General features: G+C 38.6%; 7 protein-coding genes and 3 long non-coding RNA genes across 11 annotated transcripts; 5 read left to right on the forward strand and 5 right to left on the reverse strand.

The window, feature by feature from the left end:
* The first annotated feature begins 5,096 nt into the window (after window positions 1-5,096).
* Window positions 5,097-8,561, forward strand: LOC131298994 (ankyrin repeat-containing protein BDA1-like). The gene is made up of 2 exons (XM_058324521.1): window positions 5,097-5,895; window positions 7,639-8,561. Exons 1-2 carry the CDS (start codon window positions 5,215-5,217, stop codon window positions 8,485-8,487), a joined length of 1,530 nt encoding a protein of 509 aa, XP_058180504.1. The 5' UTR covers window positions 5,097-5,214; the 3' UTR covers window positions 8,488-8,561.
* Window positions 8,562-49,971: 41,410 nt separating this feature from the next.
* LOC131298996 (uncharacterized) lies at window positions 49,972-55,980 on the forward strand. The gene is made up of 3 exons (XM_058324523.1): window positions 49,972-50,197; window positions 50,319-50,385; window positions 54,764-55,980. The coding sequence occupies exons 1-3, from the start codon at window positions 50,129-50,131 to the stop codon at window positions 55,633-55,635; spliced, it is 1,008 nt and encodes a 335-aa protein (XP_058180506.1). The 5' UTR covers window positions 49,972-50,128; the 3' UTR covers window positions 55,636-55,980.
* A 253-nt stretch (window positions 55,981-56,233) lies between these two features.
* LOC131298999 (uncharacterized) lies at window positions 56,234-58,521 on the forward strand. Its single transcript, XR_009190586.1, has 2 exons — window positions 56,234-57,522; window positions 57,675-58,521. It is a non-coding gene; the product is annotated as an uncharacterized LOC131298999 (long non-coding RNA).
* A 783-nt stretch (window positions 58,522-59,304) lies between these two features.
* LOC131298997 (uncharacterized) lies at window positions 59,305-60,896 on the forward strand. The gene is made up of 2 exons (XR_009190583.1): window positions 59,305-60,763; window positions 60,836-60,896. It is a non-coding gene; the product is annotated as an uncharacterized LOC131298997 (long non-coding RNA).
* On the reverse strand, window positions 60,496-64,201 carry LOC131298993 (protein EDS1L-like). Its single transcript, XM_058324520.1, has 3 exons — window positions 63,743-64,201; window positions 62,149-62,943; window positions 60,496-61,567 (listed from the first exon to the last, which is right to left on the reverse strand). The coding sequence occupies exons 1-3, from the start codon at window positions 64,067-64,069 to the stop codon at window positions 60,881-60,883; spliced, it is 1,809 nt and encodes a 602-aa protein (XP_058180503.1). The 5' UTR covers window positions 64,070-64,201; the 3' UTR covers window positions 60,496-60,880.
* Window positions 64,202-81,397: 17,196 nt separating this feature from the next.
* Window positions 81,398-84,861, reverse strand: LOC131298992 (protein EDS1L-like). The gene is made up of 3 exons (XM_058324519.1): window positions 84,488-84,861; window positions 83,042-83,836; window positions 81,398-82,451 (listed from the first exon to the last, which is right to left on the reverse strand). The coding sequence occupies exons 1-3, from the start codon at window positions 84,827-84,829 to the stop codon at window positions 81,744-81,746; spliced, it is 1,845 nt and encodes a 614-aa protein (XP_058180502.1). The 5' UTR covers window positions 84,830-84,861; the 3' UTR covers window positions 81,398-81,743.
* A 2,366-nt stretch (window positions 84,862-87,227) lies between these two features.
* LOC131298008 (formin-like protein 4) lies at window positions 87,228-90,940 on the reverse strand. The gene is made up of 2 exons (XM_058323264.1): window positions 89,778-90,940; window positions 87,228-89,670 (listed from the first exon to the last, which is right to left on the reverse strand). The coding sequence occupies exons 1-2, from the start codon at window positions 90,605-90,607 to the stop codon at window positions 88,341-88,343; spliced, it is 2,160 nt and encodes a 719-aa protein (XP_058179247.1). The 5' UTR covers window positions 90,608-90,940; the 3' UTR covers window positions 87,228-88,340.
* Window positions 90,750-92,160, forward strand: LOC131298010 (uncharacterized). The gene is made up of 3 exons (XR_009190442.1): window positions 90,750-90,889; window positions 91,003-91,064; window positions 91,958-92,160. It is a non-coding gene; the product is annotated as an uncharacterized LOC131298010 (long non-coding RNA).
* Window positions 92,161-96,021: 3,861 nt separating this feature from the next.
* Window positions 96,022-98,049, reverse strand: LOC131298009 (protein FAR-RED IMPAIRED RESPONSE 1-like). 2 transcript variants are annotated; one of them, XM_058323266.1, is made up of 4 exons: window positions 96,751-98,049; window positions 96,590-96,649; window positions 96,405-96,508; window positions 96,022-96,301 (listed from the first exon to the last, which is right to left on the reverse strand). In XM_058323266.1, the coding sequence occupies exons 1-4, from the start codon at window positions 97,999-98,001 to the stop codon at window positions 96,187-96,189; spliced, it is 1,530 nt and encodes a 509-aa protein (XP_058179249.1). In that variant the 5' UTR covers window positions 98,002-98,049; the 3' UTR covers window positions 96,022-96,186. The 2 variants fall into 2 exon arrangements, with proteins under 2 accessions (XP_058179249.1, XP_058179250.1); XM_058323267.1 differs by having other exon boundaries at window positions 96,022-96,304; window positions 96,407-96,508; window positions 96,751-98,048.
* Window positions 98,050-103,008: 4,959 nt separating this feature from the next.
* Window positions 103,009-106,564, reverse strand: LOC131298082 (two-component response regulator ARR5-like). Its single transcript, XM_058323371.1, has 5 exons — window positions 106,186-106,564; window positions 106,015-106,091; window positions 105,809-105,877; window positions 105,219-105,289; window positions 103,009-103,502 (listed from the first exon to the last, which is right to left on the reverse strand). The coding sequence occupies exons 1-5, from the start codon at window positions 106,361-106,363 to the stop codon at window positions 103,247-103,249; spliced, it is 651 nt and encodes a 216-aa protein (XP_058179354.1). The 5' UTR covers window positions 106,364-106,564; the 3' UTR covers window positions 103,009-103,246.
* Between the last annotated feature and the right edge of the window lie 837 nt (window positions 106,565-107,401).

The following is a 107,401-nucleotide window of genomic DNA, read 5'->3' on the forward strand; positions in this document are numbered from 1 at the left end:
CTCATTTTCTTCCGCCACAAACTCTTTCTTTTTCTTTTCCTCAAAAAGTGAAGTTCATATTTTTCAATTATTTACAATTCAACTCATTGTCACCGGATTAAGGTATTTCACTTTTTTTTCCGTTTTTATTTTATTCTTTTTCGTTCCTCTCCTTGTGGTTAAGTACATGAAAAACCTGCATTCTTTTACAAATTCAAGAACACATCTGTTTTTTTTATAAAAAAAAACATAATGGAGGGAAGTGATCAATGGTGGAAAACATTTGTCGCCGCATTAAGGTATTTCACGTTTTTTTTTCCGTTTTTTTTTTCTTCTTTTTTCGTTCCTCTCCTTGTGGTTGAATACATAAAGAACCTTACATTGTTTTACAAATTCAAGAACACATCTGTTGTTTTTTTTTTGAGTACATGATTTTTTTTCCAAATTCATAATATTAGGGAAGGAAGTCACCAATTTTTTTCCCAAAATTAAAGGAGAAAATCGATATATTTTTGCCAAAAAAAAAGTATAATGGAGGGAAATGATCAATAGTGGAAAACACAAGGGGAGAGAGAGTGAAATTGTAGTGTATCCCTTATTTTAGTTATGGACTAGAAGTGACCATTGTGGACCTCAACATTGTTAAGCTTAGCAACCTCTTAAATGAATAATCAAAAGCTGATGTGTCAACTTTTGGTTATCCATTTTTGGTTATGCCACTGTGGATGGCCTTATAATAAGCAAAGTTAAAAGTCTTTTAGCAAATAACCAAATTCCACCCATTCCATAACCAAACTTAACAACTTTTACTAATAACCAAAACTCAAAAACACCACACATTGGAATCGTCTCCATAATTTGGTGTGGTCGGGTGCGTGATTGGAACTCATTTGCGATTAGACAAATGTGCATTGTGTATTGTGGGGGATTTTTTGGTTAGAGATACAAAAATAACCAATGTAGAGATAGAGATTGTTAAGTTTGATTATGAACTAAATAAATAATCAAATGCTGACGTGACGCATTTTGGTTATTGGTTTTGATTATTACCATTGCGGATGCTCTTAGCTTGATGCTTTGAAAAGAGGTCCGGTTTTTGTGAGTTTTCAGTGAGGGTGGTTGGGAGTTATATTTTTGTGGGGATTTGGGAGTCTTGGTTGGCTTTTTGCCAATCTTAGGTTGTTATTTCCTTTTTGGGTCTTAGCGGCATATAATTGTTAGTGTGAGGGGTTGCCTTTTTTTGGTTTTCTCTTTGCCGTTGTGATGATGTCTTATGCTTAGGATCCTTTTATGCTTTATTTGGATTGCTTTTTGAAAAAAAATTCTCAACTCAAAAAACACTCATTACCCTTACTTTCAATCATTACTCACCCATATCTCCAACTATTATTCTCATTTCTCTATCTATCTCTCTTCAATCATTATCTCTACTTCTAATCATTACTCTCATTTCTCTCTCTACTTATAACCCTATAAAATTTCTCAAAAACTCATCCAAATTAATCTTTGTAATTTGTTTCTAAAGATTAATAATATTGTTTTTGTTGTTCCAAAGAAAAAAGAGAGTAGGGAAAAGAAATTTGGAAAGAACGTGTTATTTCTCATTTTTCCAAAAAAAATAAAAAAAAATGCTCAAAGGCACACTGTATACCTATTTTCATTTTCTTTGACAATGTTAAACTGTTATTAGTTTTTCTCTTTTTTCTCTGTGCTTTGTAATCTTTATTTATGATTAAAAGCGGAACCCCTTGGTGTGAAGCTACGGCCAAGTGAAAAAATAGATGGAACTACTAAAGAGAGAATTTATACATCTAGACCTTACACGACTTAAACATTCAATTTTCTCAAATACTAATTTTCTTGCCACATTGATCAAAATTCTCGAGCCATGTAATTATGTGAACCATGGTCATCAATGGTAATTAATCTCGAGAAATGATAATATCAAAACTGTTTTTATTAGTGCCAAAACTCTGGTGCATAAAAAGCTTGTACCATATGCAATGTACAGTTCTTTTATGCATTGGAGTTTTGGTACAAACAAAAATAGTTTTGACATTATCACTATTCTTAATCTCATCACTATCCTTAATTTAACCAAAGGAGATCCAAACAGCAAATTCGAGACATCTATCTAGTGAACATTGAATTGAACCCACCATTTGCCAAAGAACTGTTAAGAAGCCATCTCCAAACTAAAAAGTGCCGTTAAAATCAGCTGGGAGCGACTGAAATAACGAGTAGCCGAAGACTTGGACTTTGGTGTTTGATGTAAGCCAATAATTTACAAATATAGGAATTTCAATTTATTATTTTGAAAAAATATTTTATTAAAAAAATTAGAATATTTTATTTCAATATTTTGCTAGGAATCTTCGAATTAGGAAAATACGTATCCTAGAGTAATTAGTTTCCTAATTCTCTAGTAGATTTAGTTTCCTTTTAATTTTTGCTTGGTCACAAAGAATTGTTAGTTTCTAATTTTATTGTTTCCTTGTTTTTATTTCCTAGTGTGCAGGGTTTCTTCTGTTATAAATTAAGTTGTAAGCCTTAAGGTAAATCAGTTGTTTATGATTGATTAATGAAAATTTGAGAAGTTTTCTTATAATTATGTGTTCGTAGAGAAAGTACTTCTAGTTCATATTTGTTCGTGATTGTCCTTATTGCGCGTTTCTTCTCTTTTCAACACGTTTCTCTGCATCAGTTGGTATCAGAGTTTGTGCTCGATTACGGATCATGGCACGACAAGTTCGGTATAGTCGTTATGTTGTTGCCGAAGATGTGTATGAACGAGGTAAAACTTCACGAGAAGCACAAATGGAGAAGAGATTTCAACAACTTGAGAGCAGCGGATGGAGGAGGTGTTTGGAACGCTAACCGATCAGATTGTTGCCTTGTTTGTTTGTGGAAACCCGCCTCGCTCTCGTCTGGTTCAACCTTGGTTTCCGAAAGAGGAGGAGGTGTCGGATGACGTTTCTATTACCAAATCTTTGACTGATAACCATTAGTCGAGGGGGAGGACAAAGGTGGATGAATTAAGCTACCATTGAGTGGCCATTCACTTCAAAATCTATTCCAGATCCAATTGTGGATTAGAGTAAGCTGCCGATTTTTGACAAAAACCTTTCTTTTTTGGACAAAGTTGCCGATGAAGAGAAAGTCTTGCCAGTTCTAAAGTTACCTTCCGTGTTAATAATAGATTTCTCCCAAGATAATATTAGTTCTCTTGCTGAAAGAGGAATGAAGCACTTCACATTAAAAACAAAAGCTGAAGCCAACTTATCATCATAGGTGATAATTCTCACCATAAGTGCACATGAACATGAAGAAAACCTCTTTTTTTGGCAACTTCAAAAATCAGGATCCTTTTTGGAAACCTTATGAAGACTTTTTAGGATCTTGTCCGTGGCTTTCGATTCTGGAGCATGATAGATTTTGTTCTCTGACAGGAATTAATTTATTATTTTTAGAGTATTGTTTATAATTTTGACTTGGGAAAAAAAATTTGAAGTACAAAATTGATGCTGACAAGTTTCGACGAACTCAACATATAAACTCGAGGACGAGTTTCATCAAGCCGGGGAGAACGATGCAAGCCAATAATTTATAAATATAGGAATTTCAATTTATTATTTTGAAACAATATTTTATTTTAAAAATTATAATATTTTATTTCAATATTTTGCTAGGAATCTTCGAATTAGGAAAAGAAGTATCCTAGAGTAATTAGTTTCCTAATTCTCTAATAAATTTAGTTTCCTTTTAATTTTTGCTTGGTCACAAAGAATTGTTAGTTTCTAATTTTATTGTTTCTGTTAGATTTGTTCGAGGATTCCAACCTAAAACCAATTGGAAATAGGAGGAGCCTCTAGATTTTATTTACCAAGATTGGGTAGCTTAAATGAGCGATGTGAGACAAATCTAACACTCCTCCTCACGTGCAGCTCGGATGCACGTGGAGGTGACAGACCAGGAGCTGAGTGATTGAGTCGGACGACAGAGATGACAGAGACTTTGCCACAAGAGGTGAGGCCACCCAAGACCTAGTTCTGATACCATATTAGATTTACTAATGTGTAGGGTTACTGCACCTATTGCTAATTGATTTTAGATTAGAACCCTTCAAGAAATCTAACAGTTTTCTTGTTTTTAGTATTTCCTAGTGTGTAGGGTTTGTGCTATTATAAAATAAGTTGTAAGTCTTAGGGCAAATCAATTGATTAATGAAAATTTGAGAAGTTTTTTTATAAATGTGTGTTCGTAGAGGAAGTAACTCAGTTCATATTTGTTTGTGATTATTCTTGTTACGCGTTTCTTTTTTTCAACACGCTTCTCAGCACAGTGCCTATCAACAACAAAGAGTACTGGATGATCATCGCGTTAATGCCGATCAAGAACAAAAAAGAAGATCATCGCGTTATTGCCGATCGATAACAAAAATAGATTGCTTATCACAACAAAAAAAAAAAAACACAAAAATAGATTTTGTTTTCAAAACGCGTTTCTTCTGGATCCTTTTTAAAGGTGATAAGTTTCCTCGATTTTCCTCCACTCGTGCTTGACTAGAATAACGAGCCGCGTCAAAAATTTAAAAAAAAAATTACATACATACATATATATATATATATATCGGGGCGGTTCCGGGGGAACCTAAAAAAATACCTCATGGTTTCCGATCAAATTTTGATGATCCGAGCCGCTCAATGTGATCAGAACGTGATTTTAAGGGTATCCGCGAGAAATTAGCAAAAAAAATGGCCGGAAATGGCTTGATCCGAACAGTTTCGAACAGTTTTTTATTGAACGGTTTAAATAAAAACTGCTCAAATCAAGCCTTTTCCGGTCATTTATTTGCTAATTTCTCGCGCGCGCCCTTAAAATCACATTCTGCACACATTGAACGGTTCGGATCTTAAAATTTTGATCAGAAACTATGAGATTAAGATTTATGGTGTTTTTTTAGGTGTTTTTTTGGGTGTCCCTTGAACCGTCCCGTATATATATAAAACAAAAAGTGACTAAAATAATGAGTAGCTAAGCGGAAGACAGAAGACTTGGACTGTCTTTCTTTGTATAACTCGTATCCTTTTTGAAGGTGATAAGTTTCCTCCCCACCCACCGCACTCCATCTCGGCACCCCCCTTCACCGAAAAAAAAAAAACTTTCCTCCCCCTCATTGCGCTTTAGCATCACCTGTGTTCGGAACCATAACAGTTTGAGCTCGACTGGGCGCAAATGGCACGGAGAATGAAGGCGGCTGCTGAAACAGGAGATATCAATGGCTTGTACGATTCAATTAAGGAGGACCCTAATGTTTTGGATAGTATAGATGCTATACCTTTCGTTGATACTCCTCTACATACAGCCGCCTCGGCAGGACATACTGATTTCGCTGTAGAAATCTTGAGATTGAAGCCATCATTTGGTAGGAAGCTGAACCCAGAAGGGCTAAGCTCCTTGCACCTGGCTTTGATAAATCACAAGTTTGATACGGTAAAACGACTCATAAAGTTGGACAAGGAGCTCATACGGGTCAAAGGAAAGCAAGGGGAGACTCCTTTGCATTTCATTGCCAGAAAAGAAGACATCAATGCCGATCAACAACAAAGAGTACTGGATGATCATCACGTTAATGCCGATCAACAACAAAATGTACTGGATCAACAACAAAGAGAACTGGATGATCATCGGGTTAATACTTTGGCAGATTTCCTATTTGCTTGTCCGAATTCAATTGACGACCTGACAAATCAAGATGAGACTGCTCTGCATATCGCCGTGAAAACCAAGAATAAAAGTGCTGTAGAAATCATATTGGGACTTATTCGTAGGATTAACAAGAAAAGATTGGTGGCCAACAAAGATGACAAAGGGAACACTGCTTTGCATTTAGCGGTGAAAAATTCGCAGCTCGAGGTATGGGGTCTATCCCTCTTGATTGCACTCTTTTGATTATACATGACCTTAAAATGCTACTCCCTCCGTCCCTAAATAAGTGTCCGGCGCGCAAAATTAGGCCTTCAAAAAGATGCATTTGTTTTGTTAAAAAAATCAATTTTTTTTTACAAATTAATAGATAGCAATGAGTTCTATTAGATTGTGAAAAAAAATTAAATTTTTAAATAAAAAATATGCATATTTTGTAAAGCCTAGTTTTGCGCGCCGGACACTTATTTAGGGACGGAGGGAGTATCAAGCAGTGGCGATCGACTCCAAGATTTTATAAGTATGGAGTCATTTACGACAAAATTGAAAGTTGAGATGTTTCCTTTAAGTTCAAGAGTCGAGAAAGTCGTTCAAATTGATATGACTTTTTTTTGCATAATTTCTTGAATAGGACTAACAAAGATGAATTTTGCATTATGACTGATTTCTATTCAAAATTGTATCCATGTTTTTTACCTCAATAAAACAAACCAACGCTAAAAAATCATTTAAGAGCCTCTCCTACCCTTGCCATTTCAAAACTCAAATTCAAGTAAAAACCCATGAAAACTCATTCCAACCCGTGTCTCAAATTTATAGTCAATGAATGTTGCTTAAATCAATACACGGTACTATAAGAACGAATCTAGGGACCTGCAGTGCATGGGTGTACTACAGAGGGGTAGTGCAACATTCCACCCGTCCATTCAACATTTAATGTCCTCTTTATTAACCAGATTGTAATTTGAGTCCAACTATTACATCACTTATATATACCTAAATAAAACTTTTAGAGAGAGAGACAAGCACGGCAGAAAATTGGTGTTTGGTTTTCGTAATGGGATAATTATCAAGTGTTTTGCATCCTACATTAATGGTGTCAAGCAATATTTTGATGGGGTCATTTTCTATCTACTCCAAAATTATACTCCAACAGCAGGAGATTTTTTTCCCCCCATGGGTTTAGGCGACCCCTTATATATTGAACGTAGCGGCGCCACTGCTTTCTAAGTTTGCAAGAATGGAATTTTATGTGCCTTATAATATGTATACAAGAACGGCTGGTAGTTTTGGAGAAATTTTCTCAGGAAAATACGAAATGGGAATTTACATGTGCATGGTTGTGAGTGAGTAGAAAGACACTGTTAACATGGTAATGGTATAATCAGTCCGGATCCAATGAGGTCCCTTAAAGCCTTACGGTGAGGGACTCCCCTTTTCCAATCGAATTGCGACGATCCGAGCCGCTCAAAGTGTACAGAATGTGATTTTAAGGGTACCCGCGAGAAATCAGCAAAAAAAATGATAGGGAAGGGTTTGATTCGAGCAGTTTTTTACTGAACCGTTCAATAAAAAATTGTTCGGATCAAGCCCTTCCCAATCTTTTTTTTTGCTGATTTCTCGCGGGTACCCTTAAAATCACGTTCTGATCACTTTGAGCAGCTCGGATCGTCGCAATTCGATCGGAAAAGGGGAGTCCCACACTGTAGCACGTACCGTGCGGGATCCCTCATTGGATCCGGACTAATGGTATAATAGTCTATCTGTATTTGTGTTTAACAGAGTTAAGCACTTTACTTCATTGCCCAGGCTTCCAAATCTGTACAAAGTAAATTTCATTATTATGTTAATAAGTTAACTCCATCGCTTAGGGCTTCCAAATCTATAAAAAATAAATAAAATAAAAAATCATTACCTTAATAAATTGCTGATTTGTTTGTGTGCCTTGTGCAGCTGGTGAAGTTATTAGTTAAAGAGTCCTTTGCGGACAGAAACGCAAAGAATTCAGAGACACAGACTGCACTGGACATCGCTTTGCTACTTGAGCAGAGTGATGAAGCCAGATCGATTGTGAATACTTTACGCCGTGCAGGAGCTTTAGGAAGTTCATCCTCTGCTACTAATGACTATAGTCTTGCTAAATTTTTAAATTCGCCTGCGGGATGTTTCGAAGTAGTCTATAAACTTAAGTTTTTTATGGATAGAGAAGTGCCAATGGAGCTGGGTACTATTGGACTGGTGGTAGCTGTGCTAATTGCAACGGCGACCTTCACAGCTATACTTAGCCCCCCTGGAGGGATAGGCGGTGGCGGCAACGACCTTCTTTCAAATGGCGGTAATGTCAACGCCACAGTTTCATCCACCAACAACCTATTTGGTGCTAACACCAGTTTTATTAACGCCACCTTATCCATTCCCACTGACAATCCTGCAGATACTTATGGATCTGCCTTCCTCTATTTTTATGTATTGAACACATGTGCCTTTGTTCTCTCGATGGCGGTGATAATGTTTGTCCTCCCAATATCGAATAACTTATTTGCTCTACTGCATGGCGCTCTTTTATTTATGATGATAGCCTATGGGTGTTCATTTCGCCTCATATCACCATTTCATGGTTACTCTGAGATATTTTTTAACGTATCCTATCTTTGTGCGATTCTGGTTTATTTCTGCAATTTTATGGCGAATGCAATTGGAGTTGTCGACAACAGGACGAGGAGTCGTATCCTCTTCGCGTCAGAGCTTCAAAAGAAACGCCTTATGATGCTAAAACGTTTGTTGGACAATATGGAGGAGTGATATCGGTCCTAAACCAGATGCGGGCGATGCGGCAGTACTTTGCCCAACATAACATTGGCAAGTGTGAGAGCTAGCTAGGTTGTCATTGTACGTGTGTGTGGTTAATTTTGAAATTTGTTTTTCACCTTTTAAGTCATGTGTAGTAGTTTAATGTATTTAATGTTGTTTTTCACCTTTATTTATTCTATCTATCTGTAATTAATGCAAGCTTGCTTTGTTTTGATGTACTCCTATTGGATTGGAGTACTAGAGGAATAAACTAGTATTTTTCTTCTCTCGCTCCTCTTCTCACTTCCAAATCTGTAGCCAATTAACATGCATGCGTGGTACTAGAACTTCTTCTTGTTTTTCTTTTTTATATTTGGCAAAATGAAAGGATTTTATTCATCTGATCGAATCGAATGGCTGTAAAGCATGATCAGAAAGAGAAATAACCGGCCGTGAGGGCAGATTGGAAGTCCATGAATGCTCGATTGGATGCAGTATGAGTTTTTGGTGTATTATTTATGAAAGAGGATAAGATAGTAAGGGGTAAAGTATTAGTTAAGAATTGAAGGTCCATATTGATGTGATATTTATAGAGGGTGTATTAAAAAATAAATGGTTTGGATGATGTATTAGAAAAGAGGCTGTCCAATGACTTATTTGCCCTTGTGCAATGCTAAAATTAGATTATTCATTTGATTAACTATATAATGACTTGGCCTCCAACTTTGATTAATTTTGTTCACAAATAATCAATAATAATTTAGTTAATTAATATAATTATTTAATATATAAAAAATTCGTATATTATTGTTATTTTGTTTATCATGAAATGTAAAATGTTAAGTTTATTTTATACCTTATTTTCTTTGTTGAATGGTGAGTATCCAAATTTCTTATTTTGAATGGTTAGTAAGCTTATTTTTTGTGTGGAATTGTTAGCATACCCAATTTTCTTCTTGTGAATGGTTAGTAAGCATTTTTTTTTTAATTGTTGGCCTATCTAATTTCATTTGTTGAATGTTTAGTTTTCGATTTCCTTATAAATAGGAGGCATGGCTCCATCCTTCATTCATTCCAAGTCCAAATTAATCCTTACAAAAAAAGAAGGTTAAATTTCATAATTTTTTTGATTTGTTCTATGGCTCAAAAAATTTGGAGTGAGGCGAAGGAAACTCTGTTGCTTTGAGCCCTTATGAGCATGGTACAATCAACGATGTGGAATGCTGAGCCGGGAATCTTTCATCCCAATTACTTGAATTATCTATAAGGTCTCATGGCCGTGGAATGCTGAGCCGGGAATCTTTCATCCCAATTACTTGAATTATCTATAAGGTCTCATGGCCGTGGAATTTCCCGACACTAGCTCCTATTGAAGAATACCAAATTAAAGACAAGATTACGAGGTGGAAGCAGACTTGCTCGATCGGTAATTCTAAACCTAATTCAAGTTCCAGGGTTTCATTGGGATCCAACCCAACACAAGGTAGTGGCCAAAGATGATGTATGGGAAGCACATATCCAAGTGAGCCTTAATTTTTATGTTGAATTTTTTTCCAAATCTATTTACAATATTGAAAGGTCAAAATATATTTTCTTTTTCTTTTTTTGCATTTTTACTTATTAGGATAATCCACAAGCTAAGATTGCAAGGGGTGTTCAATTTCCAAAGTTCAATGATTGGTGCATTTGCTTCGTTTGCCCCAACCCTTGCTTCGTTCCCAACCAAACAAAACATAGGAAAATTTTTGATCTCGAGTACAAACACCTAACACATTAGTAGAGATCTCACCCTTCCTTGACCTACACTGTGGTTTGTCGACTGCCGAGGGATTAACTAGCACTTTTTTCGACCCATCCAAGGCCCCAAGACAATTCTAGAAAAAATTATGAAATAAATGGAGTGAGAACTTATGGGGAAGAGTACTTATGGAAGAGTTTATTATTGGAAATGGAAGAAATAGCATTAATTGAACTCGAGTGTATCTGAAACCAACTTCATCTACTATCTTGGTAGTTAGGAGGAATAGGATCGAGCTTTTCTAGGAGCATGTTGTAAAGCCGCAAGATGGCTTAGAGCACGGCATTGAAATGCCTGCTTACTATTTCACTCGATTTCCAAAACTCATATCTTGTACGCCTCTACCTTGTATGGTGTGAAATAATCCACATGAAAATGGCAACCCTTTCCTCAAGACGTACGTAGCATGAGTCCCATAATCCAACACCTCGGGCTAAAAAGCACAACCTCAAGAACGTATGCATGTTCACCCTCAACTGATTGTAGCAATCAACTTCATTACCCCTTGTCCATTGAGGTTATCTACTTGGGTCTGGTAAAAGTTCGGATTCGGAGACAAGTGTGGACATGGACATCGTGTTGTGGAGGTGATGAAGACGTAGAGCCGAAACATAGCCAATTTAGAAATAACAAAGGCAGATAACGCCATGATTGTCTTTTCGTTTCTTCTTCTCCTTATTTGGGTTCTATTTAATCTTGCCATCCTATCAACCCTAAGAACAATTTAAATTCAAGTCTTCAACTACTACTATGTTAGAAAATTACTCAAATACTATGTTACAAATTGGATCCGCATTCAACTACGTTAACCATTTTTTTCCATTTCTAACAACCTATCGAATTAATAATATTGTAATCAAGATAAATTTTGGGGGACAATTTCACCATATCTTTTACAAATACAATCCATGAGCGTAATATCGAAACCCTAACCATATATTGGGAAACCCTAACCAAAAAAATCAAAAATTGGCATTAATCTAGCAACCCTAATAAGATATTCCGAAACCCTAACCACAAAATACACTAAACTGGAAGTAATGGGAAGTAAACGTGATAAATGTGATCAGTCCTCAAACAAAGAGACTGTCTCTCATTGGGTTGCTTTCTTGAGACCTACCATTGAAAAAACACATCCAGTAACATGGCATGCACAAATTATATGTGCTTTGGACCAGCATGTTGTATTCCTAGCTAGTAGTTCCAAAATTTATTCCCCATTTTCTGTCAACACTTAACTAAAATCATGGGGCCGGTTGTTTGGGCTAAATTAGCTCAACTTTTGACAAAATGATTGTATGCGGGCGTGCCAGAAAAGAATAAAATTTATTCTTTTTAGATTAACTCAAAATAGCTAATTTAATCAGGCAATTGTGTTATCCGTTCGATTACCTCAATTAAGAGGATTTTTCTAAAGGTATCAATCAAATAATAGATTGACACTCTTCAATCAGAAAAGATAACTGAATATAAACAAACTTGAATTTGATCGAAAGCAAGTTTATATACAATTACTCTTAAGATTTCGTCAAGAATAAAGATGATAATTAATCAGAACCGTTGATTAACTCCTTAAACCATCTAACGGTGACATTCGAGACTCGTTTTATAAGAGGAATCAATTGTGGTTTATTCATAAATCATCTGATAACCTATTTCAAAGCACTAACTGTAGAGACCCGTAATTTATTTAATTACTGAAAATGATTAATTAATGTCGAAATGAGAAAGAGTGGTTTATTGGTGGTTGATTAGATTGACGATTGAGGTGGTAAAATAGAATCTAGAGGGGGTGAATGTGTGATTTACATATAAGTTAGTATATATAGTGTGTGTGAGAGTGTAGGAGATAATTATATCTCCATATCTCACTCTCTCTCTCATCTGTCTCCCTCCCTTTCTCATTCGGCTATCTCTCTCTCTCCTCTCCTCTCACTCAAAACTCCACCTCATCTCCCAAAATCTTCAAGAATCAACCTCCCTCAAGCCTTCCATTCGCGTTCTTGAGCTTGAAAATCCGTGAGTCGAGCTTGAATCGAAGTTTCGGAGTTCGAGAGGCTAGGGCTCGTTCAAAAACGCTTGAATCTCGGCTATTGTTGTGAGGTAAGGACTTCTTTACCTCTTTTATATGTTTATATGTTGATTTGGTGTAGAATCGTGCCTTTGATTGTTAGATTTTGGTTGTTGTACATGCCTTGAAAATCTGCTGGAATCGCTACCCGAAGCCCCGTGGTATCGATACAGATTATGTGCGTATTGATACAATAAGCTTATCGTTTTGGATAGTTAATATTGTATCAATACGGTTTTTGTGCGTATCGATACCACAACATGATCTCCAGTTTTGCTCCTGTTGTCCCTCCGTTGATTGTTTTGACTCACGATCACTTCTAAATCCTCTTGGACACCTCTTCAACTATCTCAAGCATGTCTAATTGACTTCCTATGATGGTTCAACGTATTCCTTGGCTCATTGGCTTTCCGCTTGCTAGAACCGAATAAGGTTTTACTTGATTAGATAATTTGTTAAAATACTTCTTAATGATAAATTGATATCTCGATTATGTTTGTGGCATACTTAGAACATTGTTAGAATACCGTATGATGTTTCATGTGAATGTGTGATTAAGGTAAAGTCTTAGTTGACTTGTAGAGTGCAAGGGTAGGCGAATGAGTCGAGGGTTGGACTAGGAAGTCTCGTAACGCAAGGGGTGGTAATACGGAGGCTTAGGTGGATCTTGTAACACAATGGGTAGTAATACGGTGAACCGAGTTGTAGGGATCACCGTGACGCAAGGGGTGGTAACACGGTAATTCACGTGGTGTATACGGTAATGCAAGTGGTGGAAATACCGATGATGGAAATTTGGAATAGCGAATCGTGTCGCGATTGGGAGTGTTCAAGTCTTATGAATTGTGTGGCTAATTGTGATGTTGGTATATCTTAAACACACATAATGAATGTCGATTCACATATGAACAAATCGTTATCTCATGATTAAGCTACATCTCCTCTACGTCACATTTTGCACTTGTCTTCCTTTCTTTGCATCTATCCTCATATTTACATGTAAGATTGGTAAAGATTTTTCTACTGGGCTAGTGTAGCTCAATAAAATCTTTCTTTTCAGGTTCGAATGTCGGGCAATAGACTGCATGCAATGGTGTGTTTAGACATGAAGATTTTTGGAAGCTAACCTCTTTTAGTTACTTATTCATCTTTGTAAAAGACTTACTTTTGGTTAAAGATGGCTTTGTAACTAATGTGCTCTTGAATTATCTTTTGACTAAAGTTTGTAATATTCTAAACATGTTGTACTTGTATCTAAGCTAATTTGGGTCGTGGTGTCAAGATTGTATTTCATTAAACTTGGGGACTTGTTTGTAAATTAAACAGGTGGGAAACTCTTTTGGGTAATATGTATGATACGCAAGGCTCTTTATTGAAATGTAGTATTATTTATGTTGAAAATCGAGGGCGTGACAAATTGGTATCAGAGTATCTAGGTTTGAATATTTTGAGACCGTGGGGAGACTTCTAGTCTCATGGGTTCAAAATGTCACGTCATTTTCATAACATATGTGTGCTTGTGTGCATTGATATTATTTGGCTTACGTGGCATGACATTTCAATACAGTAGAGTGGTGTAAAGTCATTTTAACCCGTGTTGGGATAGTTGGAGGTTTTGACCTCATTTGACAATGTTGCTATTGATCAATCTTTCTTTTTTTATAACTTGTAATAAGATGCCTCCGAGAATGCGTGCTAGGGCAGGTGAGGCCGAAAGTAGGGGTGGTCGTGGCCGTGGCCGTGGTCGTGGCCAAGAAGCGCCGGTTGAGGATGAGGTTAGCCACCATGGGGAAAATCCGAATGGGAATCCGGGGGAAGGGACCAGACATGGTCAGGGAAAGGAGGTACCAATCATTCAAAATCCCGTTGCTAGGGATTTCGTTGCGGCTCTTGCAGCTACAAACCTTTTAAATCCTGCTCCCAGGGAAAGCGCAGATAGTCGTGCTATGATAGCAATGAGAGAGTTCAGCCGTAGAAATCCACCTACATTCAATGGGTAGAGCAATTACCCTCTTGTGGCCGATCATTGGCTAGCCCAAATTTGAAAACTTTTAAAGGCTCTTCAGATAACGAAGGATAACTTGCGAGTCAACATAGGAGCAGTTCAACTTACCGGAGAAGCAAATGAGTGGTGGGAGTCGGTCTTGGAATCTAGAAAGGATACGAGGAAAGCGGCGAGGACCGCGGCTCAAGCAAATGAGCCAGATGTTAAAAACATAACTTGGGCTGAATTTGAGGTGCTCTTCGAGGAGCAATATTTTTCGGAAACAAGCCATGACCAATTGAGAGATGAGTTTGAGAAGCTAGAGCAAGGGGATATGACCATGTCAGAATATGCCTTAAAGTTTCAATCCTTGTCCCGTTTCGCGCCGGAGTTAGTGGCTACTGAAGAAAGGAAATGCAGGTAGTTCGAAAGAGACTTGCACGACACCGTGAAGAAGTTTGTTATGGCACAATGCAAAGGGAGATTTTCTGAAGTCGTTGAGTGTGCGAGGAGCATCGAGACACCGAGGGAGACACCCAAAAATACTAAGGTCTGGGAACCAAGACAACCAGTGGGGGGCATGAGTTCTTCATCGGGGAGTTTCGGTAATCAAGGGAGGAAGAGACAACGAGATCAAATGTTGACTTCACACGGTCTGTCAAACTTTAGGCCTCCACCTTCTTCTTCGTTCGGGACTTGGGGAGTTTCCAATAGACCTTCGATCGTATGCCATGAGTGTGGTCAAACGGGGCACAATCGCGCCCAGTGTCCGCGACTTTTGGGGACATGCTTCACTTGTGGGAAAGGTGGTCACTTTGCTAGAAATTGTCCCCGCGGGGATGGGGCTCTCAGCGAGTCAGGATCGGTGCGACAACAATGGGGTGGGCAGAGTTCAAATCGACAATCTTTTCGGGGTAATCAGAGGCAGCAACAGCCTCACTTCCGTCAGACCACTTCGGTTCAGGGATCTCAGGTTGAGAGGGGAGCTAGTTCGTCTACACCTACTCAGGGTTCCGATCATCGGGGTGGACATGTTCAGGGGGTCAAACTACTTAGGGGAGAGCTTTTGCCATTACTTCTGTCATTCCGCCTCCAACCACCTTTTATCACTTCTCAGGCCCCGGAGACTTCGGTTGTGAGGGGTACATTTCTCTTATTTAACTCCTTTGCTAGAGTACTCTTTGATTCTATAGCGTCGCATTCTTTTATTGCTGCATCTTTTGCTTGTGCTTTGGAATTGGAAATCGAGAGTATCAGTCCTCCGTTGTTTGTTGACACACCTACACACCTATAAGAGGTAGGTCACCGTTAGATCGCATTTGACGGGATTGTGAGCTTATTATTCGAGATCGTCGTTTTACATTTGACTTTATCGTGCTGAATATGTCGGGGTTCGACCTTATTTTGGGAATGGATTGGCTATCGACATTCCATGCTACTATAGATTGCTTCAAGCGTCGGGTCCGTATTTGTTCGCCTGGGGGTTCTTGTTTTGAGTTCTTCGGGGAGCGTCGAGAACCGATAGAACCATATCTGTGTGAGTCTCGGGAGCGTGAGTGAATGTATGCCTTATTAGCGAGTTGGCATTAGATGAGGATGTGTCCGCATGTGAGGAGCTACCTTTTGTTGTTTGTGATTTTTTAGACGTGTTTCCAAATGAGTTACCCAATTTACCATCCGAGAGAGAGAGATTGAATTCACTATTGACTTACTTCCTAGTACCGCTCCTATCTCCATACCTCCTTATCGCTTCGTACCCGCAAAATTGAGGGAATTGAAGGTTCAGTTGCAAAAATTGGAGAGTTTGGGGTTTATCCGTCCAAGTACGTCACCGTGGGCAGCACCGGCTTTGTTCGCTCAAAAGAAGGATGGGTTGCTTCGCCTATGTATCGATTACCGTAAATTGAATTGTGTCATTATTAAGAATAAGTACCCTATGCCTAGAATCGACAACTTATTTGATCAACTTTGAGTCGCAACTTGTTTCTCTAAGATCAACTTGAGGTCCTGTTACCACCAGTTGATAGTTCGAAATGAAGACATTCCTAAAACTGCTTTTCGTACCCGGTATGGCCACTACGAGTTCATTGTTATGCCCTTTGGATTGACAAATGCGCCAGCAACTTTCATGGATTTGATGAACCGCATCTTTCGTGCCTATCTTGATCGTTTCGTAGTTGTTTTCGTGGATGATATCCTTATCTACTCGCTTTCGGAGGAAGAGCACCAATCTCATCTTTCCATCGTTCTTGAACTCTTGAAAGAGCATCGTCTGTACGCTAAGCTTAGCAAGTGTGAATTTTGGTTGTCCGAGGTCAAGTTTTTGGGTCACGTTGTATCGAATGATGGGGTGTCTGTTGATCCGGGAAAGATAGAGTCCGTAATGAATTGGCAACAACCAAAGAATGTGTTCGAGATTCGTAGTTTCTTAGGCTTGGCCGGGTATTATCGTCGTTTCGTACTCGATTTCTCTCACCTAGCGACTCCATTGACTAAATTGACTCGTAAGGGAACTCGTTTCGTTTGGAGTGACGCGTGTGAGATGGCCTTTCAGGAATTGAAGAGAAGATTGACTACTACGCCGGTTTTGGTTGTGCCCAAGCAAGAAATCGGTTATACCTTGTATTGTGAAGCTTTGAAGGAGGGATTAGAGTGCGTATTGATGCAATTGGGGCCAGTGGTAGCATATGGATCGCGGTAATTGAAAACTCATGAGCGAAACTATCCTACCCATGACCTAGAACTTGCGGCCGTCGTCTTTGCATTAAAGAGTTGGCGTCATTATCTTTACGGTGAGAGGTTCGAAGTCTTTTCTGATCATAAGAGTCTAAAGTACTTGTTCTCTCAAAAGGAGCTTAATTTACGACAGCGCCGTTGGATGGAGCACTTAGAAGACTACGATTTTGAATTGCAATATCATCCGGGTAAAGCAAATGTGGTAGCAGACGCATTGAGTAGAAAGTCGACCCACCTTGCGAGTTTAGCTATCTACGAGTGGAAAACGATGAACGACTAAGGTTCGTATGCGCTACATTTTGAAGAGGTCCGTGATGGAGTCACTTTGTGCAATTTGACTGTTCAATCGACCTTGTCAAATCAAGTAATTGAGGCTCAATGGCAAGATGAAGAAGCGGGGGAGTTTCGCACCAAGTTTCTTAGCGAAAATGCTTAAGAGGGGTGGATGATACATGCCGATCAAAGTTTGAGATACCAAGGAAAGTTGTTCGTATCCATTTCGTGTCGGGAGGAAATTTTGAGAGAATTTCACCATGAACTGTTAGCCGTGCATCTGGGGGGAACGAAAATGTATCACGATTTCCGTAGACAATTTTGGTGGCCGGGAATGAAAAGAGACGTCGTTATTTTCGTGTCTAAGTGTCTTAGGTGCCAACAAGTCAAAGACGAGCACCAACAACCCGCGGGGGAGTTGCAACCATTACCAGTGGCCGAATGGAAATGGGAGAACGTGACAATGGATTTCGTTACCGGTTTGCCACGATCGCCGAGGGGGCACGATGCCATTTGGGTGATAGTCGATCGATTGACCAAGTCAGCGCATTTCTTACCGATTCAGGTTACCGATTTGATTGATATGCTTAGTCGTTTGTACATCCGCGAGATTATCCGTCTTCGTGGGATACCTGTTTCTATTGTGTCAGATCGAGATCCAAGGTTTACCACGCGTTTTTTGTAGAGCCTGCAGACCGCTCTTGGCACCAATCTCTTATTTAGTACAACATATCATCCTCAAATAGATGGGCGATCCGAGAGAACGATCCAAATTCTAGAAGACATGCTTCGGGCTTGCGTTATGGATTTTTGGGGAAATTGGAAAGATCACCTACCGTTAGTCAAATTCACGTACAACAATAGTTACCAATCTAGTATCGAGATGGCACCATATGAAGCCTTGTATGGGAGACCGTGCTGATCACCCGTTTGTTGGACTGAGTTGGGCGAGGCTACGTTGGTCGAGCCGAAATTGATCCAAGAAACTTCTAAAAGCATGAGAGCGATACATCTACATCTTCTAAAAGCACAAAAAAGAACCATCGAGCAAATCAAAGTGATCCGTCAACAGTTGTTAACCGCACAAAGTAGACAAAAGAGTTATGCCAATTGTCGTCGCCGACCGTTATCATTCAAAGTGGGGGATCACATGTTTCTAAAAGTATCACCGCGTCGGGGACTATTTTGTTTTGGGCAAAGGGGCAAACTTGCACCACATTATATCGGGCCATTTGATATTATCGAGAAGATCGGGGAAGTGGCATATCAATTGGCTTTACCACCGAGATTATCAAACGTTCATGATGTGTTCCACATGTCGATATTACGAAAGTATGAGCCAGATCCGTCACACGTTCTAGAGTGGTCCGAGTTAGAGTTGGAAGCTGATGCATCTTATGGAGAGGAACCAATACGTATCCTAGATTCGCGTGAGCAAGTTTTAAGAGGTAAATCCATTCCGTTAGTGCGATTCTTATGGAGTTCTCTCGGGAAAGAGGAGTCAACTTGGGAAAGGGAAGACGAAGTGAGGGAGAAGTACCCGCATTTGTTTCCGAGTTAATCAATGTGAGTCTCGAGATTTCAACCTTATGATTGTTAGCTTATTGTTTGGTAATATGTGTTATTGCATGAGCATGATTACTTGGTGCATGACCTTAGTTGGCTTGTATTGTAAATTTCGGGACGAAATTTCTTTAAGGAGGATAGACTGTAGAGACCCGTAATTTATTTAAGGGCAAATTTTCGTAGTCATCCCTCTAATTTTACAGTTGTCTCAATTTCATCCATGTAGTTTGTTTTACGTTCCAAATTAGAAAAATTGTTAACATCGTCAATGAAACTAACGAAAAAAATATGATTAAAAAATTAAGTGCTCTAATTTTCAATCCGGTTGAACCGGTGCAAAGATCTTATTTTTCTGATCATTTTATCTTAAATGGTCATAATGGATTTTTGGCTCTAAGGCCTTTCAATGAGCACCTTAACAGAGTCCTGAAACTAAATAAGGAATCTTCGGGTGCTCGTTGAAAGACCTTAGAGCCAAAAATTCACTACAACCATCAAGGATAAAATGATTAAAAAAATAAAATCTTCACACCGGTTCAACCGGATTGAAAATTGGAACACTTAATTTTTTAATCATATTTTTTTCGTTAGTTTAATTAACGGTGTTAACGATTTTACCAATTTGAAACGTAAAACAAACTACAGGGACGAAATTGAGACAATTGAAACTAGAGGGACAAAATTGAGACAACCGTAAAACTAAAGGGACGACTACGAAAATTTGCCCTTTATTTAATTACTGAAAATGATTAATTAATGTCGAAATGAGAAAGAGTGGTTTATTGGTGGTTGATTAGATTGAGGATTGATGTGGTGAAATAGAATCTAGAGGGGGTGAATGTGTGATTTACATATAAGTTAGTATATATAGTATGTGTGAGAGTGTTGGAGATAATTATATCTCCATATCTCACTCTTTCTCTCATCCATCCCCCTCCCTCTCTCATCCGGCTATCTCTCTTTCTCCTCTCCTCTCACTCAAAACTCCACCTCATCTCCCAAAATCTTCAACTCAAGCCTACCATTCGCGTTCTTGTGCTCGAAAATCCGTGAGTCGAGCTTGAATCAAAGTTTCGGAGTTCGAGAGGCTAGGGCTCGTTCAAAAACACTTGAATCTCGGCCATTGTTGCGAGGTAAGGACTTTTTTACATCTTTTATATGTTTATATGTTGATTTGGTGTAGAATCATGCCTTTGATTATTGGATTTTGGTTGTTGTACATGCCTTGAAAATCTGCTGGAATCGCTACCTGTTAGATTTCTTAGAAGGTTCCAACTTAAAATCAATTGACAATAGGTGGAGTAACCTCTAGATTTTATTAACCAAGTTTGGGTGGCTTAGATGAGCGATGTGGGACAAGTTTTAACACTCCCCCTCACGTGCAACCCGAATGCACGTGGAGGTACGAATTGAGGAAACTAGAAGATTTTACTCGGGCGACCCCTCACATGCAGCCCGGATGCACCTGGAGGTATGAATAGGTATGAATGGATGAGGTGAGGTGATTGACTCGAGCGATAGAGACTTGACCACACAAGGTGAGGCCACCCAAGACCTAGCTCTAATAGCATGTTAGATTTCTTGGAGGGTTCCAACCTAAAACCAATTGGCAATAGGTAGAGTAACCTTTAGATTTTATTAACCAAGTTTGGGTGGCTTAGATGAGTGATGTGGGACAAGTTTTAACACTACCCGAAGCCCTGTGGTATCGATACAGATTATGTGCATATCGATACAATAAGTTTATCTTTTTGGATAGTTAATATTGTATCGATACGGTTTTTATGCGTATCGATACCACAGCATTATCTCCAATTTTGCTCCTGTTGTCCCTCCGTTGATTGTTTTGACTCACGATCACTTCTAAATCCTCTTGGACACATCTTAAACTATCTCAAGCATGTCTAATTGACTTCCTATGATGGTTCAACGTATTCCTTGGCTCATTGGCTTTCCGTTTGCTAGAACCGAATAAGGTTTTACTTGATTAGATAATTTGTTAAAATACTTCTTAATGATAAATTGATTTTTCGATTATGTTTGTGGCATACTTAGAACATTGTTAGAATACCGTTTGATGTTTCATGTGAATGTGTGATTAAGGTAAAGTCTTAGTTGACTTGTAGAGTGCGAGGGTAGGCGAATGAGTCGAGGGTTGGACTAGGAAGTCTCGTAACGCAAGGGGTGGTAATACGGAGGCTTAGGCGGATCCCGTAACGCAATGGGTGGTAATACGGTGAACCGAGTTGTTAGGGATCACCGTGACGCAAGGGGTGGTAACACGGTAATTCATGTGGTGTATACGGTAACGTTAGGGGTGGAATACCGATGATGCAAATTTGGAATAGCGAGTCGTGTCACGATTGGGGAGTGTTCGAGTCTTATGAATTGTGTGGCTAATTGTGATGTTGGTATATCTTAAACAAACATAATGAATGTCGATTCGCCTATGAACAAATCGTTATCTCATGATTGAGCTACATCTCCTTGACGTCACATTTTGCACTTGTCTTCCTTTCTTTGCATCTATCCTCATATTTACATGTAAGATTGGTAAAGATTTTCTTACTGGGCTAGTGTAGCTCAATAAAATCCTTCTTTTCAGGTTCGAATGTCGGGCAATAGACTGCATGCAAAGGTGTGCTTGGACATGAAAATTTTTGGAAGCTAACCTCTTTTAGTTACTTATTCATCTTCGTAAAAGTCTTACTTTTGGTTAAAGATGGCTTTGTAACTAATATGCTCTTGAATTATCTTTTGACTAAAGTTTGTAATATTCTAAACATGTTGTACTTGTATCTAAACTAATTTGGAACGTGGTGCCAAGATTGTATTTCATTAAACTTGGGGACTTGTTTGTAAATAAAATAGGTGGAAAACTCTTTTGGGTAATATGTATGATACGCAAGGCTCTTTATTGAAATGTATTATTATTTATGTTAAAAATCGAGGGCGTGACACTAACCCATGATTGCACAAAAGTAGGAAGCCATTATCCAGGTGTTTAGCCACGATCTATAGCATCAAACGCGGGAAGCAGAAGAGTTTTCTAAAAAGACTAAGTCAACAGCAGTTCGAAGGTAGTTACAACCGTTCTTGGAGGGAATTGAGACATTTCAAATCAAATTCAAATGAAGACTTAGACATTCAAGGAGAACGTGGAGAGCAAGAACCATGGACAGCCTCTTTGTCTATGAATAGAAGAAGGATATGAAGAACCCTAGACAAAAAATCATTTGACTTCCCATAAAAAAAAAATGGTTGTTCAGAGATCTGAAGTAGTTTAGGACTTAGGAATTGATATAGTTGTAGTTTAATATTTTGCAAGTTTGAAGACTTATTTGAATGTAAGCTACTTTTGATTAAATTCAAGTCATCTTATATCGTTTTGTCTTGTTCTTGCTAAAAAAATAATCACCTATAAGCCTGCTTTCGATTAGATTCAAGCGTGTTTATATTTTTGTCTTGTTCTTGTCAAAGTCTTAAAAGTAATCGTGTATAAGTTCACTTTTGATTAAATTCAAGCCTATTTATTCTCAATTATCTTTTCTGATTTCCCTATTTGAATCACGTCGATTCAGTTTAATTGATCCCTTTAGAAAAATCCTCTTAATTGAGGTAATCAAAAAGATAATCACAATTGCCTGATTAAGTTAGCTATTTTTTAGCTAATCTGAAGAGGATAATTTCTATTCTTTTCTGGCATGCCTGCATACAATCATTTTACCAAAGGTTGAGCTAATTTAGCACAAACAGTTCCTTAAAGATTGGAACATTTGGGCTCTGTTTGGTAACACTACCACTTTTCTGTTTCCTATTTTCTATTTGCTGAAATCAATTTCTACTTTTTCTCAAAAAAAAGTGAAAGCCGAAAACATGTTTGTTTCAACGTGTAATAAAAAAAATGAAAGCTGAAAACATGTTGTCAAAAGTTGTCGACCAACTCCTCCATAAACCCACTATCCATTATCCACAGTAAGAGGCAAAGCAGACCCAGATTTCTCAGCTAGCACTTTACGCTTCATGCTATTCTCCTTTTGAAGGTATTGACGATTAGGAGCAACATCTTTAGATACCAAAACTTGTTCTCCAATCAGATTGCAATTAGAACTAGTCCCCCCCAAAATTCCCAGATATTTAGAGTCACTCGACAGGGCAGGGAAATCGCCCTCAAAATTCATCGTAGACCAAAAACTAACAAATGAAAGAAAAGGGGAGCAGACAACAGAAACACAGAGAATCATGAGGAGAAACACATGAATTCGACTGAAATAAAAGAAGAAATCGGAGGACCGAAGCAAACCTCAGATCACCGCCATTTCGACTTCGTAGACCTAGCTCGCTCGATCTTGAGAGAGAGAGAGAGAGAGAGAGAGAGAGAGAGGGGGTGTTGTTCTGTTATGGAAACCAATTTCTGGTTTGGGAAGAGTCGAAGAGAGCTCTGGGCCTCTGGCACTGTAGCGGAATGAAGTTGGCAGCCGGTTTTTTGTTTCTAAAAATAGTGGAAGTTAAGTTTTGTTACTTCCTTCCCCCAAAAAATCTTGAAGGAAGTGGAGGCTTTACTTAGAGCCTTTCTTTGGTCTGGTCTTACTCTCAAAAAGGCGGGGGCTAAAGTGAAGTGGATGGACGTTTGCTCTCCAAAATCTGAAGGTGGTCTTGGCTTCAAGTCTCTAAAACTTTGGAACAAGACCTCCATGATGCGTCACCTTTGGGCATTGAGTAAAAAGGAGGACACCCTTTGGGTCCAATGGATTCATAGCTACATCATTAAAAGGAGCAATCTTTGGTACATGCCAATCCCTCATGACTGTTCTTGGACAATTAGAAAGTTGCTGAAATTAAGGCCTTTCGCGCAAAACTTCATTAGACATACCTTAGGTAATGGGCAAGCTACCTTCTTATGGCTTGACAATTGGCATCCAAGTGGGCCCCTATACAAACTCTTTGATGACAGGATTATATCAAGCCTTGGATCCTCTTTATATGATAAAGTCAGCTCTTGCATTTTGAATGGTGTTTGGCACTGCCCAAGACCTAGGAATAGGATTATACAACGCATTCAGGCCTCTACCCCTCCATCTCTTTTAACTTTAGGGGATAGTGAAGACGTGATAACCTGGACAATCTCTCCCACAGATTCTTACTCAACAAAACATACTTGGGAAGCAATTCGGAACAAATATCCCAAGGTTCAATGGTCTTCTCTTGTTTGGTTCACTAATAACAGTCCTAAGTGGGCATTTATACTTTGGATTCTCTGTCTTAAGAAGCTTTCGACAAAAGATAGACTCATGAAATGGGGCATGCAAATAGACCCTCTCTGCATTCTTTGCTCACAGAAAGAGGAAACTGTTTCTCACCTATTTTTTGACTGCATTTATTCTAGACAAATATGGGAATCTATTCTCAACAAATTTCAAATTCTTAGACCAGCTTGTGAATGGGAGAATAAGCTGAATTATGCCATTAGCCTCTGCAAAGGGAATTCATTCCGTGCTCTTGTGTTCAAGCTTTCACTTGCTGCTAGGATATATTTCATCTGGCTTGAGAGGAACTCTCGTGTATTTGGAGGGAGCCCAAAGAATCCAAATCGTAGTTTAGCTTGTATAACAGAAAATATGAGACTTAGAATTTGTACATGGAGGAACATCCCTAAAACTGTAACGAACCAAAGATTATGTGATCTTTGGCGCATTTCTGCTAGTTTGCTAGATTGATTGATTCTTGTAGTGTGTAGTAGGTTCTCTTTGTAAAGATTGTTTGTATAAGGGGTTCTCCCCTGAGATTCTTGTTTGGTTGGCTATAAAACGCATCATTTACCAAAAAAAAAGTTTTGTTAATTACTTCCTTAAATTATGAAAATAGTGAAAGTGATTATCAGAATTGGGAAGTGAAAGTAGTGCACCAAACAAACTTTCAAGGATAATTTATAAAAATTCTGAAAATGAAAACAAAAAACAGAAAATATAATGGCTATCAAACATGACCTTGGTGTTCTCCTTTTATTTTGTTACTTTTGCATTGAGAGATTGGTATGAGGAATATGAAAACAAGTTGGTCGAACTAAAAAAAAAAAAAACAAACTGAATCATGCTTTCTTGATTTCTTGCGATTCTTCTTGTTGAAAACTCTAACTCATTGCTTTATCCTTAAGGTTTATGAACCTAAAGTATGTAGTGGTTGGTGACCGGGATGGCATTGGAGGAAGGCATGCATGGGGAAGGTGACTCAGAGAGGCTTTGACAATATTATAGAAAGAGTCACTGGTTAAGCTTCCTGCTCTACATAGTTTTAAATAGCGGTAGTGGCATAGGTGTAGCGGTAACGGGAGTAGGAATGGCAAAGTGAACCCAACCGCAACCGAAATTTTTTCCCGAATCATAACCGAAAATTTCCCCGTTGGTAATGGGTATGGTTGAGGCCTTGGATAACCGAACGAGTATCGGTTCAAGTATGGTTTAGCAGATTTCTAAACCAATCCCCGAATAGAACCAAAATCATATAATTACGAAATTACCTATATATATATAGGAGTTAAAAGAGTGCATACGGTCAGAAATAAAATGTATAAATAAATAAAATGCGCAGTATAAAAAATATACATGTACTAGTTTGAAAAGGTGGTGAAAAAAGGAGAAATTGGGCAAAAAAAAATGTAGAAAGACTTTTTTCTCCCAATCTCACGTCGTTGAAACATGAAAGACTTACCTCTTCACCCTATATAAGGCTCAACGTCAGATGTTCAGCAGGCAAGTACTCTTTACACGTAAAATCTGGGCCATCCATCAACCTTACTTTACTTGCCAGCTAATTGCATTAATTGATGGCAGTATCACAGCTGAAGGATTTGTTGGCGGTTCGACTGACCCGTCTCCGGTTTTTACGGTTCGACGGTTCAACCGTCACGGTTTCCACTTCGGATACCCCAAATGGTTCGGTTATGGTTTCTTCTCGGGTATCGGGGCAGTTATGAGTAGGGGTTCGGTTTCGGGCATTGGGTACGGAATTCCCCCTATCCGCCCCGATGGCCATCCCTAAGCGGGAGTATAGAATGATAGCGAAAATCGGGTGTAGCAGCTGTGAGTTTTTTTATATCATTTTTGGCGCCAAAGCCACACCTGTAGCAGTCGAAGCGATACGGAGCGGGAACAAGCCGATACAAATATGAATATTCGATATACGGATAAGAATTTTTGGAAGCAATGGGTAGCAGTACCAAAAGTCCGAAAAACCACTATGTAGCGGCCAATATGCTACGTGGCGGCCAGTTTTTAAGTCCATGATGCTCTATCCTCAAGCATTCGTATATATCATGGATGAGAAAAACTTGATATAATATGAGTTTAATAACATCTCTTCTTCTTTTTCCCTTCTTGTTATTTTTGGATTTTATAACAATTTAGGTCTATACCTTAGACTTGAGCATTATAGTTGTCTTCTCTCGGTCGTTTTTTACTTATCTATTTGTTGTAGGAAGAGTTCTATAATATGATTGGGGCATGAGGTCAATTTAAACATCAATGTGAAGCTGCAAATTCTGTTTGATATGGGGTGTTGGAAAAATATGTGTACTTTTCGTGATAAAACCAATAATATGAGTGCAATAAAATCGAAACTCAAAACCTAGCAATTAATGCAACAAATTGTGATCAAGGTGAGTGTGACACTCTGTACTTAAAGACAGATTCGTCACCGTTACGGTGCTTACGGTTTGCATGAACGTCTATCTCCCCGCATTACTTGATCGAACTCCCCACAAAAGCAGCACTTCAATCAGTGGGTCTGGTGAACCTCCTTGTGTTTTGTACTCTCTCCAAATGAATAACTCTGACTCAATGAAATCATATATGGACATAAACATGTTATCGAATCCATAAAGAATGAATAGGGAACATCCTATTTATTTACCACCAAGTGACTATTCCTAATAGTCACCAAGGGAAAGGACACATTTGTTCATAAAGGATGTGTTCATCCACGGTGAACACGTGTCACTGAAATAAAAAAGCCATGAGAATAAAATATGTGAGCATAAAATATGGCAAGCTTGATGGCACGAAGAAATTCGATTATGGACAAGTTAAGGATCAGATTTTGTGCCTAAATTAATTCTTCAAAGATTGTCAGTTGCTACTGACTTCATCTGGCTTCGATTGCTTGACGGGTATAAAAAAGTAGAGCTGGGTTTGAATCAGGATTTTCAATCTCAGATCAATCTTTTGGTAGCATACTGCATATACTGATAGGTATCCCAATACTGCTATTTAAAACACATGTTTAAACTCGAGTTCGACAAATAGTTGCATGACAGAGTACTTGGATGTCCATTCTTAGCAATATTCATCATCTTTATCCATATCATGTAAGAATTCATTCCGCCTTTTTTTCATGTTTATATTTTCATCCTCTTAATGTGTGAATTACCTTTCTTACCCTTTTTCCCTATGATATACATATATTATGTTATATTGCTTTCCTAATTTAGTGGGATTGAATTGAATTGTTTTCCTAATTTAGTGGGATTTGATTGAATTGTTTTCCCAATTTAGTAGATTGGATTGGATTATTTTCCTAATTAAGTGGGATTTGATAAATTTAAATATGATTGATAACTTCTTCTTTTTTAATCATGGAATGTATTTGAGGAATCAATTTTATTAGGAATATGACATGATAAGTTGACCACATCTTTTCATGTTTTCTTCATTCTTCAAGTTGGCCAATTAGACAACAAAAAGTCATATTTTCCATTGATCTTATTATACGGAACATGGCTAAATTACCATAAAAAAAGAAATAACATGACATATTCAAACCGTTACATGGTTAAATAGTTAAATTACCATGACATTACATGGTTAAATTACCATGATGATTACAACGTGAACACGATAAATATCTCATAATTTGAACAAATATTTCATGGTAAACGGTTCAAATATGGTTAAATTACCATCAAAACAACTTTCAAAAAAATCCATCTCATTACAAGGAAAAATAATGCCTATTTAATTTCCAAGAAAAGGAACTCAACATTGACAATACCAATCGGAAACCCACAAGGATGTAATGTCGAGCGGAAGCGGCAAGGCGGCAATGGTACTGCTTCTGATGAAGCCGTCACTGAGCGCGGTGAATATGGACCAGATCTTTGATCCGATTGCCTCTCTGGGAAGCGGAAGGGTGCAGGGCGGGCACGGTGCGAGTTCTTCGGATAATTCGAAGTTGATGATGAAGGAAGCGTGGGAGAGACTGAAGAAGTTGTTCGTGTACTTCAAAGGAAGGCCGGTTGGTACTCTGGCTGCTCTCGATCCCAAGGCTGAGGCTCTCAATTACAATTAGGTAAAAGTATTTTCATTCGTAAACATGTCGCGTGAGATGAATATATATCTGTGAGGATTAGTAGAATATTGAAGGATTGATGATCGATCTGAACGCCGAGGAAGAGGAACGCCGGCGACAGCGATCTAAACGCCGAGGAAGAGGAACGCCGGCGACAGCGCCGAGACCGTCGGAGAGGACGAAGATGATAGTCTAGTGCTAAGGGACGGACAAGATTGGGCCCCGAAACTGATTGTGAACATGCCGTAGCGAAGCGATTGTCTGGAAGGAACGGATCTGGGTGCGGCAGGGAGATAGTTTTTGGCGGAACAAGATTATGGGGAGTAGGGAATTTATGGGGGAAGGATTGGGGGAGGAATTTTCGGGATTGAGGGAGGAAATTTTGGGATTTGACTGCTAATTGTTAAGATTTCATCCTAAAATTCAGTTCTATAATATATATATATATATATATATATATATATATATATATATATATATGGTATTGTAAATGTAAAGAGTAGGGCAATTTTGGTACAAAAAATGAGTTGAGGATGGAAACATAACACTTTAAAATGATCGGGATGGATTTCTAATTTAGAAGGATTCTGAGGATGATTCTTTAAGTCTCCCTTTTATTTTCTCTTCGTTTATCTTGCAGGTTCGCATTGTCTTTCATGACAGGCCAGATTTGGTTGCGACTTTTGGGAGGTTCTTACCTGATTCATGAAACTCATGATCGAACAAATGGAAAAAGGTGTCCGTTGTATTCCTTCTTGTGGCTTTTTGGACTGTGGATCAGCCTCCGACATTCTCAATCTGAGAGTTGTGTAGTCCGCCATCAACTTTGAAACTTAGAGAATGTGGCGCCGAGTGACTTACTGACCTAGAATAAACTCACGCCAAAACAGGGACGATGGCAAGCAAGACAAACTTGCCAAGTTTGATTGATATGGTGTTAGAGTATAAACTTGGACAGATCAACCAGGTCGCGGATGCCTTAAATAGGAAGGCAAAGATGGGGGCATTTAAGTGTGAGGACGTTGCAGCCACCAGCAGGGTCACGAGTACCCTACCGCATTGTACTCGAGATGGGCTTGAAAAAGGACCCATGGGAAGCCTTTTGCACCAAGCTAAGGAGTGCAAAACTCGGCTTGGATCAAGGATGGGCTCTTGCTCACAAAAGGGAATCCACTCTTTTTTTCTTCCAAAACCTTTCTTTTTTCAGTATGCCACTACGCCAGCAAGGAGAATTTTTTTATTGTGATATTTTTTGGGCCTTTGATTGCGTAATCAAATATAGATCCATGTCTTTCTTGTTCCAATAGCTAGGAAAAAATTCTCACGTCCGTTTCGTTATTACAACCTTATTTTTTGATGTCAAAGGCCAGAAGCTACGCGCAGAATAGTTGTCAATTGTAAACGAGCTTTGTGTGTGCATTTTCAGTATCTTTGCTCAGTGAAGGGGATAGAGATGGTAGAGTGAGCGTAGGATTTGTGTACATTTTCAGTTTTTTATGTGTACATTTTCAGCTTCGATGGTTTGTTCTCAGAACTTTTGAATGAATGATTCCTGTTGCAGTGTTGGAGATCAATTAGACTGGTTTGAGAGGTATAGTTTCTATCTCGATCGGGCAGTTTTGACTTGGTTTATGATGTACTAGGTCATTATTGCTTCAGAAACCTATATAGTAGTACGATTTTACCCATATATAAATACCGAATAAGTTTAAATGTAAGCTGTAGATTCAAAGTTAGTGCGATATGGGTCGCATCTGCTGTGAATCTTTTCTGTAGATTTTTTTTCTTGGTATGTTAGCTTGACAAGAAGAAGAAAAACGTCCCACTCGTCATTTTTTTAGCATCAATCTCTGCAGCCATAGTAAATTAGAGGTTGAGATATTTTTCAAAAGCTAATGCCTTGTTCAGATGAGTTTTGATAGGAGTAATGAATGGAGAGAGAAATTAGAGTAATGATTGAAAGTAGGGTAATCAGTGTTTTTGGAGTTTTGGAGCTGGAAATTTTTTTTCAAGTTCTCATCCGAACAAGGCATAATTTTGTAGGGACTGGACTTAGGAAACCGAAATCGTGAGTACATTCTTTAATTTCTTTCGTTTGCATATGATTCTCGTGTTCTTCCGTAAAACCCTCTTGGAAATTGTGATTTCGTGTACAATGTATGTGATCTTAGTAAATCTCTCCATGTGTATGCGAGTGCAATTTTACCATTTTAACGTTTTTGTTTTTCGGTGTGCAGAGATGAGTCGACAGGGACCCAATCCATGTCAGCGAAGTTCAAATTCATCCAATCTGTGAGAGAAGCATTCGGCGCTGACTCCAAGGAGTATACCGAGTTTGTACAGCTGATGCGTGATTTCAGGGATAAAAGGTCCGTTGTGTTTCATGGTATTTGGATGTGTTTCTATATCACAATTATGTTATCGAAGTTTTTACGTTTCGGTCGATTGCGTGGTTAATGGTAGTGGTGATTTTGGAATTCCAATGTTAGAATCCTGTTCTTGAAATTTTGTATGTTCTGGGTAATCAAGCAGTTATATGTTACCAAAAAACCTAGATATTGTAATGAGGAGCACTTAGCTGCCAAGAATGGAATACAAGGTCTCAACACTCTCAACCTTTGGCCATGATGAAGACGCGCAACATTTTGATACAGAGTTTTACTAAAAGAAAAAAAGAAAAAAAAAAAACCCTAGATATTATAATGAGGATCATTACCTGTCAAGAATTCAATTCATGGTCTCAAGACTCTCAACCTTTGGTCATGATGAAGACTGGACAGTGGACAAATTGCCCTTATTCTAGCTCACCTCTTCCCATTCAGTTCGGTCAAATTACTAGTTTCTTCCCTTTGTAACTACTCTACATTAGAAGGAGAGTCAACCCTGAGGCTTATGGGAACAGTTTTTAGCCTTCCCTGGCACTTCCATTCTATTCTCGTGGCAATCTCTATAGCCAAAATTGATTACGAAAGATTTCATGATTTTCTTGTGTTCTTGAACTTCAAAACACGCTCTAGCAAGGGTTATCGTACTTTAGCATGGAGTATGTTCATTATGTTACAGATTAATTACATAAGGGTACGTACCAATAACACAAGCGGCTAGCCACGTAACTTGAGCCCTTGTCCTCCAAAGTTCAAAGGGTTCGTATAAGTTGTATGTCACTGAAATAAACTGTGGCAAGAGAAGATGTTTAAGATTGGTTACTATGCTCCTAGAAATGTGTTCTATTATCAGGAAATGATCTTAATTTTACTCGATTTTGTTGCTTGAAAGAAGCACTTCTCTAATCTTGCAATCAATAGAACTAATTATAAAAGCTTGCCTACGCGTATCATACCACTAGTTAGGACGTGTGGCATATCACATTCCCATCCCCGTTCTCGTAGCCAAACGATCCATATTCCAGCCTCCAGGTTACATGGGGTTCAACATTCTTCTCTATTAATGGTGAGCTGAAGGGTATTTTCCTAGAAAAGGTGCTTGAGGAAAAGAGATCATAATTCAACAAGAATCATCAAACAAAAAGTCAAAAACCAAACGCAATTTGGATATTACCTTAAGCTTTAGCTACTGAACACTATAAGCAGGAGGATGGCAAATTCAGTTTCATCTAATCCTATATATTGAGGAGCTTTATGCATTAGTAAAATAGTAATTAAATACGAGTATTGTGTACTTATGCTATCACTGTTGAGGAAATTGATGGGTCTGAAAGGCTGAGTTCTCAAGTTAATAAAGTAGTTCAAATCAAATACACAAGGAAAATGCGGTATGAAAAGCAAGATATACGATAGCGTGTGAATTTAAAGGACGAAGGCGTCACCCGTGTCTACTAGGTGGTCGACAACATAAGCTTCGCGACGCACAATGGAAGCCTTGAAGCCACCTTCACGCCGAACTTGGAACTTGGAGAAGCGAATCTTGGTGCCACTACCTCCCGGGTGATTGGGATCTCGGAACGCAAGGATGCGATACTTGGTGTGACCACCTCCTTTGAGATCGAGAAAGCGAATCCTGCTGGGGGGATCGGGACCGAGTTCTTTGAGGGTGAGAAAACAGAAGCTATCTCCGCCCAAATGAAGCAAACCAGGCTCGTCATACAATAAATCTTGGTACTTCGAAGTGGAGAAACCCTCCACTGACGCCCCATCGAACTCCCCGGTGCTCATGTCGAAGGTTTGGAGGACTCCCCTGGTCGTCCAATACAGCGAGTTGCCCACGGCAATCAAATTGCCGGTTAAATCAGGCGGAGTAGATTGGGAATTCCGGGGATGCGGGAGGCCCCAGAATTCTTCCCATGTTTCGGAATTCACGTGGTAGACACAGTCGCACCAGGCCAACAAGATCTTCGGTTCAGAAGGACCGCCGTAGACGGCGATAGGTGAGCCGAGTATATTGTCCACACCGCCATGGAGAATATTATAAATCTCAGGGGGCGGAGGTAGAGGCTCCCATTTGCTGTTGATCCTCTCGGTGTCAAGAACCTCAGCCCAAGGGCCATTAATCTTATTGTTTTTATCGTACTCGTCCTCGTTGTCGTCCTCCTCCTCATCGCACCAATCAAAGCCCCCGAAAACATAAATCTTGCCTTGGACAGCTACAGCTCTACCGCGGGACCTTCCGGTGAGCATATCAGGGCCTCGAATCCAACCCGCCTCGGAACTACGACTAGTATCGAAGTAGAAGACCTCGTGGGAGAGTATATATCTTCCTACCGCATCAGTATCTCCTGGCAAGCCCCCCAGGGCGTAGACGGTCGTGCCGACGACGACGGTCATCGAGCATGCTGGCTTCCACCCCGACTGGGGCGGAGTGAGCACTTGCATTCCTGGCCGCTTGCCGGGGTTCCTCCTCTTGCCTTGTATGTTCTCGTTCAGTTTGAAGCGGTAAACCACCGGACCCTCGGCGGCACCACTGTACCCGAGGAGGCAGGGGCGTTTCTCGACCTCCGCGGCCACCGCCGCTGCCGAGTCCTCCTCCTCCTGCGAATCGCGGCTCGGCCTGGATCTTTTCCCCGATACGATTCGGCCTCCTCCATTGCCGTCGCCTGCTTTCTTCATCCTCCCACGTCCACTCTTGTTCTTCTTCTCTCTCGCGATCCTGCTCTCTCCCCTTTTGCTTGCGCTATCCATCTTTCCCACTCTCACGTTCTATTAGGTTTGGGTATGCGAGAAAGTTATTTATAATGACCAGACCGGGAACCCGTATCTAGTTAATTATGGGTCGGTTCTAATTGGATTCCATATCTCACCTAGGAATGGCAACGGGACGGGTTTTTGCATATCCCGACCCGAAAATCATTACCCGCCCTGACCCCGCCCGGATTTTTTTGGGGTACCCCCGTCCCCGTCCCGATCGGGAAACGGGTTTACCCGCCCCACCCCGCCCCGTAAAAATTTAAAAAATTAAACTATAAGTAAAAAATTAAAAAAAATGCAAAATAAAAATAAAAATTATCTAAAAAATAAAAGTTTTGAAATTATTTTTGTATCTTTTGGTATCACGGTTTTATCTAAACTTTTAATGACAATCAGTATTTTAGATATTTCATTCTATTTCTTTATGTGTAGGATTTATTATAAATATTTGAAGAAAACTTTTTAAAAAATTCACTAAACACCAATAAATATTAATTTTTATTTCTTTTTTAAATTTGATTAGACTACTTGACAGTAAAGAGACATTGTTTTTTGAATTAATGCTAAAAAAAATTAAAAGACATGTATATAAGTATATATATACATATATAAATAAATACATATACATATATATATATATGCGCACACACACACCGGGTCGGGGTCGAGTAATTTCAGGGCGGGTTTAGGGGCGGGGTACTTTCGCCCCGAACCCGAGCGGGTTCTGGAAATTTTATCCCGATCTGACCCCCGAAAATAGAGTGAACCCCCCCCCGCCCCCCCCCCCCCCCCCCCCCCCCGCCCCGTTCGGGGCGGGCCGGGTACACTTGCCATCCCTAATATCACCAAGTCTTATGGGGTAAAAGTGCAATACTCACTAAGTCCTGTGGGTGTAATTTGACTTCTTTATCCCACTTTTTTTTTGAACATCTTTATCCCACTTTAAATAACAACAAATGAACACAACACATCATTTAGGGTTTCAAATGAATGCAGTCCACCCCCACCATGCCGCCACCACCACCCTGAACCCACCACCGCAGCCACAATGACCACCACCACCACACCACCCTCACCGCCCCCACCACCATGCCGCCGCCGCCGCCGCCACAATGACGACCACAACGCTGCCGCCACCACCACAACGCTGCCGCCACCACCACAACCACAACCACCACCATCACCACTAAGCCACCACCACAAAAATCACCACCACGCCGTCGCCGTCGCCGCCGCCGCCGCCACCACAATTAACAGTGTTAATTTTTTCTAAATTAACAGTGTTAATTTTCATATAAATTCACACCACAATTAATAACATTAATTAATTTCTATATAAATTCACGATGTTAATTTTCATATAAATTCACGATGTTAATTTTCATATAAATTCACACCATAATTAATAGTGTTAATTAACAGTTAGCCCATATAAACTCCTACACCACCACTCCACCGCCGCCGCCACGATTAACAATGTTAAATTCTGTCTAAATTTATAATTAACAGTGTTAATTTTTATTTAAATTCGCACCACAATTATCAATGTTAATTTTCGTTATCTTCATTTCTTAGCCAATTATCAATTAAGAAAAGGATAATATATGAAAAAATCTATGGTACACATCCCTGTATATGAAGGATTCTTAAATTTGGACAAAATTTAATACCATTAATTATAAATTTAGACAACATTTAACACTATTAATTGTGGCTGTAGTGGTAGTGAAGTGGTAGTATAGGAGGTTATATGAGCCAACTGTTAATTGTAGTGTAAATTTATATGAAAATTAACATTGTTAATTAAGAGAGAAATTAACATTGTTAATTGTGGTGGCGGCGGCGGCGGCGTGATAGTGGTGATTGTGGTGGCGATGGTGGTGGCGGCGTGGTGGTGATGGTGGAGTGGTGGTGGTGGTAGTGGTGGTGGTAGTGGTGGCAATGGCAGCGTTGTGGTGGTGGTGGTGTAGGAGGTTATATGGGTCGATTGTTAATTTAGACAAAAATTAACACTGTTAATTGTGGTGGTGGTGGTGTAAGAGATTATATGGGTCGACTGTTAATTTAAACAAAAAATAACACTGTTAATTGTGGTGGTGGTGGTGTAGGAGATTATATGGGTCGACTGTTAATTTAGACAAAAAATAACACTGTTAATTGTTGTGGCGGTGGTGGCGGCGGCAACATGGTGGTGGCGGTGGTGGTGGCAGTGTGGTGGTGGTGGCGGCGCCAACATGGTGGCGGCGGCGGTGGTGGTGGCAGCGTGGTGGTGGCGGGGTGGCGGGGTGGCGGTGGAGATGGTGGTGGCAGCGATGTGGTAGTGATAGTGGCAGCGATGGCGGTGAGGTGGCGTGGTGGTGGTATTGGTGGTGGCAACGTTGTGGTAGTGATTGGATCGTCTCTCTCCAATCGCTTTTTTTTTTATAAAGTGTATTTTTGTCAACAAAATAATAAAGAGGACTTGCTGGGCTATAGGCTCTTTGGGCATGACCTAATATGCTATTCTTCACCTAGATAGGACCGGCCAGAAAGTTCCCCAAAGGTATTTGTAAATGTGCACATAAGTTGGCCCAAAGATCTAACTCTCGAACCCAATGAAAAAAGTGTGACATTTAAAATGGTTTTTTTGGTCGATTGGGTTGATTGGGGTGCTATTATGGCTTAGCCCACTTGCGTCTGCTGTAACAGCACTAGGTACAGCACGGGGTACGTACTCACCATATCATGGCTCAACCCTAAGCTTGAAACACATTCTCCTTCTATCACATATCCAAAGGGGGCTTTGGGTCTCTCTCGTATAGTCTTTGATTTTCGGGGGAATTCGGTTTCGGTGGGAGAAGGGGTACAAAATTCACATTTCATGGTGAACTTTTTCGAAATTCATAAGTTATGGGAATGAGACAATTAATTGCCGATACGTGGTCTTTCAAACATGCAAGGACAAAAATATCCCTTCCCCTATACGACTGGCCCCTTGTCTATATAATAAAACAGAGCTGTGTTTAAATCCAAAAGATAACCAACGCTCTAAATTTATCTTAACACCTACATAAATCTCTACCCTTCATTCTACAATGTCATTTTTGTAAATATAATATCCATCCAAAGGTCATCATCTATAATACAAGGTGGCCCACACATTTTTCCTGCATAAATCTTCACCGTTTAATTTAGAACACATTTTTCTGCATAAATCCTAACCGTTGAGTTGTTCAACATGGTCAGGTTTTTTTTGGCAATGAACGAAATTTTAGGGTTGACATTATATATTGAGTTATGGAATATAAAGATGATTAATTTTGACTGAATATAATGACTAATCATAATGCCATCCTATAGGGAAGAATTTCGGGTAATGACATAATGTCATGCCATAATGGAAAACAATCCTTGAAATTGCCGTTTTATTCTTTTTCGTTTTTGGTAACGAAATTTGGGTGAACGAATCTCTCTCTCGCGCGCTCTCTCTCTTCCTGATCATTTTCTTTACACTTCTATTTTCTATCGTCTCCCTCACTCTCATTCTCGCCCTCTCTCTGCTGAAAATACAAAGTGCGACAGTGTGGGGGTTTTCAATCTAGTTCTCTTTCATGTCTTCATGACTCTCTCGCCCTCTCTCCAGTTCTCTCTACACAGGTATATCTCTTTCGTTCTCTTTCTTTCGGCAAATTACGTTTGAGTTTTTTTTCGATTACTTTTTTGTTTACATAAGGAACAAATTGCGACGGCGTGGGGATTTGCTTTCCAGTTCTCTTTTCTGTCTCCCCGACTCTCGCCCTCCCTCTAGTTCTCTCTTCCCAGGTATGACTCTTTCGTTTTCTTTTTTTTCGGCAAATTACGCTTGGTTTCTAAACCCCTGCTTAATTATTATATAGTATAGATATGGAGTATATTCTGTTTTAAATTCCTATGCACATATTCTGAATAGATCAACTCTTCTATTCTTTGGTTAAACTTTTTCGAAATCTTGCACATATTCTGAATAGATTAACTCTTCTATTTTTCCCAAGCGAAATAATTTTTGGAAAATGCCTGCAATAACGTTAAAATACTCCCAAGAGATTTCAAGGTGTATTTTTGTAAAATAATTTGTGTAGTGGAGGGCAATTGAATCATGCAATGAGAGATAAACATTGAGTTTTGGCAGGAACAAAAAAGGTTTTGATAGGAACAAAAAGGATTTTGGCATTATCAATTCCCTATCTTAAAAAGTTTGATACCATCTTTTTATGTTTCTTAGCATGCATGTTTCCTTTGATTTTTTATTGGTATTCTACATCAAATTTAATGATTTGGATTCAATAGTAGAAAAATTAGTTAGTTTTTTATTCGGCAAATTTCTACAAGTTGTTTGACCCTCATTTTCTTATGCCTTCTTTTAATTCTCATTTTCTTTTTGTGTGTCCAGATATGAATAGTGAGAATGTAATTAATATGGTTCCAGTGGCTGAATGAGTGGAGACACATGCAGATGCTCAAGTAGTAGTTGATGAAGAAATAAATGTGGCTCACGTGTCAAAAAAAGTTCGTTTGCATGAGAATGCTCAAGAAGCAAATGAAGAGCAAACTATTGAAATTGACACACCTAATGGTATGCATTTATAGTAATAGTGACATGCATTATATAAACTTCCATTGACGTATCAAATTCAAATTGCTTTGCACATAGGTGTAGTAACTAAAAGAGTCGAGTTTAATTGTGACTTATGTCTTTCATTGAATTATTTATTTTCTTATTCAACTCAACGGGGACTTTGTGAAAACTGTAAAAACAACTTACTCAATTTCATGCTTAATCCATTATTATGTATACCTTTTTATTTGCATTCTTTCATTATTATTTTTTGATATAAAGATTAAATAGAGTTATACTCTTTAGGTGTACTTTGCGAGGAGTCAATAGCTGATAACAAGGAGGTGGTCTCTTACAATACATATCTTGCTCGACTATTCAATCCCCAAATCAATGTGGAAGTTTTTTCTGGAATGAGATGTGTGAAGTATATTCACAAGTACATCTACAAAAGAAATGATCGTACCACAATAGTGTTCGGACGAAAAGACGAGATCGATGACTAAGATAACTTTTACAAGAAAGGATTCACATAATTATGTTCAGTTTCATATAATTCTGCTCTTTGAACGAAATAGGTATGTTTTGACACAAGAAATTTTGGGATGGTGATGAAGAGAAAAATTTCAAGATACTTGAAAAGTGTTGAAGACAAACTTTTGCAACTATGATTCTTTTGCTAAATACGACCTTTGTGGAGTATCCTTTTTGTTACTTTTGTGTATGAGATTGACTCTATTATTTAGTTTTTTTTTCATGTTAGAATTTGAATGCAATTAATGTACCAAAAGTTTGAATTGGATTTGACTATGGCAAGTATTGAATTTGGCTTTTCATGTGTTTTTTATTTCATTTGTTTAAGTTTGGCCAGTATTATAATGGTTGTTGTTTTATACTATGGTGGTCATACAATCACATTATTTTTGGACAAAGATGAGTTTGTCTGTAGTAGTAATCGATGTAGTCAATAGCATAACGAGCAATTGGTTTTTGGTGGTGATAAAATTATATTGGTATGTGTCTTTAGGCACAATCAGTTTGCTCATACCTAGCTAAGGTCATTCGAAATCATATTGAATAATGAATTCTTTTATTTGGGCCTTCAGGGACGGGCAATGATTAAGAAGAGGAGGAATTACATTTTTATAGTGGATGACTTTGAATCGAATCGCGGTCTCTATTTAGGGAGAACCACGTAAATATTAGTAAGTCATGGTTTGCTGTTGTTTACTTCTTTTTTTGACAGGTTGTATGACATTAAATTTTTTTGCTAGATAATTGAAATGGTATATGAACTGAAGTGCCAAATATTTTTTGACAAGTTGCATTAGCTAACAAGTAACAGATATCGAGTTGGTTGCAGCTTGAAACTTAGAAAGTCTACAATTTTTTTTTTCAATAATGCACTAGAAGTGGAATTACATTTTTATATTCAATTGAAGGACTGATTATGTTTTGTCTTTTCTTATTGATTTTAGAAAACTTAATGAATAAAAGCTAGATGTTACTGGTTTTGTATTTTTAATTGAAGGGCTGATTAAGTATAATTATTGGTTTTGTATTCTTATATTTTGAAGCTTGATTTTTTTAAGCACATAAAGTGAATTTATTGATTACAGTTGGGTTTTGCCAGTTGTGATATGTAGATTGTACTATGGTCAAACTGGTTGTGAATTTAAATGGTTGGCGATAATTGCCTTCAGGTACGGGGGCTATAACTATTAGTTTGTTAGTTTGTATATGTGTTGATTCAAGTTAATCAGTGGATGTACTTGAGCAATTATTTTTTATTTTTTGCGTAGTTAGAATGTTCCAAATGGGGACTTAGCCTTCAAAATTGAGTATGAATTGAATACCGATTTCGAGTTGTGCCTTCAGGCACGGGCAATTTCTAGTCCTCTATATGGTGCAACTTTTCCATAAATGGTATTTCTCACATTGTGCAACTTAATTTCATACAAGGTGCAACCCATTTGGATTGAAGGAGCAACTATCACGGAGAAAAAAATAAAAGTTTGATATGACCTCACCGGCCTCCCTTGTCTTTTGTAGGCTGCAATTTAGTTTCATAAAGAGTGCACTTGATTTCCACAAGGTGCAACTTATTTGGATTGAAGGAGCAACTGTCACAGGCCAAAATCCACCTGGCACCTCCCACCACCACCAAGCACCGTTTTTAGGAGAAAATTGGAGCACTTACTTTTCTTAACCATATTTTTTAATATATAAACCGTCTAAAAAAATTAAGTATTCAAATTTTCAATCTGTATAAACCGGTACAAAGATCTTATTATTCTAACCATATTATTCTAAAGGATCATAATTAATTTTTGTCTTTAAAACTCTCATAATTCAGTATCTTCTCTTTATTTAAGATCCTGCGAAGCAGAAACGTGATTATGAGAGTCCAATAAACAAAAATTAATTATGACACTTTAAAATAATATGATCAGAATAATAAGATCTTCGCACTTGTTCAATTGAATTAAAAATTGGAGCACTGACGGTTTATATATTAAAAGATATTACTAAAAAATTAAGTGTTTCAATTTTCAATCCGTTTGAACGGGTTCGAAAATCTTATTATTCTGATATACTATTCTAAAGAGACATAGTTAAATTTTATCTCTACGACTCTCATAATCACATTTCTGCTCTATAGGATTGCAAATAAAGAGATTAAAGATTTTTTTTTTTTTTCAAAACGGTGCCGTTCTTGAGGGCTGGGTAGGGGCTGTTGTGCCCTCCATGGCAGCAGAGCCCTTGCGTCCGATTTTGTGAGGGGTCATCTTAGTCATTTAGCTTTCCGTTTTCATACCTAGAGCAATTATCCAAAAACTTGTCCATGAGTTGTTAAATAATTGCCCCACCAGCCTCTGGAATGCAATTCCCCCTTGACTTTGTTAAACATAAGGTACTTTTTGTAGTCCTCTTAAGTTCCAAGTTTAAATCGAGTGCGTATTTAATTATTTCCTCCATGACAAGGGTTTGGGGGCTTCGTCTGGATTAATTCGAGTGCCAGATCTGGTTCTAGTTTCCTCGGTTCTTGGTGGCAGATACAATGGTTTTTGCTTAGGAATAATAGATAGAAAAATGAGATTACCAAACAACAATATCAAAATGTGTATTAGAAGTAATGAAAGTATGAGGTTTCGCTGTCATGCTTGTGTGAATGCCTAGCTACTCTTAGCAGATGCTAAACCGAAAGACCATTCAAGTATATTTGGCATTGCAAACTTTGAAAACAATCTCTTCGATTGGTATCCGCTGTGCCGAAATTTGGTGATTAATAGTGGTGACCTATGAGACTTTATGTCAGCCGCATGCTTGGATTGTGTCGTTCACTGAATTGTGGCATTAAAAAACAGAGGTCCTAATTGTTTATGAACAGGCTTCATTTTTTTTTTTTTTTTAAGGGGGGGTAATAGGGGAGGCGATATTTGAGTGGTATACCATGCGCGACCCTAGTATTTGCGACGGGGGTTTTGCAGTTGATAACGCTCTTCTATTTTGTTGGGTACCAAACTACTCTAAGCCCAAAATGGCTTTCATGCTTGAAGTTTACTACTGCAGTCTCTATATCAATATTTGATGGGTTAAATAAATCAGTCAACATTCACCATGTAATGGGACTGGATTTGTGTGTTTTCACCATGAACGTAATACTACGTTGGAAAACAATCCCACTTTTATCACTTTCTTGACATTAAGTTCTGCAGCCATAGCAAAAGCGGACCTCTAATGGCCAACATCTAACTGATAAGCCATACGAAACAACAACTTTACCAAATCTATCTATACTACAGTATATATTAAACAAAAGTGGGGATTAGTGAGAAGGGCTCCGTTGCGACAAGTGGCGAGATTTCATTAGCTGACTGATTATTTAGTAATATTATTTTTTGAATGTTTGAAATTATTCTTTCTTTTAGGTTAGCAAATTCTTAATTCGTGGGACAGTTTTTTCACAAACATGGAAACATATAAAAGGTCCTATTAATTAAGGCAATGGAATTAATTTGACGAATGCAGTTATAGCCTATAGGTTGACCAATTATAGGATTAGCGAGTAATTGGTGGGGCAAGGAGGCTTGAACCCTTGACCTTGGGGTTTTGAGAAGTAACGTAACACCACCCACATCAGGTCAAGGAGACTTTGTATTAGCGAGTAGTATATAATTGGTAGGGCAAATAATCGTTGTTTTGATTTCTTCCTTTTTAGAAGCCAATAACAGTACATGTTGGATAAATTATTATCGCCATGCTTCCGATACCTTATGCCTCCAACTTGGAAACTTCCCAAAAGAGCCAAAAAGGAAAAACATTATTGAACTTTGTCCACAACAATAGTGTTTTGCTAAATCTAATTTTAGCGACTGAGTTGTTCGGCTAAATAAGTCAAGTGGCTTATTTTTTTTATCTTTATTCAATTTTTTTCACATTTGTTGGTTTGTCGTCAATTTTTTGGGGATTATTGCTTCGTCATAACGATAGCAATCTAAAAAGTGAAAAATTACAATTGAATCCAATTTTTTTAATAAAGACCAAAAAATTGGCTTATTAGCTTATTTTTGTCTTTATTCAAAAAAATTAGGTTTTGATCGTAATTTTTTACTTTTTAGATTATCTCGTCATGACGAAGCAATAATCCTCAAAAAATTGACGAAAAACTAACAATTACGGGAAAAATTTGAATAAGGACAAAAAAATAAGCTACTTAACTTATTTGGGAAATGTGTTCATGGAATAAGGTATGGGCTCTTCCAATCCCCAATAAACTGAAGCATTTTGTGTGGAAATGTGTTCATCGAGTTCTTCCAATTAGGGAGAACTTGTTTCAGAAGAAAGTTACGGAGGAATTGTTATGCGTTAACTGTGAGGGTGATTGTGAAACTTTTCCCCATATTTTTGCTGAATGCCGGTTTGCTCAGATTATGTGGCGAACATCGCCGATTGATTGTGTTCCGGTAATGCCGGATCAGGAATCAATTTTGATGTGGTTTGATAAACTGATCGAAAGATGGAAAGGTGAGGAAAACTGGAAGCAGATGATTACTTTGGCGATTTTTATTTTATGGAGAATTTGGAAGTGTTGTAACGAAAAGATGCATCAGGGGCAGATGTATGAACCTCAATCTGCCATTTTATAAGGCTGTGCATGATGCGGTGGAGTATTGTCAGGCAACTGAATCAGGGGAACAGGTGGATATTCGACATCAAGCTACTAATTCGGAGCGAAGTAGGGACTATTGGGAACGGCCAGATCATGGGTGTGTCAAGATCAATATGGATGGAGCATGGCTAGGGAATTCGTCAGGAGAAGGTCTAGCTGATGCAGGAATCGTGGTACACACTGCATCTGACAGATTTGTTGCTACTTGAGCAGTTAATTTGGGGATGATGGGCTCTATTTTGTGCGCGGAGGCCGGGGCTTGGCGAGCGGCTAAGGAATTTGTGCACGCCTTGGGCATAGGTACTATCGTGGTTGAGGGAGATTCACAACAGGTTGTTCGGATTTTGAACAGGGATATACCATGCCCGACTGACATGGAAGTGATAATCGAAGATATCTGTGGATTGGCAAGACGGTTTGTGAGTTGCTTGTTCCGATTTGTGAGAAGATCAGCTAATGTGGTGGCTGATACATTAGCAAGTCATGGTGTGCGAGGTTCTGGTTCCAAGACTTGAGAAGCTAGACCTCCTTCATGGTTATTGCGCTCTTTAGGGCGAGATGATCATCTTTTTTGATGTTTTGTTTAATTTGATATCAATATATGGCTGTTATAATTTTGACAAAAAAAAAACTTATTTAGCCGAACAGATGGATCAGAAAAGGAAATTTGAGATTTGCTTCTAAAGAATTAATGGTGCAGCCCCGTATCAAATCCTACAAGAATAAAATCTTCGCATTATTAGGTAGGGCCAAGTCCAAGTCCAAAGAAAAAGTAAATTACTATTCATATCTCAACCTCCTATACACATCTCCTCCCCTGTATGTTTATTGCATTTTTTCTCTTCTATTTATCCATTTTTTTCTCAATAAAAATTGAAAAGTCATAGTTTAGAGCATCCACAATGTAATAATCAAAATAAAAATATTGCTAAAGTTAGCAATGTGTGTTTAAAAAAGTGCTCACATTATAATAATCAAAGTTAGCAACCTCTTAATCAATAATCAAATTTGGGCATTTGAATAATCAAAAGTAACAATGTGGGACTTCATATTGTTAACTTTAGCAACTCTCTAAATGAATAATCAAAAGCTGACGTGGCAAGTTTTGATTATTCATTTTTAATTATTACATTGTGGATGCTCTTATGCATAGATATCATCTAAAAGATTAATAGTCCCTCTAGATTTGTCTTTTTATAACTTACTTCGTTGACTCCAATTATTCCTTTGAGTTTTGCATCATGCATTCATAGACATTTATATTGTTAGAAACCTAACACTAATTGAACAAAACTTCAATGGCACGGACAAAGATGTTAGTAGGTTTCTCATATCCCAACTCATGCTCCTAAAAATTATAAGCATGCATGGTCGTCTTCAACAACGGTGATTTCATAAATATTTTGTAACTCCTATCCCAGTTATAGAACAACATATAAGTGCATTTTTTCATCTTTTTCCCCCTTTTTTCTTATAAATTCAACTTTTAAATGTTCTATGCCAATTGACTTGGTGAATATACTTTTACATCAAGGAAGAATCAAGGAACTGACTATCAAAATGGTTCGATAGTTGTGGCAAGGTTGTTGATAAAAAAAAAAAAGTTTTGTGACAAGGTTTTCATGAAAAGAAACTAGAGAATTTTTTTTTCCTATTTTAATGTCCAATTAGTTGAAAAAATAACTCACAGTCACAGGAAAATATTAGAGAAGACTATGATTTTCATGTATCTATGATATATATATATCAAATTAGATATTTACAAAAAGTAATAAAATGTTATTTAAAAAAGCTTAAATTAAAAAAAAATTCCTATAAAATAGAGAGGCAAAAAGAATAACTACTCACTTCCCACTTTAATTATCTTGTGTGTTACGATTCCCGTGCATAGCACAGGTTTTTCTGCAAGTTTTTTGTTAAATAAAAGAAGTAGAACTATGGTTGAAAGTGTACCTTAAAATTTAATTATTTTGCATGTTACGATTTCCGTGCTATGTTTGCTACTACTAGTCACTATAAACGCACAAATTAACTTAAATCTATGCAATTGGTTTAAGGTGTGGAATTAATAGATAAAGCATGTGGAAGTGGATCAATAGAATCCAAATTGACAGCACAATGAGGTAACTCGATCTTAATCAGTAGGAAGCATTTACACATATAGTAGTAAATTTAAGTTTGGATAAAAGTTAACAAATGTTGTTGTGAGAAATCTTTTGTTAACGTAAATTCATTTAATTAATACTGACGGAATTTAACTCTAATGAAAACCTAATTATTGTAAAATAATCTTTTCTGTGTTTTGATTTTGAAGCGTATTCTATGTTTTGATTTAGAAGCGTTCCAGTATTGTCACGCCACTTTTATCACAAAAAATACTAGAATCTGCATTCAGGCTGCCATTCCCACTAAATGGACATCCTCTTGAACCCAAAAATGTGATTTAAGTCGTTCACTTCGTAGAGCTTGATGTGCAGAATAAGTTCATAAAAATAAAGCCGATTGGACATTGATAACTCTTTAAGTGAAATCACATTTATACGTGGAAAAATTTTAAAATGGCACCTGAACTTTTATTGCAATATCACAGAAATACTTAAATTTCACTTTTTTCACTTAAACACCTGGACTTACAAAATTCCCAAAATGAGGCACCTGCCGTTAGCCTCCACCCATTCCATCCACAAAAATTCTGATGTGGCACACTTTACCCATTAAGTGGGCCTATTTCACATGTTAGGAAGCAAATGAAATGCACACAATCACAACCCAACACTACCCTACTTCACTTTTCTTCACCTTTTAATTGTGCGCACAATCAAAACTCCACGAATCAAAAAAAAAATCAAAACCTCACAAACCTCCAATGTAGTCCCCTTCACGAGACTAGCCGGAGAAGTTTCCACCGCCACTGATGAGGTTTCTTAAGAGCAATTTTGGTGGTCGAAGCAAAGGCAAATTGTGTCCCAGCCCAATGTTCAGAATCGAGGATTGTAGAAGAAATCGAACCGAATTTGGGAGAAATTGTGGATTCGGTTGATGGGAAAGTAGAAGTAATTAGGAGGGTTCAAGAAGTGGAAGCGATGATGGATCTAGCGCAGTAAAAGGGTGGGGTTTTGATTGTGTGCATGTCTTTTACTTCCTGACATGTAAAATGGGGCCAGTTAACGGGTGATTTGTGCCACATCAGCAATTTTGTTGACGGAATGGATAGAGGCTAACGGCAAGTGCCTCATTTTGGGGATTTGATAAGCCCAGATATTAAATTGAAATAAAATGAAATCTAGGTGTTTCGGTGACATTTGAGTAAAAGTTCAAGTGTCATTTTGAAATTTTTCCTTTATACGTCATAGAGGGTTGCTATCGATGTCGGAAAAATAAAGTGAAAAGCATGTGATTCGTTCGTTGGGTTACCGATATCGTATGCAATGAGTTTTAGGGAAAGTTTACAATACATACCTTTTGAAAGGGTGTACTATATACACTTATTTTATGGTTCATTCATAACATTTTAGTGTGTTTTGTAACTTTTGTTCTAGAATTCATAACCTTTTTGCAGTACGATTCATAACATTTTGGTATATCTCATAACCTTTATACGATTCGTAACTTTTTAGCGATATGGTTCATAATATTTTGAAGGGTACATATGATACACACTCAAATAAAAAGTGTGTTATAGTCTTTCCCTAAGTTTTATGGTGTAAATGATTCAGATCACGTTTTCGGACAAGTGACAACGTTTTCGAACAAGTAACAACGCCCATTTAAAGAGCTGGAAATAGAGTACACCCACCTTAAACCATCAAATAACTTCTCGTTTGAAACCAGCTGAAGAGGTTAATTGAGTTATTAAGAGTATCTCCAGCCTTCACCTATTTTTTTCCTCAAATTTGAGTTAAATTTTAGGTAAAAACTCATTTTGGGTAAGCACATCTCCAACCATCAAACCCAAATATATATGCATTTTATTCTTAATGGCATAATCGTAAATAAGGTAAAACAATCAAATCCAAAATGAGGAGACCTGATACTCTTCTCTCTCCATCTCCGTCTCTCTCTCCCCTAGAATCAAACACAACAAAAATTTTCACACAAAATCCAAAACCGGACACAACCACAAAAGACAACTTTGAAACTCGTTCATCATCATCTTCGGAGGCTAGAAAAAAAGATGACAACTCTAAGGACCCAAGAAGGCTTTAGAGGTCACAATGCCACCGCCACTTTTTGCATCGCCTCTCAAACTGCCGCCGGCCTGCCGCTACTGCCGACGAGGTTCTCTCTCTCTAACTAGCTGTTGGAAAAATGGGTCAAGGCAAAAATTGTCCCAGATTTGAGCAAAGAAATGGGTAAAACCCAAAATAGGAAAGGATTTGGGTCAAAGATTGGAGAGAGATTTTTGTAATTTTTGCCCCATTTTAAAATTTGAGTCTCAAAATGGGTCAAGGCTGGAGATGCTCTAAGGCCGCGTTCCTGAAATCTTCTTAAAAAATAAACAGCTTATTTTACATTTTCAAACTCAAAAATAATGTAAATAAAAAATAAATTTTCAATAAATTTATTTTAACTTGAAATTGCATTATTTTAGATTTTCAATAAACTCAAAAAATATATTGCATTATTTTAGATTTCAATAAATTCATAATTTTTTAACTTGAAATTGCTTTCTTAAAAAAGAGTGTTGCTATATGTACCGAAAAGGGGGGAGGGATTTCGTACCGACGGCCGCCGGTGGGCCGTCTCCGGCCACCGGACGGCCGATCCGAGCCGTCCAAAAATTCTATAAAAAAAAACCGAGGGGCCCCGCGCGGGAATCAATGGCATCCGAGGTGTGTAAGGTGCTTGATCCGAGCACCCCTTTTCGTGTGTATATGTATACGGCTCGGATCGGCCGTCCGGTGGCCGGAGACGGCCCACCGGCGGCCGTCGGTACGAAATCCCTCCTCTCTTTTCGGTACCTCTATCATTTTCCCTTAAAAAATAAGGGATTTTTTTCCGTTGCGGAATGGGGCCTAATTAAGATTCGAGCTATTTGCAACTATAAATTTTCTATACGTAGCTTATTCTAAAATTAATTACTTTTGGACAAAAATACTCTTAAAAATTGACAAAAACACCCCTAATGAAACGACGTCATTTTAGGATTGCAAAGGATCATCCACCTCTTCCTCCCCACTCTTCTCCCAGAAAAACCTTAGCTCCTCTCTCTCTGCCAGCTGCAAATAGTCTGCCCCATCATCAGGTGCACCTCTCTCTCTACTAAAATGTCAACGATGAGCTCCGGCGGCATGTCGGCTGGAGGAGGAAGCAGCCACGAGGAAGATCATGGCCTTCGACGACGTCGATTTCAGCTTCAGGAAAGAGAATACAAAAGGAGATGGATGACCTCAACATGGACCCACCTTCCGACTACTCCACTGACCCCAAAGCCGACAATCTTTATCACTGGGTCGCCACCGTCATTGGCCCTCCAAGTTCCATCTCTCTCTCATTTCTTCGCTGAAAAACCCAGTTCCATCGCGCATTAACAAAAGAGTTCTACTATTGGTACCGACCAATAGTGTAGGAAAAATGCACCGACGGTCACGCCGGGCCGTCTCTGGTCACTGGACAGCAGATCCGAGCCGTCCAAAAAATTTATAAAAAAAAATCGAATGAGCCCTCGCGAGAATCAACGGCAGCTAATTTGTGTAGGTACTCGATCCAAACACCCGATTTTTTTGAACATACATATATACACGAAAAATTGGGTGTTTGAATCGAGCACCTATACACGTCGGATGTCATTACTTTTCGCGTGGCCCACTCGATTTTTTTTTTAAATTTTTGGACGGCTAGGATCGGCTGTCCGGTAGCCGGAGACGGCCTGGTGCGGCCGTCGGTGCATTTTCCCTATTGTACTGTCGGTGCCAATATCATTTCTGTTAGCAAAATGCGTGATATTAATCGCGCATTTTGTGAATGTGTTATACAGAGCATGACACATTCAGAATTTGCATTTTTTGCATTTTTAACAGTCAGAATCCGCGGGTTTTTTTTTTAAAAAAAAAAAGATGACGCATCTTGAAAATGCGTTACCAATGGTTCGGATATAAGAATCTGAATTTTGTGAACATTTTCAAAAGTTAATTTTCAATTTTGGCAGCGATTTTCGGGATTGAATGTCCGATTGGTGTTCATCGTTTTTTTCGGGATTGAGAGGCCTGGAAACGGCCTTCATGCCCCTGGGCCTTCCTCAGTCGCCGATGGTTTTAGTTGGTGCGGCGGAGTTCATAGCAGTGGTAACGATTTTGGGATTGGGAGATTTGAAAACGGGGTTTGGAGAGAGAGAGTGGGAAGAGGAGGCCAAGTTTTTTGCAGAAATGGCGATGGCGGTGATGATTGTGGTGGTGGCGGTACTGGTGATGGTGGTTATGGAGGTGTTGGGTAGATGAGGAGAAAAACGCACGCAAGAGAGAGAGAATGGGTATTTTGGGAAGTTTATGAATATTTGTTAGGTTGTATATAGAAAATTGTTATATAAGATTTTGGGGTTAGGCTTAGAACAAATTACGTATAGAAAATTTGTGGTGGTAGCTCGCTCCGTAATTAATATAATTAATAAAGAGCGGGTGCCAGTAGTCGCGGTTTAAATCATTGTCCAAAAAACGACACCGTACTCCAGAGGCACAAATACGACGTCGTTGTCTAATCATCGCCCTCGTCTTCCGTAATTGACCTCATTCTTTGGTCTAAAAGAAGCGTCATAAGATGAAACACACAGTAAATTAAGGTGAATCAAGGGGCATAAATGTACGTCGAGGACTATATATGCAGTCCGGCCAAAAATACGCCTGTTTCGAACGGCTGGAAATACTCGGGTGAGCGAAACCGGGTAGTTTCCGTTATCCTATTCTCTCTCTCTCTCTCTCTAAACTTCTTGGCGAGATATTTTGTATCGGAGATTAGGGTTTTCGAAAAATCTCAGTTGCTCGAAAAGCCATATCGACAGCCATGGTTTCTGATTCGATCGCCAATGCTTCGATTCCAATCGCGGCCAAGGATTTCCCCAGGAAGAAGAGGGTTACTACCTAACCCTTCTAATCTTCAAATTCTCTCTCTCTCTCTCTCTCTCTCTCTCTCTCTCTCTCCTTGAATTCTTATCATCTGATGTGATATCTTTATTGGACTTTGTGATTTTCAGGCGAACAGGTCGGCCAAATTGAAGCAATGCAAGCTCGATGCTCGTCGCGAGCAGTGGCTCTCCCAAGGTATGTAAAAAGTCAAGTAGTGATTTTTGGACAAACAAATTGGAACGGATGGAGTAATTCATACATGATGTAACCATTTCTCTTATACAAAAAAAAAATGAAAAAGAAAAAGATTATTGAATGGTTGAGCTGTAGCGTATGACTTTCATCAGTTCGCTAGCATGAGTAACCGTAAAGCATGCTTAATCCAAAATTTTGATCCGAGGGGGTCGGCTTAATGGACATATTTTTTATCTGAAGATATACCTATTATATTATAAAGTTTTTGTTTTCCAATATATTTAAATTTGTACGTTGAAATGATTTTCGCCTAAGGCAGTTAATGTATACAAATCATTTTGTTTTTTTCTTTAGGCTTCTTCAATGTTTATGAAAGATATTGAGAAATGAGAAGGTAAAATAATCATTTTTTTTATCAAATCAAACCAAAATTATTGAGATTATAAGTACGTATACATGAATAATTATCGATAATATTTAAAATCAAGTATATAAAAATAAAAATTTTGAAACTCGGGGTCGGGGCCGGGCCCCCCGGGCCCCAACATTGGTCCTCCGCTGAATAGTGTCCGTGTCCAAAGAAAATGTCCCTTCTTCCCTTGCCTCTCTTAAAGTTCAGACTTGCCCTTTCATCAATAGTGAGTACTTAAATTAAGTTGATTTGTACTGCTGCGTGTTGTAATTGTGCTGCGTGTTGTAATTGTGCTGCCCTATTCTTTTGTTCATGTTCATCATTAGCTAGTTCCTTTCTTTGAATTGCATATATCTAGTGTAACATTGCATATATCCAGTGTAACTCGTGCATCAACCTCTCATGGTGCTTAGAAATCCCATTTCTGTTCAATAAAGAGCCCCATACTAAGGCAGCAAAAATGCAGTTGACCTCATTATTTGTTAGATTTATTATTTCTCCTTACTCTTCACCCATTTCTCGATCGTAGGACTTATCAAAAAAAAATATTCTCGATCGTAGGACTTAAGCAATTCAATTAACAAAACACTTACTTAAACTATACGAGATACAAGACTTTGTGCGCGATGGGAATAGTTATGGTGAAGCCTTAGTATCTTTGCTAGGGAAGAAAATAACTTGAAAATTGAATTAAAGATCACCCAATTGTTTTACAGAATACCTCAGATCCGCTAACCACATGGATACACAAGTAAACACATAAAAACTATTAGTAAACGAAAGTCTAGGGATTTTGTTCCATACCAAAAGAAAAAGAACTCATAGTGGCATTTTACCACAGCTTACAAAGCAAAATCAGGGGGAAGAAAGTCGCCAAATGCTTGTAAGTGGTAATAGGTTAGGGTTACTGTCATACTTATAGGGTTACTGCCACATTTGTGACTAATGATGTAGTTGAATTCAAGGATATGTTTCGTTACTCAAAGTCGAAGGTAAAAACAGAAACTCCCTCTGCTCCCATTATCATTCGAGTCTCCTCCTTCGGGTGACCCGAACTTCACTTGGATTTGTTAATAAAATCAAAAGTGTATGATTAAAAAATTGGGTTTTAACAAAGATAGAATTAGGGAGGGAGGGGAGATAAATGTTGAAAACAATTACCAGTCATATCAACTTCTATAGGCCAAGCAAATCGAAAAAACAACGCACACTTTCCATACCAACCCAATCCCCAATCCTACCCACACAAAACATCTAGATGTTTGTTTGACTTCTCTGCCTTGTTGGGACCCATATGCACGAAGCCTGTATAATTCTACAAGTTTTCAATGTAAAATGATATGAATATAACAAAAAAAAAAACCTATATAAATCAAGAAAAGAAAAATGACGTGCAGCCTAAATAAATCAAATCCTCTTCAATCATACTTACATTTCTATATTCAACAAATTTGATAGTTTCGCATTTGAACTCGCTGCAAACAAGTCTCCGTGCATCTAAAAGTCCATGAATAATCTCATAATAAATTTTCTGAAACCAGTGGACGTCATTCCCCTTCAGCTTTTGAGTGTTGCATGGCAACATAGGTTAAAATTTTAACTCTTGTACCCTGAAAATAAACCAAAAAATATTTTCTCAGGGTACAAGAGTTAAAATTTCGACCCATGCCACATTCGAAGCTGAAGGGAAAGGGCGTCCACTGGTTTCAGAATATTTATTATGAGATTATTCACGGACTTTTAGATGCATGGAGACTTGTTTGCAACGAGTTCAAATGCAGAGCAGTACGATTTGTTGGATATGGAAGTGTAAGTATGATTGAAGTGGATTTGATTTATTTAGGCTGCACATGATTTTTCTTTTCTTGATTTATATAAGTTGTTTTTTGTTATATTCATATTATTTTGAAAACTTGTAGAACTATACAAGCTCCTTGTATGTTGGTCCCAGCGAGGCAAAGAAGTCAAACAAACATCTAGATGTTTCTAGTCATGCTGTCATGCTAACCGACCATTGTGAATCAAGGAACGGGACAAAAAATTTCAACATTCAGAATTCCCATGGGGAGGATTGGAGATCAGGTGGGTACGGGAAAATTGTGTGTTCATTGTTTTTGAATTTGTTTGGCCTATAGAAATTAGTATGGCAGGTAATCGTTTTCAGCATTTCTCCCCTCTCCCTTTCTAATTCTCGCTTTGTTAAAACTCAATTTTTTAATCACACTTTTGATGTTTTTCACAGATCCGAGGTGTGGGTCGCCCGGAGAAAGAGACTCGAATAATGACGAGAGCGTAGGGAGTTTCTGTTTTTAACTTTAACTTTGAGTTATGAAACATATCCTTGAATTCAACTCTATCATTAATCACAAATGTGACAGTAACCCTAAACTATTACCACGTACAAGCATTTGGCAACTTTCTTTACAACCCCCCCCCCCCCCCCCCCCCCCCCCCCCGATTTTGCTTCGTAAGCTTTGGTGAAATGCCACTATTTGACTTTCGTTTACTAATTGTTTTTTTTGTGTTTATTTGTGTATCCATGTGGTTAGTGGATCTAAGGTATCAGCAAAACAATTGGGCGATCTTTAATATCATCATTCAAGTTATTTTTCTTCCCAGGCAAAGATGTTTGTCTAGGGCTTCACCATAACCATTCCCATCGTGCACAAAGTCTCGTGTCTCATACTATAGTTTAAGTAATTCAAGTGTTCTGTTAATTGAATTGCTCATGTTAATTGAATTGCTCAAGTCCTACGATCGAGAAATGGGTGAAGGGTAAGGAGGAATAATAAATCTACCAAATAATGAATTCCTTCTTGTGCTTTCAATCCATGACTTTGAGGTAGAGACATCGGTCAACAGCATGTTGAGTGCACTTTTGCTGCCCAAGTTTGGGGCTCTTTACTGTATAGAAATGATATTTCTAAGTACCTAGAGAGGTTGATGCAGGAGTTTTAAAGTAATTAATCTAGCTAACGACGAACAAGAACAAAAGAACAATTACAACGCACAACAGTACAAGTCACTTAATTTAAGTACTCGCTATTCTTTTCTTCTTCTTTTTTGTTTCTTTTTGTTGCAACGATTGATGAAAGAGTAAGTCTGAACTCTAAGAGAGGCAATGGAAGAAGGGACATTTTCTTTTGACAAGGAAACAGAGGGACACTATTTAGCGTGCTTTATGGCTACTCATGTTAGCAAACTATGACTTAACAAATTCAAGAAGCGTCGTGAAAGTTATACACTACAACCCAACCAATCAATTGTCTTTTTTCTTTTAATTTTTTTATGTCAGTCGATAGGAGAAATCGTTACATCATGTATGAATTACTCCCTCCATTGTTTGTCCAATTATCTTATCTGTATTTTAAAGTACTGAAGAAAAGTGAAAATGCAAGTTAGCAGTAATGTAAATGGTGACAAGAAAAGTTACTAGTTTTTAGAAGTTATAAATTTCTGTACCAATCAAGGCTTGCAGCGTAGCGAAGAAAAGTGAGTATGCAGGTTAACAGTAGAGTAAATGGTGACACAAAGAAGTTAGTTTTCAAAAGTTAGAAACTTTCGTACAGTTCAACTGTTGCGGCGTAAGTGCTGTACCCTGAGTCACATAAGGCGGAAGCGTGAGCACGAGCATGAGCAGCGAGATCCTCCTTTTAAAATATCTCAAATTTTCTGTCACAGAAGCTGTGCCAAGTCTTCTGCTTTTGGCTTCTGGCCAGAACATCACTTAAATAATCGCTGACAAAAAAATGATTATGAGAAGCTCCATAGTCCATTCTGGTATTTTCATATTTTTATTTTTCAAATAGCAAGGGTGTGCCTTAAGTTTCGCTGCAGCATAACACCCACAATGTGTCTATTTGATACACAATATACGACATATATGTAGTTGAGCGTGTTTACTTTGTTCTACCTTATCTTGTTTTATTTTGAATCTGATATGGGATGGATGGTTGTTCCATACAGTGAAGAACAAGGGATGCAAAGGGGAGCCGGACGCCAGTGTGGTGGTTGATGCGCGCAACGAGAGGGGTCAATCCTTAGAGAATTTAGAGATAATGTCGAGAGAGGATATGAAGGTGGAATCTGTCCACCCTTACAGTGACTTGGACTCACCTTCAAACAGTTCCACCAGCCATACCAGCATTGCTTTGGGTAGTACCGTGTCTGGTACGAATTTCAGTGGGAGTAGTGGCGACAGTAGCAGTGGTTCAAGTTGGTCTGGAAGCGTAACTGGAGAAGATGAAGAAGGGGATGATGAGTGCTTGGATGATTGGGAGGCTGTTGCCGATGCTTTAGCTGCCACCAATGACAAGAAGGAGCAGCATACCAACCCTAGTGTAGAGCAGCATATTAACCCTATACATTCTCCACCTGAATTAGCTCATCGGCCAGCTTCACAAATCGTGACATCATGCCCAAAGCCAGAGTGTGTGGAAAAAGTTCAGATGGTTCCACCAACTGGCAGGGCTTGGAAGCCTGATGACACTTTTCGCCCACAAAGTCTGCCAAATTTGTCGAAGCAGCTTAGTTTCCCCATGAATTCCGGAAGGCATTACGGGTGTGGAAGTGTTACGTGGGGCTCTAATAATGCTCCTTCTTTGCCATCGTCTTGTCCCATATGCTGCGAAGATTTGGATTTCACAGACTCGACTTTTCTTCCTTGTTTGTGTGGGTTCAGGCTCTGCCTTTTCTGCCACAAAAGAATTCTTGAGGAGGATGGACGCTGTCCGGGGTGCAGGAAGCAATACAACAGTGGGCCCATTGTGGGGGAGGCAACTTTGGATGGAGGCGGTCTCCGACTGGCTCGTTCTTGTAGCTTGATCACGAGGTCTTAGGAGGAGTCTGTTTCCCTCAATGTGTATGTTAGGTCTCTCCGTTTCCAAATATCTTGCATGTTTCTAGTATTTAGACTCTTATTTTTGTAGTCCCAGACGTTGGTATAGCCGTATAGGAATGTGGTTTTGAAAGCACCGGGCGTTAGGCTCGTTCTCGTATGAGTTTGGTCATCATATGTGTGCTGCATGTGCTGATGTGGAAGACCTTTTTGGTTTGTGAATAGATAAGGTGGTATAGAAATTCAATACATCCAATTTGTTAAGAATATGTCAGTGTTGCTCCCTACTGAACTAATATGCAATCTTTATTATTATCAAATAAAGTTTCCAATATTACGCCAACAATAAGCAATATGAGATACATGCTTCTTAATATGTTTTCTCTCAACTCCATTTGCTGGACTCCGTTGAATTGCTAATAGTGTTGACTCTTTAGATAACTTAGTTGTTTGAGTTGCAAAGTCAACATTTATGTTTGTGTAGCAAGATCTTGTTTCTTGATAGTAGGAATTGTAACTTGCAATCCCATTCCAACGCTATGTTACACATGCAAATTGAGGCTTGGTTTGAGGTATGCAAATTGAGGCTTGGCTTGAGGTGGTACTTGAGGATCGTTGTGGTGACCTTGAAGCTAACTTTTTTTAATCTCTCCTTAAAGCACTTTCTTACATGATGGCAAAAGCATCTCAAGGCATTGGTATGTTGATGCGTTTTTTACATTTTGCAGCACAGGTGCTTTGTATGCATTTCAGCTGCTTTGTGTTATGTTCTATTAAGACCTTAAAATTAACAGATTGTTTTTTACACTTTAGCCTAGTTTGGCAGCCTCAAGATGCAATTTCATTATTTTGTTGCTTCTATACTTACTATAGTCGGAACTTAATCAGTTAATCTTCAATGCCCCCTGAGTACAACCGCCTCATGTATTGTTTGCTTAATTAGAACATTGTTGCTTCCTGACATAGTTGCATCATGAACCCTGATATGTCTTGATAAGAAGATGACTAATATGTATACCATGCATCGAAAAAGAAAAAAAGAAAAGAAAATAATGCCTAATGATTTTTTTCACCTCCTTTTCCTACATTGTCTACTGGAACCTGAAGGGATTGAATGTTGCCTCGATCCAGAGTTGCCTCACACGTTATTGTTGAAAACTTTCAATACTCGGCTGGCGCTTTTAGTGGTCCAATATATAGTTTAGTAAAGCCTTCAACTGCAATTTTGCCAGGTATAGAGATTTTTCAGCTGGTTGCACAAGTTGGGTGCCTAACAAAATCATACTTTGTACCTTAGCCTTTGAAGCTTTTTTAAGTGAGGAAGGGGCTAGGCCTTCCATGGATTTGGATGATACATATTTGTGGACCCTAAATCTTGATGGGCGAGTCTACGATGTTCGGCTATAGTTTACATTCCTGTGACTGTATGGCTGAATAGTTTTATTCCACTTGGATTCGTCATAGGGAATTGATTTGGGGACCATAAAATTCAAAAGGAATCCAATTGCTCCGGCTCGTGGCCTCGGGCTTCAGGATTTGGTCACAAGATCCGGGCTTGTGGTTTTATATATTGAAAGGGGTTTGGCGAGTGCAAGTCTCCAAGAGTCATATCCTATGATCCAACCCAGTTCATCGAAAATATCACCCGCTCACAGCATATCTGCCCCAAATGTTGCATCCATTCAAACATTGAGATTTTTTTCTTCCTTGCTCCGAGTCAAACACCATGGTTATCACTTTTCACCATGACTGATTCATTGATTTCCAGATCTACCTACTAATAATTGATTGGTTTTCATGAGGGTGATGGTTATCATAGCTTGAACGAAGGTCGTCCAAAGCTCCCTTTGTGCACCGGTTATCAGAGGGACTGTCAATGTAGCTTGAGGTAAACAATCAATTGGCACTTTTGGTTATACTGGAGTTATTTTTCTAGCTCTTGCTTTAGAGCTTTTACATATCCTCTATCGATGTTATCTCCTTTTCTCATTCCATTAGCATTCAATCGGATCGTGGTTGAATTTGTTCTCTATTGCCTAGATATATGACTTCACTTTGGTTCTGCCAATGAGGTACTGGACCTTTTGTCGACAGTATATCTGTGGAAAAGTGGCAGAATGGCGAAGTTTGAAATGTCAAAGAGCATATAGTAAAAAAGTGGACGATTCCATCTAGAGAAGCCACCACAATCAACTAGGCTTTTTCTACTTTGTCAGAAACACTGAAGTCCAGTGCTGCAGTTTTGTTTGGGAGAAAATACTTTCTCTGAAAGTGCTGCAGTCTTCTATTGGATCGTCTTGAAGGGTTAGCATTGAAAGAGGGATGAAGGGGTGGCCATCTCTTCAAGCGAGCAGGTTGACGGATTGGTTGAGTTGACATGGAGTGGTGAGATGTTTTGCTGTGGATGACACAAGCCTTGTGCAAGGCCATGTATAATTAGACTATATGTGACAGATTGGCAATGGGATTTTACTAGGGTGGGAATAAACTTATTATGTGCAGATTTTAAACAATGCGTGGAGGCCGAGTTCACAGGACTGTGGCAGAGAACATTGTGCGTCTATTTGAGGAGGAAGTCATTGTGCTTTGGAGATGCATTGATTACTGGGTGACTGCTGGACGTCGAAAGCATGAACTCATTGTGCATTAAAGTAAGACCTGAGAATTGAGATTGCTTTTTACTTGGTAATGGTGTCAATTTTGTCTGGAAGGGACCTGACTTTTCACTTGTCGCCAAAGTAACTAGTGGAGGTAGTTTCTAAATTAAGTTTGAACTGATAAATTTCTCCTCCTTTTTTTTTTTTAAAGAGGGACAAATGTATCCTCAAACATTGCAAATGCAAGTTAAACTACTTCTTTGCCACTAACTGACAAATTTATCCTCAAACATTGCAAATGCAAGTTAGAAGTCTTGTTTGCCACTGGACTAAAGATTCCAGTTTGTCAAGTGTTTCAAATTTGTCTAAGAAGTGTTCTTTTCTGCTTGTTGCTCTATTTGGATTCTAGCAAACAACTGGTTAAACTCAGTTAGACTGGTTTTGTTTTACTGATTTTATGTTCAGAGACTCATAGACTCATAATTGACCTATTCGAAGAAAGTGGATGTGTGAATGAACACATCATGATTTGGTGACAACTGACAATTAGTACAGGATTATTGAGTGGCATCATTATTTTAGGATATTATCTGATATTGGAAGTTGTATGGGTTGTTTGTCGTTTCTGTATACAATGAAGAGAGCAAAGTTGCCTGTTGATGCTGAGTTTGGAAGTCTCTCCCAGAAGTGGAGACTACTAGTTTTGTGACAGATGATCTACTTGGATATCCAGCAACTTGTCGGGGTGGGTTTATTTTCCCTCTCTTTTTTCACCTGTTCCTGTTCTGTTCTCAAAATAAGAGAGATACAATTATTCAGGGTTTGATTCCAAATTTTCTTCCGTCAAAACCTAAAGTGTGTCGGTGCCATTACCCCCCAAAACCCTACATTGGCAGTTCGTGTTGAATCAGACATAAACCAAGTCCAACAAGACCAAGGAGACCTTGGGGAGAAGGTAGCGCACTCACGGCCCCTTTGGATGGTGAGAAATGATGAGATAACAAAAGGAAGCCCTTTCTCACCAAATTTCACCAGTTTTTGTGAGATTGAGTGAGAAAGGAGAAGGGCACTTAATTTTATTTATTATTTTTTTTTTTTGTGCTTATCACTCTAAAATGCTCAATCCAAATGAGTGATTTGACGACAAATCATAGCCCTTTCCTTTCTTTTCTCATGAAACCCCTCCATCCAAAGGGGGCTGTAATTCTATCCTCCTTTCCTGCTACTTGGTTAGCATGTGCCACTGCTAACTCCTTTTGCACCTGCTAATGAACTCCTATTCCTGGAACTCCTCTTTATTAACCACATTTCTTGCTTCTGCATGAGTCATGGTCACTGCTCCTGCACCTCCAACTACAAGAGGAACTTCCGCATCTCTATTTCTCATAATATTGCAACCACAACAGACTCAAGACGGAGGAGGCTCAGCGTTTCTTATTTCTTTGATTTGTGAAAGGTTGCTGAAACATTAGCAAGTTGGTTTCTCACTTGTCATTTTCTGGTAATATCTTTATATAAAGGAATTCTGTCCTCTCTCTTTTACTTTCTTTGTTCTGGCTAGGTAATCACCGATGTAGTTAGATAAAAAATGATATAGTCTGCTGTTGATGCAATCTTGTGTTACCTTGTTTATTAGATCACTGCCTAATCCTATACAAACAAGACAAGCACTGTAGTAGTCTGATGACTCTCATTGTGGAGTAGTCATCTTATGAAACTTCCCCCACGTCGCTTCTTTTTTTCTCTCCTTTAATGCAAAAGAAAGTGAAATATGATATTTCTGGGAATTTTAGTCTTTTCTGACCAACTTGGCATGGGGTCCATATGTTGTTATTCACTGAAATTCGACAGGATTCGGTTGCTGGTGGTATGGCATAAACTTTGGCTTTGGTGATTGTAAGTCTTGATCTCCCATCCTTCCTCATGCATCTTCTCTGGTCTTAATTACACCATGAACAGTTTCTGCGTTACTTACTAGCCACTTGAATGATCAGGACTTACCTGATTCAACATACCAAATGCCAGAACCATTTCAGATTGTCATCCATCTCTCTCTCTCTCTCTCTCTCTCTCTCTCTCTCTCTCTCTCTCTCTGTGTGTGAGCACATACTTGCAGGCGGAAAACCATCCTTAGGGGTGGGAGAGTGGCTCTACAAGTATCGAATTGTTGTTAGATTTATACCATTCCTTTTGCATTTGTAAGATAAACACAGCGAAAATTGACAAGCTGTTTTTCTTCTATTGTGTTCGTCAGAAAGAGAAGATTTCACAAACATTACGGCTGATTTTATTATTTTATAAGAACCACGTGTTGCAAAGGTAAGAGTAACATCTGGATTCTTACAATCTAGACAGTTTTTACACGGATACCTCTAAGAATCAAGGATGTGATAAGGAAAATAAATTGGAAAAAATGGAAGGATCTAACCATTGTGAGCGGTTAACTTGTCTATTTCCTTACCCAAGTTCTTGTTCCAGTTCCAAATATAGCCTAAAGAGGTTTGATAGGGTCCGTGACAACTATTCATGAAAGTGTCCATGAAAAGGTAACGTACGGTCCAGATTGACTGTCCGTTACCATTTCATGGACACTTTCATGGATAGTTGTCATGGATAACATTTTCGCAGCCGAAATGTTCTTTCAGTTTCTCATAAGCCCAGCAATGCAGGATTTTTCCCGAGCATTTTCCACCACTTGGAAAATGTCGACTCGTCCAAGATCACATCCTTTCCGATCTCCTCATGGTTAAGCCATTTGAATAGATCTGTCTCTAATTGCACAATCTCCTCCTTCATCTCTTCAAACTTCTTATTGCTACTTCTAAGTTCCTCCACTGTAGCCCAAAAGCAGGATTCTGAGCTGGATCCTTTTCCCATTCTTTCAGCATGTTCGCGCCACCGTTGGGTGTATTTGTATCGTTTCGGCCTACCCTTGAACATGTAGGGTCCAGTGTCATCGTTCTTTAAGTGCCTGTAGAAGTTGGCAATATCTAGAGGCTCCACCAACCTTCTGTACTCGGTTCCAAGCTTTATCCAGTCTTCCTGCCCCTCAAATTCACCCGGAAGTTCATACTTTTTCAACATTTCTATAATTTCGTCCCACATGCCCGCTAACTCTAGCCTATTAACGTTGGCATGAAAGTCCTCAACATCATTTTGTAACTTGAAGGAATCATAATACCCCACCTTGCGAACTTCCCTTTCACTTTGGTATTTCCAGATGCTTCTGAGTCTTTTTTCGATCTCAGTCTTGTTCCGGTTTATCTTGTCCTGGTTTCCCTGTTTTTGCTTTTCCAGTTCACCTGCAGCACGAAGACACAGCCTACCTCTTGTGCTCTGGAATTCCAAGCACTAGAAATTAGATAATCTTCCAAACAATCCAAACAAAAGTTGATACTAGACTGTTGGTATTGATTTTTTTTTTCCTCTGAACATATCAAACTTGAGTGGTGATATGTTCTCGGAAAATTCTTTGAGTGAAATCCACTTTCCAGGAAATGCAAGATGATTTTGGCTGATTCAGTAACAGTTTAAGAATCAGTTTTATCGGTATATTTTCATAAATTGTATTTGACAATACCAGCACCCATTCTGTCTGATTTTTGAAAATTAGCTAACATCCTTTTAATGTTGCCCCAAAGACGGTTTCTCTTGAAAAATATCAGTAAATTACTTTTCCAAAAACCGTAAACCAACGTATTTTCTGAAAAGTGTTCACCAAACTGAATTTTCAAAACCTGTTTACTCAGAAAAAATGAAAATGATTCTAAAACAATGAGTGTTTTCGAACTTCTTCTTGTTTTAGCTCCTGAAAAAACAAAGAACCAATACTCGATTTCATACTTTTCAGCAATCAAGTCTGCAAAACGAAATAGGAGACTCCAACAGCAGGAGGAGAAAGAAGGGTTGAAACTCACCACACCAAGGTCATTCAAGGCTGTGTTAAGATTTCCCATCTCTCCCTCTATGCTTGCATTTGAGGACAAAGGAAGCTCTTTGAAATGATCATCCAAGTAGGCCACATTTTGCATTTCTAAGCTTCCTTGCAGTTCATTTTCATACCCCAGATGTTCCTTTAGACTTTTACCAGCCACCTCTTTGATTTCTGCTTCACATTGCAACTGACAGCTATAGAACAAAATTTGCGACACTGCATCCGAATTCTTCGCAACAACCAGCTTTCCATTCCCAGTGCAGAAGACATAGGTACCAAAAGGCCTGTAAGGACTTGGTTCTATGAAGCTGGTTAGAGTTTCCAGCAACGGGTATGTGGACCCCATCAGATTGCATGCGATATGGCTGGCAACAGACGATACATTCCTCATCACCTTCAAAAAGAAAATTGAAGCTTCCTCGGCCATTGCAACAGAATCGTTTCCAAAATACAAGGATCTTGGATTGAAAAAGTGGAGAACGGGCTGAAGTTCTCCTCCAATGGAGGAGAGAGGAGCGAGCATTAGGCGAGGGACAATGTCATACCTCATGACAAAGTGTATGAAGTAAGTATCCCAGTTCTCCCTCCTTAATGCATGTGGAATGATGCGATCACCAACTAGAGGGGACCCAAATGTTACACAGAGGGGGGTCGTAGGATTGCTGCTTTTCCTTATGTACTCCTCTAAGAACCAAAAGGTTGCCAGAATGGCCATTGGGCCACCTGAGGAATGCCCTGCGAATACTATCTGCTTCTTCTCTGTCACTGCTTTCTTGACCTGGGAATTACATGTACATTTTGCTTGGTTTTCAACATTGAGATAGCAGATTTGGATATTATTGTTATGTCCACTACTAGTGAAATGAAATCTCCTTTGAATCTGGTGCTTGTTTTTCTTCTCTATTTTTTTGTCTCACTTCCAGGTTTTAGACATTCATTGCAAATGAAATTTAGTACTCGTGTTCTCTTTTGATCTATGAAATACTTCTTGATGCAATGATAAGGTACTACTGGATTATTAATCTATCATGATGATATTACTGAGGAACGTCTTTATCAGAATATTTTTGCTTCTCACTTTAGGCAATTAGCAATAATTTTTCTGTGGACTTTTGGAAATCTGTTTCATGTAGCTTGACAAGGAAATTTTGAGTCTATGCTAGTGATTGACAGATGCACTGAAAGTAACAAGATTCTTCACAGAAACTCTTTAAGGGACTTGGTCATATTTCAGGGAGTAGAAAAGGGAATGACAGTGTGATTTCTCAGGTGTACAAGGCTACCAGTATAATTAACACTACTTTCTAGTTTCTACTCACTGAAACTCTTTAAGCCCTAATTTGCAGGACAAAATGAACTGATTCTATTGGGATCCTTGGACAATTGCTTGATCAAGGCCAACATTTCTCGGCATCGTTTGATATGCTACTTCCTTTCCCCTCAGTCTCTTGCGTTACGTACGTACACTTCTTTTCCCTTTTTATTTCATTTATTGGTGCAACATTTCATGTCATGTTTCATCTGAATTTGATTTGAAGAATGGTTAAAAACAAATACAAGGATTAGATTTATAATACCTCCTTTTCAAATGAAGTTTTTCTGAGAATGACTTCAAATCTCCGGAAAAAGGCTTCATTCACCACGGCTACTTCATCGTTGCCGATACTCCTGAGGGAAGGAAACAGATTGAGAGAGGCCTTCGTATCTCCGAAAGGCCTGCTGCTGAACCAATCCTCCACAGACCATGACCCTGGGAAGCCGAAAACAGCTTCGGATGAGCTGCGGCTTTTCTCGTAGAGATATGGCTTCCCAGAAGCCCTGTGAGCCTTCAAGGAAAGGGAACAAGCTTTCTTGATGAGCTCTTCTCTCATCCCTATGGTCTCTCCAAGTCTCCCTCCCACCATCTTCTGTTTTTCCGTGCTTCAGCAGTTTGCATAGGCTTATGGCTTTCTTGTTCTCTCTTTTCCTTGTTTTTGTAGTGAGAGGGAGAATAATGGCTAGTGGTGAATTACTGCTGTGCCCCTTTCCGAGGTTGGTTTCTGGTTTTTGTGTTAATGATAATGGTGGGATTTGGGGCTCTTTTTGTCATTAGACAATCATTGACTTGAAGGCTGCTTGACTTGTGTTGGAAAATGCTTGGAACTTATACTTGCAAAGCAGATGACCAAAAGACCCTCACCTATTGGTTACAAGCCATTGGGTTGGTGGACCATCGCATCTCTTTTGGTAGTGTTCTGCTACAAAAAAGGTCTTCTTTTTCCATCTCTCATTTGCTCGGAAGTTGCCATAAGCAATATTTAGAGATCCCATGTTTTGTTCAATCAAAAACTAATCTCTCTGATTTTGCAGTTTATTGATATTTTGGCATCCCAAAGAAGAGGTATAACATTTTCGACCAAAGAAGAAGAAGAAGAAGAAAAGTTTTGACCGATTAGGGATTTGCTTGATCCCTCCTAACTAATGCTTTAGGTTCAAAACCTTTGAGGTGTTATCAATTCCTTTGGAGTCAATATATCCAAAGTTTTGTTCTTGCTTTAATTGGGACCCGCAAGTGAACAATGGGATTGGTCTTCCAAAATTAGTCGAGGTGCGCAAGAGTTGGCCCGGACACTTGAGTTATAAAAAACACTTTGATGCTTCCTAGAAACAAATCAAACATCCAAAGCAATGATATTTTGATGTTAATGACCAACGAAATCCCTTGCCATATCATCTGTTAATGTTTTTCTTTTGATACTCGAACCACTTCTCTTTGCTCTGGGGGATTGAACATGATCAGCAATATCATTGTTAATCTTTTTTCGCTTCCAATTTTCTTGACTGGAAAGTTCACGAAAGACATGGTCTATCTTCCTAGAGCAGTATAAATCACACAAAATAGTAAGGTTGTGTTCTTGTTAACTTATTGATAGTTTTTCGTCTTTAGTGAACTTTTTTTCGCCTTTGGTCCTAATTTTTTACTTTTTAGACTTCTCCCGTCGAGATGAATGAACAATCCAAAAAATATAACGCAAATCTAACAAAAATTCAAATAAAACAAACAAAACAGACGAACCGGGGGGAAAAAGTTTACAAGAACCCACCTTTAAGTAGTTATAAATGGCTATAAGAGATTAAAGAGAGTCAAGGGGAGTAGGAAAATGTTGTGTGGTTGTGAATGGGGGGCTTTTGGTTGAGGGAATAATGAAGGGGCCCTTGAAATGAAAAAAAGTGGGCACCATTGGACAGTTTGAATAGCCATGTTGGTGACCGCGTCAACTTCTGTTTAACCATTTTGATTGTAAGTGTAGTGTAACTTGAGGAACCTCTTCTTGTGCATGTGAGGTTGATATGTCCATCCTCCTAAATAATAAGAATCGGATTGGGGGATGCCATCTTTGGTCCAATTTTTCCAATAATGTCCCCCGAAGTTTCAGGCCAGAGGGTTTTCAGTGTCCAAAATCGTAATTTCCCGCGGGCTTGGGGTAGTGGAGCACATGCTGCCACGTAGCCAGCTTCCCCTCCCTTTTTTTTCTCTCACACAACCCACGCGTACATACATACACGGATTCGACGGAGAGAGAGAGAGGACGAGGAGAGGAACGATCGCCGACCACCACCAAGCCACCCACTGACGGCGACGACCACCACCACTACTGGCCCACCACCACCTCCGGCGACCACCGGCGCACCCCTTCCCTTTCACCCACATCTTTGTTTTTTGCCCCCACACAGCACAGACGAACAGAGGCAACGAAAGACGAACAGGTTTGGAGATCGAAAGAGGGAGAGGTAGATGTGAGATCTTGGCGTCTTTCACGCGCGATGTGTGTCAAGAGAGGCGAGAGGAGGCGATTTGAGGCAACCTCGCTGGTGCTCCTGTGCCATTCATCCCCGATCTGCTCTGTGCCATTCACCCGACGTTAAGGTCAGATTGTTTCATTATGTTTGGTCTGTTTCGTTTCATTTTGTTCGGCTGCTCTGCTTGCAGTTTGATTCTGCTTTAGGGTTGTTTTACTCTACTTGTGCCTGGCTGATTGTGCTACCCGTTTGGAGGGTCTGTAGTATTTTCTGTGTTTGGTTTGTGCTGCTGTTTTGGTGGGTCGTCTGTAGCGTATTTGTGATTAATTGGGTGTGGGTTGTCTGCCATTTTCAAGTCCTCTGTTTGCATGATTTTACCGTGCGGCTATGGCTATTTAGAGCCAGAACGAGGGAGGATGGGCTCCTATCATGATTAACAAATAGAGGAATAAGAATGGGGAGTCAGGATCAAATAACCAAGCTTTATTCACTCTTTTCATTGATAACTTGCCCGAGGAGGTTGATCAAGGTTGGCTCAGGAAAACTTTCAATCATTACGGTATTGTCAAAGATGCTTTCATTCCATATAAGCAGAGCAAAAGAACTGGTTCAAAATATGGGTTTGTTAGGTATGATTGCCATGTCTCTACAGGAGTTGCAATTTCAAAATCCAATGGGTTGTGGGATAGCGACAAGAAGCTTTTTGTCAAAGAGGCAACTTTTGGTCAGTACATGAACAAATCAGATTTGAAATTCCCATTTTCCAACGCCCTGTTGTGGGAAATAGATCGCATGGGCTTTCTGGAATTCAAGGTTCCCACTTCAATATTAGATTAAGTGGACAAAAGAGTTTCAATCTTGGAAAATCTTTTGCCCAAATGATTTCAGGTGATGCTTACAATGGGAATAGTGCTGGGAATGAGACACAGAAGGTTTTGGAAAGTACTGATCAAGTGGGCCGAAGGGTATCTTTAAAATCCGTAGGTAATGGGTGGCTATACCGCAGCGCGGTGGCAAAATTACACAAGTTAATCCCAAAGTAATTACTGGCGATATGTGCAGGAGAATGGGATGCGAAGGCCTTTAGTAATACACGGTCATTGTATTGGCCTTTAGTGTTTGCGTTTACAAGAGCCTTGATATGAGTTCGATTTTAGGACCCATGAAACCCAAAGTTTGAGAAGTTTTAATACTTGTGCAGCGAAGCAAAATGTCAGACGATCGAATCAAGATGATATGGATGATTTTTTTAAAACAAGTAAAGGGAAATCCAACTATTTAATGTTAAGTTTACTGGCATTTAGCTAAGGGAAATTGTTACCCAAATTATGCAACCTAGAGGGGGGGTGAATAGGATTGCTAGTAATAATTACCAATAAAAATTTATCTCTAACAATATATGCAAACAATAAGTATGCAATCAAAATAGAGAGATAGAGAGATAGAACCCGTTTATAGTGGTTCGGTCCGGATTTGTCCACGGTCCGGCCCTACTCCACTTCTCCTCAAGCAATTACTTGAAGGTTAGACTAATCTTTAAAAGATTACAACTTGTAAGTCTTGCGGGTGCTTACAAGAACCGAATGCCTCTAGCTTTCCCGAGGAGCTAGCACAACCGCAAGAATTTTCTCCGAAAACTTCTCAAAAACAATAACACCCAAATTCCAACCCGAATTTGGTCTTCTAAGCTTTCAAGTGTTTGACTCAAACACTCACTTAGGAAATACAAGTATGTGAAGAAGGTATGAAAATTATCGCTCACGACTTGTACAAATTTTCTCTCAAGAATAATATGAAAGTGGAAGAACAATGAGAATTTTTGGCTTTGATCTTTTGAGAATTTGCTCTTGCAATAATATGGAATGTTGTAGCTTGTGTATGTACTCATTAATGAGTTCTTGATGCCTTATATAGCCATCCATATGCTTCCTAGCCGTTGGAAACTAGCCGTTGGAAACTAGCCGTTTGAAACTAGCCGTTGGAAACTAGCCGTTGGAACTAGCCGTTGGAAACTAGCCGTTTGAAACTAGCCGTTGGAAACTAGCCGTTTGATAGAGTGGTCATCCGGGTGGTCGTCCGATGGTTTCCGGTTGTCACAGCTTTCTGTTCAGACAGCCGGCTTGTCAGCCGGTTCGTAAACCTGTGGCTCACAATTTCATCTAAATAAATCCGTTAAAGCATGTATTGAGCTCAATAAAGTCTTTGTAAATATAAATCATGAATCCAAGAGACTTTATGCTATATTTCAAGGTCACGAAAATATTTAATTCGGGAATCGACTTTTCGATAATTTTGTATTTGCCGAATAAAAATATCATTGAATTAATCATCAAAATAATTAATAGAGATGCATATAAATTTTCACAAATTATAATGCATACATTTTTCAACAATCTCCCCCTTTTTGATGATGACACAAAATGATAGTTTTTATTCAAGTAGGAGTTATGCCAATCTCCCCCTTAATACATGCACCAAAGCAGTTATCTATGATCAACGAGTAATAGCAATAATCATCAGATCATAGCAAGCAATTTTTTAAATTTGCCCAAAATGGCAAGATAGATCAATTAAAACTTGGCTTTTTCTCCCCCTGTGACATCATAAAAAAAACTAAAAAGAGAAAAACAATAGGGCCATGGTTCCAGCACCATGCCGCTCTTGCCCTGTAGCACTCTATCTTCGTTCATTGAGAGCTTGGCGTCCTTGATTTTCGTATTCTCGAATAATGGCTGCTACAACGGCAGCTATAATGCCAATCCAATACCACAGAGTATCCACATTTACATTCCATCCGAACCATGGTGGTATTCTCATGGTAAGTAACGCACACAGCAGAATGAAGATAAAGAGTTGCATCCAAATGGTTTGGATAAACAACCTGAACTCTGCTCGTTCGGCATCTCTTTCGTAAAACTCAAACGGTAACCCTTGCGGTATGTTTGCCATTGCTTGATGAGAGATTTAGGCCGAGAGAGAAGGAAAGATAGATAGATGAAGAGATAGAGATTGTGTTGTTGAATTTATAGAGTATGAGAGAAGTGTTTGGGGATGTGATAGAGATACGGCGCCGAATAGAGATAAGAATAGGTGAAGAGATAGAATAGGATAGGGAGTGCGGTAGAGATGCGGCGCCGAAAGAGATAGGATAGGGGATGCGGCGCCGAACAGGACAAGAATGGGGGAAGAAAAATTGTGTTCGGGTGTTTATTGTTGTGTCCCCTTAATGCATGCTCCCCCTAAAAGAGAGCTTTTTAAAGAATGCGAGGGGTATTACCGAGAATGATTATCCCTGCAAGCTTAGAGACTAGAAATTCATATCGGCGAAGTATATAAGAGACAATTTAAGCACTAAGCCATGAAGTTCATACAAACTAAGTGTAACAGACTTAATAAATCAGAGTTAGCAACGCAAAAGCTTGAATAAGTCTCAACCTCACGGTCGTCCGGTTGGACATCCGCTTGGACATCCGACTGACAAATGCAGGTTAAGTCCAGAAAACGTTTAAGAGGAGTAGCATTAAAGACCATAAAACTGATTTTCTGTATACCAAACACAGGAAAATGAAACATATGATAAAATGTTTGAAGGGTGATTTCTTTATCAAGATCATTTGTACTCTCCATCAAGTATGATATTTACTAATTCAATCAACTCAACATTGAATCCGAAAAAAAAACTTTTGACATCAAGAACACGAAACTTTTTCATAAATGATTAGACATGCCGAGTTCTCGTCGAATGAAACAAAATTGTTCTTCACCAAGGGGTTTTGTGAAAATGTCCGCCAATTGCTTGTCGGTACTAATAAAGTTAAGTTCAATATCCCCTTTTTGAACATGATCTCTTATAAAATGATGTCTAATCTCAATATGTTTTGTTCGAGAATGTTGAATCGGATTCTTGGTTAAGCTAATTGCACTGGTATTATCACATTTAATAGGAATATGATCATATTGCAAATTGAAATCCTCCATTTGTTGTTTGATCCACAATATTTGGGCACAACAACTTCCGGCCGCTACATATTCCGCCTCGGCGGTAGATAGAGCTACGGAATTTTGTTTCTTGCTATGCCAAGACACTAGAGAGTGCCCTAGAAATTGGCAAGTCCCACTTGTACTTTTACGATCAACTTTGAAACCTCCAAAATCCGCATCCGAATAACCAATTAAATCAAATGCAACTCCACGTGGATAAAACAATCCTAAGTCATGAGAACCGCCAACATATTTAAAGATACGTTTAATAGCTTTTAAATGCGATTCTTTAGGACATGATTGAAATCTAGCACACATGCAAACACTAAACATTATATCCGGTCTACTTGCAGTGAGATAAAGTAATGAGCCGATCATACCTCGATACATCTTTTCATTGACGGCCTTACCATTCTCATCTTTGTCTAGCTTAGTTGATGTGCTCATTGGTGTGCTCGTTGGCTTTGATCCTTCCATGCCAAACTTCTTAATAAGTTCTTTCGCATACTTGGCTTGGTTGATTAGGATCCCCTCATTAGTTTGCTTGATTTGAAGTCCGAGGAAGAAGTTAAGCTCCCCCATCATACTCATTTCAAATTCACCTTGCATACACTTAGCAAACTCTTTGCACATATTATCATTAGTGGCACCAAAGACAATATCATCAACATATATTTGAATAATGAGCATATCTTTACCTTTGGCTTTAATGAAAAGAGTAGTATCAATTTTTCCACGAGTAAAGCCATTGTCAAGCAAGAATGAACTAAGTCTATCATACCATGCACGTGGTGCTTGCTTCAAGCCATATAAAGCTTTTGAGAGTTTAAAAACATGATCGGGGTATACATGATCTTCAAAGCCGGGAGGTTGTTTGACATAAACTACCTCATTTATGAACCCATTCAAAAATGCACTTTTCACATCCATTTGATAAAGCTTGAAATTTTTGAAAGATGCAAAGGCAAGTAATATGCGAATAGCCTCTAATCTAGCTACCGGTGCAAAAGTTTCTTCAAAATCAATACCTTCTTCTTGATTATAACCTTGAGCAACAAGTCTAGCTTTATTCCTAACAATATTTCCGGATTCATCTAGCTTGTTACGAAAAACCCATTTAGTACCTATAATAGTGTGATCAAGAGGCTTAGGTACTAATGCCCAAACTTTATTCCTTTCAAATTGATTCAACTCATCTTGCATGGCCAAAATCCAATTTTCATCATCTTGAGCTTCCGGAAAGTTTTTAGGCTCAATTTGAGAAACAAAAGCTTGATTTTCACAAAAATTTCTATGAGACGAGCGAGTGGTTACCCCTTTCGAAACTTCTCCAAGAATCAAGTCCTTTGGATGGTTTTGCACGAATCTCCAATCCTTGGAAAGATCTTGGTTGTCTCTCATGGCATCTTGAGGTTGATTAATAACTTCATCTTCTTTGATTTGAGAGCTTTCTACTTGAGTATCACCATCAACTTTTTCTTGAATTGTCAAGTCATGAATCTCATGTGTAATTTCTAAGTCATCATTATCAACAACATCCTTAGTAGCACAAGGATTAGATTCATCAAAGGAAACGTGAATAGATTCTTCAACAAGATTAGTGCGCTTATTATAAATTCTATATGCTTTGCTAGTAAGAGAGTAACCAATAAAGATGCCTTCATCCGATTTTGAATCAAATTTACCCAAGTTATCTTTTCCATTGTTTAATACATAACATTTACAACCGAAGGCATGAAAGTAATTAATGTTGGGTATTCTACCATTCCAAAGCTCATAAGGAGTTTTCTTGAGGATAGGCCTAATTAAAACTCGATTCAAAATATAGCATGAGGTATTAACGGCTTCCGCCCAAAAATATTTTGGCAAAGAGTTTTCACAAAGCATAGTGCGGGCCATTTCTTCCAGAGTACGATTTTTTCTCTCTACTACTCCATTTTGTTGAGGAGTACGAGGTACGGAAAAGTTATGACCAATACCATGTTCATCACAAAACTTTTCATATAAAGAATTGTCAAGTTCTTTTCCATGATCCGTACGAATGTTAGAAATAACAAAGCCTTTTTCATTTTGAACTCTTCTACAAAGTTTAGTGAAATTAGGATAAGCCTCATTCTTATGAGCTAGGAACATCACCCATGTATATCTAGAGAAATCATCAACAACAACAAGACAATAATAGTTTCCACAAAGACTTGGAGAGCGAGTTGGTCCAAACAAATCCATATGAAGTAATTGCAAAGGTCTAGTAGTTGAAACAACATTTTTGGACTTAAAAGAAACCTTGGTTTGTTTTCCTTGTTGGCAAGGACCACAAAGTCTATCTTTTTCAAATTTGATTTTAGGAAGACCTTTTACCAAATTTTTTCTAGAGAGTTTTGAAATAGCATCCATACTTGCATGTCCTAGGCGCCTATGCCAAAGCCAACTATTTTCACTCAAAGCGGAAAAACATTTTATATCACAATTACTTAAATCATTGAGATTAAAAACATATACATTTTCAAATCTTTGTCCAACGAAGAGTGTCTTGTTGCTTTTGTCATTTTCAATGATACATTTGGATTTTTCAAAGATAACACGATTTCCTCTATCACATAATTGACTTATGCTAAGAAGATTGTGTTTTAAACCATTAACAAGTAAAACATCTTCAATAATAGGAGAATTACCTATATTGCCGATTCCTATGATTTTACCTTTGTTGTTGTCTCCAAATGTGACATGTCCACCATCTTTAGACGAAAGAGAATTGAAAGCCCTCTTGTCACCGGTCATGTGTCTTGAACATCCACTATCAAGGTACCAACTTCCTTCCTTGAGAGAACTTTTGAAGCATACCTACAATAGCACATCAATTCTTGACTTTTGGTACCCAAATCATCTTGGGTCCTTGAAGGTTAGCATTGATACGGTTCTTAGGAACCCAAACCTTTTTTGCATTAGAAGATGAGTATCCTTTCATAGGACATGTAGGAGAAATATGACCAATTTTACCACAATAATGACATGTCAATTTAGAATGGCTAGAAGGAGGAACATCTTTTTCAAAAAGATTTTTGTGTTGAGTGGGATTATAACCAATTCCGGCCTTGTGAAAAGAAACCATTTGTTTTCCAAGAAGAATGTCTAAACTTTCTTTTCCATTAGTGAGTTTTGAAAGAGAATTAGTTAAATTATCAATTTGTTTTTCTAAAGATTCGTTTTTGGAAGTATCCTTCAAATACTCTTTTTCTTTTTCCAAAGAGGTTCTTAAACTTTCATTTTCTTCCTCCAAAATATCTTTCTCTTCAATTAAATCATCTATTTCTAGTGAAAGATCTTTAGCAATCTTTTTAAGAAATTTGTTTTTAGAAACAACCTTTTCAAATTCTACTTTCAACTCTTTATAGGCAATAAATAATTCATCAAAGGAATAGGATGAGTCGAGATCTACCTCGTTTTCTTCGATGGCCATGAAACACAAGTTAGCGACCTCTTGTTGCTCATCGTCCTCATCGGAGCTACTATCGTCACTATTGTCCCATGCGGCCATCATAGCTCTCTTTTTGTCCTTCTTTGAATATTTTTTTGCATATGGACATTCACTTTTGATGTGGCCGGGCTTCTTGCACTCGTAGCAAATGATTGGATCCTTTTTACTATTTTCTTCTTTGCCTCCATCTTTTCTTGAAAATCCTCTGCCTTTGTGAGATGCTCTATTTTTGAGGAGTTTCTTGAACGTTTTTGTGATGAGCGCCATTTCATCATCCTCACTTTCGTTGCTTGAATCCTCCTTGCTTTTTGATTTGCTTGTTGTACTTTTGAAGGCAAGATCCTTAACTTTCTTCTCTTTTTCACCCTTGAGGTTGTGATGCATTTCCTCCGTCATGAGAGATCCCATGAGCTTGTCCATCGTGTATGTTGAGAAATCTTTGGATTGTAGGATGATGGAGGTGGTAGTGTCCCAATTGGTTGGCATGGAACGGAGCACCTTCCTTGTCATTTCGGATTGACTGTAAATCTTTCCAAGAGCTTTTAAACCGTTAGTAATACTAGCAAATCTAGCAAACATTTGAGATATAGATTCATCCGGTTTCATTTTGAAGAGCTCATAGCTATGCACAAGAATATCAATTTTGGACTCCTTAACTTGACTATCTCCTTCATGTGACATTTCTAACTTATCCCATATTTCTTTAGCCGATTCACATGCGGAAACACAATCATATTCATTGGGAGTAATAGCACAAAAAAGAAGGTTCATAGCTCTATAGTTCTTTTCTATTGAAGCCTTTTCCAAATGACTCCACTCATAATCTGATTTAGGCATAGTCTCTTCCCCAACTTTCTTAGTAGGAATAATGGGACCATTTTTGATAATTTTCCATAGATCATAATCCGTGGATTGAATAAAGATCATCATTCTATTTTTCCAATGAGAGTAATTTTCTCCGGTGAACAAGGGAGGTCTATTGGATGATTGACCTTCGATACAAGAAACATTACTAGTGGTTGCCATGGATCTTAACTCTTAGATGGTTAAATCTACAAACAAGAGCCGAGGCTCTGATACCAATTGTTACCCAAATTATGCAACCTAGAGGGGGGGTGAATAGGATTGCTAGTAATAATTACCAATAAAAATTTATCTCTAACAATATATGCAAACAATAAGTATGCAATCAAAATAGAGAGATAGAGAGATAGAACCCGTTTATAGTGGTTCGGTCCGGATTTGTCCACGGTCCGGCCCTACTCCACTTCTCCTCAAGCAATTACTTGAAGGTTAGACTAATCTTTAAAAGATTACAACTTGTAAGTCTTGCGGGTGCTTACAAGAACCGAATGCCTCTAGCTTTCCCGAGGAGCTAGCACAACCGCAAGAATTTTCTCCGAAAACTTCTCAAAAACAATAACACCCAAATTCCAACCCGAATTTGGTCTTCTAAGCTTTCAAGTGTTTGACTCAAACACTCACTTAGGAAATACAAGTATGTGAAGAAGGTATGAAAATTATCGCTCACGACTTGTACAAATTTTCTCTCAAGAATAATATGAAAGTGGAAGAACAATGAGAATTTTTGGCTTTGATCTTTTGAGAATTTGCTCTTGCAATAATATGGAATGTTGTAGCTTGTGTATGTACTCATTAATGAGTTCTTGATGCCTTATATAGCCATCCATATGCTTCCTAGCCGTTGGAAACTAGCCGTTGGAAACTAGCCGTTTGAAACTAGCCGTTGGAACTAGCCGTTGGAAACTAGCCGTTTGAAACTAGCCGTTGGAAACTAGCCGTTTGATAGAGTGGTCATCCGGGTGGTCGTCCGATGGTTTCCGGTTGTCACAGCTTTCTGTTCAGACAGCCGGCTTGTCAGCCGGTTCGTAAACCTGTGGCTCACAATTTCATCTAAATAAATCCGTTAAAGCATGTATTGAGCTCAATAAAGTCTTTGTAAATATAAATCATGAATCCAAGAGACTTTATGCTATATTTCAAGGTCACGAAAATATTTAATTCGGGAATCGACTTTTCGATAATTTTGTATTTGCCGAATAAAAATATCATTGAATTAATCATCAAAATAATTAATAGAGATGCATATAAATTTTCACAAATTATAATGCATACATTTTTCAACAGAAATAACTAACCATCCAAGCCATAATAATTTGCCTTTGAATAAGGTTTAAATGACTTGAGGAATTTTTAGTGATTTGTAGTTAAAATGTGTTTTTCTTCTTCCCCAAAATTGCAGTTTTAGTTACAGTTTGTACATTGAGAAAGTCTAAGTTCTCTGAGTTGGATGTATATACCTGTGATTTCCATAGAGAATTTGTCTTTGAATGAATAAAGTTTGTTTTTTTGCTGCGAGTTTATATGTCTTAAGGGATTTATGGTGCTTGTTTTGTCAGTGTATTGCAATTATCAATTGTCAATTTTATAAATTGATTACTTATTCAGAGTTTTATATTCCATATGGAATTTGATTTCCAACTGGAATTTGTTTTTAAATATATAAAGTTTCTATTTTGCCTGTGAGTTTAGATGGCTTGAAGGATTTGTGTGCTAATGTTTTGTGATTATACATTGTTGATTTCATAAATTAATTAGTTATTTATGGTTTTATACTCCAACGCTATGGCAATACAATTTCTGTTCATGCGGTGAACTCATGGAAAATAATAACATGAACTATTTGTAATTAGAGTTGTTTGTGACACATTGTTAGATTTGAAATATCTATTCCATACTACATCTCATTATCATTCAATGATATTCCACCTCGAATGGCGATTAGTGTTCATTAGGTTTAATCACTCTCTGACTATTCTTTTAGGATTCTAATTTTTCATGCATCGAATTTTATTAATCTTTTATAAGATTTTTGGATTTTTGCAGATTGCTTATTTGATTTTAAAAGTAGAGTATGAAGTGGGGCTGCGAAGTGACCCAACAATCAACCCCAAAAGACAATGATCTCCTTACAGTACGGTTTGTTTTTTACCGTCTTTCAGTAAAATTACTTCTTTGTTATGGTTTTTTGATTGTGGAAGCATTAGTGCTTAAAACTTCGTCCTTCAATGACTGCAGGTTTACACTAATCAGTTGGAGCAATTCTACTTGAGGGGGAAAAAAAGTAGTTGTCTTGGAAAGAAATGTGATTGATTGCTAATCGCTTAACTTATCTTGCGATCCCTTGAATTGAAATGTGATTCTTTTTATTTACCAAACATTACTTTTGCTAATTACAAAGCAACGGCCTGGATGTAGTGTCCCACTAACTTATCTTGCAGTCTTTATAAATTGTATTCATGATTGGTTGTTTAAGAGTAAAAACTTTAATGACACCGCAACCAACCCACGCATGTGTGCTATATACCCCAATTTAAATTTGATATTTCCTTATTAGCTTTTCTGGTTTCAAGTATTCATCTAAGTTTAGTATTTCATTTTCCAGGGGTGATTCAATACTGAGCTTTTGTTCTAATTTTCTATTTGTCGAATAACTGTGTTCTTTTCCCTCTTTTGTTAGGTTTGAGTCCAATTTCTAAGATCTGATTCTTGAATCTCTAAACTGAGTTTCTGATTACTAAGATTGTTCTCCAAATGTTTACAAGAGCTGAATTTTGGATATTGAGTTCAATTCATTTATGTTGGTATAAGCCAAGCTATTATTCCAAAATTTTGAATTGTGAATTATTTAAAAAAAATTGTCAGAGTTTATTGTTTTACTTCCCTACTTCTTTTAGGTTGGTTGTTGGGAGTGCTTTATGCGTTGCTCCGGAAGTGTTGAAGAGGAACTATGGGAAGGAGATTGTTTGGAGTGCAGGAATCATCCTATACATCCTACTAAGCGGAGTGCCTAAAAGAATACATTTATTCTTGAGTATAATGTATCTTGAATACCTGTTCGGCCAGTTTGTGTTTGGACTATTTGAGTTGTTGCATTTGTCAAAATGGTCGCTCAGTTTCATGGAGTCCCAGTCGTTTCGCTCAGAACCAAGAATTTCTTATTGTATTAACCAGCTTTTGTTTTCCAAGTGAATGACTTAAGCATCCCTCCTAATCCCTCTGTGAAATTTGGCTGTGTGTGATTTCATTGGCTGTGCTTGTGCCAAGCCCCTTTAGGATGCCTAAAGTCTAACTGATATGAAACCTATATCTCTCTGTCGAAATGAGATTTTGACTTCATTATTTTACCCGTGCATGCAGACATTTTCTTCAAACATCGAGAAAGACATCTTTGATGAGATTTTAAAAGGCCATATCGACTTTGAAAGCTCACCTTGGCGTTCTATATCAACTGGTGCGAAGGATATTATCAGGAAAATTTTCAAAAGGCGGATAACTGCTGCTCTGCCTCTCAAACATACCAACTACCAATAATCAACTGCTGCTGACCACCACCAATAATCAATTCCTCCTACATCTATTCATCGTCCTTCTTGGATAGATCATCAAGACTATGGGCAATTTTCAAAAGTAAGATCACTTTATTATCCAATGGCTTGTATGAGAGGGTTGTAGGAATGCAATGCATTGGGGGATCCAATATTCAAAGCGTTAGTAGGTCTCTATTGTTGAAGATGATATACTTCTAGCTAACTTTTAATTTTTGAATTAGGTCGTGAGCTTGTAAATAGACTACGCATTGTGTCGTCCATATATGAATCAACTAATGGTTTTGCTACTTTGATCAATCTATGTAATATATCTTCCTACATATTTCCATATTCTTCTATTGCTTCCGGCTCTAAAATTACAAATAAGATATATCAAGCCTAAATCAAAATTTGTTCCCTTCAACGGGCATGCATTCGTGCTGTGCACGAAGGTGCACCTAGTTTGTTAAGAAACTTTAGAATAGGTCTCTCAATGGGCCGGATTCGATCCGGATTCAACAAATCCAAATTCGATAAGACTCGAATCCGATTCGGATCCGATAAGACTCAAATCCATTAGTAGTAATCCTGATCCGGATCCGAAAAATTCGGATCCGATCCGAAAACTTTTTTACTTCAAAAATTTTAGCAAAAAAAATTTAAAATAAAAATACAACTTCTTAAACCTTTTTTTTTTCAAAATAAAAAATTTTAATGTTTTTTTAAAAAAAATTAAAAAATAAAGTTCGGATTCGAATTGATAACGGATTTAATCCGAATCCAATCTGATCCGAATTTGGATTACCGGATTCGGATTATCGGATCGACATTATCGGATCCGGTCCATTACCTATAGAGGACGTTGTCAGTTAAATTAACCCAAGCGAAACAAATCCCAAGCACCATCAACATGCAGCATTCTGTTTCTGGATCGATGTGTGTTTCGGAAAGTTTTCGGCCTAAAGATTGCGTGAAAATCTTGAAGATTCGCATGCTTTAGGGCATCTCTAGTATGTGGTTAGATGTGTTTTAGCTCAAAAATTTTCTAACATAACCAACCATACCCATTTTTGTGTTTTCTACAGGGTTACGTAAATGTGGTGTTAACTCTAATAAACAATGCTTGTTGAGATAACTGTGGCAACACCATTAAAGAGAGAAAGGGAGCAGAGAGAGATAGACACAGGAGAGAAATGAATGCAACACTTTTTGAAAAAAATCTTTAAAAAAGTAGTAGGAATAATAAATGGAGAAAGATAGAAAAATAAATGACCGGAAGCAAGGGGAATTTAAAGGAAATCTTTTGAAAAATACTTTTCAAAAAGTGTTCCAAACAAGGCTGAAATGAAATGAAATATCTCATGCCGTGTGTCAGGTGGGAGGTAGGGGAAGGAGAGAGAAAGGTAAAGAATAGAAAAGGTGCGAGGGTGGAGACTGGAGTGCTTAAAATGTACACTATACGCATAGTAATTATAGGGAGTGCATTAGAGATTCTCTTACGATAGCTTGAAATAGTACATTAGAAATACTGGTATAGGCACAATTGGATTTTGGCTCTAGAATTTGCATTACCCCCTTTCATGTCAAAGATACCGTAATGAGCGAGAGAGCACGCTAAAAGCTTGTACAGCTAAATGCATTCTAAATATATTAAAGTTGGTGGATGGCTGGACACACTATTCTCTGAAAAAATGTAAAAAGATTTGCATAAGCGTGTGGGATACCTATACTGTTATAAGTTGCCTAATGGTTTGTAATTATTATACATTTACACTTACAAGTTTTGGGATTATGTTAATTATTCTACGCTTCTGCATACTTCGATTTATTTTCATGAAAATGGCAATGATGTCGGAAATCTCTAAACTACTTTATCAATAGGCCTTCTTAGCCGATCACGACTTCCAAGGTCAATTTTGGAATTGTAACAGAAGTGGTATCAAAGCATGTACATGAGACTGGCAAAACCCACCTCTGTAGCTATTTTACCGAATTAAAGGCACAAAAACAGTTTGCAACAGTCTCAGAAAACAGGAAGCTATTTTTTCTTTTCGAAAAATCCTCTCTACATCTACCAAGTAACTATTCACGAGCAAAAGATGAAAATATTGTTCTTTCTCTCTCTCCTCCCTACCACTCCCGGGAGTGGATCCTCTGTCCCACTGTACCCGAGTACCTTACAACGTCGTTTTGGCCGGGAAACACAAGCAAAATTTTTATTTTGGTTCTATGGTTCTCTTAGGGTTCTCATTGAAAGCCCTAGAGCCAAATATTAATTATAACCCTTTAGGATAAAATGATCAAAAAAATACGATCTTTGCACCGATTCAAACGGATTAAAAATTGGAGCACTTAATTTTATTAGGCTATTTATATATTGGCTCTAAGGCTTTCAATGAGAACCCTAAGAGAACCATAAAACCAAATAAAGTTTCCTTATTGCTGTACAAAACGTTGTCGCAAGGGACTCGGACAGGCAGAGTATTTTTTTATACTGTTTAATGGGAATAGAGAAGAGTAGTAGAGAGGTTGGTGTGGTGGGAGAGAAAATAATGGATAGATAAAATAGAAAAGGTGCTTCTTTACTAGGTATTTAAGCTATTGTTGATGTAGATGCTCAAGTCAACAATTTACTTTATTAACATTCTCTTATATGTATGAGAAGAGGAGAATATGTAGCAGTACAGTGTTGGATTGTGAATACACAAAACCAGTTAATAAAGTTGAGGAGAGTGTAATAAGTGGAACTTATCTGAAGAGCAGCATGTTTTTGAGCATCTGCAACCCTACTAGTCAAATAAAAACTACTCAAAATTACCAAAAAGATACAATCTTTACTTTACCGACCAATTTTTTCACCAATCCATTCCAACCCTACCCTCCATTATTCCTACCAATGCTCGAGTCAGCAACACCTATCCATTCCTCCTGCCCGCGCGTACACCACACGGTGAGAGTAGATCTCACTCGCCGGCGTCAAATGGCGCATGAGAGCTGTTCCGGTGGAATTTCAAGGTCGGCCTTTTACCATCGTCATCGTCTCTTCTTCGCGACACAACCTCGTGGTCAAAAATAATTTTCGACCACTTTGACATACCGGCCAAAGTGAAATATGAAACTTCTGGGAATTTTAGTCATTTCTGACCAATTTAGTAAGGGTCTACGTAGTTATTCACTGAAATTCGACGGGACTCGGTTGCTGGTGGTATGGCATATACTTTGGCTTTGGTGATTGTAAGTCTTGATCTCCCATCCTTTCTCATGCATCTTCTCTGGTCTTAATTATACTACTATGAACAGTTTCTGCGTTACTTACTAGCCCCTTGAATGATCAGGACTTACCTGATTCCACATACCAAATGCCAGAACCATTTCAGATTGTCATCAGAAGATCTCTCTCTCTCTCTCTCTCTCTCTCTCTCTCTGTGCGCGCGCGCGAGCACACACGTGCGGGCGGAAAACCATCCTTTGGGCTGGGAGAGTAGCTCTACAACAAGTATCGAATTGTTGTTTGATTTATATCATTCCTTTTGCATTTTATAAGATAAACACAGCGAAAATTGACAAGCTGTTTTTCTTCTATTGTGTTCTTCAGAAAGAGAAGATTTCACAAACATTACGGCTGAGTTTATTATTTTACAAGAACCACATGTTGCAAAGGAAAGAGTAACATCTGGATTCTTACAATCTAGACAGTTTTTACACGGATACCTCTAAAAATCAAGGATGTGATAAGGAAAATAAACTGGAAAAAATGGAAGGATCTGACCATTGTGAGCGGTTACTTGTCTATTTCCTTACCCAAGTTCTTGTTCCAGCTCCAAATATAGCCTAAAGAGGTTTGATAGGGTCTGACAACTATTCATGAAAGTGTCCATGAAAAGGTAACGGATCCGTTACCTTTTCATGGATAGTTGTCATGGATAACATTTTCGCAGCCGAAATGTTCATTCAGTTTCTCATAAGCCCAGCAATGCAGGATTTTTCCCTATGCTGAAAAGGGAGCGTTTTCCACCACTTGGAAAATGTCGACTCGTCCAAGATCACATCCTTTCCGATCTCCCCATGTTTAAGCCATTTGAATAGATCTGTCTCTAATTGCACAATCTCCTCCTTCATCTCTTCAAACTTCTTATTGCTACTTCTAAGTTCCTCCACTGCAGCCCAAAAGCAGGATTCTGAGCAGGATCCTTTTCCCGTTCTTTCAGCATGTTCGCGCCACCGTTGGGTGAATCTGTATCGTTTCGGCCTACCCATGGTCTTGTAGGGTCCGGTGTCATCGTTCTTTAAGTGTCTGTAGTAATTGGCAATATCTAGAGGCTCCACCAATCTTCTGTACTCGGTTCCAAGCTTTATCCAGTCTTCCCGCCCCTCAAATTCGCCCGGAAGTTCGTACTTTTTCAACATTTCTATAATTTCGTCCCACATGCCCGTTAACTCTTGCCTATTAACGTTGGCAAGAAAGTCCTCAACATCATTTTGTAACTTGAAGGAATCATAATACCCCACCTTGCGAACTTCCCTTTCACTTTGGTATTTCCGGATGCTTCTGAGTCTTTTTTCGATCTCAGTCTTGTTCCGGTTTATCTTGTCGTGGTTTCCCTGTTTTTGCTTTTGCAGTTCACCTGCAGCACGAAGACACAGCCTACCTCTTGTGCTCTGGAATTCCAAGCACTAGAAATTAGATAACCTTCCAAACAATCCAAACAAAAGTTGATACTAGACTGTTGGGATTGATTTTTTTTTTTTTTTTTCTCTCTGAACATATCAAACTTGTGTGGTGATACGTTCTCGGAAAATTCTTTGAAAGAAATCCACTTTCCAGGAAATGCAAGATGATTTTGGCTGATTCAGTAACAGTTTAAGAATCAGTTTTATCAGTATAATTTCATATTTTGTATTTGACAATACCAGCACCCATTCTGTCTGATTTTTGAAAATTAGCTAACATCCTTTTAATGTTGTCCCAAAGACGGTTTCTCTTGTAAAAATATCAGTAAATTACTTTTCCAAAAACCGTAAACCAACGTATTTTCTGAGAAATGTTCACCAAACTGAATTTTCAAAACCTGTTTACTCAGAAAAAATGAAATGGATTCTAAAAAGATTAGTGTTTTTGAACTTCTTCTTGTTTTAGCTCCTGAAAAAACAAAGAACCAATACTCGATTTCATACTTTTCAGCAATCAAGTCTGCAAAACGAAATAGGAGACTCCAACAGCAGGAGGAGAAAGAAGGGTTGAAACTCACCACGCCAAGGTCATTCAAGGCTGTGTTAAGGTTTCCTATCTCTCCCTCTACGCTCGCATTTGAGGACAAAGGAAGCTCTTTGAAATGATCATCCACGTAGGCCACATTTTGCATTTCTAAGCTTCCTTGCAGTTCATTTTCATACCCCAGATGTTCCTTTAGACTTTTACCAGCCACCTCTGTGATTTCTGCTTCACATTGCAACTGACAACTATAGAACAAAATTTGCAACACTGCATCCGAATTCTTCGCAACAACCAGCTTTCCATTCCCAGTGCAGAAGATATAGGTACCAAAAGGCCTGTAAGGGCTTAGTTCTATGCAGCTGGTTAGAGTTTCCAGCAACGAGTTTGTAGACCCCATCAAACTGCACGCGATATTGCTGGCAACAGACCATACATTCCTCATCACTTCCGTAAAGAAATCTGAAGCTTCCTTGGCCATTGCAACGGAATCGTTTCCAAAATATGAGGATCTTGGATTGAAAAAGTGGAGAACGGGCTGAAGTTTTCCTCCAATGGAGGAGAGAGGAGCAAGCATTAGGCGAGGGACAATGTCATACCTCATGACGAAGTGTATGAAGTAAGTATCCCAGTTCTCCCTCCTTACTGCATGTGGAATGATGCGGTCACCAACTAGAGGGGACCCAAAAGTTACACAGAGAGGGGTCATAGGACTGCTGCTTTTCCTTACGTACTCCTCTAAGAACCAAAAGGTTGCAAGAATGGCCGTTGGGCCGCCTGAGGAATGCCCTGCAAAAACTATCTGCTTCTTCTCGGCCACTGCTTTATTGACCTGGGAATTACATGCACATTTTACTTGGTTTTCAACATTGAGACAGCGGATTTGACGATTAGTACTATTACTGTTATGTCCACCAGCTAAATAAAATCTCCTTTGAATCTGGTGCTTGTTTTTCTTTTCTCTATTTTTGTCTCACTTCCAGGGTTTTGGGCATTCTTTGCAAATGAAATTTGGTGTTCTCTGTTGATCTATGAAATACTTCTTGATGCAATGAAGGAACTACTGGACAATTAATCTATACTAGTGATTGACAGATGCACTGAAAGTAACAAGATTCTGCACAGAAACTCTGTAAGGGACTTGGTCTTATTTCAGGGTGTAGAAAAGTGATTTCACAGGTTTCCAAGGCTACCAGTATAATTAACACTACTGTCTATTCACTGAAACTCTGTAAGCCCTGATTTGCAGGACAAAATGAACTGATTCTATTGGGATATCCTTGGACAGTTGCTTGATCTAGGCCAACATTTCTCGGCATCGTTTGATATGCTACTTCCTTTCCCCTCAAGTCTCTTGCGTTACGTACGTATGCTTCTTTTCCCTTTTTATTTCATTTACTGGTGCAACATTTCTTGTCATGCTTCATCTGAGTTTGATTTGAAGAATGGTTAAAAGCAAATACAAGGATTAAATTTATAATACCTCATTTTCAAATGAAGTTGTTTTGAGAATGAATTCAAATCTCCGGAAAAAGGCTTCATTCACCGCGGCTACTTCATCGTTGCTTATACTCCTGAGGGAAGGAAACAGATTGAGATCGGCCTTCATATCTCCGAAAGACCTGCTGCTGAACCAATTCTCCACAGACCATGACCCTGGGAAGCTGAAAACAGCTTCGGATGAGCCGCGGCTTTTCTCGTAGAGATACGGCTTCCCAGAAGCCCTGTGAGCCTTCAAGGAAAGGGAACAAGCTTTCTTGATGAGCTCTTCTCTCATCCCTATGGTCTCTCCAAGTCTCCCTCCCACCATCTTCTGTTTCTCCATGCTTCAGCAGTTTGCATAGGCTTATGGCTTTCTTGTTCTCTCTTTTTCCTTGCATTTGTAGTGCGAGGGAGAATAATGGCTAGTGGTGAATTACTGCAGTGTCCCTTTCCGAGGTTGATTTCTGGTTTTTGTGTTAATGTTAAATTGTTAATGGCGAGATTTGGGGGGCTCTTTTTGTCATTCGAATCATTGACTTGAAGGCTGCTTGACTTGTGTTGGAAAATGCTTGGAACTTATACTTTCAAAGCAGATGACCAAAAGACCCTCCCCTATTGGTTACAAGCCATTGGGTTGGTGGACCATCGCATCCCCTTTGGTAGTGTTCTGCTACAGAAATGCATATCAAGGGCAGCTGGTCTTCTTTTTCCATCTCTAATTTGCTCGGAAATTTCCATAGGCACTGTTTAGAGATCCCATGTTTTGTTCAAACTCATCTCTCTGATTCTGCCGTGTATTGGTATTTTGGCATCCCAAAGAAGAGGTTTAACATTAAAAAAAAGAAATGGTTTGACCGATGGGGTGTCCACAAGGCCTACGACTTAGGGGTTTGCTTCCTCCTAACTAAGGCTTTAGGTTCAAAAACGTTGAGGTGTTATCAACTCTTTTAGGGTCAATATATGCAAAGTTTTGCTCTAACTTTAATCCTCGCCATATCATCAATTAATGTTTTTCTATTGTCAGTATAAAAGTAGCGGAAGCAAAACTCAACCAACCACTTCTCTTTGCTCGGGGGGATTGAACATGATCAGCAATATCATTGTGTATCTTTTTTCGCTTCCAATTTAAAAACTCAAAAGTTCACAAAAGACATGGTCTATCTTCCTAGAGCAGTCTAATTCACACAAAATAATAATAAGTTGTTAATATATTCCAATAAGAGATTGAAAGCCTCTTTGGAGAGGATTTCATGAGAAAAGAAAAGAAATTAAAAGAAAGAGTATTCTCTCCCTTGTTTGGAAGGCCCAAGAGGTGAGAAATGGTGAGAGAGAGTGAGAATCAAGAACCTCTCAATGAGCCATTTTCGTTTCTCACCAAAAGTGATGAGGATTTGGAGAGCAAGAGAAAGGGGAAGGATCCAAATAAAATAATGAGAAAGTCTAATCTTTTCTTTTATTTTCTTTTCTTTCCTTTTCTCACGAGTAAATTAAATCACAACTCTTTCTTTTCTTTTCTTTTCTTTTCCCACCTAGGTTAGGTTGCTAAAGGGGTTGTAAAAGTGAGTCAAGGGGAGTAGGAAAATGTTTGTCTGGTTGTGAATGTGAAGGGGGGACTTTTGGTTGGGGGAATAATGAAGGGGCCCTTGAAATGAAAAAAAGAGGGGCAACATTGGACATTTTGGAATAGCCATGTTGGTGACGGCGTCAACTTCTGTTAAACCATTTAGGAGTAAATTGTAAAGTCATCCACGGTGGTATAATCAAATGTCAATTGTTTTTAAAGTTAACAATGTTGGTGCAAAAGATTACTCACAATGGTATAATCAAACTTAGCAACATCCTTAGAAATAATCAAATTTTAAGTTTTGGATAACCAAAACTAACAACCTTTTTCAATAATCAAAATTTGTGGATCCTACACCACATAAGTTAACTAGTTTCAAAATTTGTATACATACATGTTTCAACTAGTATTTTCTTCTTTCCATCTTCGCCCACTTTTTTTTTTTGGTTAAAAAAATAAAATTGAAGAATAAAAATTTTATGTAGCCAAGCTTTTTCGCTACTCTATATCTTTTTCACTTCGTCAACAAACTATTTCTCATTCTTTTCATCCAAAAGTGAAACTCATATCTCTCGATCATCTACAATTCAATCTATCGTCGCCGGATTAAGGTGTTTCACTCTTCTTTCCTGTTTCTACTACCCACCCCCGAAAAAAAAATTCATAATAAAAGGGAAGGAAGTCACCGATTTTTTTTTCAAAATTAAGAAAGGGAATCGATATATTTTAACTCATAAAAAACGTAAATTGAGAGAAGTGAATGACGGGAAACAAGGGAGAGAGAGATAATGAAATTGTAGTGGACCTCATATTTTGATTATGGACTAGAAGTGACCATAGAGAAGCTTAACATTGTTAAGCTTAGCAACCTCTTAAGTGAATAATCAAAAGCTGATGTGTCAACTTTTGGTTATCCTTTTTTGATTATACCACTATGAATGGCCTAAGAGGTTAATGGTGTAACTTGAGGAACAGAGAGAGAGAGAGAGAGAGAGAGAGAGATTGCTATATTTTTTAGTAGAAAACTTTAGAGGACGTCAGTGAAATTAACCCAAGCGAAACAGATTCCACTATTCCAGGAGACACTGACAATAATGTCTTAAGTGTCAATTAGCAGAATACATCGTACCAACATAGTAGCGTTAGCCGATCTGCTACATTGAGTAAATTACTTTTCAAATGATAACAAAAATTTACATTTCAACTAGAATCTGTGAAAAAATGTTTGAATAATATGTGCCAAGATTCTGCGAAAGGATCATCTCAAGTTTTTGAGTTCTATATTCTACCGTTCTTTTCTAACACAGTGTTTGGTCACGGTTGTGAAAACAGCCAAAAAAGCTGAACAAGAAAGACATCATGGAGGGGGAAAAGTCCTCCAAAAAAAAAAACTGGAAGAGAATAGTATTAGTTAGAGAAGGCACTGCATTTGTTAGCTGAACAGCTCACGAACTTGACGATTGCTCGATCCCCTTTGATTCAGGAAATAATCAAAGGTGAGTATTAGTAATTCTGAAACACTTGACTGAATTGATTCCTTGCAATCTGATTCAAAGGAAATATTCCACATTCCTTTGTCTTTTTAGCCATGGCACAAGCTAGTAGTATAAACGAATTGCTGACAATTCCCCTTGCAGAACAAAAGCCACCTGCACTTTCTTCACTCTAGGGTTGGCTCTCAAACACATGAAAACCAAAAGATCATAGCTCAAAATGGAAAATTGCATCGGCCAAACAGGCCCTTTGAACGGACTCACGGATTTGTGATCTTAGTCACATAATCGTCATGCCCGATCGGAAATAGGGGTGCTCGAGTGTGGAACAACTTCTAAAGACATCCAAATTTACTAAACTTCATGAGAACAATGATTTGAGAGCTGGAGCGACGAATCTGCTGAAGGATTATTCAGTACCATGATACCTCACCCACTCGATGATTGCTCCACTTCAACTCAAGAAATCCCTGATGTCCAGAACCAAAGCAATAAGCAACCCAAGGAGTACTAATTCTGAAACACTTGACTGAAATTCTGAATAGCTTCCTTGAAATCTGATTCAAAGGAAATATTTGACATTCCTTGTGTCTTTAACCATCGCACAAGCTAGACGAATTGCTGACAATTCCCCATGAAGAACAGAAGCCACTGCACTATCTTCACACTTAAGCAAGTTGGCAAGCCTAAAAGCTGACTTTCAAAAATCTCAAAAACTACTCGTAAAATTCGCTAGAACGAGAACTGGGAACGGGAGTAAATGGTTGTACACAAGGATTATGTGACTTAGATTCCGACTAGCTAGCTTCAGAGAAATCACCATCTGATTCACTAGAAGTACCACTCCCACCTGCCTTACCTCCCATAAACTCCACCCGAAAATTCTGTGCTCTCACCGGCGTCCTCGGCCGCGACGGTGGCGGAGACTGCGGCGGCGACGACAACCGTAATTCAGTCCTCACCCCACTCCCCTTCTCTCTCCTCCTCCTCCCAATCTCAACCCTAACTCCCTCAACCATACCCAAGAAATCTTTTACAATCCCAAACAACTGCAGCGGATTCCCCCCTCTCTCCTTCTCACCCCCCGCCTGGTAATACTTCGTCGTCTTACTCACCACCTCCATAACCCTAACCTGCTCCTCCCTCACAACCCTAATCTCCTCCTCGCATTCCTCCAAAAACACCTTCATTTCCCTCACAAACCCCCCACTCTCCCCCTTCTCCATAACCCTAATCTCACAAACCCTAGCTTCCAAATTGGAACACGCGTTGATGAAACCATCGTAGTCTATCACAGCTGATTTCTTCACGTTTGTGAAATCCGCATTCAGGGTTTCCAACGCTGGCAACCCCAGCTGTAAGTGCTCTTCTCTTGCGTCTCCGCCGTCAAAATCGTTTCTTTTTGTTGGATTATTATAATCGCCTTTTCCGAAGCTAGGGTTTTGATTCAACTTCTTGCGCTTGCCTTCTGATCGAGCTACTTGTTCGACTACGAAGTCGAGGAGAGTGGTTTTACCGTCCGTGCTTTTGACGTGGGAGAGTTTCCGGAGAGCGGTGAGGTTGAACCCCTGCGCGTTTCCCCGGTTCGTACCGGCGTTCATTCGGTTACCGGCCTTTAGGATAGCTTGTAGGAGTTTGAAGAAAATGCCTTGGTTTCGTAGTTCTTTGCAACCTAGTTCTAGGGTTTGGATGGACTCCTTGAGGTGGAGGATTTCGGAGTCGTAGCTTGACCGGAAGAGCATCGCATTGAAACGGGTGAATGCGGAGGGGACGGGTTTCAGGATTTGGTAGAGGAAAGACTCGGCGTCGGCTAGTTTCGTTGGGCTGCCGTTGAACTGGAGGATTTTACAGGATTCTTCTTGGGTTGGGGAGATTTTTGTGAGTTTTTCGAGGGTATCAGGGCTGAGGCCTCGGCCTTCTAGGAGGGAATCGAGGATTTCTTTGCGGGATACACTGAGGGATCGAAGTACTATAGCGGTGTTTTGGGATTTCCTTGGATCAAGGATGAAAATTTGACGTGATGAAGCAGAGTTGGGATTAGTCAAATTCGCGAATCTATCGGTTTCCGTAGGTTTCTGATTGTCGTGAGTGTATCCGAATAGAGATTCCATAAGTTCATCATCAAATCTGATATGAAAAAAAAAAAAGCATCAATTGTCAGAGGGATGCAGTGAAAAGAAGCGAAGAGAATTATACAGTATGAAACGGGTATCAGAATTTCAGGAATTATTTACCGGAAAGATCCATCAAGATTGATCTGATCCCAGACCATTGAGTGATCAACATTTGCAGTGACCTTGTCCCAGTGGAGTGGCTTCAGTTTCAACTTGACATCACCAACCCCCTTTGCGCTGCTTTCTCCGGTGAGAGGAGCCTCTCCCCTGCTATTGTTGTTTGTCTTTCCCCTTGGCACAGGAGGGGGTTTCAGTGATGAAACCAAACCGCCCTTCCCAGGCGGGGGAGCCGGGTTTCTCTTCGCTGAATTTGGTGGCAGAGGAGGCGGAGCGGGAGCTTTTTTCAAAAGAGGAGGAGGCGGAGGCCGAGGTGGTAGTGGTGGTGGTGGTGGTGGTGGTGGAGGAGGAGGGGGAGGAGGTGGAGGTGGAGTTTGCCTTTTGGGGATAAGTGGACCTGTTTTGGAGACTTGGGTGGCAAAATTAGCTGTATTGGATGAATCATGGAGTAATGGAATTTCCTGAATTGTTCCAGGGGTCATGGATTTATCTGCTTTCCTATCAATACTATTTTCTTCTCCTCCTCCTACTACCATTGGATTCACCCAAATTTTGGAGAAACACCTCTTGAGGTCTACTTTTTCAGGCTCTCTCAAGTAAAGAACATCCAACCCACTCTCATTAACAGCCAACCCTTTGACAGCTCCCCCTTGTTGAATGAACTGTCGATGACTCGAAACGCTTCCTTCTCGACGAAAACTTGAATCAAATTTCCCTCTCTCACGCTTTCTAGCCATAGCTAATTTGTAGAAGATCAAGAAAAAGATCCCGGCAACGACTAATGTACTTGCAGCTGTGGCCGCAACAGCTGTGACAATAGCTGTGACTGGCATTTGTGCTGGAGAGCTACGAAGGTTGTCCAGAAATCCAAGTATTTGGCCTTTTACCTAAAGACTTGGATGCTGAGGATGATCAAATTCTTTGTGGAGAATTTGACTGAATGAATTGGAAGGGAAAAAGACAGAAAACTGAACAAACAAGATCATAAAGAAGGAACATAATGGACATTGATGTCCCGTAAAGAATGAGAAAGAAAGCCTTTTCGATGTTTTTCTTGGTAATCTGGAACCGATCCCATCAACCGCAACCTTGTATTGCTTGACAAGTCATAAACCGTAAGACCCCTTCAACAGTTATGCTGCACCATCTGTTTTGCTGACAATTTCAAATAAGGTTGTTTTCAATGTTGGTTGGTTTCTCTTAAACTCTTTGCTGACCTTTTATGCAGTGCAAAGACATTAATGCCGCTGCTTCCGGAAAGGTGCAGCCAAGATGGCAATGGAGATTTCGGTAACTTCACCATTTTAAACTATACAATCCAGTGTCTTTTTAGACGGGTTCGCTTTGGCCTGCTTAATTTCCTTTGGTTTAAGCAGTCCATAAAAATAATTTCCGATTGACCGATTCAGCACTGGTTGGTCAGTGCTCAAATTTAATGTAGAAGCAAAAACGATTTGTCACTTTTTTTTATTCTGATATCTATTCTAACATATCCACAGGATTGCCTTAGGGTTTAGTTGAAAGATGCAACGTACATCAAAGATTCTGGTGGTCGAACGTTGACCCAAATCCATTAATTTTTTCAAATTAAACCATTCTAATCTACCCATGTCCAAATTCCAAACCACTAATGAGACGAGTCTGAATGAGTTAATTCAATTTGACTCATTTCAAATGAGTTCAGTTTCATTTACGGAAAGAGTTCATTATTTTAAAGGGAACGCTTTTTTCTTTCTTTAACCATGATCAATCAGGAAGAGGGTGAAGAAAATTATTTTCGGCTCATATATCAGTGATGCATAGTTAATTCCCGCTCCCCTTCCCGCGTAATGTAGATTGCTCCTCGTAGCCCTAGAAAATGGGCACATCCTCAGGGCCATATAAATGCTACTTAGGTTTTGCTTGAATTTACAATTCAGTTTATTTTTCTTCTTCCTCTTCTTCCTTTAGTCCTTTATAAATTCCATAAAGTTTGCTACCACAAAAAAACAAGGCATAGATAATGCACAGGTTCTTTGCGGGGCCCACTTTGGGTCCCACAAAGATCAAGACACAAGATTAGGTTATGTCCGATCTGTGATCTAATTATAGGAAAAATTCATTTTGTCTGGTGTCGTGTAAGAAATATTTGCATTAACTTGTAAACAATGTGTCACACTAATGATCAAGAAAAGTTTTTGCAGGTAAACCACCGGGGACTAACCCACAAAGATGGAATCCAACCTAAGTCCATTAGCTGGAGCTGGTAATTCTTGGTTTCCATAGCCCTGGTTGGAGTTTACCATATGCATGAAGCAATTTTGTATGTAAGTAAATGTCTTCTCAAGTTCTCAACTGATTCCCCTTGTTTTATCTTTTACACAGTCAGAGGTAGAACTTATATGAATTTGTGGAAGGGAGGCGGGGGGCTGCTGCCCCAAGGGGGCAGCAGCGTGCTGCTGTCCCGAGTTTTCCGGCCCACTCCGGTCTCGCTCTGATGATCTGAAACGTTTATTTTGTAGAGCTTGTCGAGTAGAATAATTATGCAAAAAATCAGCTTAATTGGATATTATTAAGTGCTTGATCGATAGCTTTTTATCTTAAAAAGAATGGATCCGAAACACTGGATCAAATCCACTTTAACCAATGGACCGAGAGTTATATGGGCTCCGATCAGGCACTTAATGATATCCAATTAAGCTGATTTTTTTCATAGTTATTCTACTCGACGAGCTCTACAAAGTGAACGTTTCAGATTATCGGAGCAAGACCGGAGTGGGCCGGGAAACCCGGGACAGCAGCCCCCCGCGTCCCCGAATTTGTGATTGGATTTAGCTGACCTAAGTAGTGGAGGAAAATGCATTTTTTGACTTGACTTGAAAGGTTTTGAACCCTTGAATCACGGTTAGCCCGTGTTAAGACGAGTGAGCTATCATATGGTACTCCCAATTATTTACATAGCGACAAATTATCCGGTCGAACGTTATCATTCACTTTTTTTTGGGGTGGCCGGGAGATAAAGAGTAATCCGCATTGTATGGGGTGGGATCTTTTATTTGGAGTACCCAATAATTGGCTTGTTAACACAAAGCATTTTTCCAAACCCAAAGGCTTAAGTTGGATCGCGAGCCCTCAAGTGCCCCTGCGGGACAACAAAGTGTTGAGCCCTTCAACTAGATGGCATCCCTGGCATTATTAGTGTGAACGGACTCATTCATTTTGTTTAGTTCGTTGAGTTGTTGGCCATGTTAAAAATAAGATTGATCGGATATAGTCATTTCTACAATTAGAGTTCATTTTTCTTTTAGTGTTTCTTAAAATCATAGCCATTTTAGTAATTTTTTGTGCAAGAAAAACTCGTTCTGTTGTAGATATAGATTTGGATCAATTTAAATTTTGGTATGAATGGCAACTTGATGAGCCAAACAAAATAAACAGTTTTAATGAAACTTATTGACTTGGGATCAAGGATGGAGACAGAGGGGCAAGGCTGCAACAATTTTGAAAAATGCTATTGTTATAATAGAAATGCTTTTTTAACCCCTAACTTACAAAGGCCCACCACCACGAGATGTTTTTGTGATGTATTTTTTTATATTTTACTATTTCTTTAGTACTTTAGTACTATATTAACATTGATTTATCTTGTACTATTAACATTGTTCGTTTCAACACGTACGATAGAGCGAGCATCTTCAGTTATGAAACTTGTGAAGAATAAACTGTACAATAAGATGCATGAGTAAATTTTTGACAAGTTTCTTGAACACATGTATTTAAAACATTTTGCTAAAGATTTTGATATCAATTCTCTCATCAAAATTTAATAATATAAAAGTGTAAAGCAAAATTCAAGATAGTTTAATTTAAAAGATTCATTGAGTTAATTACTATTTACATTTTTGGTAATCTACACATGCATATAAGAGACATTGTTCATTATATTTATTTTAGTTTGCTATTTTGATTTTCTTTATCAACAAAAAATTATATGTTGTCCATCTTTCCATTAGACTTTTATCATATATGTTCGCCACCACAAGCTTAAAATTCTGGCTCTGTATGGTGCCCATTCACTATATTATACTGGTATTGATGCTCATACATTACTTAAGGAGGACAAAGAAAAAACACTTTCATAATTGAATCGATCACATTATTAGAGCATCTCCAATACAAGTCTTCAAATTGAAGACTCAAAATAATTTTTTTATTCAAAAAGTAAGTATGAAAGATGTAATATCCACATCAACTCCAACCCAATTCTTCATTTCTATCTCTAGTTTATAAAATAGCATTCATTTCTCTCCAAAACTCAATTTTTCCTCCAAAATTTGGACTTTCAGATTTTCATAATTATCAAAATAAATTGGTGAGTGCTTCGTTCATTCCACTATAAGGAATAACGTCCCAAGCGTAGGGCTTAATACGTCAGTTGAAACATGATAATCCGGAAGACCGGGATCGTACCCACGGGAATAATTAATATGGCTTTGCTGGATTTGTAGATGTAAGCTCGGGTTTTCGGCTTTTAGACAGCCAACTTGATTTTACGTTTGTAGTGGAAAGTAAAAGGGGCTAAATTGAAAAGCGAATAAACTAAGATAAAAAGCAGGTTAGGTCTAGGAATTACTAACACTCACGACTCAAGTTAAACTGCATTTCTCATCCAATTACGCGGTTCAGGATACACAATTAAGGTTCCCAAATCGAAAATAAGATGGTTCGATTACCAAGCTAGCTCTAGAATTTATTTAGCAAATGCCTCGTGCGTCAGAGCTCCAAGCATCATGTGTGGTAAGTAGGCGGTGCTCTTACCTACACATGATCAAGGAAATTAACACCTTAGCGATTTGACAAATAAATCCGAATTCCACATCGATTCTCGAACCAAAGGTTTCAACTTTATAGTAAAAAACGCAATTCTACTTGAGCCATGAGGTGTTAATCACCCCATGACCTAACCTTGGAAAACTACTCACACATATCTATTGAGATAAGAGCAAGCAAAAATCTACTTAGCATAATTGAAATAACAACGCTAGAAGAAAATTAGATTAAACGATAGATCATGGGATTTACTACAACTTTAATGAAGACGACAATATCAAAAACTAATTAATTAAGACAGAAAATTAAAGATTCAAAGCTGAAAAATGAAGAACAACCAAGAACAATTCAAAATCTAGATCTAGATCTAAAAATGATGCAATCAAATCTATTTTACTTGTTTGTACAATGACATCACAGGCTTTTATACTCCAAGGTACGCGCACGGAATTTTCTTCAAAAGATGCTCTGAAAATCCCCTCGTAAGTCCTCGGTATCAATGGCAATCATGGTACGCCGCTGTGTTAGGAGCTTCGGTACCGATGGGAGAACATTTGGTCTACCGATGCCGAAGGTGTTAAGGGCTGGCGCTAGACAGCTCGGTACCGATGGAAGAGAATTTCTTCTACCGATGCCGAGGGTGTTATCTCCAGCACTTGGTCTCGTTTTCAGCCTTGGCCATGCCTTGCCTTGGCGAGCCGTCGGGTGGTCAGCGGGTCTTAAAACTTTGTTATTAGGTGATTTCCTACAAACCAAAATCAATACACCTTGCGAGCAGAAATCAGTCAAATCAACTAAGTTTAAGCGATAAAATAAACTAAAACTAAATATTAGCGCACCCTCTCTTGCATAATCAGGTGCTTATCAGTGAGTAGTCTTGTTTTAAAGGTCTCATGAATATCTTTCCAATTACTATGCTAATTTTATGAAAATTGAATTAACATTTTAAAGTGTAAAAATAAAATGAAGAATGTGTTTCATTTTTGGAGGAAGAAAATGAGAGATGGTTGGAAGCCAATAATTCTTCGAAATGAAGAAATGGGATCCGGGGATCCAGCAGCTAGGCAGAACTGCTGGAACTGCAGGGCACCAAAACTACGTCGTTTTGGTGCCAAATGGAAATGCCACTAAAGCCATCGAAACTACGTCGTTTTGAGCCAAGGAAATAAACCAACTGGATACCTCAATGCAGCTGCAGTACAGGAATTATAGGGCACCAAAACGACGTCGTTTTGGTGCCAAATGGGGATATTACGCACTCAAAACTACATCATTTTGCAATTTGCACAAAAAAAATTGGACAATAATTCCCCATTAAAGATTATAGACGTTAAAATAAGGCCACTCAAGAAGCAACATCCAAAGTCCTCCCTATCAAATTATCAACCAGAAAATAAAGTGAAGAACTCGTGCATATTTAAATTAAAACCATTATCCACAATGCCAAAATCTAAAATCAAAAACCATAACACCGAAGTCTCAAACCACCAAAACGGCATCACCATCTTCCATAACCTTAATAGAATGTGTTAATTAAACAATAAATATCTCACCAAAAAGAGAGTCATTGATATCTAAAATTTAACCCCTCATTATCCTTACATTACACTTCAATTTTTTGCGGGGTATCCCGAATAAGCCAATATTTCCATAAAAGAAGCATCATGCAAGATTGAGTCGCCAGCCCATGAAGAGTAACTCGTTGCATCAAATGGCATCTCCTGAGGAAAAAAAATACAAAGGATAAGTTAAAAGCAAATAAGATGAATGCCGTTAGTTTTCCATTTTAATTTTCGGAATTGATAGTAACAATGTAAACACACCTTCAAAGTTTGTGGATTACATGATGCTTGTGAAGATGATGGAATTGATTGACCACTATCTTCATAACTTATCATTTGTGGAACATATGGGATTCCAACATCCTGAAACAGAAAAATGTATTCACAAGTAAATGCAACATATCATATCACGTTATAACTTAAGCACAAATAAAAATAACTAACCGATGGTTGCTTCAAAACCGAACCATGCACAATTGTAGTAGTGGCAACATGATCAACATGCTATGGAAATTGTAAAATAGTTAGAAGTGCAACGCATAAAGTTAAAAAAAAAAAAAAAAAGTCTACACATTTATAATAAACTAGTTGCGTAGGATTTATACCTCACTAAGCTGTGTCGTAGAGTGTGAAACAACTTTCTTCCTCTTTCTAGACTTGAGCTCATGCCAAGGTTTTAATCTTCTCGTACCCTTAATTTGAATGCCGTTTTTCTTCTTCAAACCTTTGACTCGTGCGAATTGAGCATCAACCTCCAATTCTTTCTCCACTTCAATGGGGGCTCCCTCTCCCGCTCCAAGAAGCATATCGGCGACTTTTGCACACATGTATTCCAACGTCTCTTCCACAAATTCATATGTTTCTTCAAGTTCACATGACTGAGTAGCTAACTTTACCATCTTTGGACAAATAATCCTAAAACGAGCCGCTTTTAGTAATTTAGGATCATTCTCATCCACTCTACTTTTGCCCTTCTCCAATTCCCACTCCTTTGCATTTAATCGCCATCGCCCTAATACATACCTTTCAGGAATTTCCATAACACTCATTCGATCAAGCCCCTTAATTGCATGGCTACATAAAATTCCGAAACTTTCAAATTTTCGACACGTACAACAAACATCTCGACAAATAGTTTCGTCAGTCTCATCTATTTCAACACTACCCTTCACCACATACTCCACATTCTGTCCACGCATGGTAATCACACAACTAAATTGTTCTTCCAACTCATGACATTGCTTCACCTTACAACGAAGTGAGGTGTCAAGCTCATCATGGAACAAGTCAAACAGAGGAGGGGAGTACAATTGTGCAACTTGAATTAACATAGGAGATTTTTTCAGCAACAATCTCTGCAACTTTTCTCTAGAATTGTATATGGCTTTAGATTCCTCATACCTCTTCTCCACAACAATTATGTCAAATTGAGTCAAGAATTGAACAATGTTGAGATCCGATTTTAAACACCTCTTTAGTTTTGCATTAAGGCTCTCACTAAGTTGGGTGCTCCGCATTCCCGCAGTGTATGACCATTTCATGTATACATGCGCCCATTTCTCTCTAATTTCCCAAGTTTTAGCCATCCAAGAGTTATCTTGTAAATTGTATTTCTTAATCAAAGTATGCCAAGCTTTCTCTAACTCATTTATCTCCTCGTACCCAAAAATGCAAGCATTGAACTCTTTACCAAAGTTTGAATCAGCATGGAACAAGTAACCCAAATGCTTCAAAGCATTTTGATTAAGGTGAAACGTGCACAATCCATGACTTACATCGGGCATGACATTGGAAATTGCCTTAGCCATTGCGGCATCTTGGTCTGTGAAAATGGTAGTAGGCTTTTTTCCGGACATAGCATGCAAAAAGGTCTTAAATAACCACTCAAAGGAATCTGCCGTTTCATCATATAATAGTGCTGCACCAAAAATCGTTGTCATTCTGAAATGGTTAAAGCCAGTGAAAAGAGCAAAGGGTCGGCACTCTTTGTTTGTGCAGAATGTTGTGTCAAAGGATACAGCATCTCCGAAAAGCCCATAATCTGTAATCATCTCATGGTCAACCCAAAAAATATTGGTTATCTTCTCATCAACATCCAATTGAACCGCATAGTAGAAATATGGATTTTGAGCAGATTGATTACGAAAATATCCCAACAAAGCCCCCGATTCGCCATACTTTAAGCTCCTTTGTCTTCTCGAACGCAAATAATTTTTTTGGTCCTCCCGCGTGAACCCTAAGCATTCCTTCCCCCCTGCTTGGGCACTTAAGAGATCGTGCGATGCCTTAAGCGATAAACCAATATCAGCAGCTATATCAATATTTATAGCCTGAGCCTCGCTTACCATTCTGTGGGATTTCAGCAAATGGGAATGTTCGAGAAGATGTAAAAGATGGTTGTGGTTTTCTTCAAACCTTTTCACAACCCATTTCGAAGTTCCTCGGTCCAATGATACAAACAGGGATGCAAGACAATTAGTTCTGGTGTCTTTGTGAGGTCGTTCTACAACTAAGTTCCGTTTATCTTTTGCCTTTTGTCCTTCCTTATTACATGCAAATTTTCGACTAATCATAACACCATCTCTCTTGCTTAAATTACTGTAACATATTTTAACACTGAAACCGGTAATCCTTGCATATTCATTGTAAAACTCAAACGCCGCTTTCACCGATTCAAACTCCATCTTAAGACATGGAAGGTACTTTTTGATCAATTCCTCACTTTCTTTGACATTCTCCTCACGCCCATCATCCTCCATTCTAACATCCAGAATATATAATATATTTATCAAAAGTAGCACTAACATGATAAATAAATAACAAATTGAATGAATTAAAAAGTCAGTAATGATTCAAAGAGTTCTAAGTTGAGTGGAAACAAGTTAAATACTTTTTCTCAAACCATTTAAGAAGTCATTGTCACATTTCCCCAATAGAACACAATATCTTAGTATTAATCATTCATCCAAGTTCTGACAGCTTGAAATACTTAAATGAAAAACACGAAATCTTTGATTATATTGTCTAATGGCACAAAAGAACAGAAAGATTGAAATAAAAATCTATGAAACCGAAGCACACTTATCACTCGGCTCTGTTTAAAACAATAAAACAATGTTTTTGTTCTGCTCTCTTTAGAACTCCTGTTACATGTTCTTGGTCAATAAAACAATCGTTTTTTTTTTCAAAGAACAACAATATTCTACAGCCAAATAGAGATGGATGCAATACCTGGTGGGAGATGATGATTTCGGCAATTCCGAAGGTGGATGATCTGCGAGACCTAGAGGGGATAGAGGAGATGACGATTCCGGCGATTCCGATGGTGGATGATCAACGAGATCTACAGGGGATGGAGGAAGATGAGCCATGGATGTACCTTCAAAGTCCATCTCAACTTGTGAAGCCCTCAGCCCTAATCGTTTGAATCGTTTCGTCGTTTGAGCGCGAATGAGCGGAATAAGGGTTTTTGTTTATTTCCTTGGCTCAAAACGACGTAGTTTTGATGGCTTTAGTGGCATTCCCATTTGGCACCAAAACGACGTCGTTTTGGTGCCCTGCAGTTCCTGCAGTTCTGCCCAGCTGCTGGATCCCCGGATCCGAAGAAATGAAGGCTTGGTTGGAGATGCTCTTATGGTCCTTACAATAAATACTCCATCATAATGCCCAAACTACTAGATAAGTTTCCAATACGGTTAAATGAGATTTGAAAATCTGCTTTTCAATAAGAAATTTTTTTAAATGAATTTTTTTTTTTAGGAACAATAAGAACCTCTTTATTACTAATACAATTCGCTGTGTGTATTTAATGCAACTGAAAAAACAGCTATTGCACACGGGTAAGATTTTTAAAGAAGATTGAACTAGAGAATTTATTACTACTAGTAATTGCTCTAGTATTCCATGAGTAAATATTGAGCTACCCAAGGAGTAGATGATCAATTTTATTGATGTTGTAGTACTTGTTTGTTGGAACCAGTAAAGATTACTGCTATCTTTTTCTGGTAGTGAAAAGGACAAGAGATGAGTGATTTTCGGAGACAGGTAGTGAGAATACCTAGAGTGACAAAACAAGTGGTAGGCAGGGACGGAAAGCCATTGATCACTCCATATGCCTTGAAAGGTGTAGTGATTTATGACAAGACCAAGATAAGTTTGGGTGATGGATTTTAGGCATGGCAGGCAGCAAGGTTGATATGTTTTTTTTTTCAATCGTTAAGGCCGAAGAAGGTAATAGCTAGATCATGAAATTCAAACGGGTGCGAGAGGATGCCAACACGCCTTGAATCCGTGACCACATGAAAGCCAAACCCAATGGGAACAAACCAATTGAGATCTTGGCTACCACCCCGGGTGGCAGGAAGGTTGAATTCAAAGAATCAAATTCACAGATCCTGAGTCCAGATCCTTCCTGCAGGATCAAGGGAATTTTGTACTCCTATCTTGGGGTCAAGTCTCATCCAGTTTTTATGGACTTGCCCTAAGCACTACACTCTAACATGAATCAACTATATGTATGTCAATAAAACTTAGGCAAATGGTGGCGGTCGCCGGTTGGCACTTTTAGAAATTTAAAAAAAAAAAATCATGTTCTGTATTTATCCTGTAATTATGTAGGTAGTTAGGTATATTACACATTGTCATATTTTAGCTTCATATGTTCAGGACATCGTTAAGGATGATGATGTGTTCGTTCTTTAGTTTGGTGGTGAAGACCTAAGGACGCATTTGGGGCACCGCCACCCCAAAGATATTGAATAATTACTTATCAAAAAAAAAAGGATATTGAATAATTTTTTCTAATTGAGGATCAATCCCTTATGTCATCTCGCACGTTTTGACAGAAAGTATAAGAGAGAGGACTTGAACAAGGTGCACGATATATTCAAAAAAAAAAAAAAAACAAGGTGCACGATTGCACAATGAGGCGGCTAAATATCGTACTAAGCTGCAAAAAAAATTTGACCAATTATAAGGAGTGATTTTTCAGTGCCGAGCGGGTATATCCTACGTGGTACCCGCTCGGCTCATCCGAGTCGTCCGATACACTTTTGGACAGCTCGGATTGAAACCCTCTCTCTCCTCTCACCCCAACACTCTCTCTCTAAATCTGAGCCGTTCAAACACGCAATAGACGGCTCAGATGCGCAAGCGGGCACCACATGGTACCCGCTCGGCACTGGAAAAAATTTCAATTATAAGTTACTATCATAGTACTATGTGGAATTGTCTACGTACATTCCACCAATAAATAAGAGCAACAAAATCCCAAGAGCGATTGACTTGATGGTCCATATTTGGGACATAGGAATTTGCTCCCTCCTAAGAGCATGTACATCAATAATAGGAAAAATGAGTATAAATTCTATCCACCTCAAGTGGAAATCATGGGTTTTCCACCACCACCAATTGTGGGTCCCGTCGTGTATTTTTTTCAGTAATCTGAATCGTTCATCTTGTAGAGCTTGCAGAGTAGTATATTTTCGCAAAAAATCAGTTTTATCATACATGAATAGGTATATAAAAAATTGAATTTTGGTTAACAAAATCAACGGTAGATAAGTTTAAAGTTAAACAATCCATAACCATCTATTTTGTAAACTAAAATTTAATTTTTGATGTACCTATCAATATCTGATAAACATGATTTTTTGAGTCAACATACTACTCTACGGACCCTACAAGATTAACGGTTCAGATTACTGAAAAAATCACACGATGGGGTCCGCAGTGGGTGGTGGAAACCCCATAGTTTCCACCTAAGGTGGAAAGAATTTAAACTCTAGGAAGAATACTAGTAGTGAAAAAGGTACAATTTCTACTTTATCTATCCAATTTTTGCTCTCATCCTACACCAGTCTTTCTATCATTTTCTCTCTATTCAACAAATATCATAAAATATTACAAAATGTGTATATATCATATATACACACACAAAAAGTATATGCAGAAGGAGAGGGAGGGATATGAATATTATAATATTTTATTAGATACCTTGTGAATAATTTTAAGGTAAAAGTAGAGAACCACTCTTCATAAATGTAAAATATCTACCCTTTTACCTAATCTCATGCAAGTGATTTTTGGGTTTTTCCTCTCTAGAGTAGCTAATATTCTCTTTTAAATAAGCTAGTCTACGTGCTCTAAAGGTTTCATATTTTAAATCTCTCAGGTGTGATCAACTTTTTTGGGCTAGTCCATATAAATTTTTGCTCCGACTTTAATCGGCCTCTCGCAAGTGGCTGGTGAAATTGGGCTCCTAGGATTAGTCGAGATGCGCGATGGCCCGAACACTAGAGTTATAAAAAACAAAAAATGAAAATATTTTTTGTTTTTTTTTTTTTTTTACGGAAGTGAAAATAGTATACAGGAGTAACTAATTGTGAAGTCCACTTGTCCACTCTGTCTGCAACCAGAATTTGGTGGTCTAACCTTATATTGAATTCTCTCAGTCACCACCAACAGAAATAGGAAAGAAAGGGAAAGAAATGTTTTGCCAAAATTTGGATGGACTTGGGGGGCTGAGCATTCAGTTGCGCGCTCAATCTCACCGTCTCTTTAGGTAATTAATAGTCCAGATTTTAAAAGAACTCTTCTAAAAAAAAGTAGTGAGATTGAGTGCTACTCGATGATGCTGTCCCTAGGATGCCCGCCCAAGTTGGCTAAATGTGGGGGGACCCCACTGCAATGCCCATCCACTTAGGGTGTGCTTTCAACGTTTGATGATCTACCAAGAAAAATACAAAAACATTCCAACGGCTCGAAGCAGTACCCCCACACTTTCATAAAATTTCCCCCCTCTAATTAGAAAGGAATGTCCCGACTCCTAACCACTTTGGGGTATGAATAAGAGAGAACATGAATGAACATCTCAAAAATCTGCGACTTGCATTATATTTCCTGAAATTTCATGTCAAGCGTACAAAAAAAAGTAGCTTCGAGAATCATCTACAAATTTTGACAGCTACTTTATATACAACCGCGTAATAGTGGAAACTGAAATAACATATGCCACCTCCATCCAAAAGAGAACACGCTTGTAGATACGGGCAAACGAATGGTAAGAATACTGCCAGCCGATAAGGAATAAGAGTTAAGTCATCAATCTACATTATGCAATCTAGGCCTCTTTAGAGGAGGCTGTATTAATGGTGGTGATGGGCATGGGATGGGTGTTGATGATTGATCACATGGCGGTGGCGGTGGCATGTAATCTTGTTGTATCATTCTTTTGCAGCTTCCTTTATCCCTTCCATCTTCCTCTCCTTGGCCTTTCAATACAAAATCTTTCAGGCGTTTCACATCTGATAGCTTTACTGGTTTCAGGAGAAAGTCCTCTGCTCCTTCCTCCAAACATCTGTAATTGGGTAAGATGCAAGCTTATTAGTAGGATGTTTCCGAATCGAAACACAACTTTTGAAATCAACACAATTGTGGGAGTAGCTGAATCTGAGCAAATCAACAAGGCAAGGCTTTAAAACAGTAGAACAGAATTCAAGATGAACTACAGCAGCAAAATCAGATGTCACTTGATTCTACTTTCCCCCAAGAATTATTCTAGGCCGAATCATCTCACTATAACTATCGGAATGCAAAGTATTGACTTCACATAGACGTGTTTGTGAGTGTACACGAGCATGGGTGTGTGGATGCATCGTATAGATTTTGAGCAACTTAATAGGCCTGCAAGCGTTCAGTACAGACTACGGAAGTTCATGTTGGAAGTGAGGAAACAATTCATTAGTACACCACCAGATATACCCCGAATTTGACATAATCATCTCAGCTAGCTGAGAGGGTCCAATGGGAATTGAACTCAACAGCAGAACAACAGAAATCGGAAATACTAAGCTTTCCAACTGGACAAATCCAACAACTAATATATGATCACAATATAATAATGGGCTATTCGGTGCACTCTCTTAATCTTCGTTGGATTCTAACCAATCCAGGTTTTACAAATATAAACAACAAATTATGTTCAGGCACGTCCCTGGTCAAGGGGAACAAGGCTTGCCCCTTGATTTTAAAATTAGGTGCCCCAATATTTATTAGGGTGTTACGCTAGGTGTAAAAAAAAAAACCCTATTCTGGATAAACACATACAAAAAAGAGGACCTATTGAAAAAGGAGATTGCGGAAAAGATTGATTATGCTAGCGTAAATACTATTTTTGCCACTAAAAATGCAACAACAGTGATATTTAAGTGATATTTTTATGTTCTTCTAATGATCTACTTTCGGAAATTTAATCTACATTATTATGTTCTGTTTTCATTTTAAGATTGATTTATTGTTCATTATGTTTGCCCGTCAAAGAGTACGCAAGGAGCCCCAACCTTGAAGCTCTAACCTTAAATCTCAGGAAAGGTCATAACTGTTGTCCAAATTACATCAAAAATCTTACACATCACTGACGTGAGCAGAGAGACTTGGGCTTCTGTTAAAGATCTGGTGAATAAAAAAATTGCAAATAAAGATTTGGAGCACATGTTTAAAATCCTCCCAAGATTGGGATGAATTCGTCAACGGATTTGCTTTAGCCCCTTTTTGCTGACTCCCATTGATAGACATGTGCAAATTGTATATTTGCATATTTCTACATTCGTACCCTAGCAAGAGATGCAAACTGTAGCATAAAATTTTGAGGGAGGGAAGAATGAGTGGTATTTTCTAGTTTTGAGCTCCAGTGAGCAAAAAACCCGTTACAAAAATTCGCCTCTAACATAAAATCCATTGCCTGTGGACTTTAGCAATTGCCCAACCGCGTAAAAATATGTTTACACGTTTTTTAGCTTCTGGGCGCACGATATATAGGATCTCAGACTGGACATGTCTAATGTTGGAAAGGATTCTCTAAAATGGACTAACATATAAAACTAAAGGAATCATCTAAAGCTAAATGGGGAGGGGATACGATGCCAATCTTAAAAGTGTACCAACAATAGAATCCTATATATGGTATCCAACTCTGTATCTTGGATTTTATTTTGATCACGACTGAATTGAAGTTGTGGTCAATTTTATTCAACTTTCTTGCATCAAGAACCACAAGGCTTAAGTAAAAGCATACCTATCGATGCGAGCTAGAATATTTTCGGATGACATGATCACCACGGGTATTTCTCTCAAAGTTGATGATTCCTGTTCAAGAAAGAAAGCAACATCAATCTTAGCAACCACAAATCCTTATCACATATATTCATCTATATAAAGCTAGAATTCCATTTCTCTCATTAAGTAATGAATTTGATTCGTAATCCAGACATTGTAGACAAATCAGGAAAACCGATAAATCCAAAAGCCCTGCCTTCCCCTAAACAAAAGAACTTTGGCTATTTGCCATTAGTCTAAAGACAACATTGGCTACATCAATTTAAATACCATATAGCAAAAATAACTTTGGCTGTTTGCCATTAGTCTAAAGGCAACCAAAAAAAAAATTTATAACTTGACAATTGCCACTAGCCTGAAGACAAAAAAGTAAATTGGTGGAAACTCAAATTGGACCCAATACAGCAATTTCTCAAACTTCTATTGTCATCTATTCTTATTCCAGAATAGCTTTGCAAATTTATAGTAATAACCAACCATTTTCACCACAACCAAACAGAGACCATATATTGCAAACAAAATTACGAAAATCAGAACTCCATCACTAACCTTAATCTTCTTGAGCAGTTCATATCCTGTCATCCCAGGCATCGAATAATCCGTCATAATTAGATTCACCTTCACAAATAAAACACCAATCCATTTGAAAAACTTAAGAATGCTCTGTTTCGTTCCACATCGACAAAACAGATCCCTAGAATGGCGTAAGCTAGCTAAAAAAACATACTCCAATTTTTGGAGCAAAAAGTTCTTACATCGAATCCAACGGCGCTCTTGTCTCCGTCCAACCCAAGATACTGCAAGGCTCTCCCCGCACTCTCTACGGCCGTAACTGCAAACACACAAATCCAATTCATTAACCAATCAAGCAAAAATGAAAATTACGAAAAAGAAAACCTACAGAGACACTCGAAACGACGATGTACCTCTGCAGGAAGAGATCTTCAGCAACCGCTCGATCACCTTCCTGTCCACGTGGCTATCATCCACGGCCAGGACATGGAGTTCCCGCGAACCCAACGACGTCGGACGATCTCGTTCCTCCACCGTCTCGGGAGACTTTCGCCGCACGTACTCGCCGCCGGTCGTTCTCGCCATTACCATGTGTGGCCGGATTTTACGCTGCGAAACCGCGTGTCAAGATTGTGGAGTAGATCTTTGCTGGTTCGAGGAAGGCACACAGAGAGAGAGAGAGAGAGAGAGAGAGAGAGAGGAAAATGTGTGAGGTTTGCTTTGGTTGTTGTTGTGGTATTTATGGATGGAGGTGTGTGGGGGAAGTAAGATACGAAATCTATATAAATAGTGTTTTGGTACAACGGGGGGAAATCTGGGAAATCTACTTTTATTAAGGTAAAGGACGAAGAAAGCTGAGATTCTGGAGATCTTTGAAAATCCACTCGCACTGTCCTCTACTGCCCCTTTTCCTTTTCCAGACACATGACTATTCTCTCTCTCTCTCTCTCTCTCTCTCTCTCTCTTTCTATATATATATATATATATATATATGTGTCTTTATATGTACTACTGTATAGTATCTTTCTTTTTTCCCATCAGTATTTCTGCCAAGTATGGGACTATGATCTTGCAGCGGCTATTTGCACGACAAGAATTTTAAAAAATATAATTATTATATGTAAAAAAAATTTATGTCCAACTTATATAGTCTCACCATTACTAAATTTTTTTAATATACATTTCGCCACTGTTAAGGTAAAATCCTGGTTCCGTTCTTAATTTCTGCTATGGGTACAACACTTGTATATCACTTTGTATTGGACCATTTTGAGATTCAATACAAATCGTCTGAATATTTGTAAGAACTCTTCAAAAAAAAAATCTGAACAAATCGAAAAGCTTGGAATAGTTGTACAAGTGTTGTACACAAGGACTTGTTCGTTTTAAATTTTAAAAGAGATTCGAGCAGAAAAAAATAGAAAGAGAAAATGTCATGGGAATTTTAAAGACTCCAAACAAACAAACCCTTTGGAAAGTATATACTTCTATAACGCATCTTTGGACATAATAGTACTAACAAATTATACGTAATAGAATGCTCATTATACGTAGAATGCTCGGTGCGCGTTTTTAGTCGTTACATATTCCATTTGGGTGGCTGGCGCCTCGCATAATTACACTGAAATA

This window comes from Rhododendron vialii, chromosome 8a, assembly GCF_030253575.1.
Source record: "Rhododendron vialii isolate Sample 1 chromosome 8a, ASM3025357v1".
Lineage (NCBI taxonomy): Eukaryota > Viridiplantae > Streptophyta > Magnoliopsida > Ericales > Ericaceae > Rhododendron > Rhododendron vialii.

What these genes read in the sequence shown, in the direction of transcription:
- LOC131298994 (XM_058324521.1), top strand. Translation starts at nt 5,215, where the DNA reads ATGGCACGGAGAATGAAGGCGGCTGCTGAAACAGGAGATATCAATGGC. An exon ending in TGAAAAATTCGCAGCTCGAG is followed by an intron (nt 5,896 to 7,638) that starts GTATGGGGTCTA and finishes TGCCTTGTGCAG; the next exon opens with CTGGTGAAGTTATTAGTTAA.
- LOC131298996 (XM_058324523.1), top strand. Translation starts at nt 50,129, where the DNA reads ATGGTTTCTGATTCGATCGCCAATGCTTCGATTCCAATCGCGGCCAAG. An exon ending in ATTTCCCCAGGAAGAAGAGG is followed by an intron (nt 50,198 to 50,318) that starts GTTACTACCTAA and finishes TGTGATTTTCAG; the next exon opens with GCGAACAGGTCGGCCAAATT. An exon ending in CGAGCAGTGGCTCTCCCAAG is followed by an intron (nt 50,386 to 54,763) that starts GTATGTAAAAAG and finishes TGTTCCATACAG; the next exon opens with TGAAGAACAAGGGATGCAAA.
- LOC131298993 (XM_058324520.1), bottom strand. Translation starts at nt 64,069, where the DNA reads ATGGTGGGAGGGAGACTTGGAGAGACCATAGGGATGAGAGAAGAGCTC. An exon ending in AAACTTCATTTGAAAAGGAG is followed by an intron (nt 62,944 to 63,742) that starts GTATTATAAATC and finishes TGTAATTCCCAG; the next exon opens with GTCAAGAAAGCAGTGACAGA. An exon ending in CCTTGAATGACCTTGGTGTG is followed by an intron (nt 61,568 to 62,148) that starts GTGAGTTTCAAC and finishes TTGGAATTCCAG; the next exon opens with AGCACAAGAGGTAGGCTGTG.
- LOC131298992 (XM_058324519.1), bottom strand. Translation starts at nt 84,829, where the DNA reads ATGGAGAAACAGAAGATGGTGGGAGGGAGACTTGGAGAGACCATAGGG. An exon ending in CAACTTCATTTGAAAATGAG is followed by an intron (nt 83,837 to 84,487) that starts GTATTATAAATT and finishes TGTAATTCCCAG; the next exon opens with GTCAATAAAGCAGTGGCCGA. An exon ending in CCTTGAATGACCTTGGCGTG is followed by an intron (nt 82,452 to 83,041) that starts GTGAGTTTCAAC and finishes TTGGAATTCCAG; the next exon opens with AGCACAAGAGGTAGGCTGTG.
- LOC131298008 (XM_058323264.1), bottom strand. Translation starts at nt 90,607, where the DNA reads ATGCCAGTCACAGCTATTGTCACAGCTGTTGCGGCCACAGCTGCAAGT. An exon ending in AATCTTGATGGATCTTTCCG is followed by an intron (nt 89,671 to 89,777) that starts GTAAATAATTCC and finishes TTTTCATATCAG; the next exon opens with ATTTGATGATGAACTTATGG.
- LOC131298009 (XM_058323266.1), bottom strand. Translation starts at nt 98,001, where the DNA reads ATGTCCGGAAAAAAGCCTACTACCATTTTCACAGACCAAGATGCCGCA. An exon ending in CTACGACACAGCTTAGTGAG is followed by an intron (nt 96,650 to 96,750) that starts GTATAAATCCTA and finishes CAATTTCCATAG; the next exon opens with CATGTTGATCATGTTGCCAC. An exon ending in AATCCACAAACTTTGAAGGT is followed by an intron (nt 96,302 to 96,404) that starts GTGTTTACATTG and finishes TTTCCTCAGGAG; the next exon opens with ATGCCATTTGATGCAACGAG.
- LOC131298082 (XM_058323371.1), bottom strand. Translation starts at nt 106,363, where the DNA reads ATGGTAATGGCGAGAACGACCGGCGGCGAGTACGTGCGGCGAAAGTCT. An exon ending in GAAGATCTCTTCCTGCAGAG is followed by an intron (nt 106,092 to 106,185) that starts GTACATCGTCGT and finishes GTGTGTTTGCAG; the next exon opens with TTACGGCCGTAGAGAGTGCG. An exon ending in AACTGCTCAAGAAGATTAAG is followed by an intron (nt 105,290 to 105,808) that starts GTTAGTGATGGA and finishes TTTCTTGAACAG; the next exon opens with GAATCATCAACTTTGAGAGA.